This window comes from Odocoileus virginianus, chromosome 2, assembly GCF_023699985.2.
Source record: "Odocoileus virginianus isolate 20LAN1187 ecotype Illinois chromosome 2, Ovbor_1.2, whole genome shotgun sequence".
NCBI lineage: Eukaryota > Metazoa > Chordata > Mammalia > Artiodactyla > Cervidae > Odocoileus > Odocoileus virginianus.
This window is the reverse complement of record NC_069675.1, coordinates 652903-797081: the sequence shown is the minus strand read 5'-3', so window position 1 is coordinate 797081 and position 144179 is coordinate 652903. Positions and strand designations below refer to the sequence as shown.

The following is a 144179-nucleotide window of genomic DNA, read 5'->3' as shown; positions in this document are numbered from 1 at the left end:
CCACGGAGCCGGCCTGCCTAGAGCCCAGGAGTCGCAACCAGAGAGGCTGCCACCGTGAGAAGCCCACTCACTGCAGCTAGGGCAAAGCCCGAGCAGCAGTGAAGACCCTGCACAGCCAAAAACAATAAACAATTTTAAAAAAAAGAAGTTTGTTGATGCATCAGACTCAGCTCCCTAGAAATAAATAACCCCATTCCAAGTTTTCAAAGCAAAGTCTGTGTCTAGAAATGAGAAGGAAGGGAGCAAACTGAGAGGCAATTTTGCCCAGAAGGATGAGTCAGAAATACACCAACCCTAATCTCGCTAAACCCTCATCACAGCCGACGACTCCAGCGCTGTGCGCCCAGCACTCACCAGCTGTGATGAGGGGTTAGGCATTTAGGCTCAGTGTATTTCTGACTAAACGAAACCCTGAAACAGTGAGCTCCTTTCATGCTCAGTAACCTCGTACCGTGGCTTCTACTATTGCCCCCTCTTACTGACAAGAGCCGGAGAGTCAGCCAGCAGGTAACTGGCAAAGCTCGAATCTGAGGATAGGTCAGGCTGTCTCCAAGTCCCTGGCTCTTGGCCTCCCTGCTGCCCGGAACTGTGGCAGCAGAGTGCCTCCTTCCAAAGTCAAGTAGACAGGAACAGGCCAGACACCCTCGCCTAACACAGGGCCGTGCTCATGCTGGAGGGGCAGAGAGTCCTGCCACTCCAAATGCCAGCAGCGTGGCAAAACATCACCAAGCCACTCCAGACTTTGTTCAGGACAAAACCAAGGGTGTCTACAGCTCCTGTGACACAACAGCAACTCAGGCTGGAGCGAGAGACAGGAGCAGAAGGAAAAAGATCCATGACGAGGGGCAGACACTGTCTCCCAGACCCTGGTGGTGGTGGTGTTTAGTCGCTCAGTTGTGTCCAACTCTTTTGCAACCCCATGGACAGGCTCCTCTGTCCCTGGGATTCTCCAGGCAAGAATACTGGAGTGGGTTGCCATTTCCTCCTCCAGGGGATCTTCCTGACCCAGGGATCGAACCAATGTCTCCTGCATTGGCAGGCAGATTCTTTACCACTGAGCCACCAAGGAAGCCTCTCCCAATCCCTGAAGTGAAGTTGCTCAGTCGTGTCCGACTCTTTGCACCCCCATGGACTGACTATAGCCTACCAGGCTTCTCCGTCCATGGGATTTTCCAGGTAAGAATACTGGAGTGGGTTGCCATTTCCTTCTCCAGGAGATCTTCCCGACCCAGGGACTGAACCCAGGTCTCCCACATCGTATGCAGACACTTTACCGTCTGAACCACCAGGGAAGTCCCAATCCCTGGACCCAACCATAATGTGCCCTCTGCCAGCTGATGAGTTGCTGTCAGCAGGTTGGAAGGTTTAGCAGAAGTGCCTAGTGTGTGTAGGAAATGCCTAGTGTCCCTCAGTCACCTCAGCTGGGCATTCAGGGTCCCCCAGCTCTGTGCTCCTGTCTCCCCATGACTCTGCAGTCGCCTGGAACCCTGCCAGCAGCAGCCACCCTTCAGTGCCAGCCACCTCTGGGGCCCAGGACCATCCCTCCTTCACCTTGAGCATCACCAGCCCCACTTTCTCCTTCTGGGGGTTCCCGGCTCCTCATGCCTGGGTGAAGGAGGGCAGAGAACAGATCTCATTGCTCAGGGAGCAGGCACTTCCCTGAGACACAAGCTCTTAACCCAGGCCCACGGGCTGTGCAGACCCTCTGCCTCTCCAGTGGGAGCTGGGCCAGCACTTTCCTTGGGTTCTCAGAGAAACCACCCTGGTTAGGTGGGTGAGTGCAGGAGGAGAAGCAGAAATGCCTTAAGGAATAAGCCTCCTCCACTCTACTATCTTCCCGGTGGCTCAGACGGTAAAGAATCTGCCTGCAACGCAGGAGACCCAGGTTCGATACCTGAGTCGGGAGGATTCCCTAGAGTAGGGAATGGCAACCCACTCCAGTATTCTTGCCTGGAAAATCTCATGGACAGAGGAGTCTGGTGGGCTACTGTCCATGGGGCCACAAAGAGTCAGATAAGACTGAGTGACTAACAGTTTCACTTTCACTCCAGAGTCAGGCTTCCTGTGATCCAGAACAGCACCAGCTACAGCAAAAAATGAGCATCAAGGGCTTCCCTGACAGTCCAGTGGCTAAGAACCGACCTTCCAATGCAGGGGACATGGGTTTGATGCCTGATCACAGGCTTCCCAGAAACGCAAGACCAACTCCAGCAGGGAACTCACCCAGGAATTCAACTCACTGCTGGGCCTGCTACAATACTCTCTCCCTTTATTCTTGTACTATTGTTTTCTTATCATGTATTAATTAAATACTCAAGTAATAGGTAAGTCCTCATTCATGCAAACATTACAGAAGTGTACAGAGATGTGCCAGGGCATGCCCACACTCACGCTATCATTTTATACTAATTACTCTGGGAGGGGCCAAGCTGAACCCAAGGTCTAAGCTGCCTGTGGAGAGCGACATCCAACAAGCAGAAGGAGGCAGAGGGAGGTGACCGCCTGCACAGGGCAGCCTGAGGGATGTCAGGGAAGGCCTGATGGCAGAGGCAGGGGGGTCAGAGGACACACCCAGGCCCAGGTCCCTGAAGCACCCAGGCCTGGCCACTTGGCAGAATCACAATCTCCATCACCCACTTAGCGTCTTAGGAATTAATTACCTGATGGCTCCAGGCAGAATCTGGAAGCTTGCAGGAGGCTGCAGGCAATCTGCAGAGGCCTGTAGAGCAGTGTTTGATGCCAAATTTCAGAAGAACCTCCGAGGATGGATTCTTATATTTTCACCTTTACTATAGCTCTGATTGTGTCTCAAGTTACTACTTGATAGAAGACGTTGGTTCTGATAAGTTTATCAACAGCAAAGAGCAAAGGGATGAAACTACTCCAAGAGAACCTCTGTGTTCAGGACAGTCTTCTATCAGTCTAGTAGCTTGATTTTTTTTTTTTTAAGTATATGAGAATAAGGCAATGCACTGATAAAACAAAGGAAGCTTATGAAAAAGCATTGGAAAAAATTGAGACAAAAAATCAAAAGCATCAATGAGACTCATCTAACATTCTTTTTTTTTTTCCTTTTTTTGAGACTCCTCTAACATTCTTTTGAATTTGTATTGATCTGGGTTCTTTTCCTTGCATTGTGGACATGTCTTCAAGATTGCTCCACTAAAATGTAAAGGAGGGCTTTGTAAACCTGAAGCCTGATTAAGAAAAACTGCCAGTGGGCCTGGAGCAGAGGAGAGTTTAGGGGAGAATGGCCACACACACGCGTATGGCTGATCCCCTTTGCTGTTGACCTGAAACTATCACCACATGGTTAATCGGCTGTGCCCCAATACAAGATGAAAAGTTTTTCTTTTTTTTTAAAGAAAAAGGAAAATTGCCAGTGATAAAAGCCATGACGATGAAGGAAATTAGAAAACAGTGTTGACAAGAATAAGGAACCATAGTTCTCAGGACTGGAAGGTTATAAAGAAAACTTGAGGTTTTCAGAACATGTGCTTTCTTCATGTCAGACTCACAGACGCTTTTAGTGTAGGATTGGTTTTGTGTTTTGGGGGTATTTCATTTGGCAAGGAAAGTACCTACTAGTGTATGTCACGTTTTCAAGAATATCTGAAATTTCTGGGGAAATTCTGTGAAGAATTAGATTCTAAGTCCCTACAGGGCTAAGTTAAAGGCAGATGCTTCCAACTGAAGCCCAAACATTCCTCCGGGGGTCTCAGCTTTGAAGATGTCAGGGAGAGTCCAGGATGGACAGAGCCGCGCTTCCCGAGGGCGTGGCCTCACCGCTTGCATCTCACCCGCCCTGAACAATGCATGCAGCGTTCACTAAGTCTACTTCACAAGTATTCTATTAGAAGACTGTGATCTAGTCACTCATGAAATCCAGGAGCCCACTGAGGCCAGAGAGGCAGGGCTGACTTTCCAAGGCCACCAGAGTCAGATGACAAATCCCCAAAACCCAAATAGTTTACCCACCGATTTCAAAACCCATGGAGAGGCATCAGGACCTGTATTCCCTACTCCCTTGCCCTCTTTTATTCTTGGCAGTAGTCCTGCACGTCTACCCCAGGCCAGTCCCCTGAGTCATCCTCTGCCCCGAGAAGCGTGTTGAGAACTGATTTGGACCAAGGAGGAGGAGCTCCCAGACAGCCCTGCCCCCCGAGTGTCCCGCCCCTGTCTTCCTGGTTGAGCTGGTGCCCGGCGCGCTCTGCTCCTCTCTGCTCTCGATCAAGGCTCAGTCCAGGTCTCCCTCCAATGCATGCTGTACCGTTTCAGCCAGACTCCTGTATTACATCCCCCGGCAACATGATAGTGATGACCTCCAGGGACTAGAACTCCCTCCCCAGGGAGTTTCCAAATCACAGACTCACAGGACTCATTACTAGAGAGATGGATAGGTGGTGACAGCCAGGAAGTGGGGAGAAGTGGGCTAGAGCCAAATCAACGTTCCCCACTCGCAGGGCTGCTTGTTGGAAGTGTGTCTGGATGGCCAGCCGTGTCACCAAGCATGCTGCCTCCCATGGTGGGGAAGGGCAGTAACCCTCTCCCGTGGTTACTGGTGGTCACTCAAGTACTCTCAGCGTCCGAAGGTATGCAGAGTCGTCCCTTGCTACATGTCAGGCCAGATGTTCCAGCCCTGACAGAATTCACAGGTACGGCCCGGGTAGGAGCTGGAAGTCACCCATCCCGAGCCGGGCTCCTGTGGTCACCCTCTCATGGGTGCTGGGGGAAGCTCCTTTGTTCTCCGTGGCCCCTTCCCCCACTTTGGTGTGGTCGGTGGGGGCGGGGGAGGCGCTCACTGTGGTCTGGCTTCAGGGTAGAGTAACCACAAGACGATCAGACTGCAAAATTAAACTCAGGGGGGCAGAGTTCCTGTGTTCTCCTGCTAGAAAGGCTTCTTCGTGGTCTTGAGTCGTATGCCAAAAATGGCCCCTTGTGAAAAGAACTTACGGTTATGGGGGGAGGATGGGGGGAGCAGGCTGTTAGGGAGTTTGGAATGGACATCTACACACTGCTGTATTTAGGATGGATAACCAACAAGGACCTACGTAGAGTATAATACAGGGAACTCTGCTCAAGGGCAGCCTCCATGGGAGGGGAGTTTGGGGGAGAATGGATGCATGTGTATGTACAGCTGAGTCCCTTTGCTGCTCACCTGAAACTGTCACAACTTTGTTCATCAGCTATGCTGCAATATAAAATAAAAGGTTTAAAAAAAAAAAGTCCTCTGTGAGCATGTGTTGTAGATACACGCATGTAGGTCCCAGGAAGGAGTGGGGAAGGGGATAGAAATCATTCCCACAGCATTTATCACATTATGTGTAAATTGTCTCAATCCATCTGTGCTTAATATGAAAAGCTGCATTCTACGTGCACAGGTGAGTCTAGGTGGTTATTTCAAAAATGGTAGTTCCTTATCTATCCCCCCGCCACCAGGGTAATGTTTTCCACCAAGCTGATGAACAGATAAAGCTATGGTACATATATACAATGGAATATTACTCAGCCATAAAAAAGAATGAAACAATGCCATGTGCAACAGTCTAGATGGACCCAAAAATAATCATACTAAGTGAAGTAAGTCAGAAAGAGAGACAAATACCGTATGATGTCATTTATATGTGGAATCTAAAATATGACACAAATGAGCTTCTCGAAGCAGAAACGGACTCACAGAGAGAGCACACTTGTGGTTGCCACGAGGTAGACAGGTAGGGCAGGGAGAGACTGGGGACTTGGGACTCGCAGATGAAACCATTATGGAGTGGATATCCAGAGGATACACAGAGTGGATAACAAGGTCCTGCTGCAGAGCCCAGGGAACTGAACTTAACATCCTGTGATAAACCTCAGTGGAGAAGCATAAATGCATAAATGCCCTTTCTCTGTCCACTCCTCCCTGCACGCCCCTGAGGTCACCCCCAGTCTAGGCCTTCCCCGTGCCATATGAAGATCACCACAGTGGTACACAACGTCTTCCCAGGCCAGTCCCCCTGTCCCAGTGTCTCTAAGAAGTCAATGCATTTAGCAAACGCTTACTGAGAAGCTTCGAAATGCCAGAACTGTTCAAAGTCCTGGTGCTAATCAGAAAAATAAGACAAGCAAAGTTCTTTGCTCTCACGTATCTCCTTAAAAGCCAGGAAACAATTCACAAGAGTAATGTCAAGTGGTGATAAGTAAAACAGAAATAAGCAGGGTAAGTTAAGGAATAAAGAATGATAGAGGGCTATGTTATGGCAATTGCTCACAAAATGTCTTAGATAACAGCAGGCTTCTAATCCTCATCACTGCAAAGGCAGATGAAATTCTTCTGTAAACTCCAGTGAGATAGAAATTTATTTTAAAAGCTCAGGCAAGTCCCTGGAATAGAAATATTTTGTTTAAAAGCTTTCCTAAACTTTGGTATTTTAATAAAGACCCCATGATATGAAGCTTATTTCTTGGTTATCAAAAAAAAAAAAAAGTGAGGGGCTTCCCTGGTGGCTCAGTGGTAAAGAATCCACCTGCCAATGCAGGAGACATAGGTTCAATCCCTGATCTGGCAAATCCTACATATTGCAAAGCAACTAAGCCCATGCGCCACAGCTCCTGAGCCTGCTCTAGTGCCCAGTAGCCGCAGCTACTGACGCCCTCAATCCATAGAACCTGCGCTCTGCAACAAGAGAAGCCACGACAATGAGGAGCCTGAACACAACTACCGCTAGCAAGCAGCCCCGGCTCCCACAGCTGCAGAAAAGCCCGCACAGCAATGAAGACCCACCTCGCACAGTAGAAATAATAAAAGTGTGTTTTTCAAAAAAGGTGAACTTCCCTGGCAATCTATAGTTAAGACGTCATGCTTCCAATGCAGGGGTTGCAGATTCAATCCCTGGTCAGGGAATTAGATCCCTCATACCGTTTGGCAAAAAAAAAAAAAAGAAAGAAAGAAAATGGCTGATGGAGACAAAGCTGCTATTTCACACAGAAAGGCCCTGGGAGCCTCTGTAAGGAGGGGCCTGAAGGGATGAAGAAGCTAGCCATGCAGATATCAGAAGACAAGTGTTCCAGGCAGAGAAAACAGTGAGTGCAAAGGACCTGGGGCAGGCGCATGCTCTTTGACTAAGGGCAGTCAAGCAGTCTGATAAAGAGAAAGTAAGCAGAGTGATCTGGGTTAGAAGTGAGGTTACAGAGGTATCACAGACCAGACCATGGAGAGCTTTGTAAGCCATGGGGAAAACTAGGAATATCAGACTGAGAAGAATGGGGAACTAGTTGATAGTTTTGAGCAGAGAAGTGGAATGACCTGACTTGTCTGCAGAGGATGCTGAGGACAGCCTGCAGTGGAGGGAGGAGAGACGAGGGAATCCAGCTGGGCACCACTTGCGGTGGCCCAGACACGGTGTAAGGATGGCTCTGAGTGCCAGGTGGGGAGAAGTGGATGGATTCTGGACATACCGCAAAGGTGAAGCCCACAGAATCACTGATGGGCCAGGTGTCAGTCGTGAAAGAAAAAAAAGTATCAGAGATGACTCAGAGTTTTCACCTTGAGTAGTTGTGAGGATGCAGGGGTGGGAGGTCGGCTGCAGGAAGAACAGGCTGGGGAGAGAGCAGGGAGAGTGCTCAGTCTGGGGTGTGTCAAGTTCACGATGACTGAGGTCCAGGTGGAGATGTGAAGCCGGCAGCTGGCTCTGTGTCTGGAATTCAGGAGAGACTCCAGACTGAAGGCTTATACAGGATAGAAGAGAGTGTGTAGTTGCTATTTTTCCTTTCCTTTTTTTTTTTCCCTTGGTCTTAAACAGTAGTCTTTATTTATACAAAGCAGTGCAAAATGAGGCAGTTCCTCAAAGGGTGACTCGGAGCTAGAAAATCCATCCTGGGTGTGAAAGTGTTAGTGTTAGGCGGTAAACCCTATCCTACTCTTTGTGACTGTGGACTGTAGCCTGCCAGGCTCCTCTGTCCATGAGATTATCCAGCAAGAATACTGGAGTGGGCTGCCATTTCCTACTCCAGGTGTAGTTGGTATTTGATGTATTGCATGTGGGTGCACGTGCACACACACACACACACATAGTAACACGGTTGACACTTGAACAACATGGATTTGAACTGCACAAGTCCATGTGTACACAGATTATTTTTTCAATAAATACACACTACAGTACTACATAACCTGAGGTTAGCTGAATCCAAGTCACTAAGTTATGCCTGACTCTTTGCAACCCCATGGACTATAGCCCAGCAGCCTCCTCTGTCCATGAGATTTTTCCAAGCAAGAACACTGGAGTGCGTTGCCATTTCCTCCTCCAGGGTATCTTCCCCACCCAGGGATTGAACCCAGGTCTCCTGCATCTCCTGCACTGGCAGGCGGGCTCTTTACCTGGGAAGCCCAAATCCAAGGATACTGAGGACCAAACTGAAAAGTTATACACTGCCTGCCAATCTCCTTGTCATTCTAGAAGCAACCAAATATATGTCTGACATTCAGACCATCGACAGAGCAGAGATGTTTGCTGGTGGACAGATGCAAACCGACAGCCCTGAGAAGGAATCTAAAACCAGACTCAGCTGTTCAGTTAGCGAGTGAGCAGAGAAAGAGGAGCAGGCTCTGTGAATGAGCCTGGGGACCTCTAGCATGTTTGTCTAAAACAAAGCTTCAGCTATTCACCCCCCAGAATCATCCAAGACGTCCGTTGTCCAAATGCTTGGAGTACAGAGTCTGCTCATCCTGCAGCCTTACAGGCCCTCTTCCCTTCTCCTTCATGGAGCTTCCATCAGGCCGGTCCCAGGGCCACTGCCCCCTCACACCATGCCCACCCCACCCCTAGCGCCTGGTTCACTCTTTTGTCCTCTGTAGGAGGGTCTATGCTGGGGTGTTCTTTCTGCTTGACTTATTCCAACTAAGCCACCCAAGACTGTCTAAGCCCCGGGCTTCCCATAAGCACTGCTACAACCCTGTCCCGGGCTTCCCTGGTGGCTCAGTGGTAAAGAGTCTGCCTGACAATGCAGGAGCCTGGGTCCAACCCCTGGCTTGGGAAGGTCCCCTGGAGAAGGAAACGGCAACCCACTCCAGTGTTCTTGCCTGAGAAATGCCAGGGACACAGGAGCCTAGAGGGCTACAGCCCATGGGCTCACAAAGAGTCGGGCACAACTCAGCAACTAAATGGCAACTCCTGGCCTGTGGGGTCCCCCGTGGGCCCCCCTCCCAAGGGCAGGCCGGGGCCTCTGGCCTTGACCACTGACCAAGCTCCACTCACGCATCAGCCCACACGGGAACGCTGTCTCTGTCCTTGCGAGGGCCAGGATGGATCTCTGTGTCCTGGCTTCCCTGGTGCTTGGCACTGCCTGGCACTGAGTGACCTTTACTCATGAGGCCGATGAGCACTGTGTAGACAAAGAGAAGGGCCGTCCATCACGGCGTCTTCAGCGACCCCTACCCCTTGGGTGGCTGCCCCCAGCATCCGTGGGCAGCCAGCAGCAAGGGAGTCTGACCACAGGGTTACTTTTCTCTTCCTGATAATCCGTGCTCAGCCCAGCACCCTCCTGCTCCTCATGAGAGAAGAAGTGGGGGCTTTCTCCTCCTGTCCCATGACTTCACCCCTCTTGGCGGCTTTGAATTTGGGCGAGAACAAGATCAGGTTCTCCTGGGGTCCCCTCCCCCCGTGCCCACGACCACCCTTCCCACAGGGAGAAGTGTCCCCTCTCCCTCGAGGATGAAAGAGCCTTCCTCCAACAGCAAATTATTTCTAAACTGTATATCTTGTTTAATGCATTTCAAAATTGAAAGAAAATACTTCCCCCACAATTACAGTCATTTTGTAACTAAACCCCACAGTTTCCCAGCTCCTTCCAAACCTACTTATTTTAAAACAGAAAAACACTGCCGTTTCCCAACATGGTCTTTATGGAATAAACCAGGGTGCATAGAGGCAACCGCTTTACTCTCCAGAATTGTCCTAGGACCATTGGATTAAAGACAAATTGTGCCTGTGTGTGTGTGTGTGTGCACACGCGTGTGCTAAATCACTCAGTCATGTCCAGCTCTTTTCGACCCATGAACTGCAGCCCGCCAGGCTCCTCTGTCCCTGGGATTCTCCGGGCAAGAACACTGGAGTGGGTGCCATGCCCTCCTCCAGGGGGTCTTCCTGGCCCAGGGGTGGACCCACGTCTCTTACCTCTGACCTACACTGGCAGGTGGGTTCTTTACCACAACAGCCAGTTGGGAAGGCCAAAGGCAAATCAGAAGTCTTGAACGCTGTTCTCTTTTGGAGAGATTTTGAAAGCCAGGTTTTCAGCGAGGCAGGTTCTCGTGAAAGCACACGGTTCGGGCAGGCAGGGCCCCTGAGCCCAGCCAAGGACACGGGGAAAGTTGACCCCGTGACTACTGGCGCCTGAAGGCTGGAGGGCCGTGGGCCAGGGATGCTTCCCACTGGCCACGGGGCCGAGGCAGGGGCCTCCCGGGACCTTCCTACCCGGGGGCAGGACCCCTATGCCTTCTCTAATATGAGCTGAATTCCAGGAAGCGACTCACAGACGTGGAGACGAACTTACGGTTGCCAGGGGACGGACGGGGGGGTGGGGGGGATGGACAAACAGGGAGATCAGGACGGACATGCGCACACTGCTGTGTGTAAAACAGGTAATCAACAAAGGCCGACCGTGCCCCACAGGGAACTCTGCTTCGCGTTCTGCGGTAGCCTGGATGGGAGCGGAGGGGGGCTTGGGGGAGGACGGATGCACGTGTATGTATGGCTTTGCTATCCATCTGAAATTATCACAGCATTGTTAATTGACTATACCCCAATACAATATAAAAAGCTTAAAAATAAGAAATAAAAGGCAAGAAGTTCAGAAAGGAAGAAAAAAAATGAGCTGTAGTCCAGAGGTTTGCGGTGTGATACTTCCTGGTGTCAACTCACTGTTCTCAGTGGGAAAATAGAGACGTTCCTCCCTTCCCACCCCAAACAACGCTTTAGATGGAGTGAACCTCACCTAAACTTGGCCCTGGGTCTTAACCTCCACGTGTGTCCCCCAGAGGTGCCTGGACTCCCACTCCAGAGCAGTCACAGATAAACTAGGTGTTCAACAGCAACCACAGCTCAGAAACGGTGAAAATGTGAGGCAGCATCCTGAGAATTTAGGATAATAAGAAAAATCCTTTTCTTCTAAGGCCAAATTTTACCTAGTGATGAAAAGTGATGCTGTCTAAATGCCACAAGTCACATGATATGAAGACACAACAGGACCGCAGACACAGCTCATGCCTGCCATGAATATGCCAGTTATTGTTGAGTGAGTAGGATTTTGGTTCAGGAAGAGAAAAAAGTACTGGAGTTGGATTGTGGTGATGGGCTTCCCAGGCGGCCCTAGTGGTAAAGAACCCGCCTGCCAATGCAGAAGATGTAAGAGATGCTGGTTCAATCCCTGGGTCAGGAAGACCTCCTGGAGGAGGTCATGACAACCCACTCCAGTGTTCTTGCCTGGAAAATCCCATGGACAGAGGAACCTGACCAGCTACAGTCCATGGGGTCACAAAGAGTTGGACACAGCAGAAGTGACTTAGCACGCATGCATGATGGCTACAGAACAATGTGAATGTACTTACTACCACTGAACTGTACACTTAAGCATGGTTAAAATGGCAAATTTGAGTTATGTAGATTTTAATCACTATAACAAAAATAAAATATTTATAAGCTTAAAAAAAAAAACAATAAGCTGGCTCAGAGTTAGCAATGAAGAGGAGGAAATATCCACTCAAACTCCTATATCAACTTGGGTTAAATCTCCCTTTAACTTTTCAGTTACTTGAGCCAATAAATTTTTTTTCTTGGCCACATTATGCTGCCAGCAGGATCTTAGTTCCCTGACCAGAGAACAAACCCGCGCCCCTGCGGCGGAGGCGGGGCATCTTAACCACTGGACCACCAGGGAGGTCCCGTAAATTTTTTTTAAGTCATCAAATTAAAAAAAAAATGGCAAAACTGATTTCAAAAGAAGCAACCATTTCACACTTTGGAAGGTAGAAAGGCACAATGAGCAAGGGGCTTCCGAAATACAGTGCTTGGGGCTTCCCTGGTGGCTCAGTGGTGAAGAATCCACCTGCCCATGCAGGAGACTTGGGTATGATTCCTGATCCAGGAAGATCCCACATGCCGTGGAGCAACTAAGCCTGAGTGCCAGGGAAAAAACAAAAACTAGAGCGGTGACCCAGGTGATGCACACAAACAGGATGCCCCCAACTCCCCCGCAAAGGGCTCTGTAAAACATGCAGGACGTTCAAGTCCAAAGCCAAGTCAAGTGTTTCGGGCCCATAATTCTTTTTTTTTGACTGGGAGTCAGTTTTCAGCAGGTGTGAGACACAGACTCACTGACCCCAAGCAAGCACTTAGCAGAAACCTTGCTTAGCCTCAGACACTTGTCATCTTGGATTTAAACATGACCCAGCCTGCCCCCACCTTACATGAGATAAAGGTCAGGAAACAAAACAGCTCAGCAAGACATCACTTCCCCCCTGATTTGACAGCCTCAGATATTTTCCCCTCTCGCCCGCAGGCGTGATCTCAACAAGGATGAACTTGAAACTCTCATCTGAGGCACACACACAAAGCGGACACGTGAGGGCTGGAAGGATCCTCACAAGGCCTGACTCATACTCGGACTGTGGCGAGAAGTGTTTGGTTCCCTTGGGAGGACAACACAGACATTCATACGGCACTCAGAGTTCAAAACTCAGAGTTCAAGACATCCAGAGATATGTAATCATCTTTCCCCTAAAAGCCGCATACCTTAATTACATGTGGGATCTGATAAACTTCTCGAAAATCATTGCACAGATAGAAATCCATGGATGTCAGGAAGACCAGTTACATGTCCGGGACTATAAGTACCCATTCGGGAAACAAATTGTTCCAGTCACCTTGAAAAACAGTTAGGCAGTATCTTACAAAGTTAAACATAACATCTGCCCTGAGATCTGGCAGACCCAAGAGAAATGAAAAGAGAAGTCCTCACAAAGACCTGTACGTGAATGCCCTCAACAGCCTTATTCCCAATCCCCCCAAACTAGAAACACCTTTAACGTCCATTATCTGGTGAGTAAAGGCGAATGGTGGCACATTCATATGGTGCAAAGCCGCCCAGCAATAACGAGGAACCACCGCTGACGCCCACGAGGACAGGGACAAGCCCCAAACAGATTCTGCTGAAGGGAAGAAGCCAGATGCAGAGACTGCGCACTGTTGGAGTCTGTGTATCTATTTTATTTCTGGCTGTGCTGGGTCCTCGTTGCTGTGTGGGCTTTTCTCTAGATGCGGCGAGGGCTCCCACTGTGACGGCTTCTCTTGCTGCGGTTCTTGGGCTCCAGTATCGTTGTCAGTCGCTCCGTCATGTGCAACTCTCTGCGACCCCACAGACTGTAGCCCGCCAGGCCCCTCTGTCCATGGGATTCTCCAGGCAAGAATACTGGAGTGGGTTGCCATGCCCTTCTCCAGGGGACCTTTCTGACCTAGGGATCGAACCCGAGTCTCCTGCGTTGCAGGCAGATTCCTAACCAGAGCCACCAGGGGAGCCCCTATCTAAAATTCTAGAAAAGGCAAAACCATCATCATAGAAAATAGATCACGGGTTTCTGGGGCCAAGGGGTGGGGGTGGCCCCAAAGAGATTAAAAGGGATGCTTTGGGGTGATGGATGCAGTGGTGGTGATTACACAACTACCTATGTGCAATGTGTCGTCACTTCAGTCGTGTCCGACTCTTTACGACCCTATGGACCCTAGACCACCAGGCTGCTCTGTCCATGGGATTCCCTAGGCAAGAATACTGGAGTGGGTTGCCATGCCCGTCTCCATGCCAACCCAGAGATCGAAGCTGTGTCTCTTACATCTCCTGCATTGGCAGGTGGTTTCTTTACTACTAGGGCCACCTGGGAAGCCATACAACTACACATAATTGCCAAAATTCACTAAGGGTGCCTTTTCTTTCACACAAATTTTATCTCAATACCTTTCAAAGTTCCTCACCTCCATTCTACAAAAAATTCAGTCTACATGTCAGTCCCTGTCCTTCTTTACCGAACTTGCTGTCTGCATCTCTGTTCCAGCAGAAGGTTGTGGTTACATGGAATCAGAGGCCAGGAGGGATTCCCTGGTATCCCATCACTTCTAGAACAAGGAGGTCTATATCAGGACACACCATCAGAAAGCCAGAATGGGACCCATAACCTGGACTCTGGTACATCCCTGGAAAAACAGACAGACATAAAGCATTCCACCCCAGACAGATGCATTCCATCCCCCCACAGAAGAGGGGGGGCCCCCACAGAGGAGAGGTTCCCCAGGGGAAACATCACCCCAAGGATCAACCCTGTGAGTTTCTGGACTGCTCAAGAAAGGCCAACGTGATGGTTAGAGATTACCCGGAAATAAGACGAAGGATCCCTGATGAGCCATGAGTACCTGTCGTTCAAGGGAGGAGGATGAATCTGTGAGAATCAGAGGGACAGGAACACTGCAGACGTAAGTACAGATGTGTGTCACCCCGCAGGGTCTAGCCCGATTCTAGAGAACCAAACTTCTCTTTCTTCCTCACTAGAAAACAAACCAGGAAGCTGCTTCTTTAGGGGGCAAGCAGTGAAGGTCATCTGTGTTATTCTGTCAAATTGACACATGCCCTGAGCCTGGGAAAATTCTTGACCAGGCAAGCGAGGCACCCACAGTCGGTGTTTGCAGGTCAGCAAACTGACCACACTCCCTTCCCCACCCCACTGTCCTGGAAAGGTGTTGGGCAAACCCAGGATGATCAGCACTGCCACCTGACATGCCAGGCATGGCTGCCAATTTCTGTGAAATAACAAAGACATCATCCCAGATTCTCTTGAAGCCAAAACCCCGAATAACACCAACCGTGCCACAGCTGTCCCCAAATTAAAGGTTGCAATGGCCAGGCATGAAAGGGGCGTGGGGGCTCCCCCAGCTGTGGCCCTCGGTCTCGCCGGAACGCTGCCCACGTTCCCCATTTCACAAGCCACAAGAAGGGGCCGGATCGTTTGCAACCAAACTCCAAGGAATTTGCACAAATAGAGGAGGCTAGCTAATGCCCCGACTCAGCAAAGATTCCATAGCCTTCGAGTTTCTCAGGCTCCTGGTCAGATGAGCTGACCTCACTTTCTGTCCTTCCTCCCAAGGGTTGTGCTTCTCAGCTCTGGGAGGAAGGGGGTTCTCTATACTCAGTAACCCTTCCAGGAGAAGAAAAGGCCAGGCAGACCCTGCCCATGCTGAATTTCGAAGAAGAGCCATGACTAAGAGGAAGACATAAACTACAGGGGAAAGTGGGCAGGGTCATTAGCTCACGAGTGGCCAGAGGGGATCAGCATTGGCCGACCTCTCCTGCGTCCCACACCCACAGATACAGCAAGTTTGCATTTTAAATCACCTGCCCCAGAGGTGAACTTCTCTCCAGTAAGTGGAGCTTCTCAAACACCAGCAAGTGTATCTCAGAACTGTGAACAAATGAGGACTTCCCTGGTGGTCCATGTGGCTAAGATGCCCGGGCTTCCAATGCAGGGCGCCCAAGTTGGATCCCTGGTCAAGGAACTAGATCCCACATGCCACAACTAAGAGTTCACACTAAACATCCTACGTGCTGTAACTAAGACCTAGTGCAGCCAAGTAAATAAACAAACATTTAAGATAAATAAAATCTAAGCATCCTTTAAAAAGAAAAATAAGAAGTGAAACTGATTTTTTTTAAAGCTGTAAAGAAAAAAAAAAAAAAGACCAGAAACCTGAGTTAAGGAGAGCCAGGAGACCAGAAGAGGGCACTCGCACACCCTGCAACCGTAGCAGAGCCAGACGGAAGAACAAAGACACCTCTTCATTCCCTGCCGAGGCTCAGCCAGTGAAAAACCACAGACTCCTGTTTACTGTAACCACGCCAACTTCCTCTTCCCTTCTATGTGTGGCTCACCGTGGTTGCAAGCCCCAAAGTGCAATTCTCTGCAATAAACTCATTTTTGCTGGAGAAATATCTGGCCGCCTGTTTATTTCAGAGCAACAGAGCTAGTGCCAAAGACAGAGGTCAGTCGACCTCTAGGGATGCATGTGCTGTGGGAAGCCATGACCAAAATGAGCTGTCCTCAAGAACCCCAGGTCTGCTCCTCAAGGTCCCAGGCAGCCTTCCTGCACCCTTAGTCTCAGCCTCCATCTCCCCGGCTATCATCCGGGGCACTGCGCTGGGACATGGGAGTGTCACAAAAAGAGAATGAAATGAAATCGGCACAAGGGATACTCCTGATCCCTTTGGATAAAGGTGCATACGCCATGTCCCTGGCAGTGTTATTAGAGACAGCAAGTCCCCTATGTATGAACGAGTCCCTTTCTGAGCTCCTTCGTAAGTCCAATTTGTTCGTTAAGTCCAGCAAAGTTAGCCTAGGTACCCAACTAACATGACCAGCTATATAGTAATGTACTGTAATAGGTTTATCATACTTTCTGCACAAATAATCCATAAAAAACAAACACAGGGACTTCCCTGGTGGTCCACTGGCTAAGACTCCATGCTCCCAATGAAGGGGGCCCAGGGTTTGATCCCTGGTCAGGGACCTAGATTCCACATGCTGCAACTAAGACCCAGCACAGTCAAATAAATAAGTAAAAAATAAATATCATTTTTTTTTGGTGGCCTTATTCTTTATACCATTTTATTTATTTTTTTTTAATTTTTTTTTTACAATATTGTAGTGGTTTTTGTCATACATTGACATGAATCAGCCATGGATTTACATATATTCCCCATTCTGATCCCCCCTCCCACCTCCCTCTCCACCCGATTCCTCTGGGTCTTCCCAGTGCACCAGGCCTGAGCACTTGTCTCATGCATCCAGCCTGGGCTGGTGATCTGTTTCACCCTAGATAATACACATGTTTCGACGCTGTTCTCTCGAAACATCCCACCTTCGCCTTCTCCCACAGAGTCCAACATTTTAAAAAAAAAAAAATAAGAAAACATTTATAATCTTACAGTTCTGTACCTTGAAAAGTACAGTTGTACCAGCTACACCACTGCTACTTATACTCTTGTTTCCAGACATCCTGAGCTTAAACCAAAGATACTGAATTATTGTAGTTATGCCAACAAAGATCCATCTAATCAAAGGTATGGTTTTTCCAGTACTCATGTATGAATGGGAGAGTTGGACTGTAAAGAAAGCTGAGTGCCGAAGAACTGATGCTTTTGAACTGTGGTGTTGGAGAAGACTCTTGAGAGTCCCTTGGACTGCAAGGAGATCCAACCAGTCCATCCTCAAGGAGATCAATCCTGGGTGTTCATTGGAAGGACTGATGCTGAAGCATCCAATACTTTAGCCACCTGATTCGAAGAATCGACTCATTGGAAAAGACCTTGATGCTGGGAAAGATTGAAGGCTGGAGGAGAAGGGGACGACAGAGGATGAGATGGCTGGATGGCATCACTGACTCAATGGACATGAGTTTGAGTAAGCTCCGGGAGCTGGTGATGGACAGGGAGGCCTGGTGTGCTGCAGTTCATGGGGTCGCAAAGAGTCGGACGAGACTGAGCGACTGGACTGAACTGAACTGACCCAGTCCTGCACAGTAAAGCACACAGAAGCCCAACCTCTTGTGGAGGAGGATGCAAGCAAGTGACAACACACACAGAAACACAAACTAACTCATGTGATTCGCGTCTTTGAAAATTTGCAACTTGAAGGTTCGAATGTAGTGGAATTACTGTATTTCAAACTATAAACAGTTAACCGAGATGACTACTAAGAACCAAGTTATTAGCTTCCACTTAATAAAAGCCATTACTCAAGAATGACGCATTAATTATCAGCCAGCAAACATCTTAAACCTTACAACGTTTAATGAATGATGTGATTTGTTTTGATAATAAAACTGGAACTCTCCTGCTCTTGAATGAATTGTACCTGCCCTGGGCAGCCTGGCCATTGGCTGAATGCAGGAACAGAGCAGAAATCTGGGCAGAGCCTTCAGCTGGGAAGCTGAGCTTCCAAAGTCCAAGCACCAGTTTCGTCAGACAGTGGCCCCTCCTGTGCGGGGACTTACCGATGACCCGAGTGGGGAGGGCTGCCTCCCCCTCCCCACTGCAGGGAGCACGTCCGCCTGTCCGTCTGCCAGGGAGTCACTGCCGTCTGTCCACTGGGTGCCACTGGACGACCGAGGCTCCCTCTCACATCCTGACCTTGCTCCTCTCTCTCCCATCTTGTGCTAAGCAGATGGCCAGAGGAAAAACAGCGAGAAGGGTGCAGAGAAGAAGCCAGTTCTGACTCCATGTAGGACTCTTTGACTTGCTTTTCATTGTTTTTGTTCTTACGACCACACAGAATGGCCTGCCTCAGAGAATCCTGCCCCTCTGCCTGACTGTTAAAGTGCCTTTGTTCAGACCCTGTCCACCTATGGATGGCAGGAAGGAAGAAATGAACACTTTCCCTGCTTGAGGTCTGACATCCTAGGAGACGACTGCAGAACTAATGGCCTTTTTACTTTGTTTCTTCACCTTTCCCCATCTCTGATCTAGAAAAGAACCTGGCATCCAGACCCCAATAAGATGGTTATTTTGAGGCACTAGCCTGCCATCTTCTTGGTCAACCAGCTCCCCGATTGAAGTCGTTTCCCTTGCCCCTCATGTCTTGGATTCATTGGCCTGTCCAGCAGCAAGCAGGATGAGCTTGGATTCAGTAACAAGAACACTGACAAACACCTCTGCTCCTGTCCCAGAGGCTTCCATATCCATCATTGCATGCTAAGTCATTTCAGCCGTGTCCAACTCATGTGACCCCATGGACTGTAGCCCACCAGGCTCCTCTGTCCATGGGATTCTCCAGGCAAGAACACTGGAGTGGGTTGCCATTTCCTCTCCAGGGGGTCTTGCTGACCCAGGGATTGAACCTAAGTCTCCTGCACCGGCAGACAAATTCTTCACCACTAGTGCCACTTGAGAAGCCCATACCTATCAATAGCTCGTTCAAATCTTCCCCCAACTCCAAAATAGCTATCCTCACTCTCGTTTTTGCCCAGGACACAGAGCAAATAAGTGGCCAATCTGGGACTCAGGTGCAGGCCAGCCCGAGGGCATCACCCAGGCCATGCACCACCACACCCCGCCCCGGGGTCTCCCCTTCCTCCGTCAAGCTCAGCTCTGTGGCGGCAGACTGCCTTTTCCTGACTTGTGTCTGCCATAGTGCAGCTCTTAGGGGATGTGCAAGAACGTTTTAAAAACAAACAAATCTAGAAACAAGAGACCAATCCACCAACAGACGGTAGTTGACCCTCATAGAACGCTGGTGGGCAACTGAGGGTTTGGTGGGCCAACGCCTCTGGTGTTTCTGCTCCTTCTGGACAAACAGGCGGGCGACAGGTCGCTGGCAATCTTACTGGTGCTGTTGTCAAGGGCCTGGAAGTGTGCTGGCCGGGGAGAGAGCTTCAAGCTGCCCGACCTCTTCGGCCCCATTCCAGGGAGAGGCTCCATAAGGAAAGAAGTCCTGGAATCTTCCACCCGTGCGTGGCAGGAGGGTCACACAGTCAGTTCACAAACCAGCCTGCCTTGCTCCTGTCCTTAGCGGGCCTGTAGCTGTGTCCTCTTCAGCGGTGGCCTGGGGACACCTCATGAAATCCCAGAGACCTAAAATTGGGCCAAACGAAGCTGCTCTCAAATGGGTCCCTAGGGTGGCGAGGCCGCACTTAGAAGTATCCACATACGAAAGGCTCTGTGGGCAGAGGCTCCAGGAGGTGGCATGGGGAGGGCATCAATCGTAAGACCACCATCGTAAGAAGATATCGATCTGCCTAGGCTTCCCAGGTGCTGCTAGTGGTTAAGAATCTGCCTGCCAATGCAGGAGATGCAGGAGACATGGGTTCAACCCTGGGTCATGAAGATGCCCTGGAGAAGGAAATGGCAACCCACTCCACTATTCTTGCCTGGAGAATCCCATGGACAGAGGAGCCTGGCAGGAGAGAGCCTGTGGGGTTGCAAAGACTCAGACACGACTGAAGCAACTTAGCATGCACGCACAGCCAACTCAAGAGAAGTACTAGGGAAAAAAAAAGAACAGTGTCTTGTGTCCACACACCAGCTCACACCCACTAGGATGGCTACTATCCAAAAAAAAGAAACAGAAATAACACGTATTGGGAAGGATGTGGAGAAATTGGAACTCATACGCACTGTTGTTGGGAATGTAAAATGGGGCAGCCTCTGTGGAAAACAGTAGAGCAGCTTCTCAAAAGATTAAAAATAAAACTACCACATGATCCGGCCATTCCAGAGGGAGCAAAGACCCAAAAGAAATGAAAGCAGGTCTCAATAGAGGTATTTGTACACCCCTATTCATTGCAGCCTTATTCACAATAGTCAAAATGTGGAAACCATCCAAGCATCCATCGGCAGAGGCATAGATAAACAGAATGCGCTCTACACATACAATGGAGTATCACTCACCCTTCAAAAGGAAGGAAATTCTGACACCTGCTACAGAATGGATGAACCTTGAGGACACTATGCTAAGGGAAATGAGCCAGACACACAAGAACAAACACTGTGTGACCGCACTTACAGGAGGCTCTTAGAGTAATCAAACTCAGAGATGGAAAGTGGAACGGTGGTTGCCAGGGTTCACAGGGAGAGGCCAAGGAGGAGTTAGCATTTAAAGGATACGGAGTTTCTATTTTACAAGAGGAAAATCTGGGGGGATGGATGATGGAGATGGTTACACTGAAGTGCAGCCAAAAAATAAAAGTTTTAAAGTAATAATTTAAAAAAAAATAAACAGTTGCTTTAAAAATGTATTCGGTTTAGTTCAGTTCAGTCGCTCAGTCGTGTCCGACTCTTTGCGACCCCCATGAATCGCAGCACGCCAGGCCTCCCTGTCCATCACCAACTCCCGGAGTTTACTCAAACTCATGTCCATCGAGTCGATGATGCCATCCAGCCATCTCATACTCTGTCGTCCCCTTCTCCTCCTGCCCCCAATCCCTCCCAGCATCAGGGTCTTTTCCAATGAGTCAACTCTTCGCATGAGGTGGCCAGAGTATTGGAGTTTCCCAGCTTCAGCATCAGTCCTTCCAATGAACACCCAGGACTGATCTCCTTTAGGATGGACTGGTTGGATCTCCTTGCAGTCCAAGGGACTCTCAAGAGTCTTTTATACCACCAAACTATACACTTAAAGGGCTTCCCTGGTAGCTCAGAAAGCAAAGAAACTGCCTGTAATGCAGAAGACCCAGGTTTGATCCCTGGGTCAGGAAGATCCCCTGGAGAAGGGCATGGCAACCCACTCCAGTATCCTTGCCTGGAGAATTCCAAGGACAGAGGAGCCTGGTGGGCTACAGTCCACGGGGTCACAAAGTGTGTCCGACACGACTGAGCAACTAACACACACATATACTTTAAATGGTTAAGATGGTCAACTTTTTGCTGTTATTTCACCACAATTTTTTAAAGTGTCCATACATATTAAAATTGTTGTTGTTGTTGTCCAGTCACTAAGTCATGACTCTTTGCGACCCCATGGACCGCAGTACTCCAGGCTTCCCTGTCCTTCACTATCTCCTGGTGTTTGCTTAAATTCATGTCCACTGAGTTGGTGATGCTTTATAACCATCTCATCCTCCGCTTCCCTCTTCTTTTGCCTTCAATCTTTCCCAGCATCAGGGTCTTTTCCAATGAGCTGGGTCTTCGCATTAGGTGGACAAAATATTGGCATTTCAGCTTCAGCATCTGTCCTTCCAGTGAATATTCAGGGTTGATTTCCTTTAGGATTGACTAGTTCGATCTCCTCAAAGTCCAAGGGACTCTCAAGAGTCTTCTCCAGCAATTTGAAAGCATCAATTCTTTGGCACTCAGCCTTCTTTATAGTCCAACTCTCACATTTATACATGACTCCTGGAAAAACCATAACTTTGACTATACAAATGTTTGTTGGTAAAGTGCTGTCTTTGCTTTTTAACATGCTTTGTCATAGCTTGCCTTCCAAGGAGCAAACATGTTTGAATTTCAAGGCCCCAGTCATCATTAGCAGTGAATTTGAAGCCCCCCAAAATAAAACATGTCACTGCTTCCACTTTTTCCTTTTGTATTTGCCATGAAGTGATAGGCCTAAGTGATAGTGCCATGGTCTTAGTTTTTGAACGCTGAGTTTTAAGTCAGTTTGAATTAAGTTTGAATGTTGAGTTCTTTTCACTCTCCCCTTTCACCCTCATCAAGAGGCTCTTTAGTTCCTCTTCACTTTCTGCCATTAGAGTAATATTATCTGCTTATCGGAGGCTGCTGATATTTCTCCCGGCAATCTTGATTCCAGCTTGGGATTCATCCAGCCCAGCGTTTCGCATGATGTACTCTGCATGTAAGTTAACTAAGCAGGGTGACAAGTCACAGCCTCGTCATACTCCTTTCCCAGTTTTGACCCCGTCCATGGTTCCACGCATGGTTCTAGCCGCCCAGTCCCCACTGCCCCCTCACTGACCAAATGACATTTTTTGCTTTGCTGTCATGTGTCTCCTCTTCAGGTTCACATCCATCGAGTATCAGTTTTATTAACGGCAGAATGGGATTCAAATCAACTTTCCTGCAGAGAAAAGACAAACCCAAGAAGCGGCAGCTTGCCAGGACCAAAGGATGGGAAAATAAGCCAACGTCAGTTCAGAAAGTGCTGGCTCTGTGCCCCAGGTTGGCCCTTCGGCAACCTGCCTTTGCTGGTGGGGGGTGGCGGGGCAGGAGGAGGGACAGGGCGAAAGGAGGACCAGGTTACAATCCAAAAAGTGTATTGTTACTCTCCTTCCGGGTTCAAAATGTTTCTTTCAATGAGTCACAGAGGTTAGCTGAGAGGCTCTCCAATTAAAAACCCACAGTTTTCCTTTTATAGACTGTCCTCAGGAGACCTCTCTCTGTCCTCACCCCGAAGTGGCAGCTGCTCTAAGCATGTGTGTTTACAGAAACACCAGTAGTTATTGCATGCTCCTTTCCATGTCATTAAGCATTGCCATAAAGCCAGGCTGAGTTAGAAATAGACCTTTCCCTTCTGAGAAAAGCTGAACGGGGCAAAGCGGCGGCCATGCTGTGTGTCTTCTGCCACCTACTGGCCACTGCTGGGATCGCATAGCAATTGCCCGAGGGATGGACAGGGTTTTGCCTCCTACGGGTAAGCAGGACGGTGGGGACTGGGAAATGCCACCAACCAGCTGTCCCACGCTGGAGCTGACTTCCAGACCTGTACTCCCTAGCAACGGGCTCCAAGCCCCTGAGCTGTTTCTAAGGAGGCAGCCCCTTGGGGCTCTCGCTGCCAGGAGAAGGGGAACTTACAGGACAGCACGACCCACCACGTGCATGCTTAGACCGGGAGACGAGGGGCGCGCACGCCACTATGGTTCGCAACTTTATATAACTCACCAGGTAACTTTTTTCGTGGTGGGGGGGGGGGGGTATAGTTGCTTTACAATGTTGTGTTAGCCTCTGCTGCACAGCGAAGCCAATCAGCTCTGCAGAGACGCACACCGCTTCCCTCCTGAAACTCCCTCCCTCCCTCCCAGCCCCACCCCGCCCTCTCTCTGTGCAGGGCAGCAGCTTTCCCGCCAGCTCTCTGCTTGCACATGGTAGTGTGTATACGCCAGAGCTGCTCTCTCCATTTATCCCAGCCCACCCTTTCCTCCCCCCAGCGCGTCCACAGGCCCATTCTGTACATCTGTCCTGCCCCGCACATAGGTTCATCTCTACCGTTTTTCTAGATTCTACATTGTGCATTAATATACAATATTTGATTTTCTGACTTACTTCAATCTGTATGACAGACTCTAGGTCCATCGACATCTCTACAAAGGACCTAATTTCTCTCCTTTTTATGGCTGAGTAATATCCAATACTTTGGCCACCTGATGCAAAGAGCTGACTCATTGGAAAAGACCCTGATGCTGGGAAAGATTGAGGGCAGGAGGAGAAGGGGGTGACAGAGGATGAGATGGTTGGATGGCATCACCAACTCAGTGGACATGGGTTTGGGTGGACTCCAGGAGTTGGTGATGGACAGGGAGGCCTGGCGTGCTGCGGTTCATGGGGTCACAAAGAGTCGGACACGACTGAGCAACTGAACTGAACTGAATACCCATGGTATAAATGTACCACATCCTCTTTATCCAATCATTTGAGCCCAGCAGTTCAGTTCAGTTCAGTTCAGTCACTCAGTCGTGTCCGACTTTGCCACCCCATGGACTGCAGCACGCCAGGCCTCCCTGTCATCACCAACTCCTGGAGTCCACCCAAACCCATGTCCACTGAGTTGGTGATGCCATCCAACCATCACATCCTGTCGTCCCCTTCTCCTCCTGCCTTCAATCTTTCCCAGCAGCATTTGACAAATGTACCTCTTCTAATCCTCAACACAGCTGTATCAGGTTTGTTCGTTATTCTTATTTTAGAAGTGAGGAATCCAAGGCACAGAGATGATTGATGACTGGGTTAAGTACCTTCCTGTTACAGAGAGAGAAAAATGAAGCATTCTTGGGGTACTTGTTGGGAAGCTGAACTACAACACAGTGGTTCTTTCATTGTCTATTTTCCCAAGTAAACACACCAACATAATGGTATCTGAGCATCCTCTTAACAGCTTGGAAGATCTTACTTGAAAGTTCCACAAGCAAATGAAGCATCCCTACCTTTATAACTACCATTCTATCTCTTGCTTCATGTCAACAAATACAGGTTAACCCTCTTCCGGGTTTCAGGCAGGGCAGTGGAAATGAACTAACTACTCCATCACTGACCTTATCATAGGGGGCACTCTTGAGGCCAATAAAATTTGGCTATTTCTCAAATACAAACTAATTTTAAATAATGAAACTTGGCCAACTCAGGATGTTCACGCTCTGAAGCCTGTTCACAAAGAACTGGGGGCAGATCATGTTCCCCTAGGTGACCACCAGGGGGAGTGACTGGGCGGCAGGAGCCCAGGGCAGAACAGCTTCCCGGGGCAGTGAGGGGTGAGAGCTCTGAGCCCAGGCCCTAAGACAGGACTGCGCTGGCACCGTATCCTGAAGTCCAACAAGACCCTGGGACTTTGGGCCTCCAGAAAGACATGTGACGGGGCCACTGCAGGCACCAGCCTTCCCCGGCCGCGCAGACCTGCCTGGGTCAGAGGCAGCGGCCGAGGAGGGTGACTCGGGGAGGAGACAGGCAGGGGATGGACGGGGGCGGGGGGTTCCTCTCGTTTCCTGCCCCTCCTCCAGGCCACCCAGCGGCCACTTTCCTGCCTTCTCAGGAGCCATGTGTGAAAGCGTATGGTCATCCCCAGAGGCAGGTCGGGGGGATGCGCACAGCCTCCGCAGCACCCCCGGCCCGGTTCCTGCGCGCTCACCGCCGCGGACTGCCCGAACCTGACCGCAGCCCCCGTCCTCCCCTCTGGCAGACGCACTGTGCTCTGCGCGGTGTCCGCTACCTTTACCGCCCACATTCCCTTCATTCCCCCACACTCCCCGAACCCAGGGTCCTGGTAGTCAACCCCCGAGGTCTGCACACCCGCCTTGTTTATCGGAGTATGTGCTTACTCCCTTTTCACTCTCCGCTCCGTGGACGCACTGCCCCCTTGTGGGCACTCACGCCAAATGCCATCTTGAGAATGGCGATTTGCTTTTATGGTGATTTCTGTGTGTGTGCCTGCCTTCTTCTTCTTCCTTTCCGTCCTCCTCCTCTTTCTTCTTCTTCTCCTCTTCATCTCCATCTCCTCCTCCTTCTACAGCTTTTATAAGAAGCCTGCATGTAGGAACTGAATTCATTTCATGCATATAAAGCAATACTTTGGCCACCTGATGCGAACAATTGACTCATTGGAAAAGACCCTGATGCTGGGAGGGATTGAGGGCAGGAGGAGGAGACGACAGAGGATGAGATGGTTGGATGGCATCACCGACTCAGTGGGCATGAGTTTGAGTAAACTCTGGGAGTTGGTGATGGACAGGGAGGCCTGGCGTGCTGCGATTCATGGGGTCACAAAGAGTCGGACACGACAGAGCTACTGAACTGAACTGAACTGATTTAAACCCAGGCACTTGACACCAGCTCCTTAAACAAATGTTTTCTTAATTTAAATAAATAAAGGGCCAAATCAATGAAAACCTTGGTCTTCCTGTCCCATCCGTGCTCAACAGTAGTCAGAGAGGAAACCACTTTGCATTTGAGGAAGTGATGTCCTTTTGACTATAGCTATGACCATGCCTTTCAGTGGCCCTCACTTTGGCCCTGCTCACTGGCCCTGTACCTGACAGACCCCCTGCATTTCCGCACCCACTACACAGGAACACTGGACTGCATGGCCAACCAGTGCACTCCAGGAGCGGAGCACAACTTCATTTAACCTAAAAACCCACTGAAGAGGGAACATTAGCATAGACCCAATCTCTATCGACAAGATAAAAATTACTTAACAACTTCTCTGAAACAGAAATGGGATTTAGATGAATCAATATCCATAAATACATTTGAGCTTCTAATAAGTTATCCATAAATACCTCACATTATTTCAAATTAAAATGTTACAAATTCCTCAGTCATGTAACCCTTTACACTTTCAAGACACTCCCCATAAGTTATCACGGTAGCCCCTCAAGAAACATATGCAAAATAATAAATGCAATCCCCGTATCTTAACAATTTGGGGCTTCCCAGGTAGCTCAAGTGGTAAAGAATCCGCCTGCCAATGCAGGAGATGCAGGAGACACAGGCTCAGTCCCTAGGTAGGGAAGATCCCCTGGAGGAGGAAATGGCTGCCCACTCCAGTGTTCTTTCCTTGGAGAATCTGATAGACAGAGGAGCCTGGTGGGCCACAGCCCAGTGGGTCGCTAAGAGTCAGACACGACTTAGCAACTGAGCACATTAACAGTTTAAGACGGTGATTTTTCACAATAATTTTAAAGTACATTTAAATTTTAAATCCCTTAAGCATATATGTCCACAAAAGAGGTTGAGTACACTGGCCGGGAGAATTTTTGCACAGTAATCAAGATGCTCTGCGCTGCTGTCCAGGCTTCTGCTCAGCAGGGGGCACTGTAAGCCAACCTAAGCACATCCTAAGCACCATTGGCGCCTGATACTCACCTGGCTAAGATCTAAGGAGTTTACAAACCCATTGTGCATCAGCCAATCCTCGCAACAATTTTGAAAGGCAGGAACTGGACTGTGTTGGCCATGATCCCATACTTAATGCCAAAGTGTTGGTATAATTACATCCTGGGACAACAGGCCAAATTTGGGGCAACACTTTCCCTCTAAGATGGTCTCCAACCCACAAAGCCCTTCCACCTAAAGCAAAGGAACACATTAGTTTTTGTTTCCCTCTCACAGATCTGTGAAGGGAAGAGGAAAGGGAACCCGAGTAAGACCACACCTGTTTCCTGTGCTGGGAAGACCCGCTGGCCAGGCCTAAGAGGTCACAGAAGGAGAAAGGGCTTGGTGGTCCAGGAGGGTCTTCAGACAGCCTGATGTCTGTAACAGAGTTATACTGAGACCTCTTTTTATTATTTCATTGAGCAGTGTTCTGTGCTTCACTTATTATTTATTATTATTTTCAAAATTAAGTATAAAAATGATCGAATGAAAAAGAAAAGAAATGTAACGTGAAGTTGTCAAGCGCTTTCAGTTTGCATTTTTCTCCCTAATCAGTTGATAATTTGTATTTAAAAATGCAGCTTTCAGGGAAACCACTTCCTGTGTTGAACAAAGTTTGTTGATAATAATAAAGCCTAGAAGCTCAAAACATAACAGCAACAGAAAAGTTACTACCCTGGACTTCTGGTTACTTCTCCATATTCCTCCTGCTAAGAACAGTTATAAAACCTGGATATAATATATGAAACGTGAGAAGTTTCTGAAAGGTAGAGAAGAAAAAGAAGATTGGATAAGGACCCCAGGACCTGAGGAACAGCACGCAGTAAGGTCTCCAGGTTCCTTCTTGACTCCTTATATCTCAGACTGGGCTGGAGACGCTGGCAACCTAGAAACACCAGTGGGTGCAGGCAAAAAGCCCCCCAAGCTAAGCTGGCTTTCTAGTTAAAAGACCAAGAAGATAGCAGCCTAGCAAAACAGAAAACTTCTGGACAAAAACCACTCTCCTCTGGCCAGACACCATGAGAAATAAATGGGGGGTGCCTAGTCCCACACTTGTTACTGAAGGATGAGTGGAGAACCAGACCCTGAAGAGGGGAATGGAAACCCACTCCAGTATTTCTTGCCTGGAGATTTCCATGGACAGAGAAGCCTGGTGGGCTACAGTCCAAGAGGTCTCAGAGTCGGACTTGACTGAAGTGACTTAGCACACACACACACACACAGAGAACCAAAGCATCCGTCCTCTTCTGGTTGTAACAAGATGCTCTGACGTTCCCTCCACAGCCGGGATGGTATCAGAAAGGGCTGAGTGAGAGCCCAGAACTTTCATCCATGCTGGGGTAAGGCATGCCCCACCACTTGCAGTGCCGACGGAAGCCACATAGAGAGCCTGGGCTCTCAGCCACTCCCATAAGAGCAACCACTAAATCACTTACACAAAGAAATACACAAGAATGCTACACCCCAAACTGGAGTTATAACGTATATGCAAACAACTCACAGGAAGGCAGGAAAAGAAAACGGAGGAACAGAAGAGCGAATAGGAAGGAAATGAGAGGGAAAATGGCAGGCTTAGCCCTAATATGTAAATCCTGACACAAAGTGTAACTAGTTTATTAGAGAATGAACTGATGGTTGCCGGGGGCGGGGAAGGATGGGGGTGAGGTATAGTTAGTTTGGGATGGACGTGTACACACTGCTACATTTTAAATGGATAACCAACAAGGACCTACTGTATAACCTGGGGAACCCTGCTCAATGTCACATGGCAGCCTGGATGGGCCGGGAATTTGAGGGAAAAGGGATACATGTGTGTGTATGGGTGAGTTCCTTTGCTGCCCACCTGAAACTATCACAGCTCTGTTAACCGGCTATACTCCAATATAAAGCAAAAATTTTTTAAAACAAATGTAAATACTCTAAATACACCTACTAGGGACTTCCCTGGCAGTCTAGTGGTTAAGACTCCATGCTTCCACTTCAGGAGTCGTGGGTTCAATCCCTGGTCAGAGAATTAAGATCCCGCATGCTGCAAAGTGTAGTAAACAAACAAACAAACACACTAAAAAGACAGAGATTGGCAGAGCAATTAGAAAACATGAGCCAACATACGCTATGTACACGAAATTCACTTCAACTGCAACAGTAGAGGTAGGCTGAACACTAAAGAATGGAGAAAGATACACTTTGCAAAGTCAGTTCAAAGAAAACAGAGTGGCTACATTCATATTAAATGAAGTAGACTTCAGAGGAGAGAAATTTCCTCTGAAGAGATAATAGGAAATGTTACCTAAATGTTCCCAAACACCCAGAACAGCTCCAAGTTCTCTCTCAAAGTCAAATCTGCGGTCCTCGACCTGGGAGCCCTATTTCCTCTAACTGCCTGGCTGAGAAGAAAGCAGCTGAGTGTACTCTTCTCCCGGAAGATCGGCTTTCTCAGAAAAAGGCTCAGAGCAGGCTTGTGTCTCACTGAGAACGCCAGGCAGACCCCACCTAAGTGAAGAAGCAAGACAAAAGATGCGCAGGACAAAAAGAGGTGCTCCTCTCGGCTCCCATATACATGCTGGGGATCATGTGTTATCAGATGGTGGTCTCAGATACATCAAGAGGGTGGATGGAGCAGAGATGGGTGATTTAAGACTCTTGAGAATAAACAGAGGTTTCCCCCAAACCTTTCATGGTTCAAGTCAATGCTACATGCTCTTTCACAAGATCTGATCATCTTAGGGGAGCACACGCAGGGTACCTGGCACGGGGAGGAGCCTGCTGACTGTGCAGTCTGGACTCACCGTCTGTGGACTCCTTGACTTCAGTACCAGCCAGGTGGGTCCAACATGTCTCCATTCACAATCTAAAAACAATCCCCAAGGCTCGCCAAAGCATCTGCCTTACGCCATCTGCCCACTGCAAGAGACTGAGTGTCGTTCTGGGTCCCTGGACACGTTCTGGATGGAGATGTGCCTCCTCAGCCTTCAGGCAGAGGAATAGATCTCACCTTCCTCGTGGAAGCTATGGCTTCTACCCTTGTTCTGCATCTTTATTCAAAGGCTTTATTGGGAGAATGGTATGCATACGCCTTGCTGTATGGTTCACAAAGCTATCTTCATGGTTATTATATTATTGTACCTCCAGCGTCACAGGCATTACCCGACTCATCCAGAGTTGCTCAGATTAGTCAGAATGACTCCCCTCTAGGACACTTGCCCCTCAGTGTAGGGGCAGCACCGGCTCCATTCTGGGGGAAGCAGCAAGTCCATGCAATATGTTTCATTCATCCTCCGCGGTGCCTACGTGAAATCACGGGTTTCCCTCTGTTGCTGACGGGGTAACCCCAACAAAGGCCTCCTCTAATTTCAGTGATTGAACATGACCTGGCCAGCTGGGGGCACTGGGGAGGTCGGGCGGGAGGACGTCTTCATAACCCCCGACAGCGTGTTCCGGAAAAGCTGGTTGCCGTCTCAACATGCAACATCAGCAGCAGTGACCTCTCCCGACCACGAACGCTGCAGCTTCCCTGGTGGCTCAGTAGTAAACGCGCCACCTGCCAACGCAGGAGACACAGGTTCAGTCCCTAGTCCGGCAAGACCCCACATGCTGCGGAGCGACTAAACCCACGTGCCGCAACTATTGAGCCTGCGCTCCAGAGCCCGAGAGCCACGGCTGCCGAGCCCGTGTGCCGCAACTACTGAAACCCTCGAGCCCCAGAGCCTGTGTTCTGCAACAAGGGAAGCCCCTGCCTCCCCCAACAAGAGAAAAGGCCACGCAGCAATGAAGACCCAGCCAAAATTAAATAAAATTATCTTTTAAAAAATGACTGGTAGCATCCACTCCACACATAACCTTAGAGTCCCTACTGCGTTCTTCAAAGGGCCACGCAAAAGTCACCCTCCCGACTCCCTCCCGGACCCACAGTGGCAAGCCCCCAGCGGAAAGAACAGCCACCATCCTGCCGCCAACACCGAAGCCTGCAGAGAGCACCAGGAGGGTTCACTGTCTACCAAGGAAGCGGGAGAAGAGGAAACCCACACCTTCCCAGCGTCGGCGGCCACAGAGCCCAACTGCATCCTGCTGCCGTGCTAGCTGCTCAGCTGTGTCCCACTCTGCGACCCCATGGACTGCAGCCCGCCACACCCCTCTTTCCATGGGATTCTCCAGGCAAGAATACTGGAGTGGGTTGCCATGTCGTCCCCCAGGGGATCTTCCCAACCCAGGGATCGAACTCTCGCCTCCTGCATTGTAGAGAGATTCTTTATCGTCTGAGCCCCCAGGGAAGCCCATTCTGCTGCCAGCAGTCTCATAAAGATGGGAGCGCAGAGGCCGGTGCCACGGCGTGGCCACAACCGCTCCCACACGGGAAGAGGGTCACCGTCACAGGAAGGGTGGAAATGGAGCTGACAGTGTCGGGAAGGGAGGTAGGGGGACACTCTCCTCCCTCTGGCCTCCAGAGTGACCGCAGGAAGCTCCACGGCCATCAGCGCCCTGTTGAACACCCACTGACTCAACCGACCTGTTTGAGCACGCTCTGGGCAACAGTGAAGGACAGGAGGGGAGCCCGGCGGGCTGCAGTCCACGGGGTTGCAGAGTCGGACCCGGCTGGGCGACTGAGCAGCGATGGCAGCGCAGCCTAGTTGGAGAGGGAGTGTCTTGTTCCTGCTGGGTCTGTCTATTGACTGGCTGTGCCGGGTCTCCACGGCTGCACGGGCTCTCCCTTAGCCGCAGCGAGTGGGGCTGCGGTCCAGCTGTGAGGCACAGGTTCTCACGGGACTCCTGTTGCCGCCGACAGGCTCTGGAGAGCAGGCTTAGCTGCCCTGAGGCGCGTGGAGTCCGAGTTTCTGGACCAGGGGTTGAGCCTGCGCCCCCTGCATTGGCAGCTGGATTCTTAACCACTGGACCACCAGGAAGTCCTCAGAGGGACTGTTTTAAAGGAAAAGCATGACCCCTTCAAATCAGTCTTGCGTAGACAGGGCCTGATGAATCAAAATGAGAGAATGCTCCCTGCCGAGCCCCCCACCACCCTGCCCACCCTGGAACGCCCTGCTAGTGGCTCTCAGAGCTAAATCCTGAAATGCAGAGCCCGTGGGCAGGCTCAGTAGCTGCTGTCTCCTGCGTGCCCTCCACACAGCACTCCATTTTTTCCATTTGTTGCCATTGTTTAAAATATGCAAGATTTCAGATTTTTTAAAAATCTGGATTTCTGGCTTCTTTTAAATCATCATAAGACCTAGACTTGCAAGAGTAAGACTAGCACACCCAAGTCAGTGTGTACAAGTGGGGTGGGTGGCGGTTGATGCCCAGGACTGACGCCCTCACCAACCCTCTGGCCACCAGCTCTGTGCTGGCTTCATCATGGGGGCGTTGACTGGTCCCAGAAGACATGTGTGCTGGAGTCCAAGCTAGGCACCGTGCCCAACTTGCCTCCCTCCACCCTACCTATGCTGGAGATTTCCAGGACAGAAAAATTTCCAGAATATAGAGACTCCATAAAGAAGCTTCTGCTCCTGTCCCCCTTCACCACCCTCTCTGCCACTCCCCACCCCCCAAAAAAACCCAAGTTGCCCTCCAAGAGTCATATCTTTTGTGGAACCTGAAGAATGGAGGAAGCTTCAGGGCAGCTCTGGCTGCAATACCGAAGACTCAGGAGATGCAGGTTTGATCCCTGGGTCAGGAAGATCATCTGCAGGAGGGCACGGCAACCCACTGCAGTATTCTTGCCTGGAGAATCCCATGGTCAGAGGAGCCTGGCGGGCTACAGTCTATAGTATCACAGAGTCAGACACGACTGAGCGCACTGGGGATGTGTAATGACAGGGCTCTCCTAGAAGAGTGTGGCAGATCCTCACAAAACTAAACATGCACTTCACCACACAACCACGGATCACTGCTGAGTGATAAAAAAGAGTAAACTATTGATTCATGCAACTCATTACAGAGTTCTCAGGAGAACTATGCAAAGTAAAAAAAATAGACCAGATTATACAGTTTCCATTTATGTATATTTGAAACTAGAAATTACATGGGAGTTCCCTGGTGATTCATTGGTTAAGAATCTACCTGCCAATGCAGGGGACATGGGCTCCATTCCTGGTCCGGGACGTAATATCCCACATACCTCAGGGCAACTAAGCTGGTGCCCCATAGCTGAACCCAAGCGGCAATGTCGATCTCCTGTCGGGATACTGTGCTATAGATATACAAGTCTGTACCACTGAAGGAAATTTGGTAAAAAGTGTGTATAGTGTCTGTCTGTATCAGTTCTTACAACTGCATGTGAATCTACAATTATAAAGTCAAATTTTAAAAATCTTAATATATATGATCATAGCTAAACACAAATCAAGAAATGTAGTAAACACAAGAAAGTTATAAAAAATAAATGACTTAAACAACTTTATTATGGATATTCATCAATTTTTTTTTAATCACTTTTTGGATATGTGGATGTACCACTTTCATTTAGAAACATGAATCGGTTAGATAAAACACAAGCTGTTTCAGAGGTATTACTGGGGCAAGAGAAAGTGATCCCAGTGTTCAGCCCGGGACTGAACTCCCTCCTCCTTAAGGCCCACAGTCTTTTCCCTGAGAGCCTTTTATAAACCCAAGAGCACTTCCTGGCGGAGTGGTGTGACATCACCATGAACCCATGGCAAGGGCTCCGGAATCTTGGAAGCCATGGGATCCCGAACACTTGGCTACAGTCCACGGTCTTCTCCCGCTGCTGTGAGTCTGCATGTTGAGTAGGGGTGGCAGCCAGGGTCTTGAGGGAGCCTTGTGGTGTCCCCTCAGGGTGGGCATCACTCTTTTCTGTACTAAAGGTGAATCTTGGGTCCTGAACTACGTCCCTCCAAACTGTCACAGGGGATATGGAAGGGGTCACCTGTGAATTTCCAGATGAGTGACTGGGATGCAGAAGAAATACAAATAGGTCTCGAGTTTTGGGGGAAAAGAGAACCAGAGGGGATGTGGGTAAGAGGAGAACAAAATGAGTCTGGGAGAAGGGGGAGAGAAAGTAAAGCGCTTTCTACAGAGAACTCGCCCTTGAGGACCCTGGGCACACGCGGACACCACTCAGGGGGACACTACCCTCGGAGGCCAGGCAGCGGGACTTCTGGAGGGAGCTGCCTCAGTCAGCTTCCAGGGCGGCTTCAGACGGGCCTGGGCCACTTTGCTCAGACCTGCGCCGGGCTCCATCGCCCATGGTTCTAGAGTGGTTCACAGGGCTTCCCAGGTGGCCAATGCAGGAGATGCCAGAGGTGGGGATTTAATCCCCACTCCAAAAGATCCCCTGGAAAAGGAAATGGCAGCCCACCCCAGTATTCTTGTCTGGAAAACTCCATGGACAGCGGAGCCTGGCGGGCTACAGTCCCTGGGTTTGCAAAGAATTAAACACAACTGAGCATGCACACACAGGTAGAGCTGATCACATAAGCAGGTGAGGTGGCCCAGTTCGACCCTAATGGAAATGTGACTGAGGTCAATAGTGGCTGCCACAAGCCATTCTTTCCTTGAACACTGGTCAGACACGAGGTTTTTTTTTTAGTATTTATCCATTTATTTATTTGGCTGTAGTGGGTCTTAGTTGGGATCTAGTTACCTGACAAGATGGAACTAGAGGCCCCTGCATTGGGAGTGTGGTCTTAGTCAATGGACCATCAGGGAAGTCCTAGATATAAGTTCTAATCCCAAGTCCAAAGAGCTCTAGCCACGGTCAAGGAGCAAACCTGAGACAAATTACATCATTGCTTCCTCACCTGTAAATAGGCGAGTTATACAGTTATACAGTTATACATTCATTATAAGTAATGAATGAGGTAATTCCCAATCACTAAAAAAATCTGGTTTACTAAGCAGTCAATAAATCTTAGCTACAGTTATTGCTATTTTAAATATTATTTGGTCTCACAATAAGCAAGTTGAGCAGAAAGAAGTGGCCTGGTCAAAGTCAAGTTGGTTTCTTTCCTTTTTTTTTTTTTTTTTTGGTGCCCAGAAAAGACAGGGCCTCTCTGAGCTCCTCACTGGCCGCCTCGGAGTCCACCCCAAGCCAACAGGACTCAGCAAAGAAAAGCGAGCGAATGGAAGGGAAGGCAGGTGTGTGTACTCATTCGCCCCCCTCTAGCCCCGTCTCTGAATGAAGATGACAGATCGCCATGGCTCCAGCATCAATTCTTCCCTGAACTCTCGAGTGTGGGTCTGCCGGGTGGGGGAAGGAGACAGAAGGCCACACTCTTGTTCACTTTTGTAGTTATTAAAGACATCAATAACCAGATAATTTCACATTTATTTCCATAGAGGTGTCCCCCAAGCTGAAAGAGGCCCAGGAGCACAGGACTTTCCTGGCAAAGAAAGGTGATTATTTACTCAATTCCTACCCTCCTTTATGAGGCTTCTGAGGTGGTTTAGTGGGTACAGAATTCACCAGCAATGCAGGAGACACAGGAGATGTGGGTTCGATCCCTGGGTCAGGAAGATCCCCTGGAGGAGGACATGGCAACCCACTCTAGTATTCTTGCCTGGAGAATCCCCATGGACCGAGGTGCCTGGCAGGCTACAGCTCATGGGATCACAAAGAGTCGAACCCAGCTGAAACAACCGAGCACGCACACACGCACCCTCCTTCACAGACAAGTGCAAAGGGGGTGACGGTCGCTCTTATTCTGCAGATACCACATGCAAAGACCTCAAGGTGAGCAAAGCGAAAAGGAAAGAGTATTTCCCAGGTGGGCCCCCCACCCTGAGCACACAGGGTCCTTCCTCTTTCCAGCAGCTGCCCGGAACAGGAGCCCTCTGGCCTCCAGTCCTGCCCCTTTGGAGGCTGGTCCTGAGCAGAGAACCAGGAAGATGAGAGGCCGCAAGAGGAAGAAACTAACGGGTGTCAAGGCAGGTATGTGTCCTTGGCTTCCCTAGCCCTGCACGAGGCATCAGTTACTGCTGAGTAACCCGTCATCCTGCCCTCATGGCGGATCTTGGGTGGCAGGGTCCAGTCTTCAGGGTGAGCTAAAGGGACGGATTCAGGACCTCCCAGGTGGGTCAGGTCCTCACTCACAGTCTTGTTCCTGCAGCAGCCCACAAGAGCAGCTCCCTGGCCTCCCACCCCAGCTCCTCAGACGCTGTCTCCGAGTTGAAGTCCTGGAGTAAGAGGGAGCAGAGGAGGGACATATGGACTGTCAATCACATCGAGGGAACAAAACTCAGGATGCACAAGAGGAGAAGACCTAGCTATCGTCCAGAAGACCAAGAAGCCTTCTACCGACTTCTGGGTGTGTGTTCTGAGCCAGTGGAGGGTCAGGTCTCTTCCACACCAAGGATGCCAGGGGCTCAGGGATCATGGCCGAGCCCCCCCTGGGGCTTGGAGCTGTGAGGTGTCCCAGTGGTGCAGAGACAGATCACCAGGCTTTCATGTTCTGGTTCTGCTGTGGTGTTGATGGGTTTTCCTCTGAGACAAGTTCTTGGAGGAACAAAGGAAAAAGAGACTCATGGCTATGTTCAATGATCAAGACATTTTAGGACAAATCAAGGGGGAAATTCCCTGCCCATATTTATTCCATCCAGTTAAGGTTTTAGAGATCAGTGATGAAAGGACCAACTAGATTTTGCTGTCTTGATGGTCAAAGTGGGAGAAGGTCCAGAATAATTACAAAAGTAAGTAATTTGCCAGTGACAAATGCAGAGAAGCGAAATTCTGGAAAGGTAATCACACCTGAATATTCATTGGCAGGACTGATGCTGAAGCTCCAGTACTTTGGCCACCTGATGTGAAGAGTTGACTCAGAAAAGACCAACAACATCAATGACACCTAGGGGCTTCCCAGGTGGCACTAGTGGTAAAGAACCTATCTGCCAATGCAGGAGGCATAAGAGACTCAGGTTCAAACCCTGGGTTGGGAAGATCCCCTGGAGGAGGGCATGGCAACCCACTCCAGTACTCTTACCTGGAGAATCTCATGGACAGAGGAGCCTAGCAGGCTAGTCCATAGCATTGCAAAGAGTTGGACAGAACTGAAGGGACTTAACACACAGCACAATGGCACCTAGAGGTGGGCTGTGGACAAGAGTAGGAGCTTTGCAACACAGATACTCAGGGAAGGTCTGCAGAGGGGAAGTCACGACCTGAGGCAGGCCCCAGTGTGGTAGGTCGGGGATGAGACAGAAATGACACTGTCCACTAGCTGCATGCAGTTATTCAAGTTTAACACTGAATATGTAATTTAAACTTCTGAAACTCAGTTCCTGGGTCTCACCAGCCACATTTCATATGCTCAGTAGCCGCCTATGGCTAACACTACCTTTTGTTTTTTGCTGCACTGGGTGTTCACTGCTGCTTTCAGGCTTTTTGCAGTTTCTGTGAGCAGGCTTCTCACTGCGGGGGCTTCTCTTATTGCAGAGCAGTCCCAGTGCCCAGGCTTCAGTAGTTGCAGCACATGGGCTTAGTTGCCTCACAGCACGTGGAATCCACCCTCCCAGACCAGGGGTCAGACTCATGTCCCCTGCATCGGCAGGCAGATTCCTATCCGCTACACCACCAGGGAAGTCCTAACAGCCACCACGCTGGATAGAAAGATCTAGACCATTTTCATCATCACAGAGCTGGGAGCCAGGCTTTCGGCTGCTCCCTGTGTCAGGGAGGGCAAAATGATCCATGATCCCTCCATTCTCCCATCTGCGCAAATGTCATTGTCCAGGATAAGGAGTGAAGAACAAGGAGGATCTGATATTCTCAGGTCACCACTGGAAAATGGTGACCTCCAAGGGACGACAACTGTAGCCCCACCATGAGCCTGCTGGGGGCAGGTGAGGTCAGGTTATTATATGCAGGAAGTGGCAGAACCCAGGAGAAAGAGGGCAGGATACCCAGCGCCCCCCACCCCAGCTTGGGGGTGGATATGAACACCCCACCACCCACACAGGGTGCTTGGCTATCAGATGGGGCAGGAAAGCCTTGCATAGTGTGATGAAGTGACAAGGAATATGGTGCCCAGAGGCCCAAGACCATATCCAAGCTTTGGCTCCAGGAATACTATGTTAAAACTTTGAGAACCAGGTTTGTATCTCTTCATGAAGCACACTTATCAACTCCCATGTGTTGAAGATTAAAGAACAACAGCAAACTCGGAGGCTGAGACCCACTCTCCCTGTGTCAATGGAAAAAACCGCTTTGTCACTCTTGTTAAAGCTCTGAGCCTCCCAGTGGGAAAGAGAGTTGCCTGCACTCCCTGAAACAGAGGAAGGGGGAGAGGTTTCCTGTCCTCCTCCTCCCCGTGAGCTGAAACCCCACAGCCCCAGACTCGCTGCTCCCAGGCCCTCACGAGATCTCCCTTCCTTTGCAGAGGATCCCGTCATCCAGAGCTTCTTGGAAGCTGACATTTTCCTGAAGGTGTCTGACAAGGTACTCACAGCACTGACATGAGGAGGGACTGCAGGGTCACCACCCCACGAGGGCAGGGACAGAGGACAAGGCGTCAGCCTGGGCAGAAGCCCTGGAGAGACCCACCCCTGGTGCCAGCAAGGAAGGCAGGACAAACAGTGCCCTGCACCGGCGCTGAGCATCTCCTCCCTGGCCTCCCGTTGTTGCCTCCGTCTCCATGTGTCAAAGGGCCAGGAGACCCTCAGCAAGGCCCACCCTGGGAGGCTCTCCCGCCTGGATGGGGGTGGGGCACACGGCCCATTCAGAACGCTCTCCCTGCCATCCAGCCCTGGCCAGCCCCCGCCCCACCGCTCTCTGTCTCCATGCAGTACCTGCTGTCCATGGTGGTGGAGTACTTCGGCCGTGTGGGGCTGCCCGGTCACCTCTACAACAGGATCCACTTCTTCCTGGCCCTGTGAGCACCGCCCGAGGGCCCCCAGTGGTGGTTCAAGGCCTTCAAGGGATCACAGGGTCAGAGGAGGGGAAGGCAGTCAGTCAGATCCTGGGGTAAGGAATGTAGTCAGGAGACACCGCGCGCTGCCCGAAGACTGACTGACCCAAGGTGGAACGCCCCGGGTGAATGACGGCAGGCAGAGCCGTGCCCTGGGCCAGACAGGCTTAGTGCTGAGTGCCGTCTGCATCCAGGTGCCCCAGCCGATGGGGCTCCCCTGGACCCCAGGCCTGGGTACTCTCTCCTGGACACTGGCTCCTGTGGGGTGACCTCGGCAGCCTCCCCACTGCCCCCCTTGCCCTGAGGCTGGGGGTCCTTGTGGGGCCAAGTCCAGCCTGCCCTCTTTCCTGGTGGTAGCTACATTGCCTCCGACATGGAGGAAGACAACCCCATGTCCAAGCGGAGCATCTTCCAGTTCCTGCTGGGCAGGGAGCACTGGCCAGACCTCTACAAGGAGTTCCTCAAGTTGAAGGTGGAATTCTTCCATGCAATGGGGCACCGAGCCTGGGTCACCCCCGAGTTGTGCGAGGAGGTCTGTCTGGGATGAGGGCTGGGGGCCACAACCCAGAGGTCGGGGGGGGGGGGTACTGGGCTCTTCTTCAGGGGGCTTACCCTGCTGTGCTTCCCTTTTAGATCCAGGCTCAGAACCCACATCACTGGGTCTGGAGTCGGGAGCGCCAATGCGCCCCCTAGGTTCCCACAGAAATGGAGTGGGGAGTGCAGCTGGTCCAAGTGAGTACCAGGCTTCCTGGTGGGGACAACGCCACTCCCTACGCCCTCGCAGTCACTTCCCGGGCTGGTGGGCACAGGGAGGAAGTGCCACTGCGTCCCTGGATGCAGGATTAGCCTAGTAAGCGCTCTGAGAACTCCCAGGGAACAGAAAGTAATTACTGTGTTTATATTAAAATTCTCCCAACGGGTTCCATTACAGAACCATGAACTATGCTGCACAAGGTCCCAATTTGCATATCAATCTTTTTTTTTTTTTTAGGAAAACTCTTGAAAATGCTGATCTAAGTCATGAAAACCTCTGCAGGGTTTTGATCTGAGTTGAAATTTTTAAATATAAATACATGAAAAACACTGAGGTCATCCTTTCTGGAAAAGGAGCTATTACCCTGGTGGCTCTTGGGGGGAAAAAAAAGAGAAAGATTAATTCCAGCATGTCACCGAAAGTTCTGTGTGCTTTGCTCCCTGGGCTGGGTCCCTGAAGGATGTGGCAGGGTCTAGCCTCACAAGGATGGAAAGAGCTCCTAGAGCTCTCTGGTCTCTGAACAAATAAGCTCACTGGAAAATAAAGCAGCACACATGTGGAGCTGACAGAGGACAGGTGCGGAGACTCAGCACCTGACAAGCATCACACTCTTCAGTATTTGTTTCCTTTGCCTTCAATTTCGTTTTTATGTGTGGATTTAAGTGAAGGGAGACCTTCCATGAAAGGCATGAGGAACCCTCCACCTGGGCTGGAACAATCGTGTGAGCTGAGCCCCTCTGTCTCACTGCAGGCCATGACAGGGCACACTCTGATCCCAGGAGAAAGAAAAGGAGAGACGAGAGCCGGGTGGGTGTGTTCTGAGATAAATCGAGTTTGGTATCAAGTCCCATTCAGCCTCAGTGTTTTATCTGACAACCAAGAATATGTCAGGACCCACACTCCTATCATACATATCAGGAGTCTCAAATTCCAAAGAAAACAGCATTTTTACCACAATAATAAAAAAAAAGAACAGCAGTCACCGGGGCCCCTCTTGGGTTGGGTCTGGCCATAAACTACGAGGGTGACAATGATTCTCCCAGAGGCCATCCTCTGCACACTTCGAGCTGTGGTCCTGACAGCCTCTTCACTACGGGGCCTGCCACCCACCTTGACCCCACTCTCTCTCTCTCCTCCCCCTACCCCGCCCCCAGGGGCCTCCTCCCCAGGCTCCGGGAAGCCTCAGACAGACAGAAAGCACTGGATGGGCCTCCAGATCTCCGCAGGCCTATGGAGCATTGCGAACTGACCCTGCGGGGCCAAACCAGCCAGTGGTCCGATGGCCCCTGGCCTCCCAGTGGCTGTCGGCCAACAAGGCCCTGAGTCCGAGGGCCCTGGAAGGGCCGCGCAGTAACTCAGAGGGGCCCCCAAGGGAGCCGAGACCGGAGCAGGCGCCTCCACGGAGACCGAGGGCGGGCAGAGGGAGAAGGGCCAGAAAGTGCAGCAGGAGGCCTGAACCACCAGGAAGAACCTGAAGAGCCCAAGGAAATGAGCAGGTGATGAGGAAAAGAGGTGGAGGCATCAGGAGAGAAACACAGGAGCAAAAAGGACAAGCGAGGACACCCGAAGCCACCTGCCAGAGAGCGGCCTTACCCGGGGAGGGGACAGGCCAGCTGAAGGACGGAGGGCAGATGCAGAGTACACGGGCGGGTGGATCCGAGGCTGACACAGAGCGGGAGCAGAAGGGGGGCTCGGCAGTGAAGAGCCCTTCTGCCAACGCAGGAGACAAGCGCTCAGTACCTGGGTCGGGAAGATTCCCCTGGAGAAGGAAATGGCAGCCCACTAAGTACTCTTGCCGGGGAAACCCTATGGACGAGGAGCCTGGTGGGCTACAGTCCATGGGGCTGCAAAGAGTTGGACACGACTGAGCAACTCTCTTTCGTATGTGTAGCCCCTTTAGGTACAAAGTTTTATCACTGAGCAGCTGCTACACAGCATTACTGGGTAACTGCCAGACAGAAACTGTCGAGCTCTTCATCTTTCTTTCCTATGAAAATATCTAATTTTGCCAAGAAATTTCTGCTAAGGTTCCCAGGAACCTCACAGTCAAGTGATAGAACAGTTGGTCTTGTAAAAAGCCAACTCCCTTCAGGAAGCAATACAATTGTTGTTCAATGCTATTTCATGAAGGTTTAGCATTTTCTTCGCGTCTTCGAACCTTCCAGAAGCAAAGGACCACAGTACTTCCAGCCTGCGACACCCAGTCAGTGCTTCCCCAGAAGGCCAAGGTGGAAGCAGCTGGGCTAAGGGGCGGTTCTCTCCCAAGGGTGGCCAGGAGGGGCAAACCCAGAATCGACAGGGCTGGACAACAGGCCATGCCATGTCCCCACCCACCCTCCTGTGAAGTCAGTCCTGGGAAGCCAGAGTCAAACGGGGCCAACCCCAAAACACTCCAGGAGCTCAGCTAAAAGGTCCCCTTGGCACATGGGAGGGAACCCAAGGCCTCCTGGAGGTCACTGCCACCACAGTGCTTAGAATGGTGCCATCACCAGAGCTGGCACAGGGATGACAGGATCGCAAAGAAACGTGTGGGTTTCAGAGAACAGCTGGGCCTGATCATGGCAACGGCAAGTGAACAGCACTGGGAACTCAGGGGAGACTGCCAAGGGGCAGGGTGGCAAAGCCCAGGGGAGCCGAGTGGTAGGCACTCTGGACAGGCTGTGTTTGCACCTGGGTCATTACATCCCACATAGCATCACAGGGTTTGCTCAGGAGCCCAAGCAGAAAGGGTGCTGATAAAGGAAAGCAGATTGGGGGGGGGGGGGGGGTTTCTGGGGCAGAGGATGCAGAAGCCCCAGGGCAGGGTGCCACGCAGAGCTGGCATTAACACCCTGCACCCTCCACCCTCAGGTCCACCTGCAGCAGCTTCGCCTCCTCTCCCTCCTGCAGGCCGCGCTCAGCACCTCCCGCTGGCACCTCCAAGGGCACTCTTAGCTGGTACCCGTGGGAAATGTGGGTGGAGGCTGAGGAGCGAGAAGGAGGGGGTGAAGATGCCCAGCTGACATCCAGGCACTGCACAGGGCACGGGCGGTGACCCACAGGCTGGAGTCTGGAGGGAAGGGACACACAGCACACCCAGCCCTCCCCTGGGGGTCTGCAGATTTCACCCCGAGGGCTGGCGCTCTCACCTAGACCTCACGGCTGCTAACGACGGTGGATCTGCTCAGGATTCTTCCTTCAACTCCAGAGCTCTACACATCTACCCAAAAATACCTGCTTAACCTCTGAAATGCTGAATGAAAACATTCCTGATAAGTGAAAAATATGCACACAAATAAACACAAATGAAAGAAACATGAGTGGCCTTAAGTAGCTTCCAGCCACTGTCCCTGTGACAAGTCCTCCAGGAACATGATGTGCCAGGCCAGGATCCCAGCATGTCTGGGTTCTGAGAGCACAGGGTCCACAGAGCCCGGCACCTACACTTAAGAATCGAGACGGCGCCACTGCCTGCAGAGACAAGGCGGCGACACCTGAGCACTGGAGGGAAAGCAGTGGGAATTAGGAGCTCGCTCACAGATTTTCAGGGCTTTTATTGAACTTAGTATAAAATGATTTCCTAAACTCCCTATTTCATGTTCTAATGCACCATGGAAGAAATATTTTTAGCTAAAAGAGAAACAGTTTAAGATGGTTGTTGTATGATTAAGAAAGCAGCACACAGACTAATTCAATAAATCTAATTCCAAGAAAATACACACAAAGACCTTTGTTTCTCCAAAGACGTGCGGAGACAGTAAGAGTCACAGACTCTGCTCTTTAAGGTGTCCATAAACTCTGCCTGGTACAACAGCCGAGTAACTTGCACTTCACCAGCCTCTTCCTGAGTGTCCGCTGGACCAGGAAGACAGGCCGTCGCGGACCAAGTTCTCTGTGTGAACAGCGTGGCCCGGGTGCCCAGGCTTGTCCAGGCGGTGACTGAGAGTCGTGTGGCCCCGGGCCGGCCACCTCCCGCCCTGACCCTCAGGTCTCAGCTGTGGAACAAGAGGCAGGACCAGGGCTCACCCAAGCGAGTGTGTGGTGTAGATGCCTGACCGATGGGCTCCCCTCATCTGGAACCTCCAGTCCAGCCCTCTGAGCAGCCCGCACTCTGCAAGCATACCACACTGCACACCAACTGAGACGAAGCAGAGCAAGAGGACGGCGAGCAGGCAGGTCTTCCTCGTCCACGGGCCAAAGCTACGGATGTGGTCTGAGAGGCTTTTACCAAAGAACACTTATCTGAAGCTCATGACTGCACTGAGAAGCAGCCATTGTATTTCAGAGTGGGAGGGGCCTAGTCTTGGAAGCAGGAAGGTACAGTCACCTGGGAGCTGTGGGAACCAGCGCAAGTGTCTGCATGGTGAAGGAAGTGGTGACACCACCACCCCCCGCCCCCCGCCCAGCCCAGGAAAGCCCTCTTGGAAGGCTCTCCTCCCACCTTGCCTCTGCTCCCTTCCACTGCTGGTTCACAACTGCAGACTCAGCAGGCAAAGAGCAACCGATTTTGTCCCCCCTCTACTGCTGAGCTGGAGAGATCATCATACAGGAAGGCTTTTCCCACAAAATTTGGTCAGGATGAGGATGGAGAACCCAGAAGAGGCCCCCAAACCTCATGAAGGATGTAACAACATCTTCCTGGTTTGGTCTCAGACTGGCTCACGGCCTTCAGCTCCCAGTGATGCCTCCTGGCTGCCCCACTCAAGACATGTGCGTCTTGGAGTTTGGCACGTGCGTCCCTTGGAGTCCTGACGCGTCCCTTTTTCTAACAATTCCTGTCTCAGCTCCACGGCTCTGGTTTCCAGCCCCGATCTCGGCTCCCACACCCAGGGGCTCCGTCTGCCCAGCAGGTTCACCAGCCTCACAACACTACCAGGCTGAGAGATGCAAGTCCCGCCCCCTTCTTGCCTCTTCTAGGATGTCAGGAGGTCCCCTAAGCTGGGACATGCCCCTCTCAGGAAGCTGTGAAGTTGGCTGGTTTCCAGGCAAAGGGTGAGAACTGGCCTTACTCAAGGAAGATTGAGCAGCACTCAGAAGCTCTGTGAGGCTTCCACCACTGGTGTTCCTGCTCAGGCCTGGTGACCATGCCTCAGAGCTGCCCACAAGTTCGTGCCTTCACTGCTTTGTAAGATGTTCGAGGTAGGAGCACAGATGTCAGCATCCATCAGGGAAACACTATTAATATACTGTTTCTTTAATTACATCCATCTATGGAGGCAATGCCACACATTTCCACCTGTGTGAGCAGAGATGGACGGAGGGAAGTAGCAGCGAGTGAGGAACCACATAATGACAGACATCACCAAGACGCACTAGGGTCTGGATCTCCCCTTTGTGAGAGAGCAGTTAATGAGGTGGCGGAATTTACTTCCTGCCAACATGCAGTAGCAGGAAGTGACAGGGGCCACTTCTGGGCCCACTCGGAACCAGAAGCATTTTTCTCCAGCTCTTCCTCCTCCACGGCTATGAGGAAAAATCCAGGCTAAAATGTCCTGGATGGTGAGTTATACTCTTAAGATTTTTGGAGAGCCCCTGAACAGCTGGCACTGACTTCGATGATTCAAGCATGCTTACTCAGGAGTCAACTGTTCAGAACATCCTCTGTCTCCTCAGGAGGCCTGAAATATAAAGACAATGCTGTTTCCAGACTGCAACCTTCCAGCCTGCTGAATCCCTGATAAAGCCTGATCATTGCTTCTGCTGATAACATTCTAATGACCGTTCTCCTTCTACATGACAATTCGTAAGTAACTCAAGTCATTCTTCAATCAGAGAAAAGCTTACAAGTTGCAAACGATTGAGAGTGAAGACACCAATAGCTGCCCAGCACTGACTTCTTTAGGTCCCAGCTCAAATGGAATTTTCATAATCTACCTTTTTTAAATTTTATTTTTAATTAGAAGAAAAACTCTTTTAAATGTGAAGGAAGCACATTTTGTCCTCTCAATCAGCCACTTCACCCATGATTCACACGTGAGGGTAAGACAGTAAAGCTCTGAATAGAACCACTGTGCACACTTTGGGGATGCAAGGAGCAAACACCAGTTGTGTTCTTGTCAAAATCTCAGTGGAAACATTTCTATTTGCATTAATTTTCACTTTTAAAACTAACTGCAGAATCTCACAATTCAGCACACGGAAACGTGAAATCACAAGACAGACTTTGCAGCTTTGACTAGTTTAAGGTCCCGTTGGCCATTTAAGGAGGCAGAAAACACCTCAGAATCTAGACAACAGGAAGTCATCTTCTTCTTTGTCTGGAAACCTGAAGATGGAGACATCTTATACAAATACCGTTCCTTATCATCTAGTCCAAAAACTTGATATGGGTGTACATTCTCTAAATCCTGGGTGGAAATGAACTATCTTTTATTTTAAAATACAATTTCTGAAGACGTCTCTGTAGTGAGAATTTTGCATTTTCTCCATTTAGAGCAGGCTTCATGCTGGACAGTTCTTTACTAGGGTATAAGTCTCCTCCTGTTTAAGATGATCCATCATACTATGGCATGTCACAGGATGAACAAACTTACTTTAGACAATGGTGATACCCTAGGAAACGCTAAAAGCCCTTCATTGCTGCAAAAAGTAAAATTATATAATAACAGAGCTTTTTAGAAAACAAATACATTAAAAACAAATACATTTCCATGTGTAAAACAGATAGTAAAGGAAAGTTACTGTGTAACACAGGAAGCTCAATGCAGTGCTCAGTGACAACCTAGAGGGATGGGGTGGGGCGAGGGCGGAGGGAGGTTCAAAACGGAGGGGACACATGTACACTTATGGCTGATTCACACTGTTGTATGGTAGCAGCCAACAGGATATCGTAAAGCAATTATCCTCCAATTAAAAATAAACTTTAAAAAAGTGAACATCTCCGTAACGCCCCCTGCAAAAAAACTGCATTCCTGAGCATAAAGCCACTTCACCTGAATCACCAGAGCTGAAAGATTCCAAAAACTATTATACACCCCAGTGCCAACTGCTCTACTCTGAAAAATCTTAATCATCAAGAGTTTTGAAAACAAACCAAAACATTTTATTTACAAAAGTAAAATTTCAACTCATTTTTATATATCCTATCACGTTAATGCCAACAGCAACAGAATCTCTGGGATATTTGAAACACTTGGATTTTTAAAATACATTGAGGTCTGTGCAGCTCATTTCCCCCAGCTATATTATAAAACTTAGAAAGGCTTCTTTAGCTTTGTTGCTTGGTCACGTTTTTTGGCAGAAGTCACGCTTCGGATAGGCTTACCACCAGCCATGGTCACATAACCATTGGCTGTGGGTTTCCAAGGAGCAGAGGAGCCAATCTCAGCAAGGCCCGCACTGGCATCTTCAGCTGTTTAAATCTGAACAGGAGTTCTGCAAAGCTTGTGCTTCCTGAAGAAAGGGAATGGAAGGGAAGGGTCACATATCACTCAACAAATTCAGCCTCTTTCAAGGAAGCTTCAGACACACAATCACTTTTAAAGTTGGTATTCTTCTCTTTGAAAACAACTCCTAAAAGATACTACTTACCTTACAGATTTCCCTCATGCACTCTAGGAGATGATTTGATATAAAACTTTTAATTTATTCCATTCTGTACTTCTGAAACTGACTTATAACTATATGTGAAACAATTAATACTATCTACATACATATATTATTTAAATATAATTAATAAATATGCCCAGCGCCTCCCTGGTGGCTCAGAGGTAAGGAATCTACCTGCCGATGCGGGTTCAATTCCTGGATTAGGAAGATCCCCTGGAGAAGGAAATGGCAACCTGTTCCAGTATTCTTGCTTGTAAATCCCCATGGACAAGAGGAGCCTGGTGGGCTACAGTCCAAGGGTCACAAAGAGTCAGATATAACTTAGCAAATAAACATCAACAGATTTCCTAAGACCTCATTAAAACCAAGGACAGAGAACAAATGCATAAGAGCTATGAAAACACCTCCAAGGTTCTGATACACTATGGAATCTAGCAGACCATGAAGACTTGATGTGACCGTCACTGTGGTTAGGGTGAAGCCTATCACCTTGGTATTTGTTTTCTATATGCTCTCTGCCTTCTGTCCCCCTTTCCTCTTTGGGACTGAGCACTCTCTATGACTCCACTATAGCTCCTCTGTTGCTCACTAGCTCTAACTCTGTTTTCTTATTTTCAGTGGTTGCTTTTTGATTTATAGTATTATCTTTACCACTGATTACCTTCAAGTGAGATTACACCTATCCACAGGTAATGTAAGAGCCTTATGGCTATACTTCCATTTCTTCCCATCCAGTCTTTGTTCTATTATTATACATACGACCTTTCAGAATTTACAAACACCACTGTAGTACACTGTTATCATTTTTATGAGTCAGTTGTCTTTTTTTTTTTTAAGTAGTTTAAAAGAAACAAACCTTACGTATATACCCATGTAGTTACCATTTTTTGCTCTTCATTCCTTCATGTAGATCCATATTTCCATGTGATATTATTTTCCTTCTGTCTAAAGGACTTACTATAACATTTCCAGCAGTGTGGGTCTGCTGGTTATGATTTCTTTCAGCTTCTGTGGTCTCTTTTTTTTTTTTTTAAGATATTTTTGCTGGGTATAGTGTTTTTGAGTTCTTTACAGACATTACTCCATTAACTTATCACCAGCAATGCTTCCTATGAAAAATATGCACTCTTATTTTTGTTTCTCTGTAACATGCTCTTTTCCTCTGGCTGCTTTTAAGATTTTGGGGGGGACAATTTGCTTATTATATACCTTAGCTTTCTTTGTTTCTCAGACTTTGGATTCATTGGACTTCTTGAAACAGTTTTCACCAAACTTGGAAACTTTGCAGCTGTTATTTCATCAAGTATTTTTTTCTGTCCCTCTCCCCCATTTTTCTCTTCAGGGACTTCAATCTCTTGTAAATTGGGTACTTGAAGTACCAGAATTTCTTCCTCCATTTTTAATGCTCTGTTCCTTTTCTGCAAATTTTTTCTTTTTGCATTTCACTTTGCATAGTTTCTAATGCTGTGTCTTCAAACTCACAGTTATTTTATTCTGCAGTGTCTTAATCTGCCATCAATCCAATTCAGTGTATTTTTCTCCTCAGAAGTATAGTTCTCACCTCTAAAAGTTCAATTAGATTACTTTTATATCTTCTATATCTCTTAATGTTTTGAAGTATGGAACAGAGCTATAATAACTGTTTTAATGTCCCTGTCTGCTGACGAACATCCGCTGATTTCTCACCTCTTTCACTGTAAGTTGTTTTCCTGTCCCTTTGTATGCCAACATCAAAGAATTTTACCTTGCTGAGTGCTGGATATTTTCATGTTTCTGTATTCTTCAGCTTTTTTCCTGAATGTAGTCACATTACTTGAAAAAAGTTTAATCCTTTTGTGTTGTGCTTTTAATATTTTTTAGGTGGGATTAGAACTCTGTTTAGTTTAAGGCTAAATATTTCCCATTATTGAGGCAAGATGTTCCTGAGTAGGGCCCCTTGAATTGTGAAGTTGTGGGAACAGGTACTGTTCCTGTTGTTCAGTCGCTAAATTATGTCTGATTCCCCGAGACCCTGTGGACTACAGCAGGCCAGGTTTCCCGGTCCTTCACCATCTCCCTGAGTTTGCCCAAACTTAGGTCCACTGAGTCGGTGATGCCGTCCAACCATCTCACCCTGTCGGCCCCTTGTCCTCCAGCTCTCAAGCTTTCCCAGCATCAGGGTCTTTTCCAAGGAGTTGGCTCTTTTCATCAGGTGGAAAAAGTACTGGAGTTTCAGCTTCAGGATCAGTCCTTCCAATGAATATTCAGGGTTGATTTCCTTTAGGAATGACTGGCTTGATGTCCGTGCTATCCAAGGGACTCTCAGGAGTCTTCTCCAGCACCAAAATTCAAAAGCATCAATTCTTCAGTGCTCAGACTTCTTTATGATCCAACTCTCACATCCATACACGACTGCCCGAAAAACCAAAGCTTTGACTATATGCACCTCTGTCAGCAAAGTGATGTTTCTGCTTTTTAATATGCTATCTAAGTTTGTTATAGCTTTCCTTCCAAGGAGCAAGCATCTTCTAATTTTGTGGCTGCAGTCATCATCAGCAGTGGTTTTTGGAGTCCAAGAAGAAAATGTCACTGTTTCCACTGTTTCTGAATCTGCATAAACTGAGAATGTGCCCTCTAATCCATCTGGACAGTGCTTCCCTCAGCCTCGGGAAATTTCTTCACATGCATGTACTGAGCAATAAAGACACTCCTAATATTGGAGGGGGACCGTCTGCAGGGGTCTGGCATTCTCTGTGTGCCGCTCTTTCCTCTCTGGCACTCCATCATGTAAACTCTAGCTCCTCTGGCTCCCTGCATTCTCAGCTTCATCACCTCAGCTCTAGAGGTCTTCCAGGTTCTTCCTGGGTTCCCTCTCCCTGCCCCCCCCCCCCCCACCCCCAGTCTGGAAACTGTCAAGGCGATTAGCTGGGGCAATCACAGAGCTAATCTCATTGTTCCTCATCTCTTAGGGATCACTCTTCTTCACTGCCTGATACAAAAGCCATTGATTCATATGCAGTGTCCAGGATTTTCTGCCTTTTTGTCTTTTTGTTTCAGGTGGTATAGTACAGATCTCTGTTACTCCATCCTGGATGAAAAAGGAAGTCTACGCTTTAAAATTTTTTTCTCTGTTTAGTAGCTTTGACTATTCTGCAACTAGGTGTGGTTTTCCTTGCATTTATCTTGCAATAGGGGTCCTTCATCCATTTTTCAAAATTCTTAGCCTCTGTCTCTTCAAATATTGCTTCTATCTCATTTCCTCTCTTCATTGTGGGATCTTAACTACATGCATGTTTGACTTCACTGTACTTCAAATGTCTCTTACTCTCTTTCCTGAATTTGATACTCATTTTTCTCTCTGTGCTTCAATCTATTTACTTTCTACACACCTGTCTTACGGTTCATTTATCTGCTATGCCTAATATGCTCACTAATCTACATAATTAATTCTTTTTTTTTTCCGCCCTGCTGGCATGGCTTCTGGAATCTGTTCGTCAACCAGAGACTGAACCTGGGCGCCATGGGCAACCACTGGACTGCCAGGCAATTCTCTACATACTGAATTCTTAATTTTAGTTATATTTTTCAGCTCTAGAATTCCCTTTAACTCTTTCTTACTGATTCCAGATTTCTGGTGAAACTGTTCATCTTTCCCTCTATTTTCTTGGAAATATTAGTCATAGTAACTCCAGACACTGGAGTCATCTGAGACTGATAACTCCAATATTTGGATCACATTCAAGTCTGTTTCTGTATTACCCCTTTTCCTCTTATGTCTTTTCATTGTGATTCAGCACCAACACGGTGAATTAAACATTACAGTTTTCTTCCTCATGTAGAGGTTACTCTTTCTCGCATCAGGGAGGGAGCCTGCAAACAGATCTCCTCAGTTCAGCTCTAGACTAGTCTTAGGTCTGGTCTGTCCCAGTCCCACCTCTCATCGAGGGTTGGTCCTGCTTTACCCCACCGGGGCGGCTGAGAGGCTTACCAGAGCCGCTCCACCTTGCAGACTGTGAGCACTGCCCTTTGCTTCCTCGGCATTACACTGCTGCTGAAATCTCGGCTCACATTTCTAGCGTCCTGGTTTCTGCTATGTTTCCTGAAGTTTTACCCTATGCACGTGCAGGGAAGGTTTGATAAATGCCTCAAGGAAAGAGAGCACCTTTCTGAGTTATTATTCCTATGGTTCCCTCCTACCTGGGATTTTGCTCCCTAAGTTTCAGGCCTGGAAAACCATTAATTCAACCTCCAGCTCCTCTGCCCAGCAGCACTGCTGCTTCTTTCTGGGTCTCTCCTTCCTTTAATGAGCTGACAAGTGCCTTTGGGAGAATGCCAGAGTCAGCATGGAGCTCCTCAAACACTTCCCTTCCCTCAGGATTCTCCTTCCGCAGCCAAGTCCAGCTAGGAGGGCTGCCACCAGCTCCTGTAGGCTTTATGAAGACGTCCACTTTTATATTTGCTGTTTTGTGTGTGGAAGAGTCTGTCTAATACAAGCAATTCCATTGTGGCCACAACTAGAGGTCTCTAAACAGTGCCTTTTTTTCTGAGGTTTTCAAGACAGCCAGAAATCAATAATGTCATTACACTTTAAATGATTAAATGGACAGATTTTGCATCTGATTCTACAGTCTGAAATACAGTCAGATGCTAAAACTTCAAACTCTGTTACGGAAATATTCAAATACATACAAAATTAGACTGCTATCATTTCAAAGTTTTATAATATTAGAAATTAATATTATGTATTTTTTTAAAATATAAACTGAAAACCCAGAAAATAAAGAAAAAAAACTAATAAAAGTCAATTAACAGAGAGAAGAACAATAAGAATGTTAGTTTATTAGTATATACCAGTATTTGGGGCCCTGTGAAGAATGTCCTCTTCTGAACGGAAATAAAGGTTTATGCATATGGAAAGCTCAGGTAGTTTTCATTAGAGATTTTTGGTTTTGTTCTCCAGGAAAAAATTCTCAACAATAACACCCAAACATGAATGAAGGCACAAGTCTAACCAGAGGAAATACCGCAGCAGGAGCCCCAGTGTGGGTAACACAGGGGTGAGGGAGGGCCCGGAGGCAGTTACCTTCCAGGCCGGTAGACGGCAGGCGCTGGGGGGCCGGCACCGCGTGGTAGACCAGGAAGCAGGCCAGCATGCTCAGCTGCGGCTCCTCGCAGGGCTGCCCGTTGAGGTAGGCGTGCACACACCTGTCACCTCCAGCTGAAAGGGGCACATGGGACAGAACCAACTGATTCACAACTGAGAGGCACAAGGAACAAATCCTTTATTCTTTTCTCACCAAGAACTCACTGAGCGCCTACCACGTATCAGACGGTTCCTATGCTCGGCATTAACGCTGCTGCGGTAAGCCAGCCAGAGTGCCCATGACTGCAGAGTTTAGAGTGTTGTGGGGGACAGAGATACTATAGACCTAACATCAAACAGATGCCAATCACAAACCAGGATGAGTGCCATCGAGGTGCAGTGGTCACCACGGTCGTCACCATGGTCGTCTTCCCACACACCCATCCTACCACCTTCCCCTCCTCGCTCACATGTGAGGGCATTGGATCCTGATTCGTCTTGCCCAGAGGTTCTCAAACTTTAACAGGCATCAGAATCACCTGGAGGACTGATTAAAATACCGATGAGTGGACCCCAACAATTTCCTGGATGGGGCCAAGGAAACTGTGTTTCCAGCAAGCTCCCAAGCGATCCTGCTGCTGCTGTTCCAGAACCCACGCTGTGAGAACCATGGGTCTGGGGCTGTCCAGGCAGTGCCACTCCCCCAACACAGCAGCTGGTTCAGGGACAGGCAGTCAGACTTTCAGGGAGAGTGACACTCTCTGCCCTCAGAAGTGATCAAGGAACGTGCATGAGTTTCAGTTCAGAGACACAAGGAGATGCTTGACAACATGTCTGCTAGAGGCTTGCAGGAAACAAATTTCTTTGTTCTTATGGCAGAGCTCCTAGAAGCAACTCTATTCTTCCTCTAAGCAAAATCCTGAGCTTGTGGCAAAGAACTGTTACTATTCTACCATCAGAAAAAAGTACTCTGAGGATAAAGTCACGGCACAGAGCATAAGTGATGGAACCTCACAGTCTGAGGATAAAGTCACGGCACAGAGCATAAGTGATGGAACCTCACGTCTGAGGATAAAGTCACGGCACAGAGCATAAGTGATGGAACCTCGCGTCTGAGGATAAAGTCACGGCACAGAGCATAAGTGATGGAACCTCACGTCTGAGGATAAAGTCACGGCACAGAGCATAAGTGATGGAACCTCACGTCTGAGGATAAAGTCACGGCACAGAGCATAAGTGATGGAACCTCACAGTCTGAGGATAAAGTCACAGCACAGAGCATAAGTGATGGAACCTCACGTCTGAGGATAAAGTCACGGCACAGAGCATAAGTGATGGAACCTCACAGTCTGAGGATAAAGTCACGGCACAGAGCATAAGTGATGGAACCTCGCGTCTGAGGATAAAGTCACGGCACAGAGCATAAGTGATGGAACCTCACAGTCTGAGGATAAAGTCACGGCACAGAGCATAAGTGATGGAACCTCGCGTCTGAGGATAAAGTCACGGCACAGAGCATAAGTGATGGAACCTCGCGTCTGAGGATAAAGTCACGGCACAGAGCATAAGTGATGGAACCTCGCGTCTGAGGATAAAGTCACGGCACAGAGCATAAATGATGGAACCTCACAGTCTGAGGATAAAGTCACGGCACAGAGCATAAGTGATGGAACCTCACGTCTGAGGATAAAGTCACGGCACAGAGCATAAGTGATGGAACCTCACGTCTGAGGATAAAGTCACGGCACACAGCATAAGTGATGGAACCTCACGTCTGAGGATAAAGTCACGGCACAGAGCGTAAGTGATGGAACCTCGCGTCTGAGGATAAAGTCGCGGCACACAGCATAGGTGATGGAACCTCGTGTCTGAGGATAAAGTCGCGGCACACAGCATAGGTGATGGAACCTCACAGAGGTGGAGCTGGAGCTACTGCAGTGCCATGCCCCTTCAGCCGACAGTTGCTGTGCATTTCCAACCACATAAGGTTGTATGTGTCCTACTGTTTGAGCTGGGCTTCTCTGGAGGCTCAACGGTAAGAATCCGCCTGCCAAGGCAGGAAACGTGGGTTCAATCCCTGGGTCAGGAAGATCCCCTGCAGAAGGAAATGGCAACATACTCCAGTATTTTGCCTGCGAAATCCCATGGATAGAGGAGCCTGGTGGGCTACAGTCCACAGGGTCGCAAAGAGTCAGACACGACTCAGCGACTAAACGACATTTTTCGAGCCAAGCTGAGTCAGGCCTGCTGCTACTTGCAGATAAAGAAATTCTGATCCAGAGAAAAAGGCTGAGAGAGAGAAACAGAGAAGTAAAAATGGCAGGAAAGCTGCCTGAGGCGGTGTGGTCACAGAAGGCCTGGGAGCAAGGGGCACATTTACATGGAAGCTGTGAGAATGAGCATGAGCTGGGCAGGCAGAGAACAAGAGGAAAAGGTTCTCGGGATGGGAAGTAGTCCTGTGCTGAGAAAGGGCTCTGTGCTTTCGGGGAAGCGGAAGGGACGGGGGGCCTGAGTGGAGTTTATGAGGAGCGGGTGGTACAAAAAAGAGGCTATGGAGAGAGAGAGAGGCCTTGCTGGTCATACAGGGCCCAGTGGCCAAATGGTAAAGATTTTTTTCACAACTGAATCAGCAGCCTTTGCAAGGTTTTAAACAGGAGAGTTAGATCTATGTACTCTTTGGAGTGGTCACTGTCAGTTGACTACAGATGGCGAGAGGGAGATGAGAGTAAAAAGCAGGAAGATGTGCAGGAGGCTTCAACCGTCTTTGTCCAGGCGAGAACACATCACTGTTCTAGGACAGAAGTGGCAACATGTGGACAGATTCACGAGATGTTTAGGAGTCAGGAATGAAAGGCTAAGGTGATGGATTGGCTACCACAGAAAAGATGAGAAGGAGAGGGAGGAGGGGGCAACAATACTCCCAGAAAGGCAAGGAAGGAAAGCCAGTGAAGCAGGGATGAAACAGAGAGAATGGTCAGAGCTTTTCTGTTTGTTTTTTAACAATTGGGAAATGGGAAAGCGAGCTGTCACAAAAGTCAAGAAAGATCACCTTCCTTAAGAACGACATGGAGTGCCGGGAACACTAGCAGAAGCCCACTGGACCTAACAGGAGGAGGTGGGGACATCCGGGCGGCAGCGCAGGCCTGATAAAGGAAGCGGGAGAGGCTCTGCTCTGGCAGCCTCTCTGGAGAGGCGAGAGCGCGCAGCAGCTCGGCTCCTGCCAAGGGCTTCCTCGCGCCTGCTGCCTTCTGCTTCGCTGGTTTTCTCTGCTGCTTTTCTGTTTTCAATGTCATTGACTCCTTTGCTTTGGGTTTATTTTGCTTTTCTTTTTCTAATTTCTTGAAGTAAGAACTCAAGATTAGTGATGTGAGACTTTCTCAATGCAAGCATTTAGCGCTATGAATTTCCTTCTCAATGCTGCTTTAGCAGGAAAATTTACACTACAAATTTCAAAATTTAACTCTAAACCTACAGTAATTCAGAGGGTGTCTGGCAAAAAGACAAACGGATCAATGGTACAGAACTGAGTCCAGAAACAGACTCACGCTTACATAGTCCACTGATTTTCAACAAAGGCTCCAAAGCACCTTAATGAGAAAAAAAGTCATTTGCACAAATGGTCCTGAAACCATATTAAAGGTTAAAAAAAAAAGGACAACTTGTATCTCACACCATGTAAAAAAAATCAGTTTGAGACAAATCACAGATCTAAATGTAAAAAAATCAAACTACAGAGCTTTTAATATTAAACTTAAAAAAAATCTCCATGACCCAGAATAGCAAAGATTTCTTAACACCCAGAAAGTAATAACTATAAAACAAACTGATAAATTTGACTTCATCAAAATTTAAAACTTCTGTTTATCAAAAAACACTCTGGAAAAAATAGGCCAGGCATAAAGTAGAATATCACTGCAAAACATCTGACAAAGAACTTTCAGCCAGAATATGTAAAAACTCCTCCAACTCAATAATCAAAAGACCGCCAATTTTAAACATGGGTAAAGGTTTCAAAGTTTCCCTGGTAGCTTAGCAGTAAAGAATCCACTTGCTGATGCAGGAGATGCAGGTTTGAGCCCTGGGTTGGGAAGATCCCTGGAGAACGTAAATGGCAACCCACTCCAGTATTCTTGCCTGGAGTACCCCAGCTACAGAGGAGCCTGGCAAGCTACATACAGTCCATGGCGTTTCACAAGAGTCTGACACGGCTTAGTGCTAAATAACAGCAACAATAAAGGTTTGAAAAGACATTATGCAAAGGATATATGAGTAACAAACAACACATACAAAAATAATTAGCATGATGAGTCATCGCAGACATGCAAGTTAAAACTACAATTAGACACCACTACATATTCAGTAGACTGTCTAAAATTAGTCTGATAATGCCAAAATCTGCAATGCATCCCACTGCTGGCAGGAATGTAAAATGGCACAATTCGGAAAATAACAGCACGGCAATGGGTAAAGTTACAGAGAATATAAGAATGGCAGAATGTGGACGCTGTTGAAGCTGCCTGATGGGGTTTATGATACTATTATGCTTACTTTGCCTTATGCTTTAAATTTTTCCATAATAAAATGTGAAAATAAATAAGATGTTTAAGTTCTTAAACTTTAAACCCAATTTTTTTGCTCAAGATTAAAATCTAATTGAGATAAATCATAAGACATCAACAAAATATGATCAATCTGCTACACTAGTTTGTGTTACTAGTTCAGTTCAGTCGCTCAGTCGTGTCAGACTCTTTGCGACCCCATGAACCACAGCATGCCAGGCCTCCCTGTCCATCACCAACTCCCAGAGTCCACGTAAACCCATGTCCATTGAATCGGTGATGCCATCCAGCCATCTCATCCTCTGTCATCCCCTTCTCCTCCTGCCCTCCCTGAAAGTCCATGGGTCACTTGTGATTCACTGAGACACAAACACAAATGATGTTTCCCAGTGCTGCTGCACAGCCCCCGCACCTTCATTTAATTTCCTGTTCTCCATCCCAAAGCTGCCAGTATCCCTGAGAGGAGACCACATACCAAAGAGTTTTTTTAAGTGACAGTCCTTTTTCAATAAAAAAAAAAAAATACACATTGCTGGCAATCAGAGTGGCAAGCCAAATCTGGTGAAGGCTCAGAACAACACTGTAAACCACCCTAACCGTTAAGTCACCCTAACAAGGAGGGAGGAGAAAGCAATTCAGGGCTGTTTTAGAGAGCCTAGTCACCGCCAGAGCCTCACTACATTATACGATACATGCGTGTCAGAGAATATGCAAAGGTTTGGGGACCCATTTCTTATCAACAGCAAGTGCTTGTTATGGGTGAACAAACAAGAAACTGAGTAAAACCAGAACAGCAACATCTATTAAACAACAGGTATTTTTCCCCAAACATGAGAACTAAATGATTATCAAATTTTTAGAAATTCTGAAACTTTGCTGCTGCTGCTAAGTCACTTCAGTCGTGTCCGACTACGTGCGACCCCATAGACGGAAGCCCACCAGGCTCCCCCGTGCCTGGGATTCTCCAGGCAAGAATACTGGAGTGGGTTGCCATTTCCTTCTCCAATGCATGAAAGTGGAAAGTGAAAGGGAAGTCGCTCAGTCGTGTCTGACTCTTCTCGACTCCATGGACTGCAGCCCACCAGGCTCCTCCGTCCATGGGATTTTCCAGGCAAGAGTACTGGAGCGGGGTGCCATGGCCTTCTCCGTCCTGAAACTTTATGACCTTCAAATCCCAAGAGGAAATCACAGAGCAGATGCAGGTGTTAAACACGGGTACTCTGGAATTGCTGTTTTCCATATATGTCCCTCAGGCTTCCCTGGTGGCTCAGTGGTGAGACTCCATCTGCAACGCAGGAGACCCAGATTCGATCCCGGGCGCAGGAAGATCCCCTGGAGAAAATGGCAACCCACTCCAGTATTCTTGCTGAGAATCCCATGCGCAGAGGAGCCCGGCAGAGTACAGTCCAGAGGGCTGCACGGAGTTGGACATGACTGAAGCAAGGAAGCAGCAGCATTTTTGTTGTTCACAATCTGGCTTACAATTAAATTTTTTCAGAAACTTTTTTTAAAAGAAACAGCTTGTGTGTTAATGTGGGAGGAGAGATGGGACAGATGGGAAATGGGAGCGAGGGGCTCCTCTGGTGCTTGCCAAACCCACTGCCCCACCCTGTCTACTCCCGCTCACCCCTCCTCTGCCCTGGGGCCCGGGCGGGCATTCCCCCGCTCTCGTGCACATCCTTCTCCTTACCGCTTTGCACCCGTTTGACCCTGACCTCCAGTAACTGGACAGAACTTATCCTGACACTACAGCTGGGTGAAGACAGGCTCAAGCTAACCTTCTTTCCCTTCCCCCTCACTTCCATCTCCTGCCTAAATAAAATAGAGAAGAAGCGAGAGCAGCTGGGACCTTGGAGAAACAAGTCACCCCAGGGCTGGGGGCGGGGCAGGCAGAGGAGCCTCACCAGGTGCAGTGAACAGGCAGACAGCTTCAAACATAATCACAGTCAAATCCCTAGGTTCTACCGCTTACTAACAACTCAATAGAAACAAAAGCTGTTACTACTGATATTACGACAGTTAGCATTTACTCAAAGCGAGTTGCTGTCCAATACATTTTGGAAGCATCAGAACTGAAAAGAATAAAAAGATCAAGGAGTTAACTACTAAAAATGGATTTCAGGCATATATCACATATTAGACAGCTTTCCACACATCAAAAGGCCGCATCACTTGCCTCCATAATCACTTCTACACTGTCAGGAGTAACTTCACACTCTCCCTGTAATCACAAGGCAGAGCTTCTACTGACAGAAAACCAGGTCCATGAAGTCCCAGGTCCTCACGGACTGACTCACGGAACTGATAGAACAAGCATCAGGTTTTCAGTGTACACGGGATGGAGGCAGAAAAAATGGGGTCAGGTAGGTGACATGCCACACCCTTAAGAAACAGGAGAGAGGCACTGGAAAGAAACACAATCTGATGCTGGAAAAGATGAAACAAGTTTCTAAGTGTCAAGAGGTATTTAAAATGCTACATATATATTCTCTCCATGGCTTACAGAGCAGAGTTAAACGCATCTGGTAAAGAAGTCAGGACTTCCCTGGTTGTCCAGTGGTTAAGGCTTCCAGCTCCTGGACTTCCCTGCTGGTTCGGTGGCTAAGAATCCACCTGCCAATGCAGGGGGCATGGGTTCGCTCCCTGTCCGGGTAGATTCCACAGCTGTGGAGCACCTAACCTGTCCCCCACGACTTCTGAGCCTGCGCCCTAGGGCCCTCGAGACACAACTGCTAAGCCCTCCTGCAGCCTGTATTCCTAGAGCCCGTGCTCTACAACGAGAGAAGCCACCCCAATAGAAGCCTGAGCACCGCCACAAAGAGCAGCCCTCACTCTCTGCAACTAGAGAAAGCCCATGCCCAGCAACAAAGACCCAGTGCAACCAAAAACAAACACTCTGAACTCCTAATGCTGGGGGCGCAGGCCGGATCCCTGGGTGGGGAACTAAAAAGCCTACATGTCACAGTGTGGCCAAAATAAATAAATAAGTAAATAAATCTCACTTTCTATCCACAAAAAATGTTAGAGTAGATAATCAGAGCACAATTCACCTAGCTGGAAACAGGACATCGACAGCAATTTGGGATTGTACTAGGACTTAACCTGCTTACCAAGGAAAACAGGCTAAACAGAACACCCGAGACCCAGTGCAGCCTTGAAGCACAAGCGGTGCAATGCTGCTCTTACCTTGTAACCACTGGTCCAGAGTGTTGTCAATAGTGCATTTGACAACAGGGAGGAATTCCGAGTTCATAAAAAGCCCTCGCTTAGGCTGGTTCTGCAGCCGTTCCTGATGGCTTCTGGAGCTGAAAAACTCCAGCACCAACTTTATCTGCCAAAGGTCAGATGTCTCAGACATTTCTCTTCTTCCCAGTCTTCTTACAGCCTTGCAGAGAGAAGAACAGAAATCCACTTGATGAAAGAGTGAAGATCCGTTACTTCCTCGGATTTGTACACTGGGGTATTTTTTTAATATGGTCACGAGATCAAGGAAGGGCAGCGAGGAGCCGCTCTGTGTGTGATGCAGTCTGCCCCATAGAGAAGCCCTTTAGTGGGTTTAGGTAACGGCCATTCTGTTCAAAATGAACATGAACAGCCTTCAGATAAAAAATGGTGAAGGCAAACAAAGCTCATTCTTAGCTCAACGGCTCTGAGAAATGAAGACCCGATAAGTCTTCAGCTTTTTGTACCAAGTTGGTACAATGATATGTCTGCGATCAGGTCAGGGATCCCAGGAGTCAGGAGGCAAAACCTGTACTACTGACAATACTGTTCCTGGGACCCATCTGCAAAGTCACCACGGCTGCAACCAGAGGGCTGTCCCACTACAGGCAACCTGCCCACGACTGCAGGGAGGAAAAAGTTCAGAGCACAGGAAAAGAACACACTCTCAGCCACCAACTGAAAAACGCCCCCCATCACTCGGCTGCTGCACACAGACCCTGTGAGAAGCAGCGCCAGTGTGGACATCACACTTACACCCAAGAAAGGCGGGTGCCCGACAGTAAGGGCGCTCTAGGCCCACGCGGTTATTTTGGAAATGGCCTTTTTAGTTGGGACTGTTATGCAAAACAGGTTTTGGGGAATTATTTCCTGCATTTTCCCACTCACCTCTTCAGTAGCGATTCTTTTCCATTAGAGATTACTCCCTTTGACACAGAGTCCCAAATTCTTATCTATGAACTCATTATATCATAATCACTCGAGCTTTTTAAAACTATAGATCCTGGACTTAAATCTCAGAAATTCTGACTCAGTAACTGTGGAAGGGGACTTGAGGCTCTGTATTGTTAAGATTTCCCAGATAAATTTTAGCCAACTTAGAAAACTACTGACTTAATTTAATGGTAAATCTGAGTCTCCATGATATGACAATATTAAAAAGCCATATGTATTACTAAATAGGACTTCCCAGGTGGCTCCGTGGTAAAGAATCTGCTTGCCAATGCAGGAGATGGGATTTCGACCCCTAAGTCAGGAAGATCCCCTGGAGAAAGAATGGCACCCCACTCCAGTATTCTTGCCTGGGAAATCTCATGGACAGAGGAGCCTAGCAGGCTACAATCCATCAGGTCACAAAACAGACAGACAGGACTTATTAATTAAAACAACAATTACTAATAACCTAAGAAAATAAGTAAGTTCAATCTTTTAGGAAAGCTGTTGAGCGTTATCTTCTGCATTACCCCTTTTAGACTCTTAATTTAAAGCAACAATAACACAGAAGAACTTTTAAGATGAACTCCAGCTCCCGAAACCCCCACATGCTGACACTGTAACTTCTGTGAGCTTAATCACCAGGTGTAACTGCACATTACTGCCACCACCAGGGCACTGTTTGTTTACGTACTGCTCACTTGCATAAGCTTTTCCAGGAAAAGGCTTTGTCAGGAGGGAGGCAAGAGACCACACGAGGATGCTAGGGGTGAAAGGGAGAAAGCGTGCTCTCCTGGTCAGAGGAAGACGCCAGAGGGGAGAATGCGAACCCTTGGAGTAAGACAGCCCGTTTGTCATCATAAACTCTAAGCTTCTGGTATATACAGAGCTTTCAACTTTGATAGAGATTCCTTTTCTGAGATTCTAAGAGCAAATGAGAAACTAAAAACATGGACATAGAGGGAATCTTACTGTACTGTCTGGCATGTTATTTGAAATACAGGATAAAGCTCATCAGAATTAGAATAGGTTTTCTGAACCATACCTGATCCATTGCTATGTACGCAGGTAACATCTCTGGGGTCTCCTGAGTCACACATTCATAGAGCACTGAAGAGAAGAGATCCAGAAGCTCCTGTTTCTGTGGAAAGCCAGAATCTTTTTGTAGCACATCAATGTATATTCCGAAATCAAATCAAATAACAACTGTATAGTCACTATGATGGCCCATTCTGACATTCTGCAGTGAATGATCTAAAAGGGTAAAACAGGCTAGGTCTTTATAAAATCAGAGTGCATGCAATATTAAACACCAATAAAAACACAATCAAAATTAAGTTCCAAGAAACATTTAGGGCTCTCAGTGCCCTGGAGGAGAGGAATGGAAGCAGCTGGGTGAAATGAGCTGACAAGACACCAGAGAGTTATGCTATGGGGTGGGCCGGCGGGAACAGGACCCAGGAGGGGCGCCCAGCAGCCACCAAGACGCAGCAGAAGCACTGAGCTCAGGCTTAGGACGGTGACACAGCAAGCTCAGCCGGGGTCAAGGGCGGGCATGGGCTTTCAGCAGAGACCTGTGGCCTGCAGCTGAGCACAGGCCCCAGCCCTTACTGGCGATGTGACCCCAGGTATGTGACAGGTCTAAGTGGCAGTATTCCTCAGCAGGCAGTACCTATCCCCAGGGTCAGAGTTAAAATGAAAAAAATTACAGAGAATACTGAGCAGAGGGCCTAACACACAGTGAAGATTCAATAAATAAGAGGCAGGAAGGTTCTGTCATTTTATTTTCAAAACAATAATGTAAGGCAGGTTATATTATAATCCCACTTTTAGGAATAAGGAAACAACATCTCAAAAAGATTGAAAAACTTTTCCAAGGTCACGCACAGTTGCAGACAATAGGCCATCAATCCCAGATCATAAAATCCCCACATGCAGTCCTTGCCAACTCAGATGATGGATAAATCAAAGAATCTACTAGCAAGCACCCTTAGAATCCTGAAGAGAACAGCTTTATGACCAAAAAAAGGGTTATGAAGAGAAACAAGAATCATTACAAGAGTACATAAATACCAGCGATCAAAATTAATGTCTTGGAAATTTTAAGTTGTTTCTACTATTAAGGTAGGAAATTACTGAATTTAATAGTTTTAGACTATGAAATACTCGTATTTGCCAGACAAAATTCATTCAATGTGCCTAAGGCATGTCATCAAAGACAGATAAGGATATTTTGGATTTTTTTTTGGTGGTCTGCAGATAGAAACAAACACTAGTCTTGGAGCTAAGCAAACCACATAATACATACCTGCCCAACGTTCACAGTTGGTTTGCAGAAATATTCAGCAAATGACAGAAGTGCTGGATCAGAAGTGAATGTGGAAATTGTTTCAGGCTAAAAAAATAAAGAACAAGTATACATGAGATAATAAAGATTCTTTTCATTACTACTCGAATTGTACACGGCTGTAATCTATGTTTTTTCACACAATGTTTCCACAAAAGCCAAGGCTGCTAGAGCTTCATCAACCTGTTGGGTTGAAAGTTTTTGTTTTTTTTTTTTAGTAATCAGCTTACTTATCCTTTTTTTTTTTGTACATGCCCATCCCAAACGCCCTCACTATCCCCTCCTCCTATTTTTCTCGCTGGCAACCATAAGCGCATTCTCGAAGACTCTGAGTCTGGTTCTGTTTTTTAAGTTCATTTGTATTACTTCCTTTCAGATTAAACATATAAGGGATGTCATGCCTAAGAAATACATTGCACAAGCTACCATGAGCTACTGATTTATCAAAGGGCAGATTAAAATCAGGTGTTTCTTATAGAAGTCACCCCAAAAAGGTTTTCCCTTCCTTCTTAAACTGAAAGGCAAACTAGAAACTAGAACTATTACTGAACAGATTAAGCAAAAGAGATTATCACTCTAACAAGCCACTCACAGAAAGACAAGTGCTGTCATAAGGTCACTAGAGTCATGAAGCAGAAAGCACAACGGCAGCTGCCAGGGGCTGGGGAGAGGGGAATGGGGAGGCAGTGCCAACAGGGGCGGAGACGCCGCTCTGCAGGATAAAGACAGTCTCGGAGATGGTGGTGGTAATGACAGCACAGGACACGAATGTCCTTTGTACCAAAGAACTGTACACTTAAAAGGGTTAAGCCAGTGCATTTTATGTTATGTGTATTTTACAACTAAAAAAAATTGGAAAAAAAGGGTGACAAGGACTATCACTCAAGGTTCAAGACTGAAAATGGAATATGAAGGTTTTACCATTTTCCACTGAGGTTTATAATTTACTTCTGAACTCTCGGCAGGCAGGAAATGGAGATGGTCTTTTAATTTTCATATACTTGCCCCATGAAAACTCAAGCCTAAACTTATCTATTTTCTTTACAAACTGGATTACGGTCTTTGAGATGGGCCTTGGTTTATATTGGGCTTATATTGGGCTTCTCTGATAGTTCAGTTGGTAAAGAATCCACCTGCAATGCAGGAGACCCCAGTTCAATTCCTGGGTCGGAAAGATCCCCTGGAGAAGGGAAAGGCTACCCACTCCAGTATTCTGGCCTGGAGAGTTCCATGGATAGTATAGTCCATGGGGTCACAAAGAGTCAGACACAGCTGAGTGACTTTCACTTTCATTCACTTTGGTTTAGTGCTAATTAGCAATAGTGCAAATTCAAGTTAAACTTTGCCCCAAAATCCTTTTGAATACTGACAAACAAAATTCACTGATGTCAACTACTTCAATTGATCCTCTGGAAACTATAATAAAGACTCAGTCATAAGAACTCAAAAGTGTACCTTGCAAAAAAATTTTTTTTATTTTTCCCATGAATTAAGTAAATCTTAGTGGATCTGAGGATTAACTATTAAGCTAAGTTCCTTTTAGCACTAAGATATATTTTGACTGTGAGTTCTGGCAGATGGCCTGTATCTGATAACAACTGTCACATAAACAGCCAACTGGCCCCAGGTCATTCAGTCTTCACAATCTGCTGTGATTAGTGACTGGATCTACCTAAACAGTACCATAAATGTTATGACAGAAGTATATGCTTTGGGTGGACTAGTAGGATTTGAACCTATTCCCTCCCGTTGTTCAATTTTGCTTTTTGTTTTAATTGAGATATAATTGATATATAACAGTTTATTAGTTTCAGGTGTACAACAATTATTTGGTATCTGTATATACTGACAAATGACAACCACAAGTCTAGTTAACATCCATCATCACAGTTAGTTACAATCTTTTTTCTTCTGATGAGAATACCCTTCAGTTTTTACCAGTCACACTACCTTGAAGGCCCGAGCTTCAGAGCTCCTGTTAGCTACAGTCTGGGCCAATAAACTTTGCCACCCCATTGGATCTTCTTTGTAGGAGAGTTGACCTGCTCTGAGCTTAACATATAAAACCCCATCCTTGGAAAGAATGGACCTGAAAGAAAACAAGAATGGATTTAATACGAGGTATTACTGGGAATTGTTGCCTGGAAATGCAGTTCCCAATACTATGTTCACATGAGATAAAGTTTTCACCACTTTCTGCTATGCAATTATTTATTGTGTTGAAACTAAACCAGTCCCTACAAGTCATAATCAAGTTCTGCTTTTCTCTGCTGTCAAGATTCAAGGAACCTATTAAATAAGGTGGCATTCTCACTATTTGCTCAAGTATGACTTTCAAAGGAGATATTTTATCTAACATGTATTCCCTTAAATATCTACTGATTTGTTTACAGCAAAAAGAAAAAGATGCTGCAAATCTAAAGACAGAATAATGCAAAAAGCAGCTACTTACAGTCTGGAAGAAAGAGAAATGAGGATGATACTGTAAAAACTGTTACAAATTGTTAAACTTTATGTGAATTTAAAGACTTAATTTACATGCTAACTGAAGTGTAAAAATTACTAGCACACTCTGTTCATCAAAGTAATTATCTGCATATGACCATTTCCAACCAAAAGCAATCAAACATCATCTTAATTTTATGAGAGCCATTTAACCAGAAAATGGTAAAGAGATGCAACAGAAGATGTGGCCTGCCAAACACCAGCCGTCACAAAGTTCCCTCTGTGGATATATAAATCAGCTTCATTTTCTTATTTAAATCTTTCATTATTGCTCCAAAATACAATTCCATGACTGTCCCAATTTAAGTCACTCAAGTTTCTCAGTGAATTAATAATTAGGGTTTGACTTCTGAATGTCAAATTTTACTTCCTACTATGGACTTTTTCAAAGAGAGAGACTATCTTCTTCAACACGCTACATATCGTCCTGGATGAGATGAAAGGGTGACAAGGAGCATTTCACATAATTATCATCATTCCTATCTTCCCATATATTTCTATTCCGTTCACAGACACATCTGAGAAATTCAAAGCACTTACTTCAAGTGTTGCGTTCCCTTGCTTAAATCTATGAGCAGTTCCCAGTATCTCGGGCCTTTAACTTTAATCTGCCAAGATAAATGTAAACAGTCAATCCAATCCTGGGGAAGTGTTAGTAGATAAGATGAAACCCGTGCTTCTCAGAGGAAATGAGAATAAACTGGGCTAGAAAGAGATGGCGAGAGGTTAACACACCCACTTCCAAGTGAACACGCGAGTCATCTCTCAGGCCACCTCAGCGCTCAGTAAAGAGCTCCCAGTGGGGACCCTCTCTCTTCCTCAGGACTACTCCTCCTGCTGCTGCTCGCCCGTTTCTTAGAGAACAGTGAGAACGCACAGGCTTTTCTTGGGCTATCTTTAACGCTATGTTATTCTGGTTGAATTTACCCCTTGGTAAATCCCTCTATTCATATCCTACTCACCTGTTTTAAAAGGTGGAGTTCTGGAAGAAGGGTGGGGGCCATCAATTCTTCTTTGGTTTGTTCATACCACTGAGTGCCCTTCACAAATAGAAGAGTCACCATTTACCATACAGTTAGGGGGAAAGTACAAAAAACGTTCACCACTCTATGCTCTCCCTCCCCCGCAGGTTGGAGACAGCCTGCCAACAGCATACAGCCCTCTCTGACACTCAAGTCTGACGGGGCTGCCCCCTGCTGTCCTTGGCAGCGCCTGCACCGCCTGCCAGGGCTCCGAGCCCGCGCGCCACCTGCCCACAGCACTGGGCCTCTGCCCGTGCAGGAGGCCTCGGGCTTCCTGCACACCATGTTCTCCACCAGGAACGTGCTCGGCCCGCCGGGCAAATCTCGGTCCAGACGCCGTGCCTACCATGATGGCCTCCCAACTGCCAGGAGTGCTGGATAAGAGCACGTGTCAGTTCCCCCGGCGCCACGCAAGCCTCCAATTATCGCAGGCTTCTCTTACTGAGTCCAAGCCTAACTCTTCAGTGACAGACATTCCTTAAGGAAAATGACAGTCACCTCAACTTTGTATCCCAGAACCTAGCAGTTATGGGGTTTGTTATGTTTTTGTTTTCCTGTTTGTTTTGATCACACCACATGGCTCATGGGATCTCAGTTTCCCAACCAGGGATTAAACCCATGCCATAGCAGTGAAAGCTCAAAATCCTAACCACTAGGCCACCAGGGAACTCCCTAGCACAGTTCTGATACTCAGAAGGTACCGAACAATTTTCTGAAAGGAGGATGTGCATGCATGTTCAGTCGTGTCCGACTCTTTATGACCCCATGGACTCTCCTCTTATGAGGCCAGGCTCCTCTGTCCATGGGATTTTCCAGGCAAGAACACTGGACTGGGTTGCCATTTCCTTCTCCAGGGCATTTTCCTGACCCAAGGATCGACCCCACGTCTCCTATGTCTCCTGCATTGCCAGATGAACTCTTTGCCACTGAGCCACTTGAGAAGCCCAGAAGGAAGGACCTAATGACATAATCTATCCATGCACGTAAATCAAAACTCTCATCACATACTCTGAAGCACTATGCTGACATCCAAAAATTATTCTAACTCCCTTCATTTTTTGGAATGCTACTCTCAGCTATGTAAAGTTAACAGGGACATTTACAAACTACAAGCTCTAAAAACCAAAAAGCAGCTGACAGCCCCTAAACTATTACATCTGAAGGTTACAAATGAGCCTTAACGGCCTCGCAGGATATACATTAACTGTGGAGGCTTCAATTTTTAGGAGAACTCAACTCACTGTTGTCATCTTTTAAAGGACAACGCTTTCAAAGTACTCTGATGTGCAAAGATGAATAAGTGGCCAAAAAACAACAAAGCAACAACAGAGGGAGAGAGCTACCTTATAGGTCACTTCTAAGAGGGCGTAGCAGGGCATGTTTGTGTCCACATCCACGGGCACCAGGAGTCTGGGTTCTGCAGCCAGCACGTACAGGTGCCGGAGAGCCTGGAGGTGATACCTGTTTTCGGAAAACACAAAACGCCGTAACAACAGGAGACAGCACAGCAGCCTACGAGCTGAGGCACATCAGAGCCAAGTGATACCCATCCAGGACGGAAGTCCTAAAGGACAATGATGAGATTCAATTAAAACATAATTTACAAATTTATAAATTATACAGAGTGAAGTAAGCCAGAAAGAAAAACACCAACACAGTATATTAACACATATGTATGGAATTTAGAAAGATGGCAATGATAACCCTGTATTCGAGACAGCAAGAGAGACACAGATGCACAGAACAGTCTTTTTAACTCTGTGGGGGAGGGCGAGGGTGGGATGATATGGGAGAATAGCACTGAAACAAGTAAATTATCATATGTGAAACGAACCGCCAGCCCGGGTTGGACGCATGAGACAGGGTGCTGGGGCTGGTGCACTGGGAAGACCCTGAGCGATGGGATGGGGAGGGAGGTGGGGGTGGGGGGTCAGGATGGGGAACACATGGACACCCATGGTAGGTTCAAGTCAGTGTATGGCAAAACCAATACAATATTGTAAAGTAAAACAAATTAATTAAAAAAAGAAATTAGAGACATGTGACCCTTGACCCAAAACTTCTCTCCTGAGAAAAACTGGTGTGTAGCAGTTACAGAGGCTCTTGGTGCTTATCGCCAAGCTGTCCTGTCTAAAACAGCTGACACTGTGACCAGCGCCATACGTGAGGGCAGCTCTTTCTTACTGTTGCTCAGTCGCCAAGTCACATCTGACTCTTCGCGACCCCACGGACTGCAGGATGCCAGGCTCCTCTGTCCTCCACCGTTTCCTGGAGCTTGCTCAAATTCATGGCCATTGAGTTGGTGATGCTATCTAACCATCCCCCTTATACCCTAGTCAAAAGCTGACTTCAACAACTCAAAACAATCTTCCCTAAACTTACAAGTAAGAGACCACTCATCAGAGTTATACTAATTTAACAATATTCTTATGCACCATCTATCATTAAAGTTTGGACCTCAGAGACTCCCTGGCAGTTAACACTCAGTGCTTCCAATGCAGGGGGTGTGAGTTTGACCCCTGGTCAGGGAACTAATATCCCACATGTGGTGTGGTGAGGCCAAAGAAGTTTTAAGAAAGAAAGTGCAGTTTGGACTTCACATCGGGCTACTTCTGTGAAAGCAGTCTCCCTGTCGTGACCGGCTGCACATGACACTGCAGTTCTGAGTGACGGCTCATTACTGTGGGCCCCCCCCTCACTCCTTCCCGGGCAGACCACTGGGGCTGCCTGCAGCTGAGCTCTCAGAGCGCCCTGGATGTCACTGGGGTACAAGGAGCTATCTTCTCCCCTTCCTCCACAAACAGGAGACACTGGCTGGGCCCGAAACCTGGGGTGGTTCTCTGCGCTCTAAACACAGAGCTGCTGTGTCATCAGACGGCTTCTCCATGCGTAGGGCTCTACTCGTTACTGCCATTTCTAAACCAATTCTTTGCTGCATTTTCTTGTCCCTTCTTTGCCAGTTAAACAAAACTTCTCAGCATTCAAAGAGGGAGCAAACGGAATTCATACAGACATTGCCACTAAATCAGATAAATTCCTCTCTCAGAATTAAGTACTTTGGCCAAAGTGTATTCAGTTTCTCCTGCTGCTATCTTCTGCATGTTGAGTTTTTCCCTAATGATACCCCTGGTCTGGCCTACTTCTGGGTTTAGAGCAGTTCAACTGACTGGAGAATAGGAGAAGGCTGGTCAGGAATCAGAAGCCCAAAGTTCTCTTCTGGCTTAATATTTTGCGAGAAAAGCTTTTTAAAAAGATTTACCCAGGAAGATGACTAAGTTTAAGAACAGAGTATAGCGAATTTGGAAGTGAGTCCGTGGAGCCAAAACACCATCAGATGACTCCCCTCCCCCGAGATAACAGCAGAAAGGGCACGTGAGGAACACCCCAGGCTCACCGGTTGTCAGTGCTGTGAGCCGGGAAGTGGGGGTAGAGGGCACACAGCAGGGCGGCGATGGACGAGTCCGACGTGCTCAGGGAGTACCTGCGGAACGAACGCGAGGGCCAGGCATTACTCATCACACAGCGCAAGCCTTCAGCTTTCACGGCGGGAGACTGGGGTCTCGGGGCAAGGTCCACTGATGAAACTAATGCACTGATCACTGTGGGTGCCTCACCAATGGGAACATTTTAGTCAGTCCTTAAGCCATTTCAACATCATCTACTGTTTAGTGACACATCACAAATGTTACATTTCAAAACTTAACATTAGAAAGCAAAGCTTTGACCTAAAAGAGAACAGCAGTGAGAACAATGAGTGCAACTGTAGAGATTACAGATACTGAAAAAGTCATGTGTAAAGCACACTGCTTTCTTCTCCAGTTTTATATATACCTGTTAATAGAACACTGAAACTTACTTCTAAACATACAGTGTTTTTTCTTACTGGGTATCTCAAACACTTTTTTCCTTTCTGTAAAGCATAGGAATTTCCTTAGAATGCCAGACTAAATAAAACAGGCAAAAGCTATCATTAAAAAGTTACACTGAAGGAATAAACAACTATTCCTTGAAAAACAAGCTTTTGTTCATTATCAGTATGATAAACTTATCTTATAAAGGCGGTACACTCTTAGTAAAGTAAAACCTTTTGAGATTTTCCTTAAATTAATATTTTACTGTTGCTCAAATTCAGTATGGCAAACAGGGTGACTGAAGTTTTGGTTTTTCCTGCAAACATTCTGAAATAGAGACGATTCTGGACATCACACAGAACCCCTGCCGTCACTGCTCCATATGCATACTTTTATTACACATACATGGAGACATCCCCATATCGCATTCCCTAGCTCTTTTAATAATTAGGGTATCAAGTAAGAATTCAGTATTTATTATACACATATATATTTTATGAAGAAGAGATTTCAAAATTTAAAACACAGAAATCTATTTTGACATGAGCATAAGCTAGGCCATTTTCTCTTTACCATTCTGATAAATCCAAAGATAAACATTAGATACTAATGTTAGAAATTGTGAGATTATGCATAAGGGTTAACTATGCTAAGAGAAATGTAAACCTTGTCATAGAGTACACACAATCACTCAGAGATAAAACAATCACGAGAAGAGCAGCAGCAGAACGGGCAGAATGGGAGAAAAGCTACTCAATATGAAAGCAGAGCAAGTAGGGTCCTACAGCATGTGATGACAGAACATGAGATTGAATAAGAGAATAAGATAAACAAGACGCTTATTTTGAAAGGAAAATATATTTTAAAAAGTAGAATTTTATGCTAGTATTTCCTTAACCATCCTTAATTTTAAACAACTAAAAGATGAAACTTCCACAAAATATGTCAAAAGGAAATGAAAGCACATCTTTAACAATCTTGACTTTTTGTACTTCTGGAAGAGTGAGTTCCAATGTTTAATTCACTCTCAATGGTATAAAATAACTACTGACTTACAGATTTCGTGTCAGTTGTCCAAGGTCACATACTCTAGAACTAAATAAATGAAAGGATACACTATACTCATAGGCTTTCAATGATGTCAGATTTCAATTCCTCCAAACCAGTGGAAAGATTCAATGCCATTCCAATCAATATTTAATCATGTTATTTAGTTTGGAAAAATCACAAACAAATTCCACTATTTATATAAAATGTACAGAGCCAAGAACAGAAAAATATATTTTCGAAGAACAAAGCTCACTTTGGAGGATTTACTCTACTGGATATAAAGACTTATTATAAAAACTACAATAATTAAGTCAACTGTGGTACTGTGCGAGTATAGAAAAACAGACACCTGAACATAACAGCCCAGAAAAGAACACATGTACATGGACACTTAATTTACAACAAAGGTGGTACTGCCAAAGAGTGGAGAAACGATAACTTTTTGTCAACAGCAGAGTGTCAATTGGGGGTGGGCAGGGACACAGAAAATCAGTTCTGAAATCCGAATGGAATGGAAAGGCTGAAAACTTCTAGAAGATAAATGAGAGAATATCTTCATTTCTGGTGGGTAAGGAAATATTTCATCAAAAGGACAAAATACAAACCATCAAAGAAAAATATTAATAATTCTGTTCATCAAAAGATAACATTAAGAGAGTTAAAAGGTAAGCCACAGAAGAGAAGATAACTACAACATAAGGAACTAACAAAGGTCTTGGAATCAAAATGATAAACTAATATGGAATAGTCAAATTAATAGAAAGTACAACAGTGTTTGCCAGGAGACGGCAAGGAGGGGAAATGAGGAGTACTTGCTTAGGGGGTATACAGTTCTGGAGTACATCAAGGCTGTATATTGTCACCCTGCTTATTTAACTTATATGCAGAGTACATCATGAGAAACGCTGGGCTGGAGGAAGCACAAGCTGGAATTAAGATTGCTGGGAGAAATATCAAAAACCTCAGGTATGCAAATGACACCACCCTTATGACAGAAAGTGAAGAAGAACTAAAGAGCCTCTGGATGAAAGTGAAAGAGGAGAGTGAAAAAGTTGGCTTCAAACTCAACATTCAGAAAACTAAGATCATGGCATCTGGTCCTATCACTTCACAGCAAATAGATGGGGAAACAATGGAAACAGTGGCTGACTTCATTTTTCTGGGCTCCAAAATCACTGCAGATGGTGACTGCAGTCATGAAATCAAAAGACGCTTACTCCTTGGAAGGAAAGTTATGACCAAAGACAGCATATTAAAAAGCAGAGACATTACTTTTGTCAACAAAGGTCCATCTAGTCAAGGCTATGGTTTTTCCGGTAGTCATGTACAAGTGTGAGAGTTGGACTATAAAGAAAGCTGAGTGCTGAAGAATTGATGCTTTTGAACTGTGGTGTTGGAGAATATTCTTGAGAGTCCCTTGGACTGCAAGGAGATCCAACCAGCCCATCCTAAAGGAGATCAGTCCTGGGTGTGCACTGGAAGGACTGATGCTCTTCACACACATCGGGCCAATACTTTGGCCATCTGATGCAAAGAGCTGACTCATTTGAAAAGACCCTGATGCTGGGAAAGCTTGAGGGCAGGAGAAGGTGACGACAGAGGATGAGATGGTTGGATGGCATCACCGACTCAAAGAACAAAAGAGTTTGAGTAAGCTCCGAGAGTTGGTGATGGACAGGGAGGCCTGGCGTGCTGCAGTCCATGGGGTGGCAAAGAGTCGGACACAACTAAGCGACTGAACTGAACTGATAGTGTTTCAGTTTTGCAAAATGAAAAGGCTTTGGAGATTGGTTGTACAACAATGTGTATATATCTAAAATTACTGACTATACATTTAAAAACAGTTAAGATGATAAATTTTATGTACATTAAACCACAAAGAAAAATTTTTTAATGAATAAGCCAATATGAAAATGAGTAGCAAGAGATTTGGCCATCACCAAAGGACATTTTCAGTTGGCCATCAAAGCTATAAAAAGGTGCCACATACCATTATTCAAGAAAGTGGAAATTAAAAACAAAATGAGATACTACTACCCAATGGCTAAAATAAAGGCTAACAACAGCAAGTGATGACCAGAATGGGGAGTAACTGGAAATGTATATGATGCTGACGGTTCTATAAAATGGTAAAACCACTCTGGAGTACTGATGGTATCACCCACTGAAACATGAAAGACATGCACACCCAATGACCCAGTTCTACTCAGGTCTGTACACAGCAAAATCAAAAACATGTACAAGAATACTCCTAACAGTTTCAAACTAGAAAACAAGCATATCCATCACTAACAGAGTAAATGAGTAACTGTGGTACAACCATACAATGGGATTCAACAGCACTGAAACATGAATAAACACTATCTGCAACATGAATGAATCTCAAACACAATGCTGAGCTAAAGAATTAAAGTATGTAAGGACATAGTATATGATTCCATTTTAATTTCAAAACCCGTCTAAAGTGTTAGAAGCCTACAGGGCAGTCATGTTTGGGCAGAATAAAGTAACAGTAAATTGGAGGGGGTACAGCAGTTGGAGATGGATATTCTGAGTGACATCTTGCTCTATGGAAGATCTAAGAGATTCTCAAATTGTAGGTAGTTCATTATGTCATGCCCCTATGACTTGCACAGTATTCTGTAAGTGTATTTTATCCAAAACAGATCATTAAAAGCCAGGGAAGTCATATAAAAGGATGAGGTGGTCAGGAATGACAGGTGCTAGAAAGAGAGCAAGAAAACTGAAACCAGCAAATCTCACAGGCTTTGGTGACTGACAGTGTTCATGCCTTTTATGAGACAGTAATTTAGTAGAAGTTAAAATCATTCAAGAGTGGGGAACAAGAAGTGATACAATGAAGTACTGAGTACAGACTCTTCTGAGAAAGGCAGTGATGCCACATGCGTTAGAGGATGGTAACTCTCCTAAAGAAGAAAACAGTCGCAGAGTCGTGTCCAACTCTTTGTGATCCCATGGACTGTAGCCCACCAAGTCCTGGGTCCATGAATTCTCCAGGCAAGAGTACTGGAATGTGTGCCATTCCCTTCTCCAGGGGATCTTCCTGACCCAGGGATTGAACCCAGGTCTCCTGCATTGCAGACCAATTCTTCACCAACTGAGCTACTAGGGAAGCCCCCCATAGTGGGGCATAAATTAACTGACGGTTAAACTATATTACCTGCCTCCTCCCAAAAATAGAAGTCCGAGGGCCATGTGATGGGCTAAGTGGAAACCATAGTTCATTTCACCACCTGTTTTCATGTGTAAGAAGCGACAAAGCTGCAGAACCTTCAGGTTCCCCGAGCCAGCCATCACCATGGCAAGAGACAGCAGCACCACGCTCAGGCAAGTCTCCAGGTTGTAAGGACCTGTCTGGAGACACAGAAGATGACACCCACATCAGCTGTGCTACAGTTTATCATCAAAACTAAAGCAGCCAGCATTAGACTACAGATGTTCACAACTTAAAAAACTTAAAAATATTTTCTCTGATTATGAAATTTAAGTTCCAGGTGGAAAGTTCAGACAATAAGGTATCAAGAAGGAAATAACAATTACTTGGAATACTAAAAGTTATAAACATTTTGGCTTTTTCCCCAAATCTTACCTATAGTATCTATCTTTTAAATGGAACTGAGATATTATTACATATAGTATTTTTAAGTTTTTAATCTATTTTATTATAAGCAATCTTCACTAGTAAAAATTCTTACACAACATGCTGTTGATAGCTCCCCTATATAACAATGCAGATATACCATAGTCCACTTTTTGACTACTTTTAGATTTTTTTGATGCTGCCAATTTTCTAATATAAATAATGCTAATTGTGTTTTTTTAACCAGGAAATAAAACCTTGTGGTCTTACTATCATCAGAGCAGCAATCCTCAATAGCAACTGTATTTTTTCTAGGTAATTTCTCCAACAAGCAGTTATCAACATTCAGTACTGAGAATGGCATAAGATATGACAGTCCATGAAGGTCATGGCTTTTCTTAATTATTCTCTCATCATAAGAAATAAATGCCTTTAAGGGTAGTCACATTCTCAACTAACTAATATCCCAGAACTAAAATACAAAGAGCCAAAGCCTCAAATCTCCCATTCTAAATTCAAAGACTGTATAGATATTTAGCAACACATAAGTAGTTGAATTGTCAGTGAATTTTCTTCAAGTTTAATTTTATTCCCAAGGAGAACCATCATAAAAAGACTTACTACAGAAGCATTAGGTGCAGACAAATAAGTCATAAAATCTTTTGCAAATTTATGCTGGAAAAAAACAAAAGAAAAAATTTTAGGTTAAAAGACGCATACTAAGGCTCCGTAAAAAACAAAACAGAACAGAGTAGATGAAGATATTTCTTACCAGACAGTTAAATGCTGATAAGTTTTCTGAGCCAGCAAATCGAAAACCCAGAGACAAACAAGCTCCTGCAATGATGTAGACATGTGCCTGCCTGAAAACAGATCACAACAGATTGAAATACTCTCCTTGCTTTGCTTTAAAATTCACTATTACTATCGTCTGGGGACGCAAATAATAAATACTCCTGTTCTCTAAATTAGTTTATTTCCGGGAATGCTCAAATGTGCCCATACTCAATCAACTGGGCAGGTTTCCATCTGCTTTCCTTCAGCAGAAGCACCATGTGGCTCTAGCTGATAAAGTCTGCCTCATGCCTGCACTGTCTCATATGCAGCAAAAGACGATAATTTCTAACAATCACTGGGAAATTTTTTAATGAAAAGGATAAAAAAAGGAATATACACAAGTTAAATCTCTGACGCTGTTTTATGAGGGTAAAAATTCTACGCTCTAGAGAGCGAAATAAAACAAACTTCTGAACATCTGATAAACCATGGTTAGGAACATGGGGAATTTAGAATAATCACGCAAATCAAGGCCAGCATTTCTCTTGCACAATAAATTTCAACTCATTTATCTGACAGATACTGGAATAGCTAATGCATATTAGATATTTCAGGACTTACGACAAAGTTTCCAAATTCAAATCCTCTGAGCAAGGCAATTCAATCTCACTGAGAGAGATACTATTTTCTCTTATAATCTGTCAAGACAGAAAGCAGAACACTTGGATATTAACATTCAAGTTCCAAGTATCCAGTAACCTGAATAATAACATACTGCTTATGGTCATATTTACGTAAGCTTTACCAAACCATCTCATTCAAAGGCCTATATTTTAATCACACTGACTGCAATCCAATTTCAGATCTAAGATGGGGCAAATACCTCAACAGGACTGAACAAATATAAACTGGACAACTTGAATATATTCTGAAGCAATAACAGAGTACTATTTCACGCCAGTGAACTGAAATGCAAAGGTGACGGCCACAGAGGAGACCTGGGGCAGGAGGGAGGGGAAGCAGCGGGAAAGCAGGAAAAAACAGCTGGAGAGAACTCTTAGCCAGAGACATACACTTCTGACCCATGACTGTTTCCAGCAGTAAGCCTACCTACCTACCAAAGATCAGGTTAGTTACCATACTAATCACCCAAACTGTCAATATGCTAATTTGTTAACTATTGTTTAGAAACCCATCTCTTTTCTTTTAGTATGAACAGGAATTTATTTTTTAAAAAATATAGAGAATATCTAACTTTAAAACCACGAACTGATTTCTCTTCACTTAAATCCAAATAAAAAAGATAAAGCTGTATATTTTCTAAAACTTATGAATGCAAGCACATAGAAGAAAAACTATGAAGATTTATTTATTCCTGACTCTTTTTAGAAGACATTTCAGGATGCTTTCTATAATAAACCAGTAAGTATTCAGAGTCGCTTATGATACAATCTTCTTATGTACTGGACACCACCAAATCAAGAAAAAACCTTGAAATACCTTCTCCCTTTCATAATCTCAATGAGGTAAGCAACTATGTTGGCTATGTAATACAGGTTGATAACTACTTCCATCTTTCTTCCTCTTGTCTTTATTTTTAACTTGGAATGTATCTACTTAGAAATTGAATGACATTCTGAAAAACTGATATAACTCCAAAGTAAGCAGTTAATATATACATGGATAACCTAATTATAACATTCACTATATAAATTAGCAATAATATCATAGAGGAATCAAATATTTCTATTTTGAAAGCAGGCAGTTACAAGTTCCTTTTTATCTTCAAAAGCATATAGCCTGGCACTTAAAAGGCCTAGGCTCTAATCGAAGCAGGGCCACACATTAGCCCTGGGACCACATCTGCAAAACAAGCAAAAATTATATTCCTACCTTCTAGATTTCTGTGCGAATTAGAAGACTTAACCTACTCAAAGCTCTTAAAATTAATACCTGGCACATATTCTTTGTGTTAGCTCCTATTATTATCATTATTATAGATCTGTACCATTCTTATCACATGATCACACTTGATCATAAACCACTTAAAAGCATCAATAAAAACTTGAGTTATAATAACTGTGTGTGGGAGGCAGGGAACAGCCTAGCCCTTGTTGTCTTTTCTACAGCCTCATAAGTTTAAAAAAAATAGTAAGAAATGTAAGGAGAAATCAAAGGGAAACATGTAATCACTTATAAGCAGGCTGAGGCGCACAGGAACGAACAAGAAAAGACCACCACACTGCTCGTTTTTTCCCCTAACCTATCTTTATTTGGCTGTGCCAAGTCTTAGTTGTGGCATATAGGATCTTTCAGTTGCAGCATGTGGGATCTATTTCCCTGACCAGGGATCAAACCCGGGCCCCCTGCCCTGGGAGCGTGGCGTCTTAGCCACTGGACCCCTAGGGAAGTCTAAGACAAAAATCCTGAGCTCTCAGGACTCTCCTGGTGTTCAGTGGCTAAGACTCCACACTCCCGGTGCAAAAGGGGCCCAGGTTTGACCCCTAGTAGGGGAACTGGATCCCACATGCTGCAACTAAGAGTTTGCACACCACAAATGGAGATCCTGCATGCCACAACACAAAGACCGAAGATCCCGCACGCTGCAACCGAGACCCAGCGCAACAAAATAAATATAAATAAATAGTGAAAAAAAAAAAAAAAAAAAAACTCAAGCTCTGAAGGCCTAACAGCTGGTTTCAGTTTTGCCCCACCTCTTACTAGCAAGGGTGGTTTTGGACCAGTCTGTCCTCTCTCAACATAATGGTGAGGTACTGAGTTCTAGCTACTGTGTGCAAGTTGCTAGAAATGAAAGATGGAAAAGATCCGGTAGCTGGCCTTGAGGAGTCCTGACATACAATAATCCAAAGCAGTACATCGTTCCCACCCATACACTGGGGCAATACTTGAACAATTAATAACACAACATTGAAGAAAAAAGAAAGAAAGAAAGAAAGAAAAAGAGAAACAGGCTGCCGAGTAAAGCTTTTTTAGGAAGATGTTAGTTACTGTATTTGATACATGCCTTAAGTTCAAGCAAATAAGCAGTTTATAAAGTGACCTTTTTAACCCATTTTTGATGCGAAGTTGCTTCCTACAAGTGGCCCAGCTACAGAATCAATGAGATAACTGGGTGGGAGCCAGGAGAAAGGAGAGGGAGGCATATCAACCAACAGAGCTGCGAACTCGATATATACCCCACTGGGCAACCCTAATACAATAAAGACCAAATTTAAAATTATTAAGTCTCAAGTAAAAGGAATGTCAGAGAGATAACTATATTAAAGTCCAAGGACTACATTTCCACAAAATTTTTAAAAAAGAAGTTACATAAAAAAAGAACTTACATGAATTTTCACTTTCCATTTGAAAATAGTTATTTGTCTACATGTTTAACCTCACTTTGAAAACTAAAAAAACTAAACAAAACTAAACATAGTAATAAAGTCTTCTCAAAATCAGTCTACATGCCAGATGCATCTTAAATGTAGCATAGAATTTAGGATGCTGTCTTGCATTTGCAAAGGATTGACAAACATGCTGAATGAAGGAATAGAAGAAAAAGTATAATTTCATCTTACAATGTACATTTAAAAGCATACTTACCAGAAGAACTGCTACTTCTGACATCTAAATATGCAAGGAGTTAAATGTCTGCTTAACCCACGAATCATGTGACCAGGGCAGACCCAGCCCCCACAGAATTAAAGAACTCAACTGACATTAGAACTGGCACTCAAGAAACAGGGTTTGACATTTGATTCCAAGTAAATTAACTGCTGCTTTAAAGCAAAATGATTTGTGTGTGTGTGTATATGTATTTATGTATACACACACATAAAGATAAGTATGCATGTATGTACGTATGTATCAACACTCCACAGAGGAATACAACAGACACTCGAGTCTTCAAAAAGCAACATGCACGTTTTTACTCTGTTACAAATATTTTCTAATTTTCCTTGTCATGGCTTCTTAGATACAGCCATCATTTAAAAGTGGACATTTAATTTCCAAATACATGGGTTTAAAAAAAAAATGTACAATGTCTCAGACACAAATCAAAATTACTTCACATAAGAAAAAGAAACATGACATACTTCCAGGAGAAAAGACCATAGAAAATCATCCTGAAATGACCATGCTCTTGGCATGAGAAGAGAAGGATTTTAAAGCAGCTTTTCTAACTGGAAGGATAATATGCTCATAATTAATGAAAAGATAGAAAATCTCATCAGAAAAAGTATTAAACTTCAAAAAAAAGTTATATTAAAAAAAGAAAAAAGTAGAAATTACTTAAAAAGGAAAAATGCAAATTTTACAACAGCAAAGTACAGAAATGAAAATTTTAAATTCACTTAATGGACTTAAATAGGAAAATGAAATGCTTGAAAAAGAGTAAGTGAACATAAAGATAAATTCATAGAAACTATGCAATCTGTAGAAATGATATAAAATACAATAGTCATCTGATTTTTGACAGAGGAATCACAGGAATACAATAAGGAAAAGAAGGAATACAAATGGCGTTGGCACAACTAAATATCTATATTTTTTTTTAAAAATGGAAGGCTTAACCCTTATCCTCATGTCAAAAACAAAATTACTGAGGTAAATTACATAATTATACATAAAAGCCAAAACACTGGGCTTTAGAAAAAAAAATCTTCAGGTTAGTCAAATTTTTTTCCCAAGGACACAAAAAAGCATCAACTATAAAATTAAAAACTGATAAATTAGGCATTATCAAATTTTTTAAATTTTATGCTCATCAAAAGTGTTACTAAGAAAATGAATGGGCAAGCCATAGGTTAGGAGGGACATTTGCAAAACATTAATTTGACAAAGGACAGGTTTCCAGAATATATTAAAAATTCTAGCAACTCAGTAAGACACACAAAAATTTTTTTTAACGGGAAAAAGATATAAATAGACACTTTATAAAAAAGACATATGAAGAAGCAATAAGCAAATGAAAACTTTCTCAACATGCAAAATGAAACTACAGGAAAAGATCATTATGTATTAGAGAGCAGAGCTAAAATTAAAAAGACTAACACCACTGGCAAGATGGGCAGCAGTCAACATTCTCATACACCATTGTTACAAGGGTAAAATGGTGCAATGTCTGTGGAGAAAAGTTTACCTGTCCTTAGAAAACTAAATATACCGTCCACAGTATGCCTTAGTAGTTCCAATCCTAAGTAAACACTCAAGAGAAATTAAAATATAAGTCCACAAATTATATTTATGGTAGCTTGATAATAACCAAAACCTAGAACCAACCCAGGTGTTAATAGGAAAAGAGAATGGAAAAAGAAACTGTGGTATATTCATACAACAGGATACTACTTAACAACAAAGGCTAAACTACTGACACACTCAGTAGTATCTCAAAACCATGCTGAATGAAAGAAGTCTTATACAAAAGGGTATATACTGTGACTCCATTAATAAAAAGTTCTACATCAGGCAAGCTTATACAGTAAAATATTAACTGCAGAAGCCAACTGGCTGTATGAGTGTTTGTATAACATTCTTTCAACCTTCATTTTGGAATTTTCTTATTAAAACATTGGAGGAGCATTCTAACACTCTTAAGGATTTATTTTTCAAATAAAACAGTAACAAGGACATGGACAGTTAATTAAAGGGCAATATTTAGTTACAATATTTACAATATTTGGAGTTTTTACAAGAGTCTGCTTATTTTTTTAACTACTTGGCTTGCTGGGTAAATATGCCATAAAATAATTAAAACATGCCATAAAATAATTAAAACAACTTATTATATACAAGACAAAAAATTGTCACAAAGTACTAACTTTGATAAATGCATACTTAACCAGAATAAAAATGTCAAAAACACTTAGGTTTCTAAGTGTTTCTTAGGTTTCTAATCTTCTAAGGAAGGTTGTGCTCTGTGCTCAGCATACAATCTTAAAACAAAAGTTCCTGTGTTTTGAAGAAATATCATAATCATCAATATTGTCTTCAAAAGAAGTATTTTACAGGGTTTTAGAAAATCCCAAGAAATCATAATTTTACATGATTAAAAATAAAATAATATTTATCATACATACGTACTTGAGGAACGTTGCTATCAACCCACTTGGAATTTGGTAAAATATCATCCCACAAAATCAGGCATCGAGCAAGCGTCTTAAAAATGAAATACAAAAAAATTAATTACAGCAGGGGAAGTTCACAGATTTTGTAATGATAATACCAGTAACAGAACAATTTAAGAATTAGTTCCCAACTGATGGAAATTTTCAAAATAAAGCTAAGTATATAGTATCAACCTAAGCCACTCACTAAAATAAACTGAAGGTTTACTAGGCTGGCCATAAAGTTCATTCACATTTTTACATAAGATGTTACAGAAAAATCCAAATGAAGCTTTTGGCCAACCCAATAGATGTATCACAAAAAAATCTAAAACTGAGTTGATTACAACCGAAGTTTGGAGGAGTTGGAGAAAAGTTTTTAAAACTTGCCCCATAAATGAAAAGCCATAAGGAAAACAATGTCTACAGAATTTAAAGCCTATCGTATGCTAAAAACATACATTTAAATGTCAAAAGGAAAATTCTGAGGTAGTTGTGTCAGACAATTACTATCGCTAATTATACCTTTAGTAGTATTACTGTGTTCCTAAAGACAATGAGCAAATGTAAAATAAAGCAGTAATGAAGCCCCACTGAGTTGCTGCTCATTAGGAACTGTGAATAATAATGTGAAAGTTAAAATGCTATTCCAAGTATTACCTGTCAATGTGGTTACCTTACTTAGGAATTCCTACAGCTATATTTGGGAATATTCAAAAGAATACTAAAAATTATATATATACATACATGATGGATTAACAGTAAAGGCTGGCTTATGGAGACATTTTATAGAGACTCCTCAAATTAAGAGAAATGAAAACCTGCGAAGTACCATACCCTCAGTAAGAGGAATTCTGGCTTCACAAAGTCCAGCAAATACATGGTATCTGGAGCCCGGAGCCAGTCTGCAATGGATCTGTTGGTGGTGGACGCCAACAAAAGCATTATTGCTCAAGAAGAGAGTCAGACAGTCAAGCATCACAAGACAGATTTCAGGAATTTTCTTTCCACTCCAACTACTGCTCTATTTTTTCCCCACAATACTTCACATCCTCCAAAGTAATATCTGGTACACATGTATGCCTTACTATAACCTAAGTATTTATTTTATTCACTGAAATATCTCCAGTGTCAAGAAGGCAATGACATATACTTTCATGTAAACAGTAGATGAATAAATCTGCTTTTAAATCCTTAATTTTGCAAACATTCAGTTTGTCTAAAAAATGAATTTACAATAATGAAAAATTTCTTGAATCTCAAACAGTGCTTTTAAATCAAAAGACTTAAAACCCAACTTACTCTTCTACGCAAAATGTAAAAGAATAAAATGCCAAACATCTACTTTCAAGTGCCAACACTAGTTACTGGGGTTGGGAAGGGAGAAGGTATGGTCGTTAAGAAAGCCCTTGAATTAAGCAGAAACCATTTTTATGGATGGGAACCAGGAATATAACAATGCTAAGTATTTCTGATTTCATCAGCTCCCACAACAACATGCAAAATTAATGAAAAGGAATTTGGACATTGTTTATCAGTGACATCAACTATAAAAATGAATAGAAATTGGCAACCGTATTGTCAGATATTAAAATAACTGGCAGAATTTGAGAGCACTAAAGTCAGGCTAATCTAGCACATAGTTTTACTGTGAAGTATACACAGTAAGATAATTTAGTGTCACTACTGAGGTCAGAGCGGGGCTTCCCAGGTGTCTCAGTGATAAAGAACCTGCAGGAGACGCAAGAGATGTGGGTTCAATCCCTGGGTCAGGAAGATCCCCTGGAGGAGGAAATGGCAACCCACTCCAGTATTCTTGCCAGAAACTTCCCACGGACAGAGAAGCCTGGCAGGCTACAGTCCATGGGGTGGCAAAAAGTCAAGACATAATTAGGCGATGGAGCAATTCAAAATCAACTGAGGTCAGACAGGCAGTGACACTGTCATGGCAAGGGATTGGTGGGCAGACTCGGTACCTGTTATTGGTTTTTAAGTAGATCATGGCCAAAGCGAGAGTGGCACCTGGACAAGTCACATCCACATTTATGGTATCTCCTTCCTATCAAAAGAAAAAGTTTATTTGTGTAAAAGAGCTTTGAATTACTCAAATTCTTCTGAACGCTAGCCATGCTTAAAATTAACATATTTACAAATGCTGATATGAAAACTACCGTTTTTTAAAGTAATTCCTTAGTCTCCAGAACTCTGATCTATTGCTTATCTGCACCTACCTTGATCTGGTAACTCGGTGACTTGTGTTTCTCTCTGTGCATCCCAGCTTGAAAGCGCCTGTGCCCTCCAACCATGTACTGGTAGAGCTGCTCGGGCACATTGAGGTCCGACATACCTATCAGGTTACTGCCATGCTGGATAACAAGGGAACAGACGTGGAAGGAGATGTTACAGAGAAAGACCTGTCTGAACCCAACAGCTTCAAAGCTGGGTATCTAGGGTTTTTAATCAATTAAACATTTCTCATGAGTTAATACTCAGTTTACTAATAATTCACATTAAAAATTATATAATACACATGCAAATTAATACTTTCATTTCATAAGATACACACAAGCTTCAAAATATACTTAATTTCACTAACAGTTAAAGAAATTGTCAGGTAGGTAAATGAAACCTGAACTATGAACATCTCAATCGTTTCATTATTGTGCCTATGAACTATTCCAGCAATGATAAGCACAGTAATAAATATAACTTTCTGAACACTTAACTCTCCTCTAGGTGCGATTCTGTGCACTGAACATGGGTTACCTTACCTAACATGAGGACAAGCCTATCAAACAGCCACTGTTTTCCAGGTGAGGAAAGGGAGGCACAGAGAGATCACACCCAAGGTCACACAGCTACTCAGGAGCAGCAGCGGGTCTAAAACAAGGCAGCCTGGCTCCAGTCTAGGGAGCTGCTTAACTACCAGACCACACGGCAGCTAGGAGATGTGACTCTGGTCAGAGCCAGAATTCAGGTCCCCATTCTCAGCGTGACGCTGTTTTCATTGTATCATCTGCCTCCTTAGCTCATGTGTCAGATGTGAAGAGTCAAAAACCTAACTGACAGCTTTCTTTATATAATTTAGTTTCAGTATAACTCTGTATTGGAGGTTAATCAAAGAACCCACATTCCAGCTGACATAGTCATTTAATGAAATGTTTCTAGTAATTCTATACCGTGTCTCCTGAATGGGGTTAAAGATGGGTCAGAGTGATACTGCATTCTCTAACAAAACAGCTGCTAGCGGGGTGACCTTCTGGGATATCAAGGTGCCAAAAGACAACTCTGGTTTATCTCTAGTAACTTCTACAGACTCTTGATGCTTCCCACCAGACTCATGTTTTCACTGGTTTCTGACTGAGAGGGCTGTCACTTCTTCATCTTATGTCTTGAAATCTTTCTGAGAAATTTCATTCCTAGGGCTCATTCATAAACACTTACATCTAAGCTGGGGTCAAGAAATCTGAAAGCCCTACTCTTCACTATAATTTCTATCCATTCCCAAATCTGACACTTTGAAAAATATCCCAAAAGAAGAAAAGAGCTGCTCAGAATCAGGGTCAGCTAAGGCACAGCAGGGCAGAGCAGCATTCAGAGCAATGAGTCAAGGGTGCTGTCTCGACAAGCAGATGCTGTCACTGAAGCATCTGAAGGCAGGAACTCTGCTCACCCCCAGGCAAACCATTCCCAGGGCTAGGCCGGCAGCCAAGGAGTACGACTCTCTGTCCGTGCAGTACTCCATCTCTGGACCAGGGGGCCGTCCTACAAAACAGAAAGCAATACGGTCAGGCTGGTCTCCTTCAGAGCCTACGTCGTGAAAGCTTTAGAGCTAACTTTCCAGTAAGCTGCGTAAGAGCTATGAATTCAATACAACCCCACTGAGAAGATCTGACGTCCTCACCAATGGTGTCCACGACTGCTGGCTTACTACAAAATAAAACCCAAACAGTTCTTCTCATCTGCCAATTTGAAAGGAATGACTTTAAAATACTGCAAAACCTTGGGCTTTACAATAAAACTAAAAAAAAGTTACCAGAAAGTAGGAAGAAGTTTTAACGGGGAGGGATGCTCAAAAAAGCTTCAATTTATAATTTCTTTCCTCTTTCCTTTTGTTCTTGTTTTACTATTTTCAAATTCATTCATTAGATGTGGTAAACACATGTTCAAATACTGATAATGAACAGGAAGGACACTTCAAGTTTTTCAGAATTTTAATTCTTAACCATGCAGTTCAGTTCAGTTGCTCTGTCATGTCGAACTCTTTGCAACCCCATGGACTGCAGCACACCAGACTTCTGGGTCCATCACCAACTTCCAGATCCAGACACTTAGTATGAATCTATATAATACTAACCTCTACTATGATAGAATTTTTCTGTACTGATGCCAAAAGTCTGACTGGATGTAAAATTCATACTTTTAAAAAGTACCCTTTAATTCTAACTTCACCCTCTTTAAAATGAAGCAAAATGCATTATATTATATATATTATATCCAAAAAAAAGTTCACATTCCTAGAATTTCATCCCTAGAAAAAATTTTTTCAGAGAACAATTATATACATGCAATCAGTCAAATGTTTATTGCTTAACAGCAAAGAATTAAAAACCACCTAAAACTCCTGAAAATAAGAAAATGATTGGGCAGTTTAGAGAACACCAACTCAATGAGCTATTACACAATATAAAATTAATTTTAAAAGCCATTTATGATAATAATATATGAAAAGGACAGTACAAAAATGGTATCTTCTAATTATACAAAGAGCATATGCCTATGAATCCACATGAATCTTTCACAGGTAATATACAATCTTCTATACACAGTATGAAAGAGCTAAGGCTGTGAGATATGTGTGATATTAGCATTAGATATCATCATGATACAGCCAAAGAACGTTACACTACCCCATAGATGAATAACTTTTTAAAGCCAGTCCTGAGGACCTTCTATTTCTCAGACCAATCACTTAAGCTATTACATATTTTGGTAACAGGAAATTTTGTTTTGTATTTATTTCACCACTATAGTAGAAATAGAGGAAAAGAACAGAATGGGAAAGACTAAAGATCTCTTCAAGAAAATTAAGATACCAAGGGAATATTTCATGCAAAGATGGGTACAATAAAGGACAGAAATGGTATGGACCTAACAGAAGCAGAAGATATCAAGAAGTGGTGGCAAAAATACACAGTAGAATTGTACAAAAAAAATCTTCACAACCCAGATTATCATGATGGTGTGATCACCCACCTAGAGCCAGACATCCTGGAATGCAAAGTCAAGTGGGTCTTAGAAGCATCATTATGAACAAAGCTAATGGAGGTGATGGAATTCCAGTTGAATGATGCACTGAAGTGCCAGCAAATTTGGAAAACTCAGCAGTGCCCACAGGATTGGAAAAGGTCAGTTTTCATTCCAATCCCAAAGAAAGGCAATGCCAAAGAATGCTCAAACTACCGCACAATTGCACTCATCTCACACACTAGCAAAGTAATGCTCAAAATTCTCCAAACCAGGCTTCAACAGTACATGAACCGTGAACTTTCAGATGTTCAAGCCGGATTTACAAAAGGCAGAGGAACCAGAGATCAAACTGCCAACATCTGCTGGATCATCAAAAAAGCAAGAGAGTTCCAGAAAAACATCTACTTCTGGTTTATTGACTATGCCAAAGCCTTTGACTGTGTGGATCACAATAAACTGTGGGAAATTCTTAAAGAGATGGGAACACCAGACCACCTGACCTGCCTCCTGAGAAACCTGTATGCAGGTCAGGAAGCAACAGTTAGAACCAGACATGGAACAACAGACTGGTTCCAAATAAGGAAAGGAGTACATCAAGGCTGTATACTGTCACCCTGCTTATTTAACTTATATGCAGAGTACATCACGAGAAACATTGGGCTGGATGAAGCACAAGCTGGAATCAAGACTGCAGGGAGAAATATCAATAACCTTCAGATATGCAGATGACACCACTCTTATGGCAGGAAGTAAAGAAGAACTAAAGAGCCTCTTGATGAAAATGAAAGAGGAGAATGAAAATGTTGGCTTAAAACTCAACATTCAGAAAACTAAGATCATGGTATCTGGTCCCATCACTTCATGGCAAATAGATGGGGAAACAATGGAAACCATGACAGAGTTTTTTGGGGCTCCAAAATCACTGCAGATGGTGACTGCTGCCATGAAATTAAAAGACGCTTGCTCCTTGGAAGAAAAGTTATGACCAACCTAGACAGTATCGGACACAATGAGTCGGACACAACTGAGCAACTGAACTAAACTGATAGTAGACTACATTGTTGATCCCAACTCGTTCCTGCCCTACAGTGCTCTTATATAAACATACACTCTACTGATAGAGTCTCCCAGTGTACATGAACACTCATGACCGGCTTTGACCTAGGAGCCTGGCTGGCATAATATAAGCAAAGGTGCAAAACATGCCTCGATTATTTGGTTCTCCCACTTGCCCTTCTGTCATCACCATAAAAGCAGCACACCCTCCAGTCTGGATCCCAGAAAAAGTTATTTCGAGCAGAGTCTGAGCATCAGACCCATAGATCTAGAGCCTGAAGCCAACAGGCCCAGGCCAATTTTGTGGCAATCCTGAAATACATATAGAAAGATCCTGAACAGGGCAGAACGATATATGTAAGTACATATCTAAACTACTGAATGCACTAATAATGCTAAGAGCATCTCCATTTGTCAGAAAAAGATGACAACATCAAAGACACATTTCCAAAAAATGGAGACTCAGCTGAAAACACAACAACTAAGTTTCATCACTAACATACACACTAGTACATAAAGGAGAAAAGGAGGCGTCAATCACTCCCATTCTGTTAGAAGTGCTGTTGTCCAAGAGAATAAACACTGTGCTTTCAGGGATCAAATCAACTTTGAATTTGTAAGTGCAGACCACTGCTGGACAATGCCTGGCAAAGATACAGCAGGATAAACAGCATGCTCACATATGATTAAGACCATAGGCGGGAATTCCAGGGCGGTCCAGAGGTTAGGACTTTGTGCTTCCACTACTGGGGTCCTGGGTTCAATCCCTAGTCAGGGAACTGAGATCCCTCAAGCCGCATGGCACAACCCCCTTCCAAAAAAACAGACCACAGGCCACCTCATTAAATGGGGCCACGTGAGCTCAGTAATGGGCTGGCAAACAGTAAGCATGCAGACTAATAACCTGCAGAGTAACATCAGCCTTGGAAAACACTATCTATAATTTTTTCTTTATTAGTGTAGCTCATTCTATGCTTACAAAAGGTACTATTTTTTCCTTCCTTTCTATAATCTTACTATCATTTTACTTTGGCTCCTGTGGAATGGGAAATAAACACTTACAAAACCATTAGCGCTATTAAAGTCATACCTATTTCAGCCAACAGGACCTCTGCGGTATGCCTGTGAGCTGTCCCTTGATACACAAGGCCGATGCCAACCACTGCAGCCACCTGGACATTGTGAGGAACATCAAGCTCCGTGGACGTTGGGGGCAGGAGAGCAGGAATGTGGATGCTAAGAAGCCGGGTAACTGACATATCCATGGTGCCTAGTTTAGCAGCAGCCACACCAAGAAGGAGTCCAATACTTGTCATCTCATGACCCTAAGACAGAAAAGGGAACAGTGACTTAAGTCACTACCAAAACAAATATGCAACTTTCGCAAAATACTTCCTTCCAGTACTTTTAAGTACTTTTATGTGACAAGCACAGTGACAGGCTCCAAGAATACACAAGCAAAGTAAACAGAAATGGTCCCTGCTCTCATGAAGTTAGTGCCCCTGGGGGAGAAAATGTGTTAAGCTAACAAATATATATTATTAAAAACTCACTGAATGAAAAAGATAAAGATTACATGAATATTTTAACAGACCCTAATTTATTTTAATTGAAGTACAGTTGATTCAGTGTTGTGCCTAATCTCTGCTGTACCGCAAAGTAACTCAGTTATACACATGTGTACATTCTTTTTTTATATTCTTTTCCATTATGGCTCACGTCAGAAGACTGGATATAGTTCCCTGTGCTATACAGTAGGACCGTGTTGTTTATCTTCTAAATGTAACAGTTTGCATCTACTGACCACAAACCTCCCATCCATCTCTCTCCTTCCCCCTTTCCCCCTTGGCAACCACAAGTCTGTTCTCTGTGTCTGTGAGTCTATTTCTAACAGAGCCTAATTTAGATTAAGAGGAACCGGGGTATCATTAGACATCTCCAAAAAGTAAACTTACAACAGAATGAGTACAAGTTAGCCAGGAAAGGTGGCAAAAGTTGGGGGAGGGGTGTCACTGAGATTTAGAAAGTAAGAGAAAATGATGTCAGGTGAGGGAATACATGCAGATAATGCCAAGATGATTCAAAAATAATGATGCTCGGTTGATGACAAGCATGTCAAGACATTTCAATGGGAAGAGTTTTTTCATAAAAAGGTGCTGTAACAACTGTAGAGCCACTTGCAAAAGAAGGAAACTGGACTTCTTTCCTTACATTAGACATAAAAATTAACTTCAAGATGTAACTAAAAGTAAAAAACTCTTAAAAAATACGACTGCAAATCTACATAACAAGTATAAACCCAAGTTACCTTGGGTTAAGCAATAACTGATTAGGTAAGACACCAAATGCACAGCAACCAAAGGAGAAACAGATGAGTTGTTGTTGCCGCTGTTTAGCAGCTAAGACATGTCCGACTCTTTGTGACCCTACAGACTGTAGCCCGCCAGGCTCCTCTGGCCGTGGGACTCTGCAGGCAGGAATACTAGAGCGGGTTGCCATTTCCTCCTCCAGGGGATCTCCCCGATCCAGGGATCAAACCCACATCTTTTGCATCTCCTACACTGGCAGGCACCAGTGTGCCTGCCTGGGAAGCCTAGATGAACTGGATTTCATCAAATTAAAAACTTTCGTGCTTCAAAGACACTACCAGAAAGTGAAAAGACAACCCAAGAGACAACACAATGGGAGAAAATTTTTGCAAATCATGTACCTGTTAATGGTCTGGTACACATAAGGAACTCTTATAACTCAACCAATTAAAACTAAGCAAAGGATTTAAACCGACATTTCTCAAAAGACAACATATAAATGACCAATGAGCACATATAAAAATGTTCAGTATCATTAGCCATCAGGGAAATAAACGCAAACCAAAACCAAGATGAAATATTACTTCACACCTACTAGGGTGACTAAAATTAAAATGACGGATAATAACAAGTGTTGGCAAGAATGGAGAGAAATTGGAACCCTTACGTAATGCTTGTGGGATTATAAAACAGTGCAGCTACCCTGGAAAACAGTTTGGTAATTCTTAAAAAATTTAAAGAGTTACCAAATGACTCAGCAATTCTACTCCTAGAAATATACAGAAGAAAAATGAAAACATTCATCCACACAAAATGTTCATAGTAGTATTACACATAACAGTCAAAAAGTAGAACAAACTCAAATATCCATCAACCGATGAATGGGAAAATAAAGTCTATCCATACAGTGATTATCTACTCAGCAATAAAAAGGAATGGTGAGCTAATGCATGGTATTAACATAACATGGACAAACATTGACAGCATTACAGAAAACAAAAGAAGCCTGCCATAGAAGACCACCTACTGTTTGGTTTCATTTATATGAAAGGTCCATATTGGTAAACCCACAGAGACATCAAGTAGATGAGCAGTTTGTCAGGCTGGAGGGAGAGGGGAACAGTTGACTGCTACTAGGTAGGGGGGTTCCTTCATGGGATGACGAAGATGTTCTAAAATTAACAGTAGTGATGGATACACAACAATGTGAACATAATAAAAACCACTTGTTTTAGGCCACGAGAAAGAGTCTGGTTTGCAGAGGAGCTAAAACAGTCAAGCTCTACGGTTTGAGTGTGAAGAGCAAAGGAAAGAAATGCACAAAGTAGGCTGGAGAAGTGAGGAGGGTCACAGAGGTTCCCAGAAGGCACACTAAGAGCAATGGAAGATCACTAAACGGCTTGAGCAGCAAAGTGACCTGTTGCAATTTACGCTTCAGAAGGATCTCGCTGCCTGCTCTGAGAAGAATGCACTCGGGGGGCATGCCTGAAGAAGGGCAAACAGGACCCTGCAGAGCTCCTGCCACAGCCCTGGGGAGCAGCGAGGCCAGGGGCCGCAGCACGAGTTCTCACTTTGGTCAGGTAGTCGTGGATATTGAGAGTAGCCAGCTTGGTGAGGTGCCCGTTAAGGCCCAGGGCCATGAGAAAGCCAGCATACTCATTGGCTAGCTCGGCATGCTTGGGCTTATTGTAGACAATCCAGGCTGAATCGATCTGAGAGGCAGGAGCTATCTTCAGGCCCGCAGCCACGCCATTGTGGAAGCTGGCCCAGCTGGTCATGTTGGGGGGCACGTCGATATTCCCACTGTTCAAGTCCACTGTCGTGTTCCGAGGAGGGGCCCGCCCTAGTCAGACAAAATGCAAAATGCAGAGAGTGAAAATTCAGAAAATCAAAATTGTTACACTGATTTCTGAGAACAGAGATCACTTTGCTGCATTCAAAACCCTTAGCCCCATAATATCTGGGGCTACATGAATAATAATTCCAATGCGTAATTGATAGCAATGATATTAATTTCAAATGTACCATCCTATTTTTCTCTTTCTCTCTAGACGTTAAGAAAACATGGTATTTTTGAAAAGACAAAGACCTTTATAAATTTGCTCTATCTCTACTTCTTATATATATATATATATGTCTCTATATATAGCAATCTACTTATACGCTATTAGTAAAACTTCCAAATTGCATTCAAAGATACCTACATAAAAAAACATCATTTTATACACTTGAGTTACCCTGTGAATCAGAAAAGAATATTCACTAAATTTAAATATATGGTCAACTTACTGAAGAGCACATAAACTTCATAATGCTAGGCTCTCTATAAATTTCTTTTCTTGAGTGTTTTGATTCTAATCTATACTGTGTACTTGTATATACTGAAATCTCTGTATATTTTTAATGTTCTATGATAGCTGAAGTCATGGATGAATATTTAAAATAAATATTCTAAACATTGCACAAAGTTATACAGTTCACTAGAGGTTTGAAACATGTTCTGAAAGTAATGTAAATTTTAATTGGATGCACAGTGTCTTATTTGTAAAAGTCTATATACACACATACACACACATACGAAGACACAGCATAAAAGAAAATACATTTGCATTCACCATTTGCTTTCTGTACCTAAGAGCTAACTCAAATGCTGGTCTGTGAGAGTACCACATTGGTGACAAGTTCATGAGAGACATTTTTACTTTCTCAAAAAGGGCAGAGAGACTAATAATGAATCAGTAAGTAAAATTTCTAAAATGACATGCATAAGACACAGTATTGTTAATTCAGAAAGAACTAAAGACACAATTAACCATGCTCCTCTCTCGCTGACCCGGAATTTAACGCACCAGTTAAATTTAGCTTGGGAACAGGCAGCGGTTCTGTCGGGACAGGGTGGTAGGAGAACAAGGTAAACATGCCGCGCCCCACTGGGAGAGCCATCGTTCGCTGACACAGCTGGAGCAACCTGCAATTGAAATTAAAGCCGCCACGTGAAAAAAAATTAACAAACAAAAAATCGGAATGTAATCTGTGATGAGTATTCTCAAAGCAGCAGTGCTGTGAAAGACAACGCTACATCAAAGTAAATCCATACAAAGATGGGGGTGAATCCCCTAAACATGGCTATTCTTTTTCATACTCTGACTCCCATTAGAGGGCTTCCTCTATGGCTTAGCAGGCAAAGAATCCTCCTGCCAGTGAAGGAGAGGCAGGTTCAATCCCTGGATCGGGAAGATCCCCTGGAGGAGGAAATGGCAACCCACTCCAGTATTCCTGCCTGGAGAATCCCATGGACAGAAGAGCCTGGTGGGCTTATAATCCAAAGGGTTGCCAATAGTTGGATATGACTGAGCAACCAAGTATGCATGCACTCCCACTGGAAACTCTAAGAAGGAGACAAATTCCTTCTTCTGTTTCATATTCACTTTGAATTAAAACCAGCTATTCTACAAACCAAGCCAATTCTCCCTAAATATTCAAAAAGAAAAACCTAAAATTCTACTTTAAATAATGCTAGCCATCCCAGAGGAAAACACAGTATTTGTTGAGTATCCGCACTGTGCTATTACCAGTTTAGCTGGGAGCCTCCTCTCGCCCTTTCTGTGAACACAGCCCTGGTGCCACCTCCATGGTCTGCACACAGGAGAAAAAAAAAGAAGTCTTTGTTTTGGAGGTGAGTGGATTTCATGGTGTCTCCAGAAAACACTGAAGTCATTTCATCTACTCGAAGGCTAGGATTTATGGAACTAATAGCACTATATGTCAACTATGTTCAAGGTTAAAATGGCTTCTACAGGCTGTTTTTGTTTAATCACTAAACCGTATCTCACTCTTTTGGGACTGAAGCCCTGCCAGGCTCTTTTGCCCATGGGATTTTCCAGGCAAGAATACTAGAGTGGGTTGCCATTTCCTTTTCCAGGCTATACTTTTAAACTAATCCACTACTTTTTAACTGGCTTCTATGTTAAAATAAGTGGCATCAAACAGAAATTGTGGAAGTAGGAGCATTTATAACCAGGAAGTACTACAAGCTATATCTGAAGACACAGAAATATCCTTTCTGAGGCTAACAAGAAGCTAAAACTCTCTCTGCGGACAAAGCTACTGACAAGCATACTCTCTCCCTTACTGTACATACATATACCTGCTTTTCTCATTCACTGGGGAGGAACACTTCACTGTCCTAAGATGACTCTTTAAGAACAACTGCCCCACAGTAACTTGTAATCAGGGAAATTTAGAATTAGGCCAGAATACTACATCCCATAATATTTTTAGCAGAAACAGAATACATAAACCACAAAATTAAAATAATGAAAACAAAACCCGTGTACTCCTTCCATTTAAGATGCAGTTGATTTTAAGATGCATCACTATTTCATGAGGTACTAAGAAAGAAAAAGCACTGCCAACTAAACCATAACACCTACAGACACCCACAGACTGACAGATAATCTGATTTCAGAAATGTGAAAAGGCTGGAAGAAAAAGATCAGCATCACAAAATCAATGACCTCAGATAACAAAAATGACTGATGGCGCTGAGCTCTACTGTGTACTCAGCGGTGCTCTAAGCGCTATGTAGAAACGACCCACTTGATTCCTGAGCAGCCCTGTGAGGTGTGAATGAATGCTACAGCCATGCCTATTCTTCCAGCTGCACAATCAGTCATTTTTCACTTAAATCCCAGCGGTGATATTTGCCTTTACCTGTTCTCTTTTTCCTCAATGAACTCGTGGTCACTGAGCTCTGGGTACTGCACCACATTGACGCGGACGGGATGTGCACTCTGGAGAAGCCTTCGCACGTCCTGCACCCGTAAGTCTTCACTCCATATTAACGACATCACCTCCTGATTCATGTCATTCATGCCATCATCCTCCTCCTCTGTTTCTGTTCCTGAAGGAACATCTGATGAGAGCACCTGAGTAACAGACTTGGTTGTAATACTAACTTAAAAACCAGCCAACACACATTTGTTGAACATAAGGATGCACAGGATGAGGTACCAAGCCTACATCAATGCAAACAAAATGTATATGCCAAAGCAAGCCTGACTTAGGTTCCCAGGTCATATAGGACTCCTACCTAGAAATCTTTTTTTAATTGCATTGCCTACTTAAACATTCTTCACTCAGCCAAGGGGAAAGTTTTCAACTTAGAATAACAGTCAGGAGTCTGATCCCACAGAAAGGAATATTCTAAATAAATTATAAAAATCTAACTATATTCTAAATATTCTGAAGAGAAAACAAATTACTGGCAACAGAAGATTAACTCCACACAATGTTACTAAAGAACCAACACCAATTTAAATACTGTTTTAATTAGAAGCAGAAGAAAACAACTGGGGAAGGTATCAACCAAGGGCTGGAGGAGGTCAGACTAACACTTTCTCACTTCTGTGCTTTAAACAGAATGGATCATGGTTGGTTTTCACTTTTCATTTTTTGTTCTAAGTATGTTCCAAGTATGTATCTTAAAAGGAAAGGGGAAAAAAAAAAAAGGAAAGGAATTAAATGCAGCAAAACAAGTGAGGAGAGTTAATTGCCGCTTATCATTCTGTCCTCATAAGCTTAGCATGTGCTTTACCTTCCCAGGCCAAATGATTCAATCAGACTTCAAAACAGAAGATATAGCAGAAATCTTGTTTTCTCACAGTTTTCTACTCCTTTCACAAAAGATTAACTCCTAGATGAAAGGCTAAAATCTTGCAACATTTAATGTGAAAGCAACATTAACCAGAAAAAATAATACTGGAAGATATGACTAAAAATCAGTCTGACTTTAGTTGCTAAAAATTTATTATAATTTATATGGTATATCTAATTTTAAAAGAAACTATATTCCAATTGGTCAGTCAGCAATAAAATTTAGACCCAAATAGCTGATAAATTAAATTTGAGACAAGTTACAAAATGTAACCTCAAGTAACTGAACAAACTGAATTTAGCCAGAATTACTTAAAAGGACATATAAATACAGATGAACGATTATCAGTATCATTTGGCTTTAAGGCTAATGATGGTCTCATTCATAGTAACAAAAGAGGTCTAAATGCTAATGACTTAATCTTGGTTGAGAGAAAGATAATCATATTATTAACAAAAAAATTTCGGTTCTCTGTTTAAAATAAAGACAAACACTAATTCACTTAAAACTTCTTTTTTTTTTTTTCCCATTTATTTTTATTAGTTGGAGGTCACCTAAAACTTCTTACTTAAGTGCAGATTAAAAGACAGATGTGGGCTTCCCTGGCAGTTCAGTGGTAAAGAATCTGCCAGCCAATGCATGAGATGCAGATTCAATCACTGGGTCGGGACAAACCCCTGGAGGAGGAAATGGCAACCCACTCCAGCATCCTTGCCTGGAGAATCCCATGGACAGACGAGCCTGGCAGGCTACCGTCCATGGGGCCGCCAGCTAAACAAACAGCAGCAGCAGTTAATTACTAACGTGGCACAAGCAGGGAAGCAGTCATGGCAGCTGTCTGTTGACTCAACACTTGTCCTGACTTGAGGCAAAGAAAGGTAAGACAGAGCATTCACAAAATCTATTTCCATGTTCAATTTACAATGAATAAAATTTATCCTATTTTAAGGCATATCTATCTAGCATATAATACAAAAGATAATCTGACACATACACTTGCAAAAATTCTTAAAGGAAAATGGAGGACAGCTCTACTCTTAATTCTACTGAGGCTAAAACTGAACATGGACTTTATATGGTGATACTCACAGATTTTCCTTTGGGCAAGTTTCCTTCACAGGCCTGCTTGGAAAGATCCTGACGTCCAATCAAGAGGCAGACAGCTTCCGGCCAGTCTGAAGCAGGCTGCTCCCGACAGTGATAAATCGCATCTCGGATGGGAAGAGCTATTCCAAAGGGAAGCGTTTCCAAGTCTCTTAAAGTGAAACCTTGTGACGGAAGGAAGAGAGAAAATTCTTCGGTCAGACTTAACCACTATCCCAATCCTCCAAATGAAGTTAGTAAACTCTACCCTAACAAATAGCAAGAAACCAATTGGATTCATTCTGCTACCAGACCAGCATCCTGACATCAATTTTCTTTAGGGGGGGGAAAAATTCCTAAAATCTTTAAGAAAAAAAGCACAAACAATCCAATAGGAAAATCAAAGGACAAAAAGACAATTCCCTAAGAGGAAACACAAATGGTCAATAAACATACGAAAAGATGCTCTGTCCAATGAGTGATCAGGGAGATGCAAATTAAAACCACTAGGAAATGAAAATTCATACTCATTTGACAGACATATATTAGAGTCAATCAACACCAAGTGTTGGCAACTACATAGAGCAACAGTAATTCTCTTCCAGAGGATGGTGGTGTACACGGGTCCAACCACCTTAGAAAACACAGCGTGTATAGTCAGGTTCACCCCTACAGTCTGTCAGTAGCTACACAGAAATTTCTGCACGTGGAACAAGGACATAAGCAGTAAAATATTCATTAGCAATCGTTCATTATGCAAAAAATGGTAAGGGAGGAAAGAGTCCAGTTTCCATCATCAACAGAATGGATAAATAAGTTGTGATTACATAGCAGTGAAAATGAATGAATGCCTTTCTGCTACGTGAGCCAACATGGATGACTCTGTAAATAATATTGAGGAAAATAAGGTAGTAAAAAACATACTTATATCTACCCTGAGTTACATAAAGTTAAAAAACATATAACACTAAGTAATATACGAAGGTGATTAAAAAAAAAATGACAGATGGTAACACAAAATTTAGGATGGGTGTTGCATCAATGGTTACCTGTAGCAGTAAGGTGTGTGAGAGAAGGATATAAAGGACTAGATCCACAAGGCTTTCTACTACACTGACAATGCTGTATTTCTAATAGTGGGTGACCAGGACATCAATGTTCATTTTACTATTCTCTGAACACATTTCATACACTCTCTTTTATGTATACCATATTTCATTTAAAAATTTTTCACAGCCTCAGGTTAATTTTTTCTGAAATGATTTTCTAAATTTTATATTTTACATATTTATTAACATAGAAAATTGGTTAATTACAGAGGTAAAAATGTTACCTTATTTGAGAATGACACTTAACACTAAATACTATGTAATATACAAATGAATAGAACTCATCCAATATTTTTCAGCATAAGTATCTTATTGGTAATACTACATGACAATTATTGGAATTTTCAAGGAAGCATAACAAAAAAGAAGAGTGAAAAACTCAAGTCATTTAGAATATTCTCTAAATAAGAATTCAGAAACCTCTTGTTTCATTAACCATTCATTAAAGCACTACTTTCTAACATACTATTTTATAACATCCTCATTTTTTATGTTTTCATAGTGTTAATATTTTTAAAACATTTTAGTTCATTTTTATACAAAGTTTTGGTAGCTTACTCAGCTTAAAACCCGAAGGCACAATCTTTAGGAAGAGAGAATAAACTCTTTGCCTTCCTTTCCCTTGTCCCAGGTGAATCTGCCTCTCGGAGCATAAAAACCCTGGCCTGTATCATTCAAAAGCATACTCAAAGATATATACACGTTACTTTTAGATTTTGCCAGAAATAATTATTTCTGGTATCTGAGTATTTTAACAGCTTCAAATCTGAATGTGTAGTGACTAGCATTCTCCATTCTGGGGCCACTCTACAAAGACACAGCCTCTACTGGTCTCAGAGGAAGGACAAAGATTTTCCACCCACCAAAGGAGAAAAGGCTGGTACCCCAGATATTAGTAGAAGGAAGCTGTGAGACTGTAAGGCAAAGAAAGGGTGGCTCAGGGGGCCATCATCTCAACCCTGTGGGACCCTTCTATAGAGAGGCCCTGCCTTCTCAAGCCTCCCAGCTCTAGCAAGCTCTGAGGATACAGGGCCTGGTTAGGAAGGAGCAGTCCAAGGAAAGGATTTCAAAGACACATGAAAGGTAACAAAGATGACCTTACCTACATTAGTCATCCAGACAACTAATCTCTCACCTAGGCTAGAAACTGATGTAGAATGCTTGAAACTAAACCTGCAAGAGAACAAACATGAGGTCATTAAACATGAAGTCATGAAACAGTGTAAAAGCACAAGCTGAATAAAAGTCACCTGCTCTCCTGTTGTTCTGCTTGTGGCTTCTGGGGGGCTAAAACAGAACAAAACTTTATTTTGATAGTTATCCTGGTAAAGAAAGCATGCAACATATAGAAGACATTTGGAAAGAAAAATTACAGATAAAGAACTCCTAGAAAACAATAAAACAAGCAGTACTCTGGCAGGTTGGAAAGTATAATCATTTCCCTAGGGCTAAAACAGCCCTTTTCAGACATATTGAAAATGCAGTTTGTCAGATTTTAAGTAATCTTGGTCTCTGAAAGTCAGTTGTGGACTCAAGACTAGAACTATGTGATTTTGTCACCTCTAAAACGAAGCGAGACACAGCACCTGAAGTACACTCAGAAAAGTTTTAATTTTTTTATTTCAACTCTGATACCGACATCTATAAAAATTTGTCTGGGGAATCCTAATGTTTGACTGACTTACCTATACTTATTCTGGATAAATACTGTGAGGATTCATCAGAAAGAGAGGTTTCGTCACCAAGTATGTAGAGTGCAATACTCTGCATAAGGAGAAACTTAATATTATTTTTTAAACTCTTGAGGCACAAGCACAGACAGGAAAATTAGCCCATTTTAGATATAGAGCTCTGTGTTTTGACAAACGTTATACAATCATATCACCACATTCAGGACACAGAATGCTTGCATCACACCAGAGAGCGCCCTTGGGAATCACTGCGAATAAATAATGCATCTTTTTTCTCTTCCTGTATTTTGCCTCTTCTTCAGTATCATGCAAATAGAGTCACAGAACATGTTGTCTTCTGTGTCCTATTTCATTAACTCAGCACTTCTGTGAGATTCATCTACATTACTGTGTGTATCAGCAGTTTCTTTCTTTTCACTGCTGAGGGGTATTCCATTAGACATATGTACCAACCTCTGCTTATCTACTTACAGACTGATCGACATTTGGGTCATCTGTGTTGAGTGGATGCTCAGTCGTTTCAGTCGTGTCTGACTCTGTGCGACCCTGTGGACTGTAGCCCACCAGTCTCCTCTGTCCATGGGATTCTCCAAGCAAGAACACTGGAGTGGGTTGCCATTTCCTCCTCCAGGGGATCTTCTTGACCCAGGGAATGAACCCATGTCTCTCATGTCTCCTGCATTGGCAGGTGGGCTCTTTACCACTAGCACCCTGACTTGCTTGGGGTGAGGTAAACCCTAACTCTCTACTCCTCTAGGCCCTTCTCCATTTCAGCCTTCAAAGTTCTCCTTTGAATATTTGCTATTAGCACTAAGATCTGCACCTGCAGCTTTTTTTTTTGGAAAGAAGTGGCAGCATGATCGTATTAAAATTTCAGCACAATGCTGGAGGGTCTTCAAGTCCTAACTATAAACCAATACAAACACTACAAATGATAGATTCCTGAAAGCAGTTGACATCGTATCTAAGAAAGATATGATATAACATGAATATCTGTAAGTTGACTAGTGTAAGGTGGACACGGAACACCTTTGGCTTATTCATGTATCTCTGGCTCCCTCTTGGGTAGCTATAACACTGAGTCTACCCCATTTTAGAGGAGTTGTAAAGAACCAAAGTATTTGGTGAATTCACCTAAATGTTTCCACATAAGCAGCAAGGAATGAAAAAGTATTGAGCTGCTCTTAATATATTGTGAATGGACTGATGGCCACTGAACCATACACTTAGAAACAATTAAAATAATACTATGTTATGTATATTTTATCAGTGTTTTTTTAAAAAAAGCAGAATCACCATTCTGCATATCTATTTCAGAGCCATAGGGGGTACTGAAACCTTTCTCAACATGAAGGAAGCAGAAAATAGAGTAAAGGAGGAGACAGGTGGGGAGCAAGGACATTTATCTAGTCCAGTGACATCTGAGACAGGAGACAAAAGATCTGGTTCTCCTATTAAGTCTAGGAAAGCCCCATCTCAAGAAAGGTCCACAGAAGACCTCTAGGCAGGCTGCTCCAGTATAAGGGGACCAAGGGACGTTATTGTGAAGGAACTTACCTTTACTGACACCCTTTGATTCTATCTGAATCAGCTCTGATTTTGGATTGACTGTGTATAATAATGTGAGTTAATTTTTTAAAATAAAAATTATTTCATTTAAAAAAATTCAAGTAGGATTTTTTATAGCTATAGACAAGCCAATTATAAAATTTAAAGGAAAAGCAAAGGAATTAAAATAGCTAAAATAATTTTTAAAAATAAAAGTAATGGAAGGAAGAGTTATACTAAGCAATTTTAAGACTGATTATAAAGCTACAGTAATCAAGAGTGTGTGGACCACAACACAGACCAATAGACTAGAATAAAAAGTCCAGAGACAGACCTACAAATATGTCATCAACTGATTTCTGAAAAAGTGCAAAAGAGAAAGAATAGTGTTCCCAACAACTGATGTTAAAAAAAAAACCTGACCATTCAAATGGAATAAAAATCTCAACACAAACCTCACACCTGATAAAAAAAAAATTAACAAAATGGATCATGGATCTAAATATAAAACATAAAACTGTAAAATTTCTGGACAAAAACAGGAGAAAATCTTTCTGACTTGGACAATGAGCTCATAGACATGACACCAAATGCACTATCCATACAGAAAAAAGTGGATAAACTGGTTGCATCAAAATTAAACATTTGTGCTCCACAAAGGAAGCGTTAAGAGAACAGGACATGACAGACCACAGGAGAAAATACTTCAAACCCATGTATCTGACAAAACCTCCTATGTAGACACATTCAAAATATCACTAGCCATTAAGAAAATGCAAATTAAAACCACAATGAGTGATCACTGCACATCTATCAGAATGAAAAAATTTATAAATCACGACAATACCATTCACTGACTAGGATGCATGCAGGGAAACTGGAACACTCACACATTGATAGTGGAAATACAGATACATGAAACAGATACATGAAATTAATAAATGCTTCCTTCCTGGAAGAAATGCTATGACAAACCTAGACAGTGTATTAAAAAGCAGACACATCACTTTGCCAACAAAGGTCATATAGTCAAACCTATGGTTTTTCCATTAGTAATGTACAGCTGTGAAAGTCTGACGATAAAGAAGGCTGAGCACCAAAGAAGCGATGCTTTTGAACTGTGGTGTTGGAGAAGACTTTTGAGAGTGCCCTGGACTGCAAGGAGATCCAATCAGTTCACCTAAAGGAAATCAACCCTGAATATTCATTGGAAGGACTGATGCTGAAGCTGAAGTTCCAATACTTTGGCCACCTGCTTCGAAGAGCCAATTCATTGGAAAAGACCCTGATGCTGGGAAGAAGGCAAAAGGAGAAGAGGGTGGCAGAGGAAAAGATGGTTGGATGGCATCACTGACTCAATGGACATGAATTTGAGCAAACTCTGGGAGACACTGAAGGACAGAGGAACCTGGTGTGCTGCAATCCATGGGGTCGCGAAGAGCTGGACACAACTTGGCAACTGAACAACAATGACAATAACAGAGACTCTGAAAAACAGCTTACAGTTTCTTAAATATATTAATCTTATATATACTTGCTATATGGCCATCAATCCCACCTCTGGGTACCTACCCTAGAGAAATGAAAACTTTTGTTCACACAAAAACCTATACATGAATGTCTATGGCAGCTGTATTCATAACTGCTTAAAAACTAGAGTCAACTAAAGTGTCTTCAATGGATGAATGGATAAGCCAATCTGATATATCCACACAATGGACAGCCATGATATATCCACACAATGTATAGCCAACACTCAGCAATTAAATGCAATGAACTGCTGCTACAGTAATACGTGAATGAATCTCAAAAGCAGGAGGGGATTTTCTGAGGGGGTTGATGGAACCGTTCTGAATTCCAATTATGGGAGGGATTACATGAACTCAACATTTATTGAAATTCACGGAGCAATACACAAAATGGGGGGGAAAGGTAATTTTTCTATATGATAATTTTTTAAATTACATTGAAAGATAAAAAGGAAAAAACAAACAAGTTTGGAAACACACTGAATACATACCAAGACAACAAGTCTGCCTCTTTCACAGATTCCAGGGAGGTAAGGATAGGGTGGCATTCCTTCACCCTTCAGACAGGAGCTTACCCACTGATAAACACTAGGTGGCTCAGGAGTGAAAAATGATGGATACTGCATAAATCCTGTTTGACCTTCAGAATTAGATAAATGTTTATAAAGATACAAGAATACACTAAAACAATACTGTTTTAATTCAAAGGAAAGATAATCAACAATACCTGTCATTTGAAAACAGAGTAACACTTTTTCTATATTCTCCAAAATGCTTCATGTTTTCTGCCACAGTAAGTATCTGATCACACTATAATATGTGGAATTTAACTGACTAATATTTTATCTGATCCTGGATGGAAATTTAGCGAATTCTTATGTTCAAGGCATATAAAGAATGTCACCAAAATTTTCTGCCCTAACTCTAATGATGAGAAAAGACAAGAAACCCAGGACTCTGCTTTGTTTTAACAACCGGGCCCCAACCTGAGTCCGTTTAACTCAGAGTCTACGACAATACAATGGCTAGGAAACTGTCCTGTTCACTACGGCAACCACCAGCCCCGTATGACCGCTGAGCACTTGCAATGTGGCCAGGGCAACTGAGGAATTGAATTTTTAGTATAATTAACTAAACTAGCACACAGTGGGTGGTTACTAACTGGACCACACAGGACAGCAAAGCATCCTTGGCACTGGAAGCTCTAAGCTTTTGCAAGGCAGAACCTTGGGGATGAGTAAAATCCCCGCCCCCCACACTGAAGAAGCTACGGCTTACTACAAGTCAGAGCAAACACTACAAACTAAAATCTGCCTGGTGGAAAGACACTACCCCTGATTTAGAGGTTAACAGTAAGAAAAATATCCTCTGCTATTTACCAAGAAAAGTACAAGCAAAGGTCACTACACCGTTGAGGAAGTCTTTAACAGCAGAACACTTACCTTGATCAATTGCGCACACTTGTCCAGTAGTTCTGACAAGTGTTGGGTAGTCTCTATAGTAATGATCTACGTAAGGCTCCAATTTTAAGTCCCTAAAACAATAGAACATATAAAAGGAAATAACAAGCAAGGTATTATGGCATTCTCCCAAACAGTTTAAGAAGACTCATCAGTTGACCTTTATAATTTAAAACATTTAGTTAGGAGAAAGAAGACAACCACATCTAGAGCCTCTGTATTTTATTTCTGGACTTTAAAGTGCCTAGTATGACAAACGAAACCAAAACTCCTTCTGATAGATAAATTTAGAGGGTAAAACTGCTGTGAAAATGGTGGTCCAATTTCTCCTCTGTTAATTTATTAACTGTGTAATCTTCAGGAAGTCAACTTTCTGAATCTCAATAATTTTTCTTCTAAAAAATGGTAGAACAGCAGTCAACTCACCCTCAAGCTTTTAAGATTAAATAATATGTATGAGAAATACCTTATAAAGTGTAAAGCATTCTACCAATCTTACCTATTTTGGAGAGCCATGATTAGGGTTTGAAAATCATTTCATTACAAAGGCATCTTCCTCACAGTAATGCCTTGTCATTAAGAGAACCCAATCATCAATTAAAACTGTCATGTCTCAGAAAAGAATGTCAGTATCTCAAGGAAGGTAACATAAATTAGAAAATATACTACAACTTTAACTCAGAGGTTGACATTTTAATTCAAATTTAACTTTATCACCAATGGTCACAAAGGCTCAAACAACACCTAAGTATAAACATTTTGAGTTCAGAACCAAACACAAGGTGCTAGAAAAGACTGTTAAAAATACCATCAGAACAATATTATTGTGGATCCACAAGAGCCTGAAAGACAGGGAAGACCAGACTGGGACAACAAAGGACCAGCAAAGAGAACCAACATCTAGCAAATGACACCTGTCCTTAAAAACAAACTCGAGAGGCTTCCCTGGTGGCTCGGTGGTAAAGAGTCCGCACGCCAATGCAGGAGACACGGGTTCCATCCCTGGCCCAGGAAATCCCACATGCTGCGCAGCAAATAAGCCTGTGCAGCACAGCTGCTGATCCTGCGCTCCAGAGCCCAGGAGCCGCAGCTACTGAAGCCCACACATCTAGAGCCCAGGCCCCACAGCGAGAGAAGCCCCCCAAATGGGAAGCCTGCACAGCAACTAGAGAGCTGCCGCTCACCACAACTAGAGGAAAGCTCGAGCAGCAGTGAAGGCCCACTACAGCCAAAAATAAATAAATAAATAAAAATTTTTTAAAATGGTCCACACCCCAAAAAAAAAAAAAAAAAAAAAAATCCCCCCCCCAAAACTTAAGCATGTTTCCTCATCACTGAAACAGGGATTGTAATACCTACTTTGACAATTTCTACCTGCAAAGTACAGCTTTGTTAGTTTAAACCCTGACAGCTCAGTTGGTAAAGCATTTACTTAAAATCCAAGAGACCCCAGTTCAATTCCTGGGTCGGGAAGATCCTCTGGAGAAGGGATAGGCTACCCAGTCCAGTATTCCTGGGCTTCCCTTGTGGTTCAGCTGGTAAAGAATCCGCCTCCAATGCGGGAGACCTGGGTTCGATCCCTGGGTTGGGAAGATCCCCTGGAGAAGGGAAAGGCTACCCACGCCAGCATTCAGGCCTGGATAATTCCATGGACTATATGGTCCATGGGGTCCCAAAGAGTAGGACACGCCTGAGCAACTTTCACTTTCAAACACTATATGAATCTAAGGCATCATTATAAAAACAGCAGGTGTCGTTATAGACTTTCCACCACAGTCATGGTGTCAGAATGAAAGCCAAACAGGTTACCCTCACTGTGTAACACACTCTCGTGCCTCTTCCACTCATCTGAGGACAAAAACCTGCAACACCAGCCTGACCCATGGCCCTTACACAACGGATCTCTTCAAACAGTTCTGTGGCTTCTGGAAAATGCTCTTTTTTGTTGAGAAGGTAGAATTCAGAAACTTATTTGCAAGGTTCCTATTTGACATTCATGGCCAAGAATTAAGTCATCTAATGACCTTCTGGAAATTTGCAATCTATAAGTGACATTACCTTGCCAGCTGGACAAGAAGTTGAACAAGTGAACGAACCCCTTCTCCCATCAGAGTGTTCAGCTTGAGCTCCTCATAGACCAGGTGAAGAACAAAAAAAATTGCAGGTATGTGAGTGAAGAGAAGTGTAGAAGAGTCCAAACTAAGATTCTGGGAAAAATCCTCATCTTTCATCTGTGACACTTCCAAAGGACTCAAACACAAAGATCTGTTCAAGAGATGAGACTCAACATTCTGGTGGTAGTCTGAATTCAGTAAATATTCCCAGTCCTAAGAAGAATAAAAAGGATATTAACTTTTTAAATAATTGTAATGTCACCATTAAAAAAGAAGATCAAATTCACTTAAAACAACTCAAGTTCCATTTTCATGTTAAGTTGTTAACATTATTTAAAAAAAAAAACACAATGCTGGAAAATTAGAACCAATACCCAACAGCTAAGCAATTTCCATGTGCCAGCAATAAATATTAAGACAAGCCACCATTAAGAACCACTTGAATCATACCCTTTTAAGGAAGAGACTTTAGTAGAAGAATTCTACTACTTAAGCAAAGACTGAAAGAGAAAAAGTTAAGATTATTTTAGGCAACGTCTCATGGGCCACAAGAAAAGGGAAGCCTAGGAGTGTAGCCAAGCAGGTGTAGGGGCCATCACACTGATTCGGGTTTGGGTAACAGGAGAGGTCTACTTGAATCCAGCTGATATACATGTATTTCCATGTTGACAAGATACTGAGGCTAGTAACATACCTAATAATCAACTGAATTTTATATTTGAACGGTGCTACACTTTACAAGTATTGAGTCTACTTCCAGTTCAGTTCAGTTCAGTCGCTCAGTCATGTCTGACTCTTTAGTTCCTACTTTTTCTTGGGGGTGGTCTTGATCCCTGTCTCCTGTACAATGTCACGAACTTGTGTACATAGTTCCTCAGGCACTCTATCAGATCTAATCCCTTGAATCTATTTCTCATTTCCACTGTATAATCGTAAGGGATTTGATTTAGGTCATACCTGAAAGGTCTACTGGTTTTCCCTACTTTCTTCAATTTAAGTCTGAACTTGGCAATAAGGAGTTCATGATCTGAGCCACAGTCAGCTCCCAGTCGTATTTTTGCTGACTGTATAGAGCTTTTCCATCTTTGGCTGCAAAGAATATAATCAATCTGACTTCGGTATTAACCACCTGGTGATGTCCGTCTGAAGAGTGACACTATACAGAAGACAGGGATGAAGACCATCTCCAAGAAAAAGAAATGCAAAAAGCAAAATGGTTGTCTGAGGAGGCCTTACAAATAAATAACTGAGAAAAGAACAGAAGTGAAAAGCAAAGGAGAAAAGGAAAGATATACCCATTTGAATGCAGTGTTCCAAAGAATAGCAAGGAGAAATAAGAAAGTCTTCCCCAGCGATCAATGCAAAGAAATAGAGGAAAACAATAGAACAGGAAAGACTGGAGATCTCTTCAAGAAAATTAGGGATACCAAGGGAACATTTCATGCAAAGATGGGCTCAATAAAGGACCGAAATGGTATGGACCTAAGAGAAGCAGAAGATATTAAGAAGAGGTGGCAAGAATACACAGAAGAACTATGCAAAAAGCATCTTCAAGACCCAGATTATCACGATGGTGTGGTCACTCACCTAGAGCCAGACATCCTGGAATGCGAAGTCAAATGGGCCTTAGGCAGCATCACTACGAACAAAGCTAGTGGAGGTGATGGAATTCCAGATGAGCTATTTCAAATCCTAAAAGATGATGCTGTGAAAGTGCTCTACTCAATATGCCAGCAAATTTGGAAAACTCAGCAGTGGCCACAGGACTGGAAAAGGTCAGTTTTCATTCCAATCCCAAAGAAAGGCAATGCCAAAGAATGCTCAAACTCTGCACAATTGCACTCATCTCACACACTATCAAAGTAATGCTCAAAATTCTCCAAACCAGGCTTCAACAGTACATGAACCGTGAACTTCCAGATGTTCAAGCCGGATTTACAAAAGGCAGAGGAACCAGAGATCAAACTGCCAACATCTGTTGGATCATCAAAAAAGCAAGAGAGTTCCAAAAAAACATCTATTTCTACGTTATTGACTACGCCACAGCCTTTGACTGTGTGGATCACAATAAAATGTGAAAAATTCTTAAAGAGATGGGAATTGCAGACCACCTGACCTGCCTCCTGAGAAATCTGTATGCAGGTCAGGAAGCAACAGTTAGAACCAGACATGGAACAACAGACTGGTTCCAAATAGGGAAAGGAGTACATCAAGGCTGTATACTGTCACCCTGCTTATTTAACTTATATGAAGAGTACATCATGAGAAATGCTGGGCTGAATGAAGCACAAGCTGGAATCAAGATTGCAGGGAGAAATATCAATAACCTTCAGATACGCAGATGACACCACCCTTATGGCAGGAAGTGAAGAAGAACTAAAGAGCCTCTTGATGAAAGTGAAAGAGGAGAGTGAAAAAGTTGGCTTAAAACTCAACATTCAGAAAACTAAGATCATGGCATCCGGTCCCACCACTTTATGGCAAATATATGGGGAAACAATGGAAATCATGACAGACTTTATTTTGGGGGGCTCCAAAATCATTGCAGATGGTGACTGCAGCCATGATATTAAGAGACGCTTGTCCCTTGGAAGAAAAGTTATGACCAACCTAGACAGCATATTAAAAAGCAGAAAAATTACTTTGCCAACAAAGGTCCGTCTAGTCAAGGCTATGGTTTTTCCTGTAGTTGTGTATGGATGTGAGCGCTGGACTGTGAAGAAAACTGAGCACCGAAGAATTGATGCTTTTGAACTGTGGTGTTGGAGAAGACTCTTAAGAGTCCCTTGGACTGCAAGGAGATCCAACCAGTCCATCCTAAAGCAGATCAGTCCTGAATATCCATTGGAAGGACTGATGCTGAAGCTAAAGCTCCAATACTTTGGTCATCTTATGCGAAGAACTGACTCACTGGAAAAGACCCTGATCCTGGGAAAGACTGAAGATGGGAGGAGAAGGGAACGACAGAGGATGAGATGTTTGGATGCCATCACTGACTCCATGGACATGAATTTGAGTAAGCTCCAGGAGTTGGTGATGGATAGGGAGGCCCGGCGTGCTGCAGTCCATGGGGTTGCAAAGAGTTGGATAGGACTGAGTGACTGAACTGAACTAGTTTCTACTTGTGATTTATCGTATTGTGTTGAGACAGCCTATGGTCATATTGTGTACAGTTGTATTGTGTTGAGATAATCTATGGTTTCTTCAGAACTTGGAATTTATTGGTGTTTCTATCAGGCTTAATGCAGTATATTATTCTAACTTAAAACTCTTTCAATAGACACAGAACCAATCATAAAAATTAAAAATTTATAAGTCAGACAACCAAAATAAAAAACTCTTCTCAGCAAAAGATGCTGTTAAGCCAGAGTGGGAGAAAATATTCCCAAAACACACATATGACAAAGAACTCATACCTAAAATACATAGAGAACTTCTTTAGATCAATAAATACTTTTAAAGTCCAATTTACACCTGAACAGAAACTTCACAAAAAGATATGTAAGTGGCTAATAAGCACGTGAAATAGTGCCTAATGTGATGAGTCATTTGGAAAAGCAAATAAAAACCACTTAGAGAAACTACCTTGTACACACTCAAATGGTTAAAAGGAAAAAGACTGACAGCAAATGTGGGCCAAATCATACGCTGCCGGTCAGAGTATAACATGCTACAATCAGAGACCAGCACGACCCAACAAGTGCACTGCTAGGTATTCATTTAGCCAAGAGAAATGAAAATATAGGTCCACAAAGACTAGTTACTGAATGTGGGCAGCAGCTTTCTTTATAACAGTCAAATAATGGCAAGAGGCTACATATACATCTGCAGAAGAATGAATACACAAACCATGGTCTAGTCATATTGCTCTCCCAATGAGAAGGTACAAACTACTGATATCTGCAACAACATGGATGAATTTCAAAAGCATTATGCTGAATGAGGGAAACTTTATAGCAAAGACTACATACTATATTATTTTACTTATATTAAGTTTTAGAGTTGGCAAAACTAACATATGATAGAAATCAAACCAATGGATGCCGTGATTAAAAGTGGCTCAAGAGAACTGTATAGAATCACAGAAATGTTTTGTACTTAAGAGCAGAGTAGGTTACATGAGTGTGTATTTGTCAAAATTGATCAAACTGTAAATTTAAGATCTAAGCATTTCATTTATGCAAATTATACCTCAATTTTAAAAGAATGTGTTGAAACACAAGAACATACCCATGGAATCTGACATGTTTGAGAACTTAAACTAAAGAAACCTTGCATAATAAATGCTGTCACTTTAGGTGATTAATTGGCAGTAAAATATCTATAAACTCAAATTTGTACCACACAGCATTATGTATGTTTAGTAATTTTAAGATGATCATTAAAGACAAAAGTAAATAAATAATTGCAGAAAACTTAACAGGCTCTATTGTTCAAAATAACTGTCATTCAGAATCAAAATAAGCAAAAGCTGTTAGAAATATGCACCAATCAACAGGAACACCACAAACATGGGGCCTGGTACAAGTACCCACAAATTAATTTGTATCAGCAAGAAAAAACAATGCTTACGTCATCAGATCCCGTCTCAGAAGGCCTTGCCTTTTTAGGTGCAATGACTGGGGAAAGCGATCCTTCAAAGTCAAACTGGAAGATAACCCCAAAAGAGAAGACAAAAATCATGTAAATTTATCACTGACAACAGATCAACTTAAAGGACTCAGCAATCAGTTCTACCAATTACAGAAACTGAGGAATGACATCAAAATTCATTTTCTCATCTGGAAAAACATGATACAAACACCTTTCTTCTAGGGTCATTGTGAAGATTAAATATCTATATAAAGCATCTAGTCTGGTGCCTGGGCTCATGGGTTCTGCAACAGTAGCTTCCTTTCCTCCCCACGTCTCTCATGACATAGATCTTCACCCACTGGTAGAACAAGGACCATCAGTCATATCCAAAATACACCCAGTCTCAAAGAATCAACCCAATGTTAGCCAAATGTCAGAGCCAAGCAAACATGTATTTAGAGTCTGTTTATAGTGACAACCCAACCATTCTCTGGCAGAGATGGGTAGCTACTCTCCAAAATCTGTGTCCTCCTCTTTCTTCTGGACCCACAGCCAGGCTGCTGACTCGCGCCCCTCACAGTGAGATGTGACCCCGTGACAGTGACTATGAATGAGAGTGGACGTCATCAGTGCCAGACTGGTTCATGAAAACCTCCCATGCATGCTCCCCTATGCGCTATCCCTCGCATCTGACTGGGTGGTGTCAACTCTAAGGTGATCTTTGAAGCCTCAGGTTGAAGAGGACAGCTGCCCCATTAGCCCGGGTCCCTAATTAAACCATGCAGCCTGTTTGCCCGCTAAGCACTGTTATAGTAACAAGATACACATTTCTGTTGCGTATGCCACCGTATCTTTTAACAGCCTTCTGTTATAATGGCCTATCCTAATACAGTTGCATAAAAGCGATTTTCTACAAGTTCAGCCTAATTCAATCTTCTCTGGCATAACCTTAGCCCCTTCTGCTGCTTTGCACAGGCACTGAACTGTCAGTTCATCAATCATAACCATACAAATGGTAAGATCTACTTTCCTATGCTATAGAAACCTACATATTAATCTCATTCATTTGAAAGTTGATTTATATATAAAAAGTAAACATAAACAGCAATATTTATTTTTTCAGCAATATTTAAAACTGAATATTTAAATATAAAACTGAATAAAGTCAATTTTAAAAACTGATCAAAAGAACAGGTTTTCTTATGAAGTATTCAAATGAAACACAGCCCAAGAAAAAGACAAAATACTGTACGATATGCTTCACCGTAGAATCTAAACTATGACGCAAATGAACCTATCTACAAGCAGACACGGAGTCACGGACAGAGGCCAGGCCGATGGCTGCCCAGGGACGAGACAGGAGGGAGGGGGACGCGCTGGGGGCCTGGGGCTGGTGGACACAGGCTACTGCATTCAGAATGTGCAAATGACAAGGTCCTACTGCATAGCGAAGGGAGCCATGCTCAATGTTCTGTGATAAAACATAATGGCAGAGAATTTTTTTAAAAGAATGTATTAAAAAAAAAACACACCAAAAAATCAAGCCCAATTTATACACAATATTATCAAAAAACAAAAATGACAAAAGAGTAAAATCAAAGCAACAAATGAAACGACCATACCTAAAACTTTAACCAAATACAGCATGCATATACATACACACACAGTCTAAGTCCCACAATCAGAAAGAACACCTGTGCTATGGTTATCACATTCATTAAGACCTGGAGTTACAGGAAAGAATAGTGGAAACTGATACAGATACCTTTTTGTCACACATATGGATATTTTATTTTCATTATTTCAATATGTCACTGCTTAGCCAACCCTGTTCTATAATCCTGTGGATCACTGACCTTCATGTATCAAAATCTGACTATAAAATATTCGTTTATCTGCCTTCTCCTGGGACAGTCGATTCAATGGGAGGAACTATCTGTCTTGTCTAAAGCTTATCTGAAAAGCCTGGCTTCATGCTTCGCCCACAGCAGGGACTCCATATCTAATGAAAATATGAGCATCCCAAAGGACAGAACAATTAACCTCAGATGCAACCACTCACAGAACCTGTGAACCAAAAAGAAACACCATCTGGCCCAGAGCCATCATTTAACATATCAGTAAATTCAGGAAGGCCCCAAAAAATTCCAGAGTCACATAGCTGGTCATTGGCAGAAATTCTGTACTCTCTACTCTCCACCCTATTACTTAACTGAAAACAAAGAGGATATATCTGGACAAAACAAAATGAAAAGCATTTGCCACTGAGGACCACTTCATCCTGAGCTTTCATTGCAAGGACAACCAAGACGCGGTTTAACTATGCAGTCATCCAGACAAATGTCGAAGCAACTCAGTCTCAGAGTTCATTCCCTTGTTTCTCCTCTTAGAGCTACCACGCAACAAATTAGTCAGAGTCAGATTCCTCTTTACAAAACAAAAAAGCAGTCGCATGCTCAGTCCTCTCCAAACAATGAAACACGAGGGGGCATCGGCCCTCTGCTAGAGCATGAGGCACAGTGATGGGGGTTCCCAAGTCCTGCAGGACTGCAACACAGAGAAACCACACAAAGCTGAGGCAGACTTATTCATACTGCAGAAATCCTCAGTTTCTCTAAGGCTCAATTTTTTCATATTTAATAAAGAATAGAAAAATCTGGACTGAAGTAGCATTCATGCAATTGTCTAGAATAAGAAAACTGTCTCTATTTTCCCAGTAAAACTTTTCCCAAGGAAACTGCAGAAGGCAGTTTTTTCATATGATACAACACATATAAACTCTTAAAAACAATACTTCATTTAGGTGGACAAGGGCTTTCATTCACTAAGCATCCATCCTTGCCAGGCACTGTTATTTACCTTCCTAATGGGAGGAGAGACACACAAAATAAACAACTAAAATAGATAGCATAGTGCTTATCTATCTTAGCATGAGTGCTAAGAGAAAAATTAAACAGGTAAAGAGGATAAGTGGGAGACAAGAGATAAGTACAATTCTACACAGAACAGATGCGGCAGGCGGCACTGAGGTAATACCTGGCCAAGGCCTTGGCTTATCTTGCCTGATGAAGGCATTTTCTCCAGTGTGCATGCATGTGTGTTCAGTTGCTCACTCGTGTCTGACTCTTTGCAACCCCATGGACTGTAGCCCACCAGGTTCCTCTGTCCATGGGATTTCCCAGGCAAGAATACTGGAGTGGGTGGCCATTTCCTTCTCCAGGGGATCTTCCCAATCCAAGGATCAAACCTGCGCTTCCTGCACTGGCAGGAAAATTCTTTACCACTGAGCCATCTGGGAAGCCTGCATTTTCTCCAGAGGGAAGATCAAGTGTGAAGACCCTGAGGTAGGAACATGCTTGGTGTGTTCAGGACAAACATTGGAAACCAGTGTGGTGGAGACAATGTGAGCGAGGCAGGCATGAATCAGAGGTTAAAAAAAAAAAAAAAATTGGAAAACCCATCCCCATTTACCTATACAGAAATAACAAAAATTCTCTCTGAGTTGGCAAAGGTTCACCACACCGAGAATAATCTGGGTGGCGAAGCAGGCACTTTTAAATGACACTGATGAGAATGCTGATTGGACAGACAGTCCTTTTTGAACATTATTTGACCCAGTAATTCCTCTTTTAAGGTTCAATTCTTGAGAACTGACTAGAGATCTAAAGATTTGTGTATAGAAGAATGTTACTCAAATTACTCATAAGAAAAAAACTGATTCAACAATGTTCAGTTATTAGCTATTGGGGCTTCCCTGGTAGCTCATATAGTAAATAATCTGCCTGCAATATGGGAGACCTGAGTTCGATCCCTGGGTTGGGAAGATCCCCTGGAGAAGGGAATGGCAACTCATGCCAGTATTCTTGCCTGGAGAATCCCATGGACAGAGAAGCCAGGTGGGTTACAGTCCACGGGGTCACAAAGAGTTGGACACAAGCAAGCGACTAATACTTTTACTTTTTCACAATTATGACAAAGCCATATGGTAGCCTACTAAGAGAATGATAATCAGGGGGGAGGGAGGTTGAAGAATTTTTAATATGGGAAATTTTCATTGATATGATGTTTATGAGGAGCAACAATGAAAATGTTTACAGTGGTTATCTCTTAGTACTATTTTCTTTTTAATCTCTCCATTTTCCAAAATTTCCTCAGTAAGCATGTATACTTTTATAATGAAGAAAAACAATGACTTTTTTAAAAATGGATTTGCTGGTATGAAACCCAAATGTATTGACAGGTACAGCTGAGTTACCTGGAGAAAGGTAAGTGTGACCTAGAGTGATTTCTTCAGAGTGAACCAGGCAAGGCTGTCCTGGGAAAGATCCCCAGAAGCAAAACGAAAACATCAAGACTAAAGACCCTACCCTGCTGATTTGTAAATAACCTATGAAGGACTTATAGGAAAGTTTCTGGGGAGGGAGATGAGGAGCTTAGTTTGTATCATTGACAGACTAGATATTTAGGCTAAAGTACTTTAAATCCCCTTCAAAATTAAACCTTCCTCACAGACCAAGCAATTATGTGGAAAAAGAGAGTCCGGGCCTCAAGAAAGGAACATTAAGCCAAGAGTCAGAAGATACACCGTAGGCCCAATTTTGAGCAAATCTCTAGTCTATGATCTCTTTGTGAGTCAGTTTCTTCATCAATAAAATCAAGACTACTCCTACTAATCTAAGCATAATTTGCAGCCATGTTACAATGATGAAATGAGAAATAACAAAGTGGTTTACATTATAAAAACATAATGATTCTAATTACAAGTAAAACATTATCATTAAAGTAATATTTGACTTACAATGTCATAAGATACAATAAGCCTTAGCATTATTCCATTTTGATGAATAAGGTATGCCTACTAGTACACTGGTGTGTTATATACTCTGAATGTTGTATTACCAATTATGCAAACATTACACTGAAAACAGTGTACCTCAGGAGGAGAATGACCGTATGTACTCACATTTCTTGTCCATGCTAAGCGGTCTGTGTTATAGCCCATCATGTTCATGAGACAGGTCACAAACAAGTTCCACTCTGAGTGATCGCTGGGCCCTCCCGGGGCGCTGTGGACACTGTACCACTTGACGAGCATCTGAACCGCTGCTTCTTTGGGCAGAATGAACTTAATCGCTTGCAGACAAGTTTGTACTATTAAAAGCAAAGATTAATTTTAGTATGCTTCCTAGGCATGCATTTCTTTTCCCCTCCTACTAAGGTTTTTCAATCACTGCTATATAAAGGTCAAGCACTATGAAAACGGAACTGCCGTTAAAGAGCTGGTGGGACACAAGCCTGACCGAGCCAGTCACCTGACTCTGAATTTAACAGGGCTTGTGAGAGGTCTCAGGGCAGTTTTTTTGCCATTAATTTTGGGTCAGAAATAGAATAACCAGACAGCCCAGGTTATGTAAAACAGAACTGATTGACATCTATGGCCCCAACAATTATTAACAGCTTCCCATTTTGTTCTCAAAAATGTCCTAGTTTGGGCAATGAATTAAAGATCATTCTAACAAAAACACACAATTTCTACATTAATAAATTCATATAAAATATTGTTTCAGTACTTCAGTAAATACATAATAATACAAACATCCTCAAATGACAAGGCTCACCTAGCTTTAAAATGTGCTATGAAGGGTTAAACATTCTGGTTAATCAAAGCTTTGTAACTTTTCATGATTTCTGACAGCACTGTTCCTACCGTGTTTTACATGCTCTCTGTCCTAAACAGATCAATCAATACCATGTAATCTACATCTTTCTTAACGGCTCAATACCATTAGGATGACAACCAGTTACAGCACTACACCGTCAAACAGCAGCTCCCTCAGGGTGGCAAGGGCTATCGTTAGGAAGAGGCCTAGGTCTGCTTTTAGCAGGAAATAGCCCCAACCTGCAATGTTTTTGTATCCCCACATAATCTCTTTAGAGGATTTTTTCCTTCCCTTCCCAAATTCACTGTTACCACAGCCCATCCTCACAGCGTATGCTTTTTCTCATCAATTTGCTATGTGTGTGCACACACAACCAAGGCTGGAATCAAATGAAACCAATGTCAGAAAACCAGATAACCAAGTTTGTCATGGTTGAAAAATCAATGTAAAACAGATACCGACTGAGGTGCTGAGGAAAGTTTTATCAAGTACAAAAACTTCTGTGCACGATCTATGTGACTTCTATTTGCTCCACCAAGAGTAAGATTTCACTTTGTTTTTTTTTTAACTAATCATTAATTGTTTTTATATATTTTGGTTAGGCTTATACTTCTTGAGATCACTGGCTAAATACCTCCTAGAAAAGCAAAGCGTCTCCATACCAACTCAGAATATCACCTGCCACACTACTACCACACTACCACATCCACCACACTTCAGGAAAAGTACTTCCTAAAATGAGAAAGGCACTCCAACCCACTGAGCAAATTCCAGAGATCACAAAATCTGCCAACATTCTGCATTGGAAGTTGGATTTTGAAACTAACAGACATCCTGAATTTTCTTATATCACACAGGTATTCTTTTCTTAACTTACATTTGTTGGCAAATCTTTTTGATTCCATGGTTTTCTTTAGTATTCTACGTTCAGAAACATTCTCCACCTAGTACTTTCCAAATTGCGTTTCAATAATAATTCAAGCAGACTCTGATTTTATCAAAATACTTCTGAGTGTAGTTTTGCTAAAATGTTAAGTTTTCCTCAAAGGCAATTATGTTAATTTCTCAATTATTCTTAATAATTGAGAGATTATTTTTGGATTAAAAACCATCAAATATGCCAAAAACTGTTTTAGTTGCTTGGGCTTGTTTCTCAGACTTTCCTGCAAGAGGCGTGTGCATACACTGTAATCTCACTGCATGGCCTCCTCCTCCTGAGAAACCTCACAGAAGTGGAACCAGCACACACTCCCAGGGCCCCCCGCCTCGGCGCACACACGGGTGCACTGCACACAGTGCTCCTCGGCACAGGAAGAAATTCCATCCCCTGGCTCCAAACACAGCAAAACGTTCAAGCCCCAACTATTAATGTACATCAGTAATTACTCCAGACCTTTTAAATCAAACTAAGAACACACCAAAGTGAGGTTTGATCCTCAACCATACCTAATTCAGAGGTGGCAATTTCAGGAATAGTGATCCTCACCATGGAGCCATTACTCAGTTCCTAGGGAGAATATGGAAACAAATAAGGGCAAGTGAATAGAATCTGTTCATTCTAAATCTCTGATGTCTAAAAAATAGCAGATGCTTACCAAGACTGTTTTGCCTATCAAAGAAAAATGCAATAAAATAAACGAAAAACAAGCAGTATTTTTTCAAACAGAACTGAATACTTTGAAATTTCAGACACAATAAATGTCTGTAAAACATTAACAAAAACTCTTATCTTTAAACAAAGTGCCTAATTTTCATACAAACACTAACAGTCACCATCATCAAAAGTCTCACTTTTAACAACAACAAAAATTATGGATTTTTAATGCAAAAACTGAATGAACAAGCTTTGTTTCCAGTGCACTTTTTAATAATATAAAAACCTTAGAAAAGCTGGATGAAACTACTTTAAAGAAAAATAGGGCAAAAAAGTGATGTATTACAAGCAATTTTTTAAAAATCACATGAATTATTTGTTTCCATTTTTCAGACAAAACTCTGCATTCTGACAAACTTTACATGACAGACATAATTCTTGGAAAGCTATCCTACCTTTTAAAAATAAATGTGCACACTTACCAGTGTCACCCTGTTACGGACAGGGTCTCTTATGGAATGAATGTAAGTTCCAAGCTGTTGGAAAGTACAATCCTCATTATAGAGAGAATCATGAAGCTTTGAAGAATCCCTTAGTTCTGGAACTGGGGACACCAGAACCTGTAAAGGGTCATAAATACAACACATGTAGCATATTTGAGAAATTAGGATGAAGAAATTACATGTCTTTTTTGCATATGGTCTAACAATTGTACACAATGATTTTACACCATTCTGTTCTAAGTATGCCTAAGTACCCTGTAGCAGACCAAGGTCCTCGCCAAGAGCTACTAAAAAAAGTCAATAAAAAGAAGACATCTGATTGATGGCACTGGAGAGTTGTGGAGATAACCTGGACTTGAGCAACCAAGATCAAGAGAGAAAGGAATCAAAAGTAAGTGGCCCCACAGTTTAACAACACTTGGGATCTAATACCACTTAGGTCTATCTTTAATCCCAAGATAAACCCATCTGAAACACAAATCCTAACATTCTTAACTCCATCCTCAAAAACCTACAATGTCCTAGTGACTGCATTCAGAATGAAAAACCTTTTCATCCTTTCTTCTTTAAGAGCATGTCATGTAGAGTATAAATCCTAGCTCTACCACTTATGAGCTGTATGTTTTTAGATAAGTAACCTCCCTGTATCTCCATGTACACATTTGTAAAACAAGGATTAATATTTTCCTAATAAAGCTGTTTTAATGGACTAAATGAGTTAATACATATACAATGCTTAGAACAGTATCTAGAACACAGATAACACTAGAATATCCCACCCCTTGTTCTGCCTCACCCAACAGACTATGTGGATTTTTTAAAGTATTCATTCATTCCACAGACTTGTTGAGTCTTAACTTGCATGCCAAGAGGTGGAGGTACAATTATACGTTAGCAATGTCCTGCACTGACCTGCCTCCATGACCATGCCCATGGGAATCCTCTTTACTCAAATACCCGCTTCCACCTACAAATATTCTATTTGTCCTCCAGGTCCAAACCAAGTCAGACCCGTCCTCTCAGAGACGTTCTACCCTTAGAACGTCTCTTCTGATCCATGAATCTCCTACAGTATTTTCTGTTTCCCATTCATAAGTCTTCACAGTCTTCCTTATTTATAATTTTTAGTCTTATCTTTTAGTTAATGTTTTTGGTGTATAGCTGCTTTACAATGCTGTGTTAGTTTCTACTATACACCAAAGTCAGTCAGCCATACATCCATCCCCTCCCTTTAACTTCATTCCCACCCATGTCAGCACAGTGCATTAGATAGAGTTCCCTGGGCTACACAGTAGGTTCTCATTAGTATCTTTTAAAAACATGGGACAATTCACAAATTTGTGTGCTATCCTTGGGCAGGGCCCATGCTAATCTTCTCTGTATCATTTCAATTTTAGTATATTGCTGCCGAAGTGAGCATTAAATTATGATTCCTTAAAACAGATAGTACATCTGGTTCACACAAGGAAACTGTGAGATCCCTAGATGAAAAAGAATGCATCCCTCTTCTCACTGAGGCATCCTCAAAAAGCACCTCACACATCACAAGGGAAGTCACTGTGCATTTACCGAATCATTTGTTTGAAAATATTCATATTCTACAAGCGTTAGCTAAACTTCCAATTTTACCATTTTTAAAACAGAAAAAAAGTTAACCATGAAAAGAGCTAATATTTGACCCAACTTCTCCAAAACACTATCAATTTTTGACAACACCTACTCCCCTTCTCACCTCATCCAGAGATCCAAGCAGCTTACTCAGAGGGTTAGCAGTAGTAACGCCGTCAAGCGGGGTGCTGGGCCGAGGCATCGTGTTGGACATTGTCAGGGAAGGAGCTGGCAGCCCAGGAATAAAAACCTTACCCACCTGAAAGAATTTAAAATGTGGGGAAAAAATATTAGTTTTCATGTATCATGTTCTTGAATGAAACATTAAGGCATGTAAGCATGTATTTCTTTTGCTATTTAAAAGTTTATGCTCACCACACACAACTAAAAAACAGGGAGAATTAGAATTTTAATAATGTATCAAATTCCACCATCCAACTACAAACATCTTGACATAAATTCGTAGTCTGATTCCTTCTTTTCATTACTAAGAACTTTCTGAAGGCAGGAAACAGGGGGAATATTAATACAGTCAAGACATTAAATACAATTCAAGTATACCACACACTTTTCCACCTTATTGGAGGTAAAGGCAGCAGGCACATTAAGCTCTCAGAGATTATAAGCATCAGTCTTATTAAGTCTCCTGGCAGAAAGAAAAAGTGTCATTTACTTCTTGGGGCCAAACAAAAATTAAGCTAAAGTGATACTCAAGAATTAAATTCAACCTAATCCAAACTGTGCTCTCTAGCTTACAATCCATCATAAACTCTCAAACACTTCTTCCTCAAAAAAACTTTACATAAACTCCTCTTTGACCTTAAAAGAATGAGTCAACAACCTATGCTAATCACTCTTTGTTTTAACTATCCATCGGGTTCTCAGAAAAAAAAACACAAATTCACATCTACACAGTCTGAAAACTTTTTTTTTTAATTTATTTTTAACTGGTGGCTAACTGCTTTACACTGCTGTTCCTGCCACACAATGTGAATCAGCCATAAGCACAGAAACGTCCCCCAGTCGTGAACTCCCTCCCAATCCCTGAAAACTCTTGATAAGACTAAAAGGATATTCAGAACCAAAGTGGAATTTTAACAATATACATACTTATGTATATGTACATAAATATACTATCTGAATATACGACCTGAAAACTGATAAAATTACCTAAGTTGTCCAAATAAAATCCTTAGGATTAAAAAATAAAAATGACAGAACCAATATGTAGAGGTTTTTAAAAAAAAAAAAAATCAGCAACCACCCTCCAGGTCATAAAAATATGGAGTAAGCACATTCTATGCTATCACTCCCACTAACTACCACCGCCACAACAGAATCTACATGAACATATGATACAACTAGCAAAGGGCTGCAGAAGGTGAGGGACGCTGACAGGCTGGGGCCTGGAATGAAACGTGAACCCCGACCTTTCTGTTTCTGTGTGTCTACCTAAGTAACCAGGCCTTGCACTCTTGAGGGGCCTGTAACCCAGAAATGCCCTCAGGCACAGAACAAGAGAGAGCCACAAATACCCTGCCCTTTCTGCCAAAACTTGGTCAGGCAGAGTGGCCAGGTAGGCAACACCACGTTCGCCACACCCGCCCCACTTCGGTCAAACACACAGAACAAGCCACAGCCCTGGGTGCCCCCCATCCAGACCTGTGGATGGAGACGAGGGGCGGGCCCGTCACCCCACTCTGCCCCGGCACAAAGCCGGGAGGCCAGGCCTGTCCTCGACTGCCTGCTCTGCGGTAACCAGGCAGCATGGCCTCCCTGCCAATGGCTCCGCAGCCGCAGACTGTAGACGAAGCCCTGCTCTCACGCCACGCATAAGCCCCTCACACCTCCCCACAGTGCGCAGCAAATGACTGTCGAGGGGCAGGAGCCTGGCTCTCATCCTCGCTCTGTAAGAATAAGGTGGCCTACCGCCTTCTTCCACAGACTGCGGGTGGAGCGCTCCATTCCATCCCCAACCTGTAATAACTAGGCAGTAGGGAGAGACGGGAGGGGTGGAGAGGAAGGAAACAGAGAAGAGGACTTTCTAAATATGTGTATGAAATCCTGGGCAGGCCTCTGTGTGACTGACAGTGACAAAGGAAAACATCTGAGAATTCAACCCTGATCTATAACACCATTTAGTTCTCAAACTGGCCTCGACGTAGGGTGGAAACACACCACAATTTCATCATGGGAGCAGATGCCCCCAAAAACAGACCCAATCAGGAAAGGAGGAGCTTAACAAGCTAGAAAACTTTTAGACAGTAACTAATCTACCCCAGACAAACACTGAGGAAAAATACTACACCCTGTGAGCGAAGGCCAGGTGGGAGGCTGGACCTCCACTCTCACCTGGCTCTAATGAGGCACTGCTTTGGGGGGGAAAAAAAATAGTTCTTTGGATTAGCAATAATGTAATGAAGACTGGGGCTTCCCAGGTGGGAAGCTAGTGGTAAAGAACTCACCTGCCAGTGCAAGACACATAAGAGGTGCAGGTTCGATCCTTGGGTTGGGAAGATTCCCTGGAGAAGGAAGTGGCAACTCACTCCAGTACTCTTGTCTGGAGAACCCCATGTACAGAGGGGCCTGGCAAGCTGTGGTCCATAGAATCGCCAAGAGTCGGACATGACTGAAGCGACTGAGCACTAATACTAAAGAAGCTTTGAGAATTCCCATACACTGCTAGAGGCAAGAAGTACAACCTTGCAACCCTGATACAACCTACACTTTGGAAAACAATATGGCACCACAGGCTAACCTGAATGAATATGCATATTTTCTAAAGACTAGGAGATACATGTTTTTTAAAAACCCTCTTAAGCATTGTTTATTAGAAGAAACAGTAAAACAATCCTCGAGGCTGGTAAAGCTCTGGTGTAATCATACAACAGAAAACTGTAAAAGTGAGTCAATAACAGCTTTGTGTCTACAAAAATATGTCTAAAAAGATTCAATAATATAATATTCAGCAAAATAGTCAAGTCAGAGAAGAGCATATGGTATGTTTCATTTATATGAAAATTCAGATACAAAGAAACAATTTATTCTTTAGTGATATAATTCAAAAAACTAGAAACAAAAAACCAGGGACTGATTTATCACAAGACAAGACACTGTCTACCTCTGGAGGATGAGGATGACAGGGGAAAGACCACCAGGAGACTGTAAAACTACGGGCAACATCCTATTTCCTAACCTGGGTATATGAAGGTTCACTTCATCATTCTTCAAATTGTGTATATTTAAATTCCGTAATTTACACGTGTAAAATTTACATTGTTCTGTATAAAAATTTCACAACTGTTTAAAAAGAGACAGCCAACATACTACATAGCATACATCTAATGTAATTCAACTTTCCTAAAACTTTGAGGGTTAACAAACCTGACCATACATGAATTTTAAAACTACATTCTTTATAAAACTTCAGTTAACCTTTTCTCCTATTAAAAAATCATTTATTTACATTCATTGAAGCTTCCCCAACTGCACTGCGTTCATAATGTAATGCATTTAATGACCACTGAGACCCAGACCTCAAGGTGCTATTGCTTAATTGCTAAGTCATGCCCAACTCCTTTGCAACCTCATGGACTAAAGCCCACCAGGCCTCTCTGTCCATGGGATTTCCCAGGCAAGAACACTGGAGTGGGCTGCCGCTTCCTTCCCCAGGGATCTTCCCGACCTGGGGATCAAACCTGCATCTCCTGCACTAGCAGGCTGGTTCTTTATCACCACCAGGGAAGTACTTCAAATTAGGTTCAACCTAAACCAAAGGGTTCATTTTCAACTCTTACAGAAATCTGCCAAATTCCACAGTCATGAGGTAACAAATTTTAATATCAAACACTAGAAAATAACAATTAAAGAAGCAGACCTACTAACAGCACAGGGCGCTGTGTCTTACTTACCCGCACTACTCCTGTATACAGCACCAGGTTCCCACTGCTTTCCAGGACCAGCATAGTGTCTATCTTCTTGGGGAAAAAAAAAAGCAAAAAAAATTTTTTTCCAATTGTGCAAATTATTAAAGTACAAAGACCTTCAACCTCTCAAGAAATGTGCCTGCATTTACCTCCACTGGCGCCGCATCCTTTGCCTGGATGTTGGTGACAGAGCCGAAGATGAGCTGCGTTTTATCATTACTCTCCTGAAACTTTACACATCTAAACATTCAAATTAAAAAACACAGTATTGATACATGCAACAAACCTGTACTTATACTTAACTCAAGGGTATTGGGCTGACTGTTAAATGCCCATTTCAGAAGGTTACTTACTATTGGGTTACTCACTATTTATATAAGTTACTTACTATTTATATAAGATCTTCAAATGACAAAAGTACAGAGACAGAACAGATTAGTGGCTGCCAGGGATTGGGGACAGTGGGAGGTGGGTGTGATATGCATGCTTAGTCGCTCGGTCGTTCCAACTCTTTGCGACCCCATGGACTGTAGCCTGCCAGGCTCCTCTGTCCACGGGATTTTCCAGGCAAGAATACTGGAGTGAGTTACGATTTCTTCCTTCAGGGGATCTTTCCGACCCAGGGATCGAACCTCTGTCTCTTGCATCTCCTGTGGCAAGTGGATTCTTTACCAGTGAGCCACCTGGGAAGTCCAGGGTGTGCTGTATGTGACTCTAAAGGGTAGCTAGCATGAGGGGGATCTGCGAGGTGATAAAGAAGTTCAGAATTTCAATTGTGGTGTCTACACGCATCTACACGTGAGAAAACTTCATTGAATCACACACACGCATACAAATGAGTACATGTAAACCTGATGGTTTGAACAAGGTCTGTGGACTGTACTGATGTCAATTTCCTTGCTTTGGTAATGCACTGTAGTTATGTAAGATGTTACCTTTGCGGAAACAAGGACTACATTACAACTTCCTATGATCTGTAACAATTTCAAAATTAAAGGGTCAATACATTGGCAAATATATGAATACACATTTCACCTAAGAAGATAAACAAATGGCTAATAAGCACTTGAGAAGATGCTCGACATCATAAGTCATCAGGGAAATGCAAATTAAAACCACTTCAAACACACCAGAATGGCTACAATCAAAGAAAATAACAATATCAAATGTTGTCAAGGATGAAAAATTGGAACACTCAAAAACTGCTGGGCGGAATGTAAAATGGTACAGTTTAGTTGGAAAACAAATTTAGCAATTTCTTTAAAAGCTGACAATGAGTCCTCTTTCCAAAATCTTTCCGTGCTGCCAGAAAGGTCCACATGAATGTCCTGGCTGAAGTTCTCAAGAGTATCAACAGTGCTGAAAAGAGAGACAAACGCCAGGTCCTTATGAGGCCATGCGCCAAAGTCATCATCAGGTTTCTAACTGTGATGACGAAGCATGGATGGTTACATTGGCAAATTCAAAATCACTGATGATCACAGGGCTGGACAAACTGCTGTGAACCTCACAGGCAGGCTAAATAAGTGTGGAGTGATCGGCCCCAGTTTTTATGTGCAACTCAAAGATCTAGAAAAATGGCAGAATAACCTGCTCCCATCCCATCAGTTTGGTTTCACTGTACTGACAACCTCAGCTGGCATCATGGACAATGAGGAAGTGATGAAAACACACAGGAGGGAAAATCCTTGGATTCTTTTTCTAGGGATGTAATACATATAAATAAAATGCCTCAGAGACAAAAAAAAAGCTGACAATGAATTTATCATTTGATCCACTCCTAATTATCTACCTATCTATGTACATGAATCACGTATGTTCACACAAAGACTTTGGCTCCAATGATCACAGTGCTATAACTCACAATGGTCAAGAGTAGAAACAAACCAAATGTCCATCAACCAATGAACAAAATGTGGTATGTTTATATAATACTACACAGTAAGAGGAATAAAATGTTTATACATGTTACAAGGTGGTGGGTCCTAAAAAACACGCCAAGTGAAAGAAGGTAGTAGACACAAAAAACTATCTATTGTATGATTCTATTTATATAAAATGTCCAGAAAAGGCAAATTTGCAGGGGCAGAAAGTATATTCTGGTGGTCTGAAGTTGGGAATGGGAACACAGACTGACTGAAGTCAAGCACAAAAGATCTTTCAAAAGTGATAGAGGACATTTAAAAACTGGATTGTGGTGATGTTGCACAATTGTACATTTACTAAAAATCACTTAATTATACACTTAAAACATGTTAATTTTATGGTATATAAATTAGTTCAATAAAGTTATTATGCCTCACCAAAAAAAAGAGAAAGAGAAAGAAGAAAAGAAAGACCAGCCCTAGAGACAGAAGCACAGGTTCAATCCCTGGGTCAGGAAGATCCCCTGGAGAAGGAAATGGCAAGCCACTCCAGTATTAACTGGAGAATTCCATGGACAGAGTGGCCTGGCGGGCAACAGTCCAGAGAGTCACAAAGAGTCAGACACAACTGAGCGACTAAGCACTAAACACAGATTTATTTACACTGATTAAACGAGAACCATAAACACACTTACCGTAACTGGAGCTCGGACTCGACTAAATAGCACAAGAACTTCTGCCCACACAGGTCAGATGTGATAAAGACTTTAGAGGCCTGGGAATTTTTCTTCCTGTGATAGATATATTAATAAAGAAAATGGTGGCACTGGCTTAAAAATCTACCTCAGATATTAATAAGTCTTTGAAAATACAAGAAATACTAATTGGGCCAAGCAATAACCTTGAAGACACAAAAGCACTTCTAAGAACTGAATATCATCTCTAAGATTCCTCTCAGCTCTGATTCTGAGTCCACTGCATAGCTTTTGGGGGGGAAATTACAATAAATGTAATCATTACCTACAGATTTTTTAATTCTACATTATGCTAGTTGCCTACTGCCAAAGTAATGCAAACTTGAATTCCTATCTCTTACAAGGTCTAAGGTGTCAGACTTTTTACAACATGACCTCTCCTATCTATCCTTATTCTCTAAGATTAGGTTCCACTTCACCTCTCTTTTTTTAAACCATACCCCAAAATTCTCTATTCTCAAAAGTTTCTTTGCAGAGTGGTGCAGAGGACCGGAACTGTAAATTAAGCATCTGCAATATATCCAACTTAACAAGGTATTTAAGGAGAAATGACTTTTTTTCTTTTAGTGACAGTATTTTCTTTCCATCTACTTATTTTTTAAAGTTTGGGGCCATACAACGCAGCACATAGGATCTTAGTTCCCTGACCAGGGATCGACCTGTGACCCCAACCCCCACCCCACACTGGCAGCATGCAGTCTTAACCACTGGATCACCAGGGAGGTCCCAAGACAAATGATTTTTAAATACAGGGAATTTTTATGTTATATATAAGGAACAAAAATAGAACCTACTTCCACCCTGTACTCACATCTTCACTTTCCTCCAAGTATCACTGACCTGCTGACCTAAGAGCACGGGTATGGCCTCCATCTCACTGGAGCCCCAGCGCAACCTATCACCTTCTTTCTCCCCAGGGCCAATCTCTCCTCCTGAGCTCCCATCTGGTTTCTTGTTCCATCAATCACTTCCTCTTCCCCGTATTTTCAATGCTCTCCTGCTCTGGGTGTGTAATCTTTGCAGCCTACTCTCTCACGTTAAAATGAGTCTTTAAATACAAAGATGTACTAAAACATCAGATTATAAAAGGGACTTACTGGTCGCTTAGCTAACTGTAAAAATGGTAGAACAGTTAGGTAAAAAGTGTCCTTTCTTTCTAGAGAAACACAGAGGTATTTAGGGGCAAAGATGAAGATGATTTCTCTAACATAGTTCAGGAAAAACGAAACTCTCCCCGGACCCTGAGATGCCCTCTAGCTAGTTTTGGATCCTCATTCCCTTTCAAAGGACTCTGTGGACAGTCTGTGTATCCATGTTCACCTCTTCAGTCCCCGACTTTTTCCACCCCATTCCACTACACCCTACCCCACCCAAGGTGCTCTGGACAAGGTCACCAGGGAACCCACTGCCAGCAGGGACCGCCTCTCTGAGCCCACCTCTCACTGCCACACTTTACTGGTGACAAAAATGACACCTTCATCTCAAAAGTCTCCTTTCTCATGTTCCATGACTTGTCCTGACCTCCCCTGTTCTGTCTTGTCTGCAGCAACTTTCTCTCTTTTCACCAACCTCATCCCCAAACGTTAAGGTCCCAGGACTTTAGTCCCTAGCCCTTTTTGATTCTACACAGCCTGGTTGTAACTATTCAGAGATCACAGACTGGCAATCTAATGAATGTTAAACCCTCTCCTAAAGAAAAGGCCTAGACACCATATGTACCTTTGATTACTATCTTTGATCCCAGGGTTACTAGAACCCCTGTTCATCCACAGGCCCTCCAGGAACCCCAGAAACCCAACCTCTACACACTCCATAAATTCCAATCCACCTGTCTTGCCTCAGTCACCACTGTTAAGTGACTGCTCTTTCCCCTGTACTTATGACCCACACATAAAGCACCTCCTTACAGTTTTCACGAGACAGAACAGCCCAAACGGCTCTCTCTCTCCACCTCCTCTTTCTCAGCCCTTTCCCCTTCTCCTACATAAACAAACTGACAGTATTTTTAATTCCTGGAACATACCACACATTCACACTTCCTAACTTTTCTCCTGATCCCCTCTAACTACTGTGTCCTGTCCACTTACCTACCCAGAAAATACCCAGCTGTCTTTTCAAAGCCCTGTCTGAAGATCTGCAGTGCCACCATCCTCCTTAGTTGGAGGCTAATTACTTTACATCATTACAGTAGTTTTTGTTATACATTGATATGAATTAGCCATGGATTTACATGTACTCCCCATCCCAGTCCCCCCTCCCACCTCCCTCTCCACCCGATCCCTCTGGGTCTTCCCAGTGCACCAGGCCCGAGCACTTGTCTCATGCATCCAACCTGGGCTGGTGATCTGTTTCACCCTAGATAATATACATGTTTCAATGCCGTTCTCCTGAAACATCCCACCCTCGCCTTCTCCCAGAGTCCACAAGTCTGTTCCATACATCTGAGTCTCTTTTTCTGTTTTGCATATAGGGTTATCGTTACCATCTTTCTAAAGTCCATATATATGTGTTAGTATACTGTAATGGTCTTTATCTTTATGGCTTACTTCGCTCTGTATAATGGGCTCCAGTTTCACCCATCTCATTAGAACTGATTCAAATGAATTCTTTTTAATGGCTGAGTAATATTCCATGGTGTATATGTACCACCTGCTGTCGCTTTTTGAGGACAGGAACAGTGACCTGTTTGCTGATAAACCACAGACACTAACACACGCACTGGCACTGACTGAATGAATGATTAAAGAGAACATAAAGGGAGGAAGGTCATGTAGAACGGAGGTCTAAGTGGTGTTTCACAGAAGAACAGCTGATGCTCAACTAACAAATACAAAACTTAAGAAAAATGCTATAAAACCCCAAGTTGCCTAAACTACACAAATTAACTGTTTTGCCCTAAATAAGCAAACACTTCAAATGGGAGAGATTACTATTAAAAGTTAAGGAAGAAATAGGAAATGACAAAAGTATATTTTTATGATCATATTAATATCACTAATATTCTCTACTGAAACTTAGGTAGCCTTTAATATATATTTCTATGCATTTTTGTAAGTATTTGTAACTGCTTATAGCAAGAAGCTTTACACAGAATATCAAGTGTTTTCTAAAACTTTTAGCATCATTTTTCTTTCAATATGAAAATATATACTTCAAACCTCAGGCGAGTAACTGTTTCTGTCCATAAGTGGTCGATACAAAGTTCCGGAACAATGGGCTCTGTTTCCGGTGCAAGAAAGGAGCCATTAGAATTACTACTTGGAGAATGAGAAAAACTGTGTCTCTTTGGAGACTGACTGTGGCTTGAAAGGTTGAACCTTTGCACCCCTGAAAAAGAGTACACTCCCAAGGCAGGAGAATGAGCACGGCTGCAAAACAAACAGAGAGAAGAGGGCACCACAGTTAATAACGCAGGCCGACACCACACACGGTCCAACAGAGCTTTCCAAACCCTGTGTGTTCAAGCGGATACTCAAGGCAGAAGCCCAGTCAGAAATACAACTAAAAAAAGAACAGCTACTTAAATGGTTTGTTAACACGCTCTATTATGTTCTAAAGATTTAGAACTCCTGCTGGAATAATACTTTTTTTAACTGAAAATCAGTTCATCTTCTGCTTCAGAAAAGGAACCGCTTAAATTATTCAAAAAAGTCTAAACTATGTTCTTAGGTACTCAGACATACACATATGAACAAAACCCAGATTATGTAGATACTAATAAAAACAAAAGCTAAAGCAAACTAAGACAAAAGAAAATAGTACCAAGATATCTCAGGAATTAACATTCACCAAACTGCCGCCAAGCAGTGGGAAGAATGCGGCACTCTTAATAACAAGAACTGGCAGTTTCTAAATATGACTCACTGGCAAGGCAACACAGTAGGCCTGGAATCTTGGTAAAAATAGCTCAGTGGGCATACTGCTCTTTTTTCTAAAAGGTTCTCAGGAGCTGTCAAGAAAAATTTTAAATCCTTCCAATCACAACAGAAAGTTTAAAAAGAAGGTGTCTTTTAAAACAAGGAAACACGTCCACACTGAAGTCCCACCTGAGAGCTGCCATGTTGGAAATGGAAGGTGACCGGGAGTGCAGGCTGGGCGAGGAGGCGGAGCGGCTCTGGCTGTGGATGGAGGAGTAGTTCTGGAAGGGGGACGCCACGGGGGAGTCGCCCTTGGAGAGGCTTCTGAGGTGTGCTGTGAGCGAGCTGCTAGTAGCCACGTTCTGGGGGGTGCCCCCCTGCTCAGAGAACTTTAAAACAACATTCCCTTCCTTAAGTCAAAATGAAGGGGGACGGGGAGATAATAGTTAGATTAGAAGGGCAATTTCCTTGCAGGGTAGTTGCCAGTTATTAAAGACATAACATTTTTTTTCCCTAAGATACTCAATTTATTTCACAAGTGAGTCTTCTAAAAACATACAAACAAATATTATATATTAACACACATATATGGAGTCTAGAAAGGTGGTATGGTGCTGGTGAGTCTACGTGCAGGGCAGCAATGGAGATGCAGGCATAGAGAACAGACTTGTGGACACAGTGGCGGAAGCAGAGGGTGGGACGAGTGGAGAGAGCAGCATGGAAGCACACACACGGCCATATGTCAGACAGACAGCCAGGGGCAGTTTGCTGTCTGACTCAGGAGCTCAGACTGGGGCTCTGTGAGGACCTAGCGGGGTGGGATGGGGCGGGAGGGGGGGGGAGGGTCAAGAGGGAGGGGACGTATGTACACCTGTGACTGACTCATACTGATGCATGGCAGAAACCAAGAGAATACTGTAAAGCAATTACCCTCCAATTAAAAATAAACAAATTTTTAAAATAATTTTTAATGAGTGGCAAAAAAAAAGCAAGTTTTCAGTATTAACTATCTTTTTCTGTTAAGAAGTGACTTGCCTTCACCCTTACCTCTGTTTTGACTCTCCGGAGAGCCCACACAGAATGCAGACCTTGAACAGTATCATAGGTCATGACAATGGAGGGATCGGTGTGGAGAAAGACAATTTTCATTGCATGATCTACAACATACTGCACCCGTGATGAACCAAAAAGACCTTAAAGATAAAACAGAAATGATCAAGTATAGGACAATGGGCTTTACAAGACTGTTGTTTATGAAGTGACTTCTTGCAATTCCTAAAGACACAGAAAAATCAAGGTAATTAAGGCATAAAATCCATTAATGTATTAATATGACATAATTAACTCTCCATTTTTAAAACATTTACTTTGGGCATCAATTTCTTCAAACATATTAAAGATGACAATGTTATGAGCTTTTATATCACACACATGTACTTAAATGTTAATGAATGTAAGCCATTAAACTCATCGACCACAGGTAAAAGGTCCATGATTCCTTTAATGACTAACTTGTTCATAAATCTCGGTCAACGACTCTGCCAAATGTGACTTCCTTAGTGGCTCTTTTCTTCTGTGTGAAGTCCGTCCTCTATGGTAACCGTTCAAACAGTGCTAAACAACACACACTAGTGTTTCTGTTTCACTGGGAAGACACGCAAAAATGAGTTTTTTCCCTAGTGAGTTCAGCTTTTACATCTAGAGTAGCACAAACAAGTTTCTATATCCTTATTTGACAGTTTCCAAAATGTTTTCCTCTCAGTTAAAATATTTAAAAATTTTAAAACAATTGGGTTATAAAATTTAAAAGTACATTACAAAGAAAGAAAAAGCACTCGTAATTCCACTCAAAATAACTATTACTAAAATATTTAGGAGCATTCCTCCTAGTTTTGTTTTCCTATACAGACATATTTTTTGTTTTTACAAAATGAGAATCATATTGCATTTAGTTTTGTACCTTACTTAATATGAATAAGCAATTCCTGAGATTATTAAATATTATTCAAAAACGTGATCAATAATGGCTGCATACCATTCAACCATATGCTCTGACATGTGTGCTTAGGTTGTTTGTAGCTGTTAGCAGTATTATATAGAATTATCAACAAACTTTTTCTGTATAAGGCCAAAGAGTAAATAGTTCAGGCTTTGCAGACCACAAACTGACTCTGTCGCATAATTTGTTTCATTTTTTCCTACAACCTTTTAAAAAGGTTGAAACCACTCTTAGCTCAGAAGGCTTAGGAAAATAAGCTGGATTTGTCTGTAGTTTGGCAAGCCCTGATAGAGAAGATAAAAATCTCAGTGGTATATCAGAATACATACTTGGGACTATGTCCTTAGTAAAACTGGTTAAAGAACATAGGTTTTTTTTTAGCCTTCAAGTATCATTATTGATATTAATCTATGTTGGGTCACATGTAAAATTTTAAAATAAGCATCTAGAAGTACCTCTAGAAAATATTAAAAAATTGAGTCCCAGAAAATTATGATATTATGAGCAGGGTAAATAAAATATTAAAATTTACACCATAAAGGTCTAAGGCCCTCCACTTCTTGTTTCCCAGAAAAAAGAAGCAGTTTTAGTTTATCTCAGTGCTGTTCATCTATTATTAATTACTGAGAAACAGAGTACAGAGTCCTCCACAGGTAAGTTAGAGAACCTATCAGTGTTCCCGGCTCTATTTTCACTAAAAGAAAAGTTGTTTAAAGGTAATACCAGGACAGTCATTGAACTAATTCATGTGAATTATTTTCATCATTAAAGTTATCTTTTAATGCTTAAATTATTTTATCTTTATAAAAGAAATCAAATGTTCATAACCTCCTTTATTTCCTCCCCACTCCCAAACTCTAATAAGAGTCTACGTAAAAGAATTGATAAAACACACTTACTTGCAGACTTGCAGACAAGGGGCGTGATTTCGTCCAGCGGGTGCAGCATGCTGAACAGAGTGGGTAAGGGCTCCCTAGCGGGGACAGAGGAGCACCGGTCACTGACCCGAGCGCGACCCCTCAGCTGACACGCTGCCGGGGGTCTCCCTCATGCAGAGTGAGCCTGCACACACACCACACACACTCAGCGCCGCCCGGGGAGGGCCCACAGCAGTCACCACCTCACACGACCAACCGAGAGGGGGGCGCAGGCCAGCCACTGTTTAAATGCACTGTTCTCAGTGGCACTGTGTCTCTGACAGCTAGGAAGAAATTTAGTCCCCTAGACCTATTTACAAAGGAGTGTACTTTAAAAAAGGGAGAATAATAAATGCTTCAGGTAAATTAAATGGCTGCTTTTTAAGGAGTGACTGAAAAAAAAAGGGAAAAAACAGACCTATCTGAACACAGAAAGAGATCAAAATCTGTAAGCAATCTTCTTCAAACTTAGTGTCTACTCCTTGCACCATACTGACAGATACTGCATGTTCCTGCTCTTCCGCAAACTGACGCTCATTAGGGAGACACGCTAATTACCACATTACCAGTTATTACACACCTGAGACTATGAAGCTCTATGTCAAAGATGATAAACATAGCTCATTAAAACTCCGCATAAAACCTAACAAGTAAAGACAGTATTCTTCCTTTTTACTTGTTTGTTTCGTTTTTGTCTTCCTTTAACAGGTAAGGAAACTAATGCCAAAGCTCATGATTTGCCCAAAGTAACATGATGGAAAAAAATGGCAGAGCTAAGAACTGAGTCTTACTGTCTTTAAGCCAAGAGTTTGCTCAGTTTTACTACCTGGGGGGAAAAAGCTGTAGATAATTAAGTGCCAGAGAAGTACCAATAGAACTCATAAGTATACAATGATGAGATGAGAGAAAAAGGCATCTATCTGCACTGACAGCTTGGAAATTATCATCATCCCAAACTTTTGGGTAAGCAACTTTACCTAAGAACCGACAGAAAAAGCCCAAGAAATCATATTCTGACCTGCATACCTGGGTGGGCCTGGAGGAACCTCACATGAAGAGTTGCTTCGTTCGAACAGCAATCCATACTTGGTGGGCCAAACACTTGCAACCTATTTGGTAAAAGGGTGAGGAAAAACAGAAGTAAAAGAAACCATTCTCTATAACATGTTTTTATAAAACAATATAGAACATTAGATTTTTCTTCCAATTTAATAAGAGTTTTGCAGACTAACAATCTGTAATTCTAACAAGGAAATCTAAGAGAAAATCAAATATAAGGAAGGGAAGTTTGATCTAATATTCCCACCAGTGGCTAATATCAGTACCAAAATGACGATGTGATTCAAGTGTAACGACTGCCCCGGAAACCCAATCCGCCGCCGGCTCCGACCCGGCGCCCACCTCGGGCCGGTCACGTGGCGCCCAAAATGGCCGCGCCCGGGAGGCTGGAGCGGAGCGAGACGTGAGCCCCCGCGGGGCAGGGGGAGACCCGCCGAGGCCGCGGCTGCACGGAGGCGCGCCCAAGGCTCAAGATGGAAAATCATGAACCAGATGGTACTATCATCAAGGAGAACTTAATTGATATCACTGCCAGAAAAATTAACCAACTCCCAGAAGCAGAAAGGAATCTGCCTGAAAATGGATGGACATATGTTGGACTTAATGCTGCTCTCTGTGGCCTAATAGCAAATAGTCTTTTTCGACGCATCTTACATGTGTCACAGGCTCATATAGCTGCTGGCTTACCAATGGCAGTGATCCCATTTTTGACAGCAAATGTATCTTAGAAAGGTTTTGTAAATTTACCTTTGAATACAGGTGATCTGCATTGTGAAACCTGCACCATAACAGGAGGTGGATTGGTTGGTCTTGTTTTCAGTGGCCTGTACCCTGTTTTTTTTGGCTATCCCTGTGAATGGTGGCCTAGCAGCTAGATATAATTCAGCCCTGCTACCAGAGAAAGGAAACATCTTAAATTACTGGATTAGGATTTCTAAGCCTGTCTTTAGAAAGCTGTTATTTCCCATTTTGCTCCAGACTGGGTTTGCTGCATACCTTGGGTCTAGACAATATAAACTACTTATAAAGGCTCTTTAGTTACCAGAACCTGGCCTAGAAATTAAGTGATTGTTAAGCAAATCTGTACACAAAAACAAAACTATAAAAATAACCTATATCTAATTATGAATAAACAGAGACTTGTACATAAGGTAAAAAAATAAAAATAAAAAAAAATAAAGTGTTAACGACTGCATTAGGGCATGAAAAAAGATGATGAGAAACAGGAAAAAAATTAATATTGCTCAAGTGGTTGAGTATAACCAAAGTGATTTCTTACATATGTCACTTAAACTGAAAAAAAAAAACATTCCCAGAAAAGATATCATAATTCACTTTACTAGATAACTTACTTTTTAGGCAAAGGATGGAAATGGCAAGCAATTAAAGCTGCTAAACTTTAGCTATTTTATTTCAGTAAAAATAACATTTGAATTACACAATGTGAGAGTAGCAGTACCTCTGAAATCAATTAATTCAAGAATAATCTCCAATAAAACACAAAATGATTGAAACACTCAAACTTACCTGAAAAGGTAAAGAAGCTATGTAATCCTTTCCTTCTATGCTATGCATGTTGATACATGAGCTTTGCAATATACATATACATTTTTCCACTTCATCACTACCTGAAAAGGGAGTACAAGATATATGCATGTTTTTTCAAAAAAGATTCCCAAATACAAGTTACAATTCCCAATAGCACAAATTCTTTAATGAACAACATAAAAATGCTCAAGCTAAGCCACTATTATTAGTGGCTACTTATTTTGACTGAACAAAAAAAATGAGATAAACATTTGGAATCATAAGATCAAATAAAATTTCAAAAAGAAACTTACTGTAGTCCTTATCAGACTTATCCTGTGATATAATGAAGTCACACCACAATGCCTAAAATCAAAACAAAATGCTTACTTAAGAAAATGGTATCTAAATAATAACCTATTAATTAATATCTAAATAATAGTGTCACCTACATAACTGTCCCACCTTATCAGTTCAACACATACATATGGAAATGAGGAAAAATAAGATAAAATTAGACTAATGATAACTATTTTAAGATAAACTATGTCTGCTAGTAAGTTTTATGAAAAGACAAGGGAAGACAGAAATCAACAAACCTACTAGATAGAAGCTTTGAAGCAAAGTGAATTCAAATAGAGATTCAACCTATAGTAAATCCTATATCCTATACAAAGCTAAAGATTATCGTAAAAGATGAAAACTGCCAAGCTATTTCATTATCTCCAGACTTACCTAATGATCTTATCACTCCTTGACACACCTAGAAATCCTTCCTTAAATGCTCATTTTAAAAATGTGTGTGTGCGTGTGTTTGTGTACACGTACGTATATAGCAGGAAAACTTTTAAAAGCCATTAAACTTTAACTGGCATGCTTGACAATCACACTGAAATTATCTAAAGGCATTTTCATGTGCCCTTTTAATTGTGGTAAAACATACATAACATAAATTTATCATTTTAACCATTTTTCAGTGGCATTAAATACATTTACAATGTTACATGGGGGGGAAATTATCAAAAAGATCACTGACTTCAGCACTCCTATACAGAAATGCTTTTACACATCATCTAAAATTTGGGAATAATTCACTTTACCCTTCCTAATAAATTGTTATAAGAGTACAACACTCACCATAAAATAGTTAACAGGAAAAAAAAGCAGTGTCGAGATATGATTTCAGTGTTTACAAATGAGGAACTTCACATGAATAAACAGCCTCTGAAACCTTCTGTCAATAGGCTAACAATTAAGTCAACTACCAAAAATGCTTTCATTTTCCCTCCAACATGATATCCTAAAATCTTTCAGTAAGAAAAGCGGAAACGGTACAGTAAACATCTGTCTCACCTAAATCTGACGGTTATTACTAACCTTTGGTATATCTGTTTATGTGTGCATTCCTATACATAAGGATGTGGGAGGAAAAAAAAGGATGTGGGGAGTGGGGAGGTGCTGTTTGAAAATTGCACACATCATCACTTCACCCCTAAACTCGTCATCATGTATTTCCACCTCATCATCTATTTCCTAGAACTGAAGACATACTCCTATTAAACCTATAGGTTTAACCTATAAACTGTCATACCACTTGAGGAAAAAAATATAATTTTCTACTAGCACCTGATATCCAGTCCATTTTCAGATTTTCTCAAGAATGTCTTTTTTTTAATATAAATTTATTTATTTTAATTGGAGGCTAATTACTTTACAATATTGTAGTGGTTTTTGCCATATATTGACATGGATCCACAATTGGTATACACGTGTTCCCCATCCTGAACCCCGACCCCACCTCCCTCCCCATCCCATCCCTCAGGGTCATCCCAGTTCACCAGCCTCAGCTGGTTCTCAAACAAAGAGTCAAAGTTCATTTAACGACATTCAAAAAATACTGCATTTGGTGATGTCCTTCTAGCCTCTTCTAATCTGGAACAGCCCCCATCTTTCTTTCCTGCTCCTTGACTAACTTTTTAAAGAGGCCAGAATGTAGACTGTTCCATATTCTGAATTCATACAATTGTTTTCTTGTAGTGTTTTTTTTCCTTCTATTTTTTATAATGGAAAATTTCAAATACAAAGTAAATAGAATAACATAATGAATACTCATTAGCCAGCTTCAATAATTATCAACCTCTGGACATTCTTGTTTCATCTATACCTCCAACCCACTCCTCATCTCACGATACTTTAAAATTTTACCCTCTAGTCCCCATACTTTCTATAACTGGAAGGCTGAATTAGATGCTCACATTATATAATCTTGGGAAGAACTGAGAGGATGACAACATACACTGCATTATAGCTGCAGTATAGTATTCCTTTGCCCCACTATTAATGATAGCAAAGAATCATCCAGTGGAAATGGAGACCAACAGATATCTCTAAAATAGAGATACATCTGTTCCTTTTATTAGTAAGTAATCCACAGAGTAATACCCTGGTGCACGGTAATGTCTTTTCACCCAAGAGTGTTACTATTCATTAACAATCCTTTTCTGAATCAATTATTACACTGGAGGTTACAAAATGATGATTTTTTTTTTTAAACTCTATCCTTCTATTTTTATTAGTTGGCATTCTTCCACAAATAAGGGAGATAAACTGCATGTCTTCCTAAAAAGGAAGGGCAAATACTTAATTCCTTCTCTTTAATTACCAATTTTCAGAACAGACATAGGTGCAATATCTAACTGCAACGAAAGCAACTAGGTTTTTCTCTGATTATCACTAGGAAGTAGGTATTATTGAATACCTGCAATCAATTATAATCATCATGGGTTAAAGTATTCTTTGTACTCTCAATGTATTAGAAATTTTTAGAGAATAATGAATCTAATCACTCAAGAACAGTGTTTAAATACTCATTAACCTGACAAGTTCAGTTCAGTCGCTCAGTTGTATCTGACTCTTTGTGACCCTGTGGACTGCAGCACGTGAAAAAAGGATAGTGGAAAAAAACTGACGGACAAAGGATAGTGTAAAAAAAAAAGTGATGATATAGAAAACAAATAAAACTTTTAAAATGTATACCCAGCTGCTGGGATCACTGTGCTGTTTTTATTATTTCTGTTAAATTTTAGGACAAAAATTGTTAAGTGTTAAATAATCAAATGCTAAAATTCAAATCAACTCACCTGTTGAACAGGACTGTCAACTGTAAATGCCTTATAAACAGCCAATGCCTGGCTTTTGCTTCCTTTGCTCCAGATAACCATGTTTCCAGCCATGTAGAGTTCCTCATCATAATCCACTTCTTCTCCAATTTCACTGACACCTTTCCTTAACTGCCAGCTCTCCTTAAAACATAATACATGCAAGACATGTTTAAGCACTTTTTCAATAGTATGGAGCACGAATTACTAATTAAATCAAATAATTATCCAGATACAAGTCTCCTACTCTCTCTTTGCCTGTGGGGTAAGACACACTCCAAGCCCAACTTTTAGAAACTGATTAACAAAGTAGGGTGTCTGGGTATTTGCATTATATATCTTATAGGATGTTTCATGTTATACTATCATATTATTTCTCCAAAACATAAACATGTCTGTCAGATCCCCAAATGAAACCAACATGCTGGGGGAAACTAAAAAGGTATATTAAGTGTAGGGAGAAGTGATGGAGAGGGGCAGTGAGGTGCACGTGGGAATCACTAGGGGAGTTTATTCACAGGGCAGATTTCCCTGCTTCACAGCTACATTCAACTTCTGTCCCTGGGCCCACTCATTAAAAGTAAACAGGAGAAAGAAAGGTTTAGATTTTTAACTACATAGACTTTCCTCTCCCTGAGATTGTGGTATCCTAAGTGGAATAAGGTGGGAAGACTGATTTTCTGACACATGCTAACGTCTCATTCCCCTATTTAAGAACTATTATATCTAGTTATGTGGCTTTTTTTCTTTTTTAGCCTCTAGAAACATGTAAGTTTTATTCTGCAGCAGGGACCATGTCTAACTCTACCATCTAATCAAACAACATGATATCTGGTCCCCACATACTAAGTGAAGAGAAAGAGTTTTAGAATGGACCATAATCATAATACTTACTATAATACCACGAGTTCCATGTCTAAATAAATGGTTATGACATCATAATACAATGAAGTCATTATGTTAGTCTTGATTGAAATTACCAAATTTCAGTAGTGGTTAAGCCACTACCCTAGAAATGCAATTATACTCCTTTCTCAGTTGCAGGTAGTCTTAAATTACAAGTAGATCGCAACATTCTATGTTTCAAAAATATTATGGGAAAGAAACTTAATGGAACCTTCTGTTTCTCATGGATGGTAACCTCCTGAAGGGATCCCACCAGGCCAGCAGCACCATCAGAAGACCATAACTCGGAGGCGGGCTGAAGCTGGCGAAGCTGGAGGTTCAAAGCATTAGGGTGGTGCTTGCAGTGGTCTCGACCAAAAGGAACAAATTCCTGCAAATCCCCGGCTGCAATCATTGTTGCCCTTTCTTCATAGAAGTTCGACATGGGTTCCAAATATCAACATTATTTCTGTATGAATTCAAATACATTGTAGTCAGCTTCTTCAGTCAAAACCAGAATAAACTGTCATAAAAGTTTACAGAAGCGTCATTAATCCTTAGATGAGTGTCAAATAATCCTATTATATTGTAAGTGTACAAGTAATTAATAACATCAAAGGTCATTCCAGATCTGACTCTCAGATGATTAGTTATCGGCACATTTCAGCTGGACCGACAGAAGGTTAGCACTGAAGGAAACCACCAGGTTGAAATGAGCACTATGTCCCACAACACCTTCCCCATGTTTCACACTACTACACACTAGCTTTTCCACATTTCACATATGAAGCATTCAAACAAGCTGCACTTTATAGTCCCATGACTGCCCGGCTTCTTAACATTAAAAGTCATGTCTGTTCATTTCCGCTGAAACCTAATTTGAAAAACACATTTCAAGGATCACTGGCATGTTGGAATGAAACAAACCAAAAAACCCAAAAACCTCATATTACTTCTAATTCATCGTAAGTTGAACTACTCTTTTCAGCTGTCCAATCCACAAATTAAAGTGAAAGTCAGTTGTGTTTGACTCTTTGCAACCCCACGGACTGTACGGTCCATGGAATTCTCCAGGCCAAAATACTGAAGCAGGTAGCCATTCCCTTCTCCAGGGGATCTTCCCAACCCAGGGACCAAACCCAGGTCTCTCGTACTGTAGGCGGATTCTTTACAGTCTGAGCGACCAGGGAAGCCCGATCAATCCACAAAAGACCTAATAAACTGTCAAATGTCACCAGTAGTTTTAACACCCCAGTCGACCAGAACATATAACTAAAATCAATTCCAATTTGAGGGCCAAACACAGGAAACCAAAGCATGAAGAACTCTGGCCATGGGCCAGTCACACTTGTAGCAAATTTACGAGTCCTAGCTTTTAATTAATACAATCTATTTACAGTACAGCTCATCACTATAAAGATGTGGGTGAGCTGTGGGTGGAAACATGCTCCTTTACTTCCAAAACATTTCTACATACAGTAACGGGCAGCCAGTAAAATTCACTGTATGATATGGTAGATAAGGTAGATGCCAGTTTTCTCTCCAAGACAATACCTATCCTAAAAATGGATTTTGTGGCATACCTAAGCTGAAATCCTCAAACACATATAACAAAACCAACATTTAACCATGGTACCATAAACAGTGTTTGGAACAGCACTCACAATTAAAAGTTTAACTAAATTTGACATATCTCTCATCCCATCTGAGGTCTTTTTGGCATCAGTAGGGTTTTTTTTCCTACACTATCTCAAAGCCCCTGTAATTCCTATGCAGCTCCTCCAGGGTCAAAGTTATTCTGCTGTGAGTTAAATGCTATTCCTGACACAACTGTACGTCATAATTGAAACACTTATTTTTCTCCGCTAAAATTCAGAACTGAGAAGACCTGAACTTGGGATATAACTGAAATAGTACCTTATAAAACTTACAAGAAAACAACAAAATTCATTTGGTCTTCCTATCAACAGAATAACAAACATTAAAGAACTGACTGGAGAGTTTATCCTACTTCAGTTGTGCAATTTTGGAACATTATTCTATTAAAACTTAGAAAATTACAAAACTATTAATTATAGAGTATTTTCAAAGTACAATATTTTTGTACTATTTACGAGAACACATTTAATACTTTTGCAATCTCCCCAATTTTTTACGTGTTTTTACTTATCAGGGGGCAACATAAAAAGCTACAGACTTAAGTACTGTATTAAACTGATACGCTATATATTAAGATATCAGCCTTGCTTAATAGCAACAAAAACTACCCTGCCAGAGGTAACCACAAAGTTGCTTCAAGAGTAAATTCGACTAAATTCAAGTGCACACACAAGACAACTTGAGACTGCAAAAAAGCAGAGCTTCCCCGACCCCTCTAGAGTCAGCTGATCCATCTCGCTAAAAGCTTGAGCCTCAGAACTTCGTTTAAGAGGGGCAAGGGGCCGACCTAGAAGTTGAGACCCCACATGGAAGCTGAGACCCCTTTGGCGCTGAGCTCAGGAAAGAAGCCGGCTCGGAGAGTAACAGGGAGATAGATGCACCCCCGGAAAGCCCAGTCCGCAAACTGGGGTCCCCATGGCTCCAGCGCGTGCTCAGGGCCCGTCCCGAGCTCCCAGCCCTCCCGATCAGGGAGCGGGCAGGCCCTGGGGCGAGTGTTAGGACTACGGGATACGCGACGAGACACCAGGCGTGGCGGGCCCGGGACCACACCTGTGACTCGGGACGCGTCAGGCGCGGCGAGCCCCGGCTGCTCTCCGGAGGCGAGGGGACCGAGAGGGCCCAAGAGTAGCGGCGGGGATGGTCACGGTGACTCCTCGGCCACTGCAGCTTCTCATTCCCTCTCCCTCCCCTGTTCCGGAGGAAGACTGGGCAGCAGCTGCGGACACAACTGCTAACAACAGGAAGGCGTGCGGGAGAACCTCTCACCCGAGACGTTCAAATGGTCGCGTCCATCTTGACTTTCCCGTCGTGCCTCGCGCCGGGGTGGGGCTTCGGCCGGAGCGCGGCGAGCCCGCGGCTCTAGCGCCTGCGCAGTTGCGGGAAGGATGCGCGGAGCTGAAGTTGCTAGGTACTTGCATCTTCTTTTCCCGAAGGCTCCGTGGGTGAAGAATCCGCCTACAATGCAGGAAACACAGGAGATATGGATTCGATCCCTGGCTCGGGAGATCCTGGAGAAGGAAATGGCAACCCACTCCAATATTCTTGCCTGG

General features: G+C 43.4%; 2 protein-coding genes, 1 non-coding gene and 2 pseudogenes across 5 annotated transcripts; 3 read left to right on the top strand and 2 right to left on the bottom strand.

The window, feature by feature from the left end:
• Positions 1–33763: 33763 nt before the first annotated feature.
• Positions 33764–40877, top strand: LOC110141843 (putative speedy protein E7). The gene is made up of 10 exons (XM_070474009.1): positions 33764–33825; positions 35093–35193; positions 35395–35451; positions 35867–35986; positions 36165–36362; positions 38430–38488; positions 38836–38921; positions 39315–39489; positions 39591–39689; positions 39949–40877. Exons 2-9 carry the CDS (start codon positions 35178–35180, stop codon positions 39648–39650), a joined length of 771 nt encoding a protein of 256 aa, XP_070330110.1. The 5' UTR covers positions 33764–33825; positions 35093–35177; the 3' UTR covers positions 39651–39689; positions 39949–40877.
• A 5832-nt stretch (positions 40878–46709) lies between these two features.
• ANAPC1 (anaphase promoting complex subunit 1) lies at positions 46710–143965 on the bottom strand. Of its 3 annotated transcripts, none has more exons than XM_070473993.1 (48): positions 143896–143965; positions 141203–141439; positions 140068–140229; positions 137242–137293; positions 136928–137028; positions 135368–135450; positions 134324–134397; positions 132473–132618; positions 131615–131835; positions 130727–130936; positions 127509–127604; positions 125098–125188; positions 124934–124999; positions 121147–121281; positions 119394–119531; positions 118764–118824; positions 116621–116808; positions 111655–111729; positions 107027–107295; positions 104951–105042; positions 104000–104148; positions 100426–100504; positions 99991–100027; positions 99843–99913; positions 97638–97816; positions 95606–95820; positions 93742–93860; positions 92464–92735; positions 89674–89908; positions 85951–86042; positions 84509–84643; positions 84254–84336; positions 83115–83193; positions 82255–82329; positions 76789–76865; positions 76163–76253; positions 76012–76065; positions 74971–75164; positions 70283–70369; positions 68232–68349; positions 66829–66906; positions 66407–66474; positions 65312–65450; positions 63323–63409; positions 62060–62155; positions 60046–60244; positions 52301–52435; positions 46710–47082 (listed from the first exon to the last, which is right to left on the bottom strand). In XM_070473993.1, exons 2-48 carry the CDS (start codon positions 141413–141415, stop codon positions 46967–46969), a joined length of 5832 nt encoding a protein of 1943 aa, XP_070330094.1. In that variant the 5' UTR covers positions 141416–141439; positions 143896–143965; the 3' UTR covers positions 46710–46966. The 3 variants fall into 3 exon arrangements, with proteins under 3 accessions (XP_070330094.1, XP_070330084.1, XP_070330099.1); XM_070473983.1 differs by having other exon boundaries at positions 143680–143934; XM_070473998.1 differs by having other exon boundaries at positions 124934–124996; positions 143680–143934.
• LOC139031585 (U6 spliceosomal RNA) lies at positions 120729–120833 on the bottom strand. Its single transcript, XR_011484079.1, has one exon. It is a non-coding gene; the product is annotated as a U6 spliceosomal RNA (small nuclear RNA).
• LOC110141813 (small ribosomal subunit protein uS8 pseudogene) lies at positions 126268–126653 on the top strand (annotated as a pseudogene).
• Positions 135874–136468, top strand: LOC110141828 (transmembrane protein 126A pseudogene; annotated as a pseudogene).
• Positions 143966–144179: the final 214 nt, after the last annotated feature.

Bases quoted from the DNA above. Each gene is read 5' to 3' on its own strand.
- LOC110141843 (XM_070474009.1), top strand. The intron at 36,363-38,429 runs GTGTGTGTTCTG...CTTCCTTTGCAG, and splicing joins AGCCTTCTACCGACTTCTGG to AGGATCCCGTCATCCAGAGC. The intron at 38,489-38,835 runs GTACTCACAGCA...GTCTCCATGCAG, and splicing joins TCCTGAAGGTGTCTGACAAG to TACCTGCTGTCCATGGTGGT.
- ANAPC1 (XM_070473993.1), bottom strand. From the start codon at position 141,415: ATGTCGAACTTCTATGAAGAAAGGGCAACAATGATTGCAGCCGGGGAT. The intron at 134,398-135,367 runs GTATGCAGGTCA...TGTCCCCGCTAG, and splicing joins GTTCCTCCAGGCCCACCCAG to GGAGCCCTTACCCACTCTGT. The intron at 84,644-85,950 runs GTGAGCAGAGTT...CTTGTTATCCAG, and splicing joins TGGGAATGGTTTGCCTGGGG to CATGGCAGTAACCTGATAGG.